General features: G+C 37.0%; 4 protein-coding genes across 10 annotated transcripts; 1 reads left to right on the top strand and 3 right to left on the bottom strand.

Annotated features, from left to right (window-relative positions):
- Nucleotides 1-3,235: 3,235 nt before the first annotated feature.
- LOC131683867 (uncharacterized) lies at nucleotides 3,236-4,452 on the bottom strand. The gene is made up of 2 exons (XM_058966226.1): nucleotides 4,404-4,452; nucleotides 3,236-4,344 (listed from the first exon to the last, which is right to left on the bottom strand). The coding sequence occupies exons 1-2, from the start codon at nucleotides 4,442-4,444 to the stop codon at nucleotides 3,339-3,341; spliced, it is 1,047 nt and encodes a 348-aa protein (XP_058822209.1). The 5' UTR covers nucleotides 4,445-4,452; the 3' UTR covers nucleotides 3,236-3,338.
- A 23,355-nt stretch (nucleotides 4,453-27,807) lies between these two features.
- Nucleotides 27,808-29,595, bottom strand: LOC131683834 (toll-like receptor 3). The gene is made up of 2 exons (XM_058966174.1): nucleotides 29,486-29,595; nucleotides 27,808-29,431 (listed from the first exon to the last, which is right to left on the bottom strand). The coding sequence occupies exons 1-2, from the start codon at nucleotides 29,503-29,505 to the stop codon at nucleotides 28,453-28,455; spliced, it is 999 nt and encodes a 332-aa protein (XP_058822157.1). The 5' UTR covers nucleotides 29,506-29,595; the 3' UTR covers nucleotides 27,808-28,452.
- Nucleotides 29,596-45,601: 16,006 nt separating this feature from the next.
- Nucleotides 45,602-48,079, top strand: LOC131678775 (uncharacterized). 4 transcript variants are annotated; one of them, XM_058959064.1, is made up of 4 exons: nucleotides 45,602-45,644; nucleotides 46,875-46,986; nucleotides 47,394-47,754; nucleotides 47,826-48,079. In XM_058959064.1, the coding sequence occupies exons 2-4, from the start codon at nucleotides 46,882-46,884 to the stop codon at nucleotides 47,963-47,965; spliced, it is 606 nt and encodes a 201-aa protein (XP_058815047.1). In that variant the 5' UTR covers nucleotides 45,602-45,644; nucleotides 46,875-46,881; the 3' UTR covers nucleotides 47,966-48,079. The 4 variants fall into 4 exon arrangements, with proteins under 4 accessions (XP_058815047.1, XP_058815050.1, XP_058815049.1 ...); XM_058959067.1 differs by having other exon boundaries at nucleotides 45,644-45,707; XM_058959066.1 differs by lacking the exon at nucleotides 45,602-45,644 and adding an exon at nucleotides 45,653-45,763.
- Nucleotides 48,080-48,169: 90 nt separating this feature from the next.
- Nucleotides 48,170-143,018, bottom strand: LOC131678773 (uncharacterized). Of its 4 annotated transcripts, XM_058959061.1 has the most exons (5): nucleotides 142,536-143,018; nucleotides 97,053-97,851; nucleotides 64,992-65,138; nucleotides 64,839-64,912; nucleotides 48,170-49,416 (listed from the first exon to the last, which is right to left on the bottom strand). In XM_058959061.1, exons 2-5 carry the CDS (start codon nucleotides 97,126-97,128, stop codon nucleotides 48,901-48,903), a joined length of 813 nt encoding a protein of 270 aa, XP_058815044.1. In that variant the 5' UTR covers nucleotides 97,129-97,851; nucleotides 142,536-143,018; the 3' UTR covers nucleotides 48,170-48,900. The 4 variants fall into 4 exon arrangements, with proteins under 4 accessions (XP_058815044.1, XP_058815045.1, XP_058815043.1 ...); XM_058959062.1 differs by lacking the exon at nucleotides 97,053-97,851; XM_058959060.1 differs by lacking the exons at nucleotides 97,053-97,851; nucleotides 142,536-143,018 and adding an exon at nucleotides 88,113-88,267.
- Nucleotides 143,019-144,179: the final 1,161 nt, after the last annotated feature.

Here is a 144,179-nt window from a genome sequence, read left to right as displayed (position 1 = left end):
ATGCCACTGATCTGGTCCTGCTTGGGATCCAATCCTGGAACTCTTCTTTTTCCGGTCTTGATAGAGACCCGCAAACACTTCTTCGGTTAATTTTCTTCGCATACACAACTTGTCTTATTCTCTACAGGATATATTCCATTGTTCCTTTTTTCTACCCCGAACTCTTCCGTAGTGATCATGGAAGTCTTTTTCTAGAAGTTTTCTACAGCTTTCCCTTGATTTCACTCTGAAATGAAGAAAAATTTGAGGTTCGCAGCTAAATGTTCAATATAACGTCACTTGATAGAGGCGAGATGTATTCCCTAATAAATAGTCTGCTCAGCTAAGCGTTCCGCACGTATAGTCTCCCGAAAAAATCTGCATGAGTGGAGATGCAAAAAAGTAGTGTTTCTTATACTAATTTCCATACAACTTTTAAACGCAATGGGAAAATCCGAGGATCACTCAATTTGCACAGTCAATTGGGAAATACAAAAAAAATCGAAAAGTACTGTGCTCGCTAATTTGGATAAAAAATTATGCTACCTCGAGCCAGACTACCCAAGTAACAATTTAAGTTTTATAGCACACTACAAGTGCAATCTAAGTTTTAAGAGAGACTTCAAGGACACAATAAAACCTTTATTGTTACTAGGGTAATGCCCGCCACCTAAAAATACTTTTGACGAATTTCGCGCCAACTCGAACAAATGTTGGCAGCACCCTATCATATTTTAATGAAACTTTCTGTACATGAGAACTTTGTCACAAAAAGCCACTTTGCATACATTGTTTTTTTCCAAAAATGATCTAGACTGTTTTTTGAAAAGGGCAAAACTTTTTTTACCATATTTTTTTTTCAAATGTCAAATTTCAAATTGTCTAAAAATGACAAATCATACAAAAAAATGTAGTAGGAGTGATTTTCACAAAATTAGTCAAATTTTTTAATAAAAATATTGAAAAAATTCTTGATTGACTCCTACACTGAAAAAAATCGATTTTAAAAATTTAAAGTTGATTTACAAAAAAAAACCATTTTTGATTTGGATGAAATTTTGTTGCAATATAGGGAATTATGTTCCCTACCTACCGTCAAAAATTCAAGTTGGGCACTTTCAAGGAAAAAAAGTTATTTGAAAAAAACTTTTCCTTGTCCAAACTGAATTTTTTTCAGTGTATTTTTATCGAAAACTAAACCAATGAAAGTCATAATCATCTCAGAATCCAATAAAACTCAGTTTGTGGGAAGATATTGTCTAATTTAGCAACTAAGCATATTTTTGTTAAGGGGTTAACTACTTTTTTTCATGAAATCGATTTTTTTTATTACTTTATCTGAAAGTACAACTCCTTACTCCTTGAAAATGTTTTCCCAAATTTTTATAAAATTCCGAGAAATAGATCGAAAGTTACTGCGCATCCAAGCGCGCTTTGTCTACCAAGAGCAGTGGTAATTTTAAAATTTTGAACTCGATTATCTCGAAATGTCGTTTTACTAAAAATGGTTTTTCCGTAATCGCGATTGCCGAAAAACTGCTCAATCAATTTTCTTAATTTTTTTTTTTCAATTGATCGTAATTAATTTTTCTCGTACTTTTACGATTCAGCTAACCACCTATCCTGACAAATTAAATAATAAGATTACCTGTTTTGATGCACGACAAACTTTAACCACAGTAGAAAGTCGAGACAAGTATTTGCGGTAAATCAATGCTGTTTACCTGGCTTTTTCAACCTTCAATAACTTATACTATCATTTGTTCACGGAAATTTTTTTTAGATCAATTTATAGTGTCGGGCACGTTATAAAAATGATGTTTTGCTATTTCTATACATTTCGGAAGTGTTTGAGAGAACTAATGATAGGGATCAAGAATACCCAGTGTTTGTATAATCGAACATAGGAATTCGTTTGATTCGGCGATTGGCATAAAAATATCGTGCTGATGTAACACACAAATAATAATTGTCATTTTGACCATGTCTGCTTTCTGTCAAAAGTTACATAGGGGTGCCGGCAACCGAACACTTTCCCCTATAGTTTTATTATTCCCGATCAAAAAAAAAAATGCGGACGAACACGGTGAGGCGATTTAAACAGTTTGACTCAACTCGCCTATGCTAATTGCCCCTAGGAACAAATGCAATTTGCGAATGCGATTTAAAGGCAATTTCAACACTTAGTCAAATTTTCTGGCGGCTGAAATGGACTTGGTTGTTTTTGTGTTTTTCAAACATGGCGGTTCATTTTTGGCTTAAGCTTAAAATTGTTTTTTAAACAATTTGCGTGCTCTCGATTGTATTTTGTTTGTCTAGTGCACTTTATTTAGCCAACGAATGTGGGAAATTGTGGAATCGAGTGTAAGTACAGTGGAAATAGTTTGAAATAGCCCCCTAATTGCCAGCAATTTGCTGGCAAATTGAAGGGCAATTAGCGCATCCGAGTTAGCAAATAGCCTCCCGTTAGCCAGCAAGTTGCCCTTTTTGACTGGGTTGTAACGCATATTAATCAAGAAACGTCAAAATATCAACAAAGAACTTTCTCTGCACAATCTAGAAGCTTAAGGTTGCACAGAGAATGCGCAAAATTCGCAAACGAAAAAAGCAGGTTTTTTTCCACACCGTATGTCAGATCTTCATAAAAATCAATCAGCAGTACTGTAACAACGTTCTACACACGCTGATTGATTTTTATGGAGATCTGACATACGGTGTGGAAAAAAAACTGCTTTTTTCGTTTGCGAATTTTGCGCATTCTCTGTGCAACCTTAATTATTGTTTAACCCTCAAAAAGGCAAGGGGTCTCAGAGGCCCGGCTAGTTACAGTTCTCTTGTTTCAATGGACTTGCAATTTGAAATACAAATGATCGAGCGTTTTCGGGCTTTCGGATCTCCCACTGATAACACAACATATAAGAAACTTTTGATTTCATTGGGTCATATGAGTGATGTTTCTTGAAGTCACAATTTTAGCTTGCCTTTTGAGGGTTAATTACAATGTAATTTGTATTTTTTCCGATAAGACGATTTACTGTTTGATTTTTATTACTTTATTTTATGTTTTCTGTCATGTGTGTTTGTACATGGTAAATCTTCAAAAAACTACAGAAAATATTCCACGAGTAGAAATATAGGAGGTCTGTTAACGCAATCGAATGACGAATATAAAGTGTTGATTCCATTTCTTAGTTTAAGTTTTATAACATAAACGATTTTAATTAACTCAATGATTGTGAAAAATCCTTCTGTTGTTTTAAGTCGAAAGCAATATTCTTGAGAAGTGTAAATCTTTTATTAGTTAAAAAAATAGTTAATAATAATTATAACAAGATTACTTCACAAAATCAATACTTAGTTCATATATCTACTGCAGTCTGCATGTCCTTCCGCCGTTTAATTTTTCTCCTGGTAGGTAAGTAAATCACCAAGCAGAACAGCAAACCAACGGCCACCGAAATCAGCACTATGAGGGCGCTCATGCTAATACCTTCCCGCTGCAGAGGTCCCAAGCACCTTCCATCGACGTATTCTTCCCCTTCGAAGCAGTAATCAAATCCAATATGTTTGTACTTAATGTCGCGTTCCCGAAGCACTTTCACGATGTTGGTCATATCGTTCGACGGGAGAATCGGTCGATTGAACAAGTATGCCTCCTTTAAATTTGGTGCAGCGCGAAGAATTTCCGTAACGTTCAACACGTGGATATCATTCTTCTCCAAGTTTAAATACTCTAAAGCGGGTAGATTCAAACCACTAAAATCAGCTGATTTCAGTGAACAAAAGAAGCAGTCCAAATGGACCAGGGTAGAGGTCAGGCTTTCCCAGGAAATACTTTGGATGGCATTGTAGCTCAGGTCCAGTCGTTTCAGTTTAACAAGTGGTACGAATATGGACTGGTCTATTATTGTTATGCCGTTACTTTGCAGCTGAAGTGTCTCGAGATTTACCAACGCACTGACGTTGCTGACGTTGGAGAACTGGTTTCGATTCAAATCCAGATAGATGATTTGGTAGACCTTATGGTGGTCGATTTCTAAAATGTTAATTTCGTTATCGGAAAATTTTCCGTGCGTTAGATTCACCGGTAAGTTGATGTGTTTCAATTTCACGTTCGTCATTTCAATGCTTGCTGGTCGATGCATCGCCTCATACAGCGTTGAATCAAGTGAGGTTATATTTGATTCACGGTCGCCCCCGCATTTGGCTACGCCGATCCGAAAGTGTTGATAGCCCGTGGGCAGAACGATCTGCTCGCCCGGATGGTACTGGACATGCTCGATCAGACAGTGAGCATCGGATGGAAAGGCTATGCATTTGTAATCGTTTGTGGCTTGTGTTGAAATGAAATAAATGGATAGAAGCCTAAAATGATAAATGCGTGGAAAATTATATGTGAGAATGAAATAATTATTGAAACGTACCAAAAACTCTTCAGCAGCAGATTCTTTGCGTGTTGCGCCATCAAACTTCTACGCTAGATTCGAGAAACAAATGTTTCGCGGGTGTTGTGATTAAATATCAACGCAATGCCAGAATGGAATAACATGTACATAAATAGATTTGGGTTCTGCACTGAACCAAATAACTGTTATTCTATTGGATTAGATAATACATCGTACTAAATTTGTTCTACTTGAGCTATTTGCATTAAAAATATTATTTGAAAAACAATTTTAGCATGGTAATTTTATGCTCTACATAATGGATTAAGCAGTATATAAATTACAGTCGCAGCAGCACACGCTAAATCGAGCATTTTTAAGCTCGTAGTTTGATTGGTGGTTTTCGCAGAGTATTTTTTTACTTGTTTGTATGTCGCAAAAAAACTATGACTTTGAAACGCTGCTGATTCACGTTTTTACGCATTGTACTTGTATCCGTGTACCACTAACGCGTTGGGGGCATCAGACAGTATACGATTTCATCACTAGTAAACAAACGAATGCTTGGTGGTGCTAGGAATTTCAATCTAATCACTGCCACGCGAAAGACGAAAAAGTTTCTGGAAGTCGCTTTACGCACCTTTGAGAAAGCATCCAAGAAACGTGTTCACTAGGTCCGTTGCGGAGTAGCGACGCACAGTGGCACACAGTGACAAGTGACAAAACCCCAAAAATCAATGTCTTGTAATTCTTTTGTAAATATTTATTTTATTTTTCTCTTAGTTTGAATAAAGGTATCAGAAAATTTTACTATAGTCGGATAAAAAATGAATTTTTAACATGTCGTTGAAGCAAGTGATGTCGAGGATTTCTGTTCAATTCAATTCTTTAAAATTTTTAGTACCTTAGAGTTTCAAATGGCGATATCTCAAGAACTACACAGCCGATTAAAGCAATTTTAAGTTCATTGAAAAGAATAATGAACTATAGGTAGGAGATTTTTGTGAAAAACTGATTCACTGATTCAGAACTGATTGTTCTGCATCAAAAAAATCCAATTAAAAAATTTCATATCATATCAGTAATTTATCTTTATACGTCTTCCAATTTTTAAGATGGTCTCCCATGGGATATATAGGGCTTATCTTGCGCATTTTTGCGCCGAAGTTGGTATATCTATGTTTTTGAAAATACCCATATGAAGACGCCCTATAGCTCATAAATCTCCTTACAAACCAATTGCCTAAAGAACATCATATTACTGACAAATTAGTGATTTTTACTAGTTTTGTCAACCATTTCTGCTACCCGATGAGATTGGCTACTATGATCAATGTTTATATTAACCCTTTAACGACCAACGCGTTCATTGGAGATTTATGTAAAAGTAGCCGAAAAAATGAAATATGGAATATCAAAACTGATAGCAGAAATGGATTCAGCGACCCAAAATTAGTTCAAACCCCAAGTTTTAGCCACATAGACCAATTTTTATAATTTTGTCACAACTATGTATGAACAGGTGCCACTGTGCGACGTTGCAAAGGTGGGGCGAGTACGGATCAAATCTTCCACCCAGGCCCGATGAGAGGGGGGGGGGGGGTTAGCCAGGACAATTACCCAGGGGCCCGGGTCCGATTAGGGGGCCCGCGCTTTTACCCGAAAGTGAAACTGAATGGACGGAAGATTGACGAAAACTACTAGAAGATCATTAAAAGGACTAGAAGATCATTAAAAATGAAAATTGTATTTTTTTATAATCATTCGCCTTTTTAAACTGTTATATGATGAGAGCGGGAAAAAATTGAAGGAAAATTTAAATTTTCCAACAATGTGGATATCATAACTTTATTCGATATTTGACATTTCGTCGCTGTTGTGCTATCTTATGACAAACGCCATTTTGGGGTAAACTGAGTTAAATATGCCATATTGTTGGTCTAAAAAATCTCTACAAAATGGCGTTTTCGGAATTTTGACATCCTACTTAGTTTTTTTTTTGTTGGAGACGGACCACTGCGACCAATATTTAGATCTATTGTGGTATGCCCCTTCCTTAATCTAAGTGTACTATCAACTATGACATATCACTATTGATGAATGATTGTCTTTATTGAAATACACACTCTTCCCAACTAGGCACTACACTTCGGATGAAGTTTATTACCTGTTTGGGATTTGCAGTCCAAATATCAAAAGGCTCCAGTGTTCCTTTACCGAGGACTCTAAGTCTGCGTTGCATCAGTGCACTGCATTCGCAGAGCAAATGCTGTGATGTTTCACTTTCTGATCCGCAGATGCGGCATATATCGTTTGTAAGTTTACCAATCTTCATAAGATGATATTTACTCGGACAGTGTCCTGTAAGTAGTCCTGTGATGATGCATAGTTCTTTTTTATTTAATCTAAGCAGCTCCAGGCTTTTTTTATCGTTAGATGAAATAAATTTCTTTGATTGTCGCAGTCCAGTTATGGTACTCCAATTGTTGTTTATAGCTGTGATCTCCCACTTTTTCAGCTCCATTTTGAGGGCACACGATGAGACTCCACAGAATGGTTCTGGTCCGATAAAATTAGTGGAAGACCCTCTTCTTGCTAAATCATCGGCTTTTTCATTCCCTGCAACTCCACAATGTCCTGGAACCCAGTACAAATTGACCTGATTTTTCTCCGCCAATTGTCGGAGTGCAAGGATGCACTCCCATACTAGTTTTGAGCGACATGTAGGAGCCCGTAGGGCATTTAGTGCTGCTTGACTGTCTGAGAAAATGCAGATATTTGCATACCGGTATTTTCTCTTCAGACACACGTAAGTGCATTCTAGAATGGCATATATTTCTGCTTGAAAAACTGTCGGCCAGTATCCCATGGGAATACTAGTGTTTATTCCTGGTCCTGTAACACCAGATCCCGTCAAATGGTTCATTTTAGACCCATCTGTGTAGAAAATTACTGAGCCTGGACGGAGAATAGGGCCACCTTGTTCCCAGGTTGACCGTTCAGACTCATTAATTTTGTAGGGAGTCTCAAAGTTCGGCATTACCTGTAGCCAATCTTCGTTTGTAATGACAAGGTTATTTATAGGGAAATCTTTTAGAACCGCAAGGTGTCCTGTTAAGTCTCCAGATAATAATTGTTTATGACGAGTTATTTTCAATGCGCTTTTTACTGCTTCTAATTTTATCGTCTGATGAAGCGGGAGGAGGTGCAGCATTGCATCTAGTGCCTTCGATGGAGTACTTCGCATGGCACCGGTTATCGCTCCACAAGCAAGCCTTTGAAGTTTACCTAGCTTTTTTTGAGTTGATGTCTCTTTTGTTTTAGGCCACCAAACTAGCGAGGCATATGTTATTCTTGGCTTGACAATTGTGGAGTACAACCAGTAAACCATACTAGGTCTGAGACCTCATTTTTTACCAAATGTTCTACTGCACACCCAAAGAGCACTAGTTGCCTTGCTTATAACCTGCTCAATGTGTGCATTCCAGTTTAGTTTTTTATCTAGTATCAATCCCAGATACTTTACCTCAGAGGACAGTTCAATTACTGTTCCGTTGAGCAAAAGTGTTGATAAAGAATATTTCCTTTTTCGAATAAATGGGATTATGATTGTTTTGGAGGGATTTATGTTCAGGCCCTCCTTTTTACACCACTTCAAAGTGAAGTTTAATGCAGATTGCATTCTATTTAAGATAACAGTGTCAAATTTTCCCCTCACGAGGATTACAACATCATCTGCAAATCCAATCACTTCGTATCCCATTTCAGTTAATGATTTCAATAGTTCGTCTACAACCAATGACCACAATAAGGGCGATAAAACTCCGCCTTGAGGGCATCCCTTATTTGTTTTCATAGTTAGTGTCGTGTTTCCAAGCGTGCTAGTTACTTCACGTTTTATAAGCATCGAGTTGATCCAATTTATTGTGTAGATATCGAACCCATGCTTCCTCTTAGCATTCCGCATTGAGCTATGAGATGCATTGTCGAAAGCTCCTTCTATGTCGAGAAAGGCAGCCAGTGAAATTTCTTTTGTTACGATAGAATTCTCCAGTTTTTCGACCAGCATGTGTAACGCATCTACTGTTGATTTGTTATTTCGATATACGAATTGAAACTTGCTCAGTGGAGATTGTTTCAAATATTCTGATTTAATGTGTAGGTCCATCATTTTCTCCATTATTTTTAGAAATGTGGAGGTCAAGCTGATTGGTCTAAAAGATTTTGGAAGTGATTTATCGCGCTTCCCAGCTTTTGGTATAAATATTACCCTTGTTTGTCTCCAGCTCGTAGGTATATAATTTAGTACTAGACTTAGCCTAAAGATTTTCGTCAGGTGTGGAATAATATGCTGTTTGCTTTTTTGTAGCATTATTGGCAGTACACCATCCATACCCGGAGATTTGAATGGTTCAAAGGAATCAATCGCCCATTCAACTTTTGCTTCTGTAAATAAACCATTGGCTATTTCATGAGCTTCGATATCAGCTTCATTGGAGTCAGGCTCTGCGTACATTTGATTTTCTGCTTGTATACTATTTTTGGGAAATGAACCAGGAAAATGTTTCTCCATCATGATTCTGAGTGTATCTTGAGAATCGATAGTGAAAGTTCCATCGTCTTTCTTCACATTACCTAGCCCGTTTGTATGATCTTTAGAGAGAGCTTTTTGTAGTCTTGCAACGACGGGAGTTTGTTCAACCCGTTCACACATTAGTCTCCAACTCTTTCTTCGAGATTTTCTAGTTTCTACTAGAGCTTCCATTTCCCGACGGTTTTCAGCTTCCCGGGATTCGGGAAATAAATAATAAATTTCCCGGGAAATCCCGGGATCCCGGGAATACAGAAGAAAAATAAAAAGGTGAATGATTCTCTTGAAAACAAAAGAATAAATTGAAAAGTTTTGAAACCCGTTTGATTGCATGTATATCTGTCCTAAAGCAGTTGTCAGAAGATGGCGATTTGGTGACCTACACATCCTTCAATGATTTGATAACTCGTCAATAAGTTTACGAAACATCAACTCTTTCTTGGCTATATGTATAACCTAAATTTTTGTAATTACGATTACGATTAAGACGATATACTAAACGCAGCTGCTGGAGTTACTGTCGATTTCCTGTTAGGACAAGTATCTGAATTGCTTGATCGTTTCCCTTCAAAAATCCTGCCTGCATCCTTGGAAGCGACATTCAAAGAGTTTGGATGCGCATGATATTGAACAGATACAACGTTATGTATTTCTTTTCATACATCGAAAAATTTACAGATATTACAGTTACGGTATAACAAATAAGACGAAATATGCATTCGATGAACCGACCAAATACTTTTGCAGACGTTCTAGAAACATTCCTTATTTTAAATAGTGTTTGCGTTAAGCATGATATCACTACAAACCATCCCAAGTTTTGAAATAAACACACATCGATTTTTTAAGCAAGTAACGCAATTTTCATTACTAATTTGATTGCAAGCCCTTTCATTCAAGATCTAACTATTAAAATAAACTATAAAAAGCACCGTTAAAAAATCTGATCAATCGGCTCATCGGTTGCAGAGGTATCGTGCGCATCATTAACGCTACTGTAAGGAAATGGTTCGGTATAACGGCCGGCAAATTAATCCATTTTTGAATAAAAAAAACAACATTCTTTAGCAGTGTTTTGAGTATGGCATGGACTATATACCTAAAAAAAATCACGAAAAAATATCAGCGAGCCTAAAGACATATAGTCCATTGATCTGCAAATCAGTTGAATAGCACAATCTGCATTCAATGCTCACTCCAAATGTTTGCCGGTAAAGATATTTCCTACAGAATTTCATTTGCAGAATCTAAGTCTTTTGGAATACATTAAAAATCTTTTTTCCCGGGATTCCCGAATCCCGGGAATGAGAAAACACAATTTCCCAGGAATCGGGAATCCCGGGAAATCCAAAATTCCCGGGATTCCCGGGAAATAAATTCCCGGGATGGAAGCTCTAGTTTCTACGTTATAAACCGTTAGGGACTTTTTACCTCCTACTTAGTTACTGGGATATAGCGAGAAACGTGCTGAGAAATTCTGTGATATTTGCTTAAAATGACTGTGTCTGAGCATTGGCACAAGTTATCTTGATGGATTAGATTAGATTAGTTTTTCTATGTAAAAATGTCTAAGAAACACAATGGCAAAATTATTTTCAAAATAAAAATACACGAAATGTGAGAAAAAAGCAATTTTAGTTTTAAACTGGAAATATAGCATATTTGGCAACACTGTATCCAAAAATTATTATTTTTTTCTAGTTTCCCTGACTCATTTTTTTTTAAATGCATCTCACCGATTGTTTATAGACCAAATAAAGCCAAAGATATAAATAAAAGTTAATAATTGATGATTTTTTTCTATGGAAAATTTTCCAAACATGATTATGACACGCCATACAAATTTTGTCATCAATACACACCTATGACACGTATGAGTGCGACTTTTGTTTACATGTTTAGCAAAAACTCATAATATAGTCAACCGATCTTCATAACATTTGAGAGATTAATACAGAATAGACAGAAGCATCAATTGTATTCTCTGAATTGTTTCTACTATTTACCAATTGCAAGTTATTAAATCTCAAACTTTAAAAATCGTTTTTCTCGAAATGTGCAAAATGGCGCTTGTCATAAGATAGCACAAGAGCGACGATTTGTTAAAATAAACATTATTAAGGAGGTTGTCTGCTTTATGTACAATTTAAAATAAAACGAGTTTTTATTGAATCGACGGAATATACTACACAATATTAAGAAGCCAATTCAAAGTATTTGCGAAGAAACAATATAGCGCCAAACAGGAATACGAGCACAAGGACGAGCGTATTCGTCCGCTTCAGCGTTCGCTTTTTTGCTGTTGGAACCGGTTGTTGATTTGAAGACACTGCACGCCGTTTTTTTTTTGTTCCTGTCAGATCCGTAGATATTGGTTTTGTAGCCGATTGTGGTTTGGCGTAAATAACGGTGTGCTGTTTACGGTTTTAGTAGGTGGACTTTTCTTAGCTGCTTCTGCACAATGTTTATGGCGCAGTGTCTTGTGGAAGAATTTGCACATAGGAGTCTGCTCTGGGTGCATGACGTCCCATTTTCTGTTGATCTGCATAAAATGGTTACGTATAAAGGAGCTGGTCTGTTCGGAAGTATTCTCACCACACGAACAACGTTAGGAACATCCGGGAAAATGTTTCAGTGTATCTTGACATAAATTTGTCAATCAGGACGTCAGGGATGCGCGGAGATAATTCATACAAGTTCACCTCTCTAGAGCCGATATCTGTCTGTACGGGATGCTGAAGTTAACGTTGCCGCTTTCGTTGGTGTGCTGCATGTGGTTCAGTGAAACGAACGTCTGTGCTTGTTAATGTTTGATATAGTGCCTTTGCAGGATGTTCACTTCTCCCAGATTGAGCACCATCTGTACACTTAGTAATTGTTTCACTCCTTGAGTAGCTGGTTTTATAAGACATTCCAATTCGCCTGCAGTTGAGCTAGTTTTTGCCATGTATCTTTAGCGGAGTGATTTTTAGCGTATATTCTGGGCGAGATGAGAAGATAGACTGACCTGGATTAACCAGAGATTAAAATTGATATTTTTTTTGTATTTTTATAACACGTTAAAGTAATTTTTCGCCTAAATTGCATTGTGTTGAGATAACATGGTGATTTTGGATTTCCAGAGATGCTTGTGATATCCATAAAAATCCAATTGTTATATACGAAATAAAGAAATCAGATCAGTTAAATTGAGCCACCAGCAGTAGCACTCGGTAGCCCGCTGTATTCGCAGTTGATTCAGATAAAAATCCAACTAATGCTATCTGTATCTAGAGATTACTGGGTAGGGACAATTATGAAAATTAGAGTCATAGTACTGAACTGAGAGCAAGGGTGTGAAGTATACAGATATATAGATTGATTTGAACAGTTGAATGCATACACTTCTTCTAATAATTCAAATAAGTAGGTTTAGAAGGGCTCGCAGTAATACCAGCCTTGGGCCCCAACGCGGCTCTCGACGGCCCTGCTTCCACCAATCAAAACGAGAAAAAATTTTACATTGAACATAGTAGGCTTGCAAATTGAACTGAATTTCAACCATCTATTCAATATGAGAAGTTGGCCTCCTCGTAGCGAATTCGGAATCTTGTTTGCACGCGAATGATCAGAACAAATCTGCCTCATGGGGCTTGTGAACACTACAAAGTTAGCGGATTCCACCACTTCTACCTATCATCGCTAACTTTTCAACTCCAGTCCAAGCTAAGGTGTAATGCGACTCGTAGCGTAGTATGAATGGTTTGAAGACTAATATTTTCAAACTGCTAACAGAACTTGAGGGGCTTTGAAGTTCGTGGTTGTGTGTAAAAAATGATCCTAAAAAAAATACATTATGTTATACGAATTTTCCTGCGAACGAATTATTTTTTGTTAATCTATTTTTATACTAGAGGTTCATGCTTGACAGTTATTCCGGATGAGAGCTTTTTAAATAATTCTTAAACTGATGGACGAATGGTTAGTACCTAGCTATGCCCTTCGCTTTGCCGTTAGTATGAACATTTTTATTGAAAAAGTCACACCTTTAATGTTGTTAGTCCCATTCCAATTTCAGTACAAACTTTAAATGCAATGTGAAAAGCCGCGATATTAACCAAGCGCCCTCAAAATATGCACAATAGACTGGTTCAATTTTTGACTTTTAGCTCCACCAGGCTCTACTGATTCCTTTTATGGCCATTAGTAATAATGCAAGTTTTGGTACCGATCGGTTGTGTATTCAGACCCTCCAAAAATTTCAAAGTTTATATGGAAATTAGTATGGAAAATCCGTTAAAAATAAAAATAAATTCTTAAAAAAATCACCTCATCAATCAATTCATGAGAACACTATATATTTCTAAAGGTATTCTTCTTCGGAACACATTCGTGTAACATTGTAAGGTCGCGAAAATTCGCTGAGAAAAGTTATTAACTGAAAAAGCAGCATGACTTCAAAACAAGTGGATTTTATTATTAATCATAGCAACACTGTTTGAATAGCTGTATCTGCCATACGGGAGCGGTGGGTGGTAAGCCTAGTTTACACTTGTTTAATGATGGAGCTATTCAAACAGGGTTGCTATGATTATGTTTATGTTTATGTTTATTACCCTCACCAACAGGCCCCTTGGCCCCAATGGTGGTTGCTTAAACTAATTACACTCAAGTTTTTTTTTACGCGGTTTTTTTTTTTGCGCGGTATTTTTTTACGCGTTTTTTTTACGCGGATTTTGAAATTTACGCGGTTTTCATTTACGCGGTTTTCATTTACGCGGATTTTGGAATTTACGCGGTACCCATCAATGAGGTTCCCTTTATCGCGGATTCTTAAATTTAAGTGGTCTTCATTTACGCGGATTTTGAAATTTACGCGGTTTTCATTTACGCGGATTTTGAAATTTACGCGGTTTTCATTTACGCGGATTTTGAAATTTACGCGGTTTTCATTTACGCGGTTTTCATTTACGCGGCTCGTATCCCCCGCGTAAAAAAAACCTGAGTGTACATTTTAAAATTGACAACATTTTCACTTTTGTCGCATTCCGCGTCCTGTTGAAGTCAAAGGCCGTCGCCACACTGTTAAAAATTCGTTGGAGTCCGGTAACAGCGCTCTGGCAACCATAGTTGGTTCTCCTGAACGGAACTCGCAGAAGGGAGTTATTGCGTAGAGCTTAATAATAAAATCCATTTGTTTTGAAGTCATGCTGCTTCTTTAGTTAATAACTTTTCCAGCGAATTTTCACAAACTTAAAATGTTCCATGAATGTGTTCAGTAGAAGAATATCTTTAGATTATATATGTGTCATTCCATACGAAGTGATCAAGGCACGTGTAATCGACCTCCACGGATTTGAACAAAATTTAGAGAAATTGGTCATCTAGGGCCAATATATAAAAACCCAAATTGCCAAAACCCTTGATTTTCTTTTGATCTTATCTCCGGTTCTATTTACTCTAGAATCAAACCACAAGATGGCTTTTGAAGAAAATTGTTCAAGGAGTCTATAAAAATTTTTATTTTTTGCCGACAGTGTTGCCAACTATGCAATTTTTTCAGTTAAATATTTAAAGTTAATTTTTCTCTCAATATGTATATTTTATTTTGAAAATTTTAATTCCATCGCGTTCCTCAGACATTTTTACATAAAAAACACTTATCATACCAATATAATATGAGCGCATCTTGAGATACACCGTTTTGAAGAGAAAAAACCGCAATTTCACATATAAAATCACAAGCGCGCAACACTAAAAAACCAACTTGAGTATTCTGAGTTCAAACATAATGCTTCGTGAAGTAGACGAGAAATGATGAAAAACTACGTATTTGGTTTGCTTCTAGCAGATCAGGGTCGATTTTTATGACAGTTTGAAGATTTTCTCAATTTTGGCCAATAAAAATGGATTTTTATATGAGAAAATCGGAGTTTTCCCTTCAAAACGGTATATCTCAGGATGCGCTCATATTATATTGGGACGATAAGTGTTTTTTATGTAAAAATGTCTGAGGAACGCGATGGCATTAAAATTTTCAAAATTAAAATATACGTATTGAGAGAAAAATTAGCTTTTAATATTTAACTGAAAAAATTGCATAGTTGGCAACACTGTCGGCAAAAAATAATATTTTTTGTAGACTCCTTGAACAATTTTCTTCAAAAGCCATCTTGTGGTTTGATTTTAAAGTAAATAGAACCGGAGATATGATCAAAAGAAAATCAAGGGTTTTGGCAATTTTCCAAAACGGGGGTGCTCCCATGACCCGAGGGGTGGTTCAATTGACACAAAAATTTGGGTTTTTATATATTGGCCCTAGATGAACAATTCCACCAACTTTTGTTCAAATCCGTGAAGGTCGATTTCAAGTTTGCATCTTTTTTTGATCACTTCGCGTGGAATGACCCATATAGTGTTCTCATGAATTGCTTGATGAGGTGACTTTTTAAGAATTTATTTTCATTTTTATCCGATTTTCCATACTAATTTCTATATAAACTTCGAAATTTTTGGAGGGTCCGATCGGTAAGAAAATTTGCACAATTACTAAGGGCCATAGAAGGAATAAATAGAACCTGGTGGAGCTAAAAGTCAAAAATTGAACCAGTCTAATGCACAATGATTTGGAACTGCAAATAAAATTCATGTAGGGCAGTGCCAAGCCACTTCAATGGGCTTTACTATTCTTGTATTTAGCAGTTTAGGCAGCCCGGGTCTAGTTGGCGTTTGGAATAAGTTGGCTTTTTCTCCGTTTCTATTAGACTTATTGCGCTGTCTCTCGGTGTTTACATCGGGTAATGCACTGAGCGAATATATTCGTAAAACTGCTACGAATAGGTTCTGCACAGAAAGTTTTCGTTAAATGTACGAATTTTACGTACATGTGATGAATCATTCGTAGTTCTACGTAAACTTTTTTATTTCCATTACGAGTGTTTCGTAAAAACCACGAAACGACTTTTGTAGGCTTATTACGAATCTGTCTCATTCATCAAACGTATTGTTTGATAATATTCACGAAAGTTTTTATAATATTTACGAGCATCTTTCGTAATATGAACCGAATTTCCGAAGAATCTTCAAAATAATTATGCACCAAAAATCATATCGCTGAACGAATTTGTTCGTAAATCTGCTAAAAATAGATTAGATGCTTTCATTTCGTTAATTAAAAACATGGCGATCCGCTGAACGGAAATTTTCGTGATTTTAAATATTTAGTTTACATTGCACGAAGTTCATCGCAGAAAATGAAACAAATTTTCGTTATTTAAACCAAATGTTTCGTTAGTTTTACCAGATGTTTGTATATATCACGAATGCTTCGTTAATTGCACGATTTCATTTTCGCTCACAAAACAAATTTCCGTATATTGGTTCATCCGATCATTAAGGATCGATGTGTGACAGCGTCGATTTTTTATATTAAAAAGATCGATCTGTTAAAATAGATTTTTTTTTCAAAATGCTCTTCACTACGAAAGATGTTTATAGCAAATTATTGCTATTAACGAATTAGATTCGTAATCAACCCAAGACATTTGTTTGGCGCCAATCACGGTTTTTGTTAAAGAATCCCCACAATATTGTCAAAAAAATTTCTACGAGAGTGCATGTAACTTTGGTAAACATTTTCCGTCAACGTCACGAACAAAATTTTGCCAGATCTTTTTCATATAAAAAAAATCGATGAGGTCAAATATCGATCCTTAAAGATCTCTTTCATATAAAAAAAATCGATGAGGTCAAATATCGATCCTTAAAGATCGAATGAAAAAATATAGGAAAATGTTGTTCGGCGACCGAAAATGAAATCGTGCAACTAATGAAGCATTTGTGATATATACAAACATCTGGTAATACTAACCGAACATTTCGTTTCAATCACGAAAAATAGTTTCGTTTTCTACGATGAATTTCGTGCAATGTGCACTAAATATTTAAAATCACAAAAAATTTTCGTTCATCAAGTCGCCATGTGTTTAGATCGTGAAATGAACGAGACGTATTTACAATGCACGAAAATGCTTTGTAGCCGATAATAACGAATTGGATTGTATAATAGTTTTCGTTCTATTTACGAATTTATTTTATCAGCGTGTGAAATACATTCTCCAATATTTGTATGAAGCATAACATTTTGTTTTGTAGAAGTTGTGGGCGGTTTTTTTTATTCAAATCGTTTTTTTGATAAGGCACGTTTGCGTTTGCTTAAAGGTGCCATTTTTTCTTTGTTTTACATTTTGAATTGCTTAAAACTAGAAGGTTACACATTTTAATATTATTTTGTTTTTTTTTATAATGAAATCAAAAAAAACTTTAGGGGAGACCAGGGCTAGTTGGCGGTGTTTTCAGGTGTTTTCAGTTCAGCAGACTGTTGGCAATATCCCTGAATTTTATGAAAATGTTTGATATATTGTCTTCATTTCTAGAGACAAAAATATGTGACGCGGAAAAGCCGCCAACTTACCCCAGCCCCGGGGTAAGTTGGCGGAATGCCAGAAAATAAGCAATCAAATGGAATTTCAATTACATCAGTGGTCCTTATGAAATGTGCCGATTGTCTTTTCAATAAAACTGTATATTATTCGACACTTTTCATTATATTTCAGTCTCAATACCCCGTCATTTTGACTTCTACGCGTACTCCATATTCGAAAGCAAATTTTCGACATTCTTTAGACAATTAGCCGAAATAATTGTCCCCTGCATTGACGAGAGACACAAGAAAAAGTTTCTCTTACTTTGGAGTGGATTCCACAAATGAAAATATTTGATGACTATTTTTGCACTGTAAATAGTACCGCCAACTTGCCCCGCGTGCATCACCGCCAACCTACCCCAACCGCATATTTCATAAAAAAGGATTTAAAAAATTACTTTTGTGTATGGATAAAGTGCGAACACGAAATTATTGCGACACCGAAAATGTCATGCCAATTTTCTTATAATGTTTAAAATCAAACCAAAATTTTAGGGTAGTTTTATACATATATTTACTTCAAAAATCAAAAGAAACGTAAATCGATGGAGCCTTGAGTGTAAAATTGAACGCATTTTCGCTTGATGCCCTCCATCAAAATCTTTACAGTGTCATCCGGTACCAGTTTCTCAGTTTTTTCCATTTTCTTAACATGTCCTTCTCGTCTTTAACTGTCTTCTTGCTCTTCCAAAGTTCCCGCTTCATCATTGCCCAGTACTGCTCCACCGGGCGCAGCTCCGGACAGTTTGGCGGATTCATGTCCTTTGGAACAAAATGGACAGAATTGGCCTCATACCACTCCAGGACACTTTTAGAATATTTGGCATGATGCCAAATCTGGCCAAAATAGCGGAGCTTCGTCATGTCATATTTTGTAACAAAAACACATTGGATAATGCGTTTCACATTACTTGAGGTACATGACGAGAGACAGCGCTTTATGTCTAATAGAAACGAAGAAAAGACGGTTCCGCTAACTTACCCCAACCGCCAACTAGCCCCGGGCTCCCCTACAGCTAACTTATACATATACAAGAGGCGTTAATATAATATTCGTAATGTTATGGGGACGGGCTGAATGGGTTAAGATTGGGGGGGATTAATTAGGGCTATTTCTAAGTATTGGTATTGTTGGGCATTTCTTAACGAGATTAAATATTGATCAACTAAAACTAGAAGATAGGGGGGCACCTAAGTTTTGGGAAGATATTCAAGGGGGGGGGGGGGTTTCACAATGAAGAAGACCTTTATGTCCTAGCCCAGTACACGTGCTATTGGTAGGGTCCAAGCTACCGCACGGGGTGCACTGGGGGCGTGTCGGGCTCGAATGGTGACGCTGCCATTAATACCGACTAAACTCCATTGGGCTCCGCCATCGTTCCTCCCAGGAACTACCTCTCGGTATTACTTCTGGGGGGATGGCTGTACTTAGTGTACTCATTCACTCTCACTCACGCGTTCATACGTCCTGTATGAGGCTTACTTGGGTGCTCTCTCTATCGCACCTTGATTCACTCTCAAACACTTCACATGAGGCTGACTTTTGTGCTCACCTTTTTCATTCCTTGCGAGGATGACTTGTGTGCTCACCTTACTCATTCCTTGCTAGGCTTACTTTTGTGCTCGCCTCACCCATACCATGTGAGGCTGACTTGGGTGCTCACCCTATCACCTGGTACACTCTCGATCGTGCCACTCTATTATACCTCTGTCACTCCCCCTGGCATCCCATGTGGGACATTTCTATTAGGCCCCACTTCTGACATACCATGTGAGGCTGACTTTTGTGCTCACCCTTTCACTCCTCTGCCACGCCACGAGGCATCGATAGCTAATTCCCAACATACTACGCTACGACCCTCCCATCTTCGCATGAGGCAGTCCACATATACGCCTATACACGCGCTCTTCTGCCTTGGTTCGGGGTGGCTGGGTTTACCCTTAATGCGGTTGCCAGTCGCTGCGCCAAACCTGCCTCAGCATGAACAGACCATTCATTCCCTTTTATGCGCTCGGCCTTTTTCGCTCCAACTAACCAATCACTAGTTAGCCGTGCCCGTCATCTGTTGCTCGGTGCGCCAAATTCCCTGTAGCCTGCAGGCAATCTGGGTGGTAGTAGCCGAGACTGCGTTCCACTTCTCCACCGATTGACACATCCGCTGAATAAGGGTATCAGGGGTTGTGTCCCAGCCACAGACGTCAAGCATTGCTCTTCTTTCGACGTCGAACCGAGGACATACGAACAGTATGTGTTCGGCAGTTTCGTCTACACCTAGGCAGTCCGGGCAGGCTGGGACCTCCGCGTGCCCGAACCTGTGGAGGTACTGTCGGAAACAGCTATGGCCTGACAGGAATTGTGTCAGGTGGAAGTGAACTTCCCCATGGGGTCTTCCCACCCAGCTCGATATGTCAGGTATCAGCCGGTGGGTCCACCTATCTTTCGAGGAGTTATCCCACTCACACTGCCATCTGACGACCGAGGTCACCCTGGTGCGCTCGCGGGCTCCTCTATTTCCACGTAGCTCGAAACACTCCTCATCTTCCCGAATGACCAGCCCGACTGGCATCATGCTCGCTATCACGCAGGATGCATCGTGTATACCGTACGGTAGGCAAATATCACTCTGAGGCACATCACGCGGTAGGTGCTCTCCAGTTTCTGTAGGTAACTGGTTACCCTCAGTGCTCTTGACCATGACGGGCCGCCGTACCTGAGGATAGATACGTCAACGCCTGCCAGTAACCTACGTCTACTGGCGCACACCTTTGAGCTGTTGGACATCATTCTCGATAGAGCCGCAACAGCAGTCGACGCTCTCTTGCATGTATAGTCGACATGGCTGCCGAAGGTCAGCTTGTCGTCTATAATGACTCCGAGAGACTTCAGACTTCGCTGTGAAGTGATCACGACTTCTCCCACATGAATAACTGCATGTTGTGCCGACTTGCGGTTGTTGACGATAACTACCTCCGTCTTATGATGAGCGAGCTCCAGGCCTCTCGCGCTCATCCATTCCTCCACCGTGCTAATCGCGTGTTCTGCGGTTAGTTCTACCTCAGGAATTGACTCCCCGTAGACCTCCAAGGTTACGTCGTCGGCAAAGCCGACGATCTTGACCCCAGGAGGGAACTTCACTCTCAGAACCCCGTCATACATGAGGTTCCATAGCACCGGGCCTAGGATCGAGCCCTGCGGGACTCCAGCGGTAATCGGAACCCTTTTCTGACCGGCATCGGTCTCGTATAGCAGTACGCGGTTCTGGAAGTAACTTTCCAGGATCCGGTACAGACCCACCGGTAGGCTAAGCCGGTGTAACGAGAGCGCGCTGGCATCCCAGCTTGCTGTTGAATGCGTTGTTCACGTCAAGTGTCACTAACGCACAGTATCGAATGCCTCGCCTTTTTCGTTGGATCGCTATCTCGGCAGTATTTATCACTGAGTTGAGAGCGTCCACTGTGGACTTACCCTTCCGAAAGCCAAACTGGTTGCTTGACAGGCCGTCCGTACCTTCCGCGTACGGGGTTAGCCTGTTGAGGATAATCCTCTCAAGCAGTTTGCCAGTCGTGTCGATCAGACAGATTGGTCTGTACGCCGATGGGTCGCCTGGCGGCTTCCCGTGCTTCGGCAACAGCACCAAGTTCTGCCTTTTCCATCTATCGGGGAAACGGCACTCGTCAAGGCATCTCTGCATAGCTAGCCTGAACATGTTCGGGTTCGCTATGATCGCTGCCTTGAGAGCGTTGTTTGGAACTCCATCCGGCCCTGGAGCTTTGTTCATTGCTAGGGATTTAGCCACTGCGAGTAGTTCTTCATACGTCACTGGAGCCACCATTTCGGCCGTGCCCGCACTGTCTCGTAGTGCAGGTGGCCAGGGGCTTGTGGCTCGAGACGGGAAGAGTACTTCGATAATCGTCGCCAACCGGTCCGGAGACCGTTCTGGGGGTGAAGAGCCCCTTTTGGTCTTGGCCATCACAATCCTGTAGGCGTCACCCCACGGATTCGCGTTGGCACTCTCACACGGGTTGTCGAAACACGCTCTCCTGCTGCTTTTAATGGCCTTGTTAAGGGCCAATTTCGCAGCGCGAAACACTTCATGGCGGTTCTCTCTTGCATCCTCGGTGCGAGCTCTTTGCATCCTACGTCTAGCTCTGAGGCAGGCTGATCGTAGAGCTGCAATCTCGGCACTCCACCAGTATACCGGGCATTTGCCGTTTCTTGGCAGTGTGTTTCTCGGCATAGTGGCGTCGCACGCGCGTGATAGAACAGCTACCAGCGCATCCCCGCTTAGACTGTCGATGTTGGCCTCCAATCCCAGGGCCGCGGTGAAAGCTTCGCTGTCGAAGTGATTGGACTTCCACCCGCGTACCTGACAAGGATCTCCCGCCCTCGGATGCTGCACACCATAGTTGATCCTAAAGCGGATTGCTAGGTGATCGCTATGGATGTAGCCTTCGTCTACCCTCCATTTCATGCCTGGAGCCTGACTCGGGCTGGCAAATGTTACGTCAATCCACGCCTCCACCCTGTTTCTACGGAATGTACTAGCGGAGCCATTATTAGCTAGCACAGTATCGAGTTTCGCAAGCGCCTCCATTAGCACTTGACCCCTGCTATTTGTACAGCGGCTGCCCCACTCCACTGCCCAAGCGTTAAAGTCTCCCGCTATGACTACCGGTTTCCGGCCCACTAGGTCTGATGAGAGCCTGTCGATCATCTGGTTGAACTGTTCTATGGTCCACCTTGGTGGAGCGTAGCAGCTGCAATAGAACACACCATTGATCTTGGCAATCGCAACACCCTCGGCGGAGGAGTGTATTACCTCTTGAACCGGGAACCGTTCCGTTGTACAGATTGCCAGCGTTCCAGACCCGTCCGACACCCAATTGCCCTTGCCGGCAGTGATGTTGTACGGGTCTGATAGGAGGGCGACATCTGTCCTCGACTCCGAGACTGACTGCCATCGTTGGGGTACGGTAGGCGGATGAGGGCAGTTCTGGGAATGATAAGAGATGATAGGGGCAGTTAAATTTGGATATTGATGGTTTTTAGGAACGTGTATATAAGGGACATGTAGAGGGGATCGCGGCTTGCTAGTACATCTCGAACCGGGACATTGGGTGATCTTCCTCGGGCCCGAAGGGAATCGAATAAATAGTTGAGATCTGGCAGAACAGCACTCGGCGCATGCCCAGACAATATGATCGATCTCGTGATAACCGTTGCCATAAGCTATATTGTGGGCGACATTGTTCTTTCGAGCAAAATAAGTAAATTTTCTCTATGTGAAACATTTTGAGTTATTTTTATGAATATGATTATATTTATCGATGGTGCCTGAAAAGTGGTTTCAGGATCCATATTGTAATTTCCAAGGTGTCCGGTAATTTGGCCGAAAGCCAATTGGCCGAATGCGGTTTGGCAGAACGCTACATGACCGGCAACCACTTGGCCGAAAGGGCCGAATGAACCATATGGTCAAATGGGTCATTGGGTCAAATGGGTCATTTGGTTAAATGGGTCATTTGGTCGAATGTGTCGTTTGGCGAATGGGTCGTTTGGCCGAATGGGTCGTTTGGCCGAATGGTCGATTGGCCAAATGGGTCGTTTGACCGAATGATATTTGGCCGATTAGCATTTGACCGTATGTCAACAACAACAACAACAATTACAATAACGACAACAACAACTGCACTAACAACCATTACAACAAAAACAAAAACAATTACAATAACAACAACTACAAGCACAGCGAAATCAGTCATAGGAGATTGCTGGTGAGGTAATGGAACAGTAACAATGTAATGCTCCAATTCACCTATAACGCTTAAGTCACGCCCGATAGTCTTTCTCTGTTCAGCTGAAGTAACTTCCAAATGATTTGAAGGTCAAGTCCACTGGATTACTCGTGATCGTATCATTGTGGGGAAACCTAGGGTAACGTTTGTAGGATCTACCCGATATAGTGCTGAAGATGCAATTGACTTCATCCTCGGATAGTAGAGCCCCAAAATATCTTATTGACCTCTGTCGGAATAAGAGTCAATCGTAAAAACAACACTGAACCTCTGGCCCTCCATACCTGGCACCGATGGCTTTCATCTCCTGGGATGGATTATAGAGACGAAGTTTTGGGAATGGTTTTGGCTACGAACAGAAGGTTAAGCTGAAGCTCACCATCAAAATAGAACAGGGTACCGTAAACCGGGGTGACATTGATCAGGTTTCGAAGTAATCGGTACATATTTTTAGACGCAACTTTTTTTATTATTTTAAACTATGTCCTGATGTATGAAGAACAAGATTGGATGGTTTTACCTAAAATTGTCAGCTTACTACTTTTTTCCAAAAATTATTTCAATTTGAAGTCCGTTTTCGAATTCCGGAGTGATTTTGATAACCTGCTTGTTCACCCACATTAAGTTCTTGTTGTCAATTTTTTTCATTCAAATGTTTGTTTAAACTAATTCTGAAAAGATACTCATTGTTAAATGGATGTTAATTGGTATTGTACAAAGTATTTAAATTGTACAAAGTACTGCAAACTTCAAGTGACCAAAATTCGTATAATTCGAGTCCAACAAGAATAAAAGAAACATTTTGACCTGCTAAATGTGTTTGATTTCAGTGGTGTGTCAATTAACAAAGAGTTTCATCCATTTTAACACATTGGAGTATTGAATATAAACAAAATATTGCAAATTTAATCTTGAAATAATTTGAAATGATTGCGAACTATTTTCGCAAAAAATTATTACTAATTACTTTAATTGGAATTTATTACTATTGTCCAAATCTAAGATTTATTTGTTATAGAAAAATAGACGCTTTACAAATCTTGGTAAAAATAAGGTAAAATAAAATTTTGTATTTTTGAAGTTTTTGTACCCAAAACTTGAACGATTTACTCAAAAGGTATAACAAACCAGTGCTTTATAAGTTTGTAGTAAAACTCATTTCAACAACAAATAACAAGTTAGCTGCGGAATCTATAGACAAGAGGCTATAAATAGCCTATGACCAAGTGGCTCTCTCAGGCCCTAGTACAAAAATAAGCCTTCTAGCATGCCCTGCACAAAGAGTGAACTATCGAAAATAGGTTCGAAGGAAGCTTCGAATCTGTTCGGCGTATAGCTGAATCGAAAGGAATACAGCGGTCCACTGACAAATATCACACTGGGATGCTGCGTTGTCGGACTGTGACAGCGTCGTTCAATGACTAGACTGTAACCATGAAAACTAATATAGGCTGCCCTCAAAGTGGAGTTCTGTCACCTGTACTGTAAATCCATGATACGGACAGTTCCTTCAACGTACTGGAAGATCTGAGATTCAAATTGGTGGTTTACGCTGTAGACAGAGTTATCACTGTTCAGGCAATGATGAGTACACGATTTCAAATCGTATTCAAATTGCTTTAAATGTGACACCAGGTCCGTAGCCAGGATTTTGTTTCGGGAGGGGCTTAAAAATTATTGCATAAATGTATTAATTCTGATGACTTGAAATAAACACTGGAAACTGAACGTAATTATGAAAAGTTCTTAGTGAAAATAATTCCAAAACTAAGACAATAGACACTAAAAACCCTAATAATATGTTGTCTGTTACAAGAAAGGCTATAGTGCATCGACGAATTAAATTTGATTATTTTTAATTTACAAGATAGAAATTTCTCTAGTTACAAAAATGAATATTCAAGAGTTCAAAGTATTTATGGCTGCTTGAAAATACTACTCTGCATGCTACGCTGCTTGAAAATGCTACACATTCGCTACACCTTTACAATTTGTAGAAGACGCTAAATTGGAATGAGTAAAAAATATCCAAAAAGCCGTCTCACGAAACTTTATTAGCATTTGCTAATCAGGAGAACGAAACCAACCTCAAGGTTCTCTCCATGGATAGGTATATAACAGTGTGAAATCCAAGTTTACCGTTGCAAAGAATGTCCGAACAAAGTGAATGTCGAAATTTGCTTCAAATCTTCTGATAAGGCAGGGGATTTGTAGATGCGGAAAATAGGTTCAACTCCTATTTTCATGATCAGGCATCTTTCTACTATTACTAGTTCTGTGACTTCATCCGAAGTTTGCGTTAGCTCAACTTTATGAAATTTTAAATTTAAATGATACTGAACATGTCGTAATCATAACAATCCTTAGAAAAACACATGTTGTTCTCGTGGGGAATGAGTTAAAGGCTATCTTCGGCAATATTATCAGGCAACTGAGAATAACTATCTATTTATCTATTTATGTAGATTCTTTTTAGGTACTTTTTATATAATTGGACTCACGAATTAAAAATATTGTAGACTGATTTTCCTAGATCCCTGAAACTATAGTAAAAGTCAAAATGTAAAGTGAGTGCAAAAAACTACTGATTTCACTACAAAGCAAGAATAAGAACCTTAGCTCTATTGACTTTCAGCAATCTTGCAAAACCGTTGGAACTTGAGAAGACTACCTAGATTAAGTAAATATTATATTTGAACAATTGAAGGTTTTATTTCGGAATTCATGGGATTTTGGACGATGTAAAATATATATTTCAATGATTTAATCTACTAATGGAAACTACCCAGGATTTAATCTACTGAGCGAAACTGCTCAGAACTTGTTCACTAATCGAAAGAAAATTGCTTAGCACTGATTAGTGAATGCTTCTAATTTACGTAAAATATAACATTAATGACACGACCAAAATAACTAGAAACTATAAACATAGGTGAGCTTAATAATTTCAGCATCACTTGCTTCCGACACATGGAAGATCACACATCGAACTTACCGAATTTGCTTTGTTTTAGAGTTATCTGTTTTTAAATTACATCCAATTATCCGTTTCCTGTGAAACAATCGCAAAACTTCTTGTCAATTCGTTAAATAAATATGTGGACACTAATCTGCTCAATAATTGGTTTGTTTTTGAATAAAAATAATTAGCTCTTGATTTTTTTACAATCATCATCAAGATTGGAAGAGATGTATGACTTCTTGAAGAAAACTGTAATGTTTGTTTGATTACAGACTTGTTTTACCACTATTTGGGAAAAAGTTTCAATTAAAATTGTTGCACCTAACGCATCAAAGTTGTACGGATAACGAAGACGAAATGAGAAGATCAGACCGCAATTCCGAAAGCACTCGTGTTGAGTGAATAGAAAAGATCGAAGAGTGATCTTGAATCGATTTCGATTGGTTGATTTTTTTCTTCCTCTTTTTTCTCTCTTATTTAAGATTATCTTTCTCATTTTATTCCATGACGAGCAAAAACAGAACGCAAGACTGTCACATACTGAAGACATGAAATCGAAACACTTATCCCAATTTATTGGCTTATAGATTCAATCAGTCCCAACATTTTAGTCGCTCTTCGTGATTGCCTATTGTTTTACCACTTTTTGCCCGGTCCACTTTTAAAAGAATTTTCTTTCACACGTTTGTTGCAGATATCACGGATTTACGGATTAACGGTGTATTAGTACGGAACGAATTCCTCGTAACAATAAAATAAAGCGACAATAAAAATGGTATTGCGGTAAAATGACGCGAAACAAAAATTTTCTTCTCGGCTCAATCGTTCTCAGACAAATTGAAATACTTTTTTTGTAGCACTCCAGTACAGTACAATGAACAGAGTGTACAGTGTGCACTGACCTAATACAGAAATTCAAAATTGTGTGCAATTCAAAAACTTATCATTTAAAAATAACAAACGGGGTCGTGGGTCTTTTATATATTTCCTTATATAAACAATAAAAATAATATAACGAGTTTAAATGGTTGTCCTACAGATCTCGCTCAAGCGCTTAGCCATTGCACGTGGATCGACGTCTACGAGTAAGCGGTATCCTATCTTGTAGCGGAACATTCATTTTCTCATCGTCCATATACAGGAGGATCTTAATTATAGCATTGTCACACACAACCTTGTGCTTTAAGTTGTGCAAAACGAATGGTTTCGTCTGGGCTAATTTGTTGAGCGCTAAATGCCTGCCATGGTAGAACTCGATAAAGGCGGCTTCCGAAAGTCTAATCTCCATTTACACCTTCAGGAAATGTTCGACATTATGAATGCTCTGTCCTATGCGAATCATCAATAATTTCATAATCACCGTATTTGGCTGGAGCACCAATTCTTGCTTCTGCTACTCACTAATCTCGACAGATTACTACAGCTACAATTAAAGTAACAGTTTCTTGTATTCTTCAGACAAGGCACACAATATAAAAGTTACTGTTTTTGTCGTTCGCTTCGCACTTCTTCAACTTTTTCTCAATAAATTGTTCAAACCAAATGAGCAACAAATTTTATTAAAAGTCAAAAGTTTAAATTCATTTTTGAAAAAGGGGGGGGGGGCTAAAGCCCAATACTATGACTGACAATTGAGCGAGTTGCTGTGAAATTCTGGAGGTGCATCAAAACCAATTTATTGTTCAGCGTACATCATGAATCGAAATCTACTAGATAATTCGTTTTAAAATTTTGAACTGTTTTTGTTCATAAAATTTCCCAGGTAACGGTGGAAGGTTTTTATTTTCCAATTTTTGAATTTTGTTCAATACTTCGTTGTAAAAAATCCAATTTTCGCTAAAAAAAAGTCGACTAAAATATTACTGTAAAATTAATTATTATCATAATTTTGTAAAAGCTCGTGTAGGTACCTTGTGAATGCGAAGGAGAATTGTGCAAGTCGATCGCTCAATTTTCAACATTTCGAGATGAAAATTGACAAGTTCAGATTGTTTAAATGTTGTATGGAAATTAACAGCCCCTGCATCACTATTTGAGTCTATGTCTTACAATGCATTCGTTATTTTTTTATTAGACGAAATTAGATCAAATTATTATAAAACATTGAATTCGTAATACAATTTCCTCGATTCACGATGTTGTTTTTTTATTATTTTAAAAATCAGGTTGAATAACCTTGTTAGATAATTTTTTACTCTTTCATATAACTCGATAAAACGTAACGAAAGAAAAAAAATTGAAGCTGCTTTATGTCGGGGTGTAACAATATCAATCACTATCGAGCTATATGTGTAAAGACCAGATACACTAAATAAATGAACAGAGCCCCAACGACTAATGTAACCACAGTTAGCAAAACTGCCATCCACGTACTTATGCCAACGTAAGGCTGTGTCGGCCTTACACACCTTCCATCAATGTACTCTTCGTCGTAATAACAGTATTCCTCTTTGATATCGTAATTAGTAATGTTATGCTGATTAAGAACCTTCACAATCTCTCCCATTTCGTCCGAAGGGATTTGATGATTGAATAGATAGGCCTTCCTGAGATTCGGAGCAGCTCGGAGAAGGTCGGTGACGTCCAGTACGAGGATTCTAGTTTTCGCCACGTTCAGGTACTCCAGAGCCGGTAGATTCGAGCGGCTGAAATCGACCGATACAAGCCCCGTTCCGCGGCAGTCAAGATGTACCAGTGACGCGGGAAGGCCGTCCCATGGAAGCTTTCGAAAATTGTTGTACATTAGATAAAGGCGCTTCAGTTTGACGAGTGGTGCAAATGTAGACTTATCGATCGTTTTGATGCTGTTGTGCTGCAGATGAAGCGTCTCGAGATTAATTAGGGCGCTGATGCTCTTGATGTTGGATATGTGATTTGAATCCAAGTCAAGAAAACTGATTCGGTAGATCTTCGAGCGATCTATCTCTATAGTGCGTAGCTCATTGTGAGAAAATGTACCGTACTGCAGATTCGAAGGTAGAACTAGCCGCTGCAGATAGACATTTGACAGCTCGACACCTGCTGGTCGATGCATCGCCTCGTAGAGCTGTTCATCAAACGCACTGATGTTGGACACAAGGCCGTACTTATATTTCGACATATAAATTCGAAAATGTTTGAACCCATCAGGAAACACAATTTGTTCACCCGGATGATACACGATTTGCTCTAGCAAACACTGATTTTCGACCGGGAATTCTATGCATTGATATTCGTGTTCGCCATTTGACGAGCTTATGACGATCAGAAGCAACCTGAAACAACATGATGAAAATCTGAATTGTAAATTATGTATTTTCCTAACCTACCAGATAGATTTTTGGAACATTACAATAACGTACGAAACAACTACTAACACGACATCGGTTGAAATTTCCGGTAGAGTTCAAAAGAGATTAAATCATGAAGCAATGCGATGAAAATAGACGGTGATGCTGTATGTCCAATATTAAATGCTGTTTATGATTCAGTGAAAATTATCAATATATAGAGCAAATCAAAGTGATGGAGCATGAAAGTATATGTTACCACAGTACAAGGGAGGGTGACAGAGGTGTTCCCGGGAGATTCTTAACAAGTTATTTTTAGCCGGTTTCTACTTGTTGGAATGTGATCAAATCAAAGATCGTCACATGAAAAGCTAGGCGTATAACTCTGAAGAACACTCAAAAAGGCGAACCATTTTTGTTTACCCTTGAACCAAGGTCTCGTCGATACCTTAGGGTTTATCGAATGTATCCACCTTAGTAGTTCACCATTGCTCCATGAAGTTTACCAACTTTCGAGGGTTCTCTGATGAGTGATACTAAAAAATTCGCTGAAGCTAATTGGTCTTTCATATATGTCACCTTCTGAAGCGCCCGCCTTAGCTAAAGAGTTCGCTTCTTCATTACCTGGAATCAGCTGGAATGGAGCAATGCGAGGGAACCCAAACTAAGGTAATCTTGTACGATCTTACAGATAAAGCACGTAGACGCTCCCAGATTTTTCCCAGAAAATATGGAATGTGCTTTCTAGATTTCATTTAACGGAGAGCCTCGATTGAGCTGAGACTATCCGAGACAATAAAGTAATGATCGGTGGGCAAAGTATCAATGATCCCAAAGGTATAATGAATAGCGGCAGCAACTGCGACGTAAACTGAAGCAGGATCAGGCACGTAGCCAGAGGGGGGGCTAGGGGGCTAAAGCCCCCCCCGAAAATTTTCAAAAATAAATTTAAGAAACAACATGTTTTTCGGCGACTCTTAAAAAAATTGTATCTTGTTTGGTTTCAACAAATTAATGCGAGAATTGTAAGGAAGATTGCTATTTCGAACCACCGAAGACAGCGGTCAGGATATCTACTCAGTATGCTGAGTGTGATAAAACAGTTCCCTTCATATTGTGTGACTCGTCGGAAGACAAACGAAACTGTTACTTTAATTCTTGCTGTGGGGATCTGTCGAATGATTGAGTCGCAGAAGCAAGAAGTAGTGCTCCAGCCAAATACGGAGGCTATTGACTACAGGTCTTTTCGCATAAGATCGATCTTATGCGAAAAAACCTGAAGTCAATAGCCTCCGTATTTGGCTGGAGCAACATTAATGATGTGAAATATTTGCTGAAGGTGATTATGGAGGTTATGCTTACGAACATCGCCTTTAACGAGTTTAACCATGTCAGGCGTTCAGTGCTGATGCCATTTAACAAATTAGCCCAGGCGAAACCAGTCATTTTGCATAACAACTTGTAACATGTGGTTGATCCTCATATATATGGACGATGAGAAAATCAATGCTCGGCTACAAGATCTGATACCACTTACTTGCACCGTGGCTATTAAAAGATTCCTGTCACATTTGGAAAAAATGGTATTCATTATAAAGGACACATCTAGGAAGTATATTAAATGGTGTTTTTGTGGTGAAAATCTAGGTGAACAGACATATTTCCTCCAACCTGACCCTGCACGTAAAAACTGAATGCGATAGTATTATTTTACACATTATATCTTTGCATATACATAGTCTCCAAAACCATTTCCTGAAAAACAAACATTTGCCAAATTTTGGCTGCTGTTCGGATAATATTGACGGCAAAAACTGCGTCTAGTATCTCAAAATCAACGGTCGGCACCATCATTGAGGAAGTCGACACTCGTGACCCGTCAGAAATTCGCGAACATGGACATGGCAGTAACCACTATGATGATAAGGAAGTGTACGAGATAGAAATGAACACCACCGCGACACTGTTGGTTAGGAAAAATATTTCTCAGCCTAGTAAATAGTTCTCCACATGCAATCGCTAGTTGTTCGCACGAGATCTGTAGGACAACCATTTACGTTTTATCACTTTCATTGTTCACATCATGGAAATATATTGAAGACACAAGGCTTCATTTAGCTAATGCATTGAACCGAATAAAATAAACGAAATATATAATAAAATTGCAGAAGTTTTATAGAAAAGTGAGCTCAAAAACTGTCCCAAAATGAGAACTTTATCGCTAGTGGTTGTGTCTAACAAAACTCAGATATTATGTTATATATTAGTCAGAATAAAGTTAGTTAAAGCATAAGCAGATTGAATTTCTGTAATAGGTTAGTGCACTGTACGCTTAGTAGAAACATCAGGCATCTCACTCAAGCGTGCTAGACAAAAACATTTCCGTTAGTTGATGACAATATAGTCGAGAAGACAGTTTTTGTTTTCGCGTCATTTTAATGCAATAGTATTTCTGTTGACACTCAATTTCATTTTATGCGGAGAATGCGGTCCGTATTTAAACATTATTAGTCCGCAAAGTAGTGATATTTTAAACAATCGAACAATAAGCAAGAAAAATGCCAAAAAATAAACAAGCCAAAAAGTGGTAAAACAGCGGTTTTTCTGAGGTGTTCATCAACCCAAGAATTGTATACCGTCGTATATTACTAATGTTGTTCACATACAGAAACGTACATAGTAGCGGTAGGACTATCTGTTGTGATTTTATCCTTACTTTTCAACGGATGTCAATAGATGCTAAACCACATATTAGTCAATCAATCATAATAAACTTAATGTTGTAAGCAGCAGCATTTCTGTCTCTTTCGATGGTTTCCAATTAATGACCATGTAAGTCTAAAAACGACGTGACGATACAGTGAACAAACATCAGTAGCCTATCACGGAGAGCGACTAAAATGTTGTAACTAGTTGAGTCTACAGTCAATAAATTGGGATTAATGTTTCGATTTCATGTTTTCGTTTTATTTGTGTTCGTTATGGAATAAAATGAGAGAGATGAGCAGAGATCACGAAGAAAAAGAGAGAAAAAATAATAAATAAATTGAAATCGACCCAAGAGCAGCTGTTCTATATTTTCTGGGCACTCAACTACAGAACAACAGAAATCATCAAAGAAAGTTGGCCTTACACCTACGTTACTCTTCGACAGAGGTGAAGTAAGTGCGATGTATACCCGTCCATATGTCGGAATAAAGAGATGCTGAAATTATTGAGCTTGTTCATATTTATAATATTTCTTTTTTTTTTCAATCTAAAATTTTATTTGAAACGGCTCAATGCGTTAGCACAACTGATCCGTGGGTCTTTTAATTTTTTTTACAATAAGTAAAAATAAAAAAATTCTAAGAATGTCGGTCTGCCAGATCTTGTTGACGCAGTTTGCTGCTGCGTGTTGAGATCTTTTTCCTTGGCGGTGAGGCCGCTTGGTGGTCATTCAGTCTGCCTTCTCTCGCGTTATCGTTCCCGTCCATGTCGTCATCGGTACTGCTTTCTTCCTGTTCACGATCAGAGGTTCTTATTTGTTTCTTGTTCTTATGGGTCGCTGTTGTATATCCGTCTTCATCGGTATTTGCTTCTTTATTGGCGATGCTAGTTGTTGGTTTGGGAGCGGTTGTCGTGGTCGTTGTACCTGCATTATAGGGTAATTGGATCGTTGTTTTAGGTTTATCTGAAGGTATCGGTGGCTGCTTGTTAGAGTTGGCTGTAGTAGATGAGTTTTGACTAGTTGCTTCGGCGCATGTTTTTCCGTAGTAGGCTGTATAGTAACAGAATTGGCATGTTGGGGTCTGCCCGGGATATGTAATTAGCGTTGTTTGCTTATAGGTCACGCCATCCTTCGGTGATTTGCATTCGATAGTCATGTAAGAAGGTATTGGTTTAGTCACTCGCATTCTCACAATACGAACGCCATTGGGAATGCCGGAGAAAAAATTTCTCCAGGTGTCATTCGTAATAGATTCTACTTCTCCATATTACGACATGATTTGTTTGATGAAATCCTCCTTCGTGCGCGGGGCCAAATCATGGATACGCACGTCCACCATGTCGTTTTCCATATGCACGGGGATCTTGATTCTGGTGTTATTAAATTCGACCTCGTGTTGCATGTTGTTCTTTGCAATAAAGTTTTCGGCCTGTGCTAAGCTTCTAAACGTGATCAAAACACAGTTTTTACGTTATGTAGCTGAATGTAGGTAACTTCAGCGAGATTAAGCTCCATTTTCACTTTAACTAATTGTTCCACTTCCTTAACTGTTCGTGTTATCCCGTAGCACAGGCACTTTTGCTTCATTTGGCAAACTCATTTTACTCCGCAGCCGGGGGCAACGATACAATTTGTATGTGCACTGATATAGAACAATAGCTAGCTTGATTCACTGGTGCCTGTAGCCTGCTATAGCGTAGCAATTTTTTTTGCTTCTGCTTTTTGCGACATCAGAAGGTAGACCTTCTAGTTCTTTTGGTAATACATTTAACAAATTTCACGTACCGTCAAGTCCCCAGTTACCGTGCGTTTAGGTGGATTTGACGTGACTTCAAATCCTGTGTTTTTTATCAAAATGAAAACCGCCTTCATAGTCACCGTAAAAATACCTATCTAAATACGTCACAATTTAGAAATAATATAAAACTATTACCAACAAAACGAGAATAAGTAGTTGAGGACATTTGTTTGGCACCAGTGCACGTTATATGATCAACTTACGGTGTATTTAAAATTTTGATTCAACTTTAGTTGGAATGTTTCAATAAAACGATGAAACGAAAGGATTTGGGATCTGGATCTCTCCGATGGATTTAGGGAGCTAGTTCTTTAAATTTCGTGATTTTGAAACTGCACGGTGAACGACACATGCACGGCGACTGGCGATTTGAAGGAAAATTAGAAGATATTAGTAATCAGTGTTTTCATTCGATTTGTAGACAATTTTCTTTAATCAATTAAATTGTGGGCAGTTTCCTTCAGTTGATTTAATCATTTAAATTTATATTTTGATCCTATTGATTACCAAAAATCCTTCCTAACTGGGGTTCTAATCTATCCGACCAAGGCTAGTCTTGAAAATAGTTTCATTTAAATAGAATATATCAAAAAATTGTGTTAGCATGATGCCTTGGAACTGGTAATACTCGCAGAACACCAGACAAAGAAAATAGAAGTTGAACCGTCTCTGCGCATCTACAAATCGCTTGCTAAATCAGAAGATTTTGTACGAATTTCGACATTCTCTTCGTTCGAACATTTTATGGATATTTTTCTACTCATTTCGGTTTAGCATCTTCTACGCCTTTTAAAGGTGTAGCTTGGAACACCTAGTGTTTTCCAGCACCGTCAAGCATTGTCATATTCGGTTAGCGCATAAATACTGTGAACTCTAGAATATACTTTGTTGTAACGAGAGTAAGTACTATAACCTTTCTTGTGACAATGAACATATTTTTAGGATTGTCTTTGATTTGGAATTGATTTCATTATGAACTTTTCAAAATTTAATTTAGTTTCTAGTGACTATATCAAATTGTCAGAATTAAAAGCTTTATGCAAATTTTTTTAAGCCCCTCCCGAAACAAAATCCTGGCTACGGGCCTGAGCAGGATCATTGAGTTTGAATGAGGCGGTGAGGTTTTGATTGAATATACCGAAGCCAGTGGAGCCGTCGAGGCTTGACCCGTCGGTGTAAAACATCTTGTTGCAGTCGACTTCTCGAAATTTACTAGGAAAGATGCTTGAGATCACTTGCGGATGTATGTGATCCGGGATTCCACAAATATTGTCTTCATGGATGTGTCGAAGAATACAGTTGAATCAGAAGCATGAGGGAGATTGACACGGTTGGGATAATATGAAGAAGGATTGATGTTTTGTGCCATGTAATCGAAGTACAAGGACATAAAACGGGTTTGATAATTGAGCTCGACAAGCCGCTCGAAATTTGCAATTACTAACGGGTTCAATATATCGCATCGAATGAGCATTCGATATGAGAAATCCCAAAATCGATTTTTCAGCGGAAGGATGCCCGCCAGCACTTCTTGACTCATTGTATGTGTCGAGTGCATGCAACCCAAAGCAATACGCAAACAACAATATTGGATTCGCTCTAGTTTGATGAAATATATGTTCGCAGCGGAGCGGAAACAGAAACTCACGTACTCCATCACCGACAATATCGTTGTTTGGTACAACCTGATCATGTCTCCTGGGTGGGCACCCCACCATGTTCCTGTTATTGTATGGAGAAAGTTGATCCTTTGTTGGCACTTCTTTTTCAGATACCTAATGTGACATCCCCAGATACCTTTAGAGTCGAACCAGACCCCGAGATATTTGAAAGTTGAATTCTGAGCAATACTTTGACCCATTAATTGAAGCTGTAGTTGCGCTGGTTCACGCTTCCTTGAAAATACGACTAGCTCAGTTTTCTCCGTGGAGAACTCGATACCCAGGGCCCAAGCAGACAAATTGTCCAAGATATCTTGCAATGGTCCTGCCTTAGCGTGCAGTAATTGACAAGAAATTCGTCTATGTCATTCATGTAAAAGTTGCAGATAAGGGGGCTTAGACGTGAGCTCTGGGGAAGACCCATGTAGCTAATTCATGACGTCGATAAATTACCATTTGAATTTCTATTGAGAGCAACGCAAGACAATCGTTCGTCCCTTTGCCTTTGAAGGGGAACCAAATTGTGTATCTGACAGTAAGCCATTTCGTCGCTGTTGTGCTATTTTATGACAAACGCCATTTTGTGGTAAACTGAGTTAGATATGCTACATCATTTGTCTAAAAAATCTCTACATGTGGCGTTTTCAGAATTTTGACATTCTGCTTGGTTACTGAGATATAGCGAGAAATGAGCTGAGACATTTTTAGTTTTTTGTTTCAAATGACTGTGTCTGGGGATTGGCTCAAGTTATATTGATGCATAACATGTATAACATTTATATGTGTAAAACTATCTGAGAAACACAATGGCATTATAATTTTCAAAACAAAATTAAACGAATTGCGAGAAAAATGCAGTTTAAGTTTTAAACTGGAAATAGAGCATATTTGGCAACACTGTAACCAAAAATAACTATTCTTTCTAGATTCCCTGTCTGATTTCCTTCAAAATGCAACTCACCGATTGTTTATACACCAAATAAAGCCAAAGGTATGAATAAAAGTTAATAATTGATGATTTTTTTCTATGGAAAATTTTCCATGCACGATTATGACACGCCATACAAATTTTGTCATCAATAGGTTTGTTCCAGTACACGGAAGTCACTCCGGAGTAAACAGGAGCAAAAAATCTTTGCTCCTTTTTACTCCGGTTTGCTACCAGAAGAAGAAAAAGGAGAAGAAGAGAGTACAGGAACGATTTTCTCCGGAGTACTTCCAGTTTCTCCTGGTACTGGAACAGACCTATCCCTGTCAAAAAAATGCGGACGAACATGGTCAGGCGATTTAAAAAGTTTGACGTTTAACTCAACTCGCCTGTGCTAATTGCCCCTAGGAACAAATGCAATTTGCGAATGCGATTTAAAGGCAATTTCAATACTTAGACAAATTTTCTGGCGGCTGAAATGGACTTGGTTGTTTTTTACGTTTTTCAAACATGGCGGTTCATGTTTGGCTTAAGCTTAAAATTGTTTTTTGAACAATTGGTGTGTTCTCACTTGTATTTTGTTTGTCTAGTGCACTTCATTTAGCCAACGAATGTAGAAAATTGTGGAATCGTGTGTAAGTATAGTAGAACAAGATCTCTGACATAAAGTCTTAATGAACGTCAGATTGCGATAAGTTTTGGTGTGCAATACCAATTTAACCTTTGATTCTTCCTATAAGTTGGTGGTGATTACCTAGTATACTGGTAAGTATATGTGAGTGGATAATGAATCCGAAAATAAGTATTATTTTTAATTTTCATATTAGGCAATTAAGGGCGATTAAATGGCGCGTTCCGTGGGCGATTTGGGGTCGATTTAAGGGCGGGTTGGGCGGCAAAAAATGACGGCGGCAAATCGCCCAAATGTTGCATTTGAAATAGCCCCCTAATTGCAAATTGAAAGGCAATTAGCGCATCCGAGTTGGCAAATAGCCCTCCGTTAGCCAGCAACTTGCCCTTTTTGACTGGGATGACACATATGAGTGCGACTTTTGTTTACATTTATAGTAAAAACTCGCATCATAGTCAACCGATCTTAGCAATATTGGAGACATTAATACAGAATAAATAGAAGCAATAATTGTCTTCTTTGAATTACTTTTACCATTTATAAGTTTTAAGATATATTTAATTTCAAACTTTAAAAATCGTTTTTTCTCGAAAAGTGCTAAATGACGCTTCCCGAATAGAAATGTACAATAACAAAACCATGATTTTCACTGTGAGAGTACAGTAATTTTACAATAATTTAAAGTAAATTTTAGTGTTATGCTACAATACAAAAACAATAAACTTTAACGTTTTACAGTAAATTTCGATGTAAAATAGACTTTTACCGTGAAAAAGGGGGGTGGTTGTGTATCTTAATATGAAAAAAAAACAATTTTTCTCCATACATTTTTTCTCGAAAACAGTAAAATTTAATGTGAATGCACTGTATCAGTTTTTTGCTGAATAGTGAAATTTATTGTTACATGAAATTTTATTGTAAATCTACTGTAAGAACTTGTCATCGAACAATGTTAAAACAGTAATAACTATAATATTTATTGTTTTATGATTGTTTGTAGGGTAAATTCTATTGTAAAATTCTATCCGGGTTTTCATAAGATTGCACAATAGCGACGATTTGATTCAACCCAATTGTCGAGGCGAAACAAGATCATTTTCTCGAACAACTTTCGGATACAAGGCAGCATCGCAATTGGTCGATACGAGTTGTGGTCGGAGGCTGGTTTTCCTGGTCGTTGGATGGCGATGTCCTCCAGTCATGAGGGACAACATTACCCTCAAGAAACTTATTATATAAATTCAACAAGCGTCTCTTGGCTGAGTCTGGCAGATTCTTTAACAAGTTAAATTTGATTCTGTCTGGCCCTGGGGCTTTATTATTACATGACAAGAGAGCAAGTGAGAGCTACACCATCGAAAACGGCGGCGCGGTAGATCTTCTGTGCCGAGGCGGAATCAGGACAAACCTTCTTGGCAAAATCGAGTATACAACGGTTTGAATACTCCGCGCTCTCGTTACTTCTGTTTCGGTTTCATAAGCGTCGAGCCATGCTCTAAAGAGTGCTCATCGATGTTTCTCTCGTTAATCCGTCGACGAACCGGCGCCAGTAGCAACGTTTTTTAGCTTTCATCAAACTCTTAATGCGCGTTTCTACCATCGCGTACTGTCGATAGCTGGCTGGTAGCCCGTCGTTCCAGTAGATCTTATATCTTATCCGCGTACACGTCTGAGCACTCTTTGTCCCACCATGGGTTGGGAGGACACCCGCGAGAGTTCGCGTCTGGTACGCGTTTAGTCTGAGCTTGAATCGCAGTATCGAGAATCGAACCAGCCAGGAACCCGTAAAGGGCGAACACGAAATTATTGCGATTTTCTCAAATGGATAAGGAAGCCAATACAAAAATAAAATGACGGCATTTAATTTGTGCAGCATGCAAAAAGATTTTGGCATTGATGCCGAATGGATTTTTTCTCTACTTGTCATGATGCTTTGGGAGGAGTATTGAAACGAAACGCTGCGAAAGCGAGTTTGCAAGGCCATATTATAACAACAGCCCAAGAACTTTATTCATAAGCTATTTCTAAGCCAGATTCAAAAATACACTATCAGCTTTTTTCAGAATCCGAATACAATAAAATGGAAAAAAAAGTTAAAAAATCGGTATACACGTGTAAAGCAAATTTCGGGAACACAGTCATTCCATAGTTTTACATTTCTTATAAAAGAAATGTATAGAATTCGCTCAAACTTTCAAGATTTTTTCCGCGGCCCGGAGGGCCGAGTCTTATATACCAATCGACTCAGCTCGACGGTTTGGTCCAATGTCTGTGTGTGTGTGTGTGTATGTAACGGACAAATTCTCATTCGTGTTTCTCAGCAATGGCTTAACCGATCTTATCCAAACCAATTTTAAATGAAAGAACTAAAAAACAGTATGAACGCTATTAATTTGTTTTTGATTCTTATGTTTAGTTTCCAAGATATGAATGTTTGAATGCGTAAAAATGGCGTTTTTTGCTGTTTTTTTGAATTATCTGCCGAAATTGACAATATAGATTAACAATTTATACGTTTTAAGACAGCTTAAATGATTACCTTTCGAACAAGCTATAGATTGTTGAAATCGGACTATTATCAAAAGAGATATTTAACATTAAATGCATACGAAAGATTTTTATCATTTCCCATTGCCAGAAATATGACCAAAAACATGTAATCTATTATTAACGCCAAAACGGCTTTTTTTTAGGTCAATAGTATCTTCGGAGAATATAATGGCGGCAATATGCCCTTTCTTTTGGTATTGTGCTTTTTCTGATTAATCCTCCTATGAGTGAGATATTTTCACAAATTTTCTTGGAAGTGATTATATCGAAATGATGCCTTCAGCAAATTTGTAGCTCTTACTTTTGCGAATAACTTTACTGAAGACTTCAAATATCTATTTTGAATACTTTAAAAGTTATGGCTTGTTGTTTGTGGATTACCTCTTGTTGCCTATTTATTGTTCAATATAGTAATAATCCATTGAAATAAGCCAAACATTATTACGACAAAACGAATTTTGTATTTTTGTATTTCATTTTTCTATCTACAACCGCTAGAAATAATCACCGTACACTTCCAAGTTGTCTGGAAGGAACTTGATAACTTATCAATGCAAAAATGTTCATTTATACGAACCTTCTGACTGCAATTTTTCTAACTTATAACCATCGGATCGATCTGAAACATATCGGAAAATGAAAGCGAAGTAAATAACTCCAAGCAACGGCGTAGCCAAGAGAAGGTTTTGGGCTTTAACACCACGCAACTCCCCCCCCCACCACACAAAAAAAAATTGGGTTGAAGTTGAAAATTTATTGATGCTGACTGATTTAATTCAATATTACAATAACAATTATCTGATCCGTACATTGATAACCTGTTGTTGTAAACATCATGAGGACTTTTGATAAATTGTCGGAATGGGGTCCTGATATGTAACTGATCTATTGGTCTTGATTTCACAGTTGTCTAATAGCATCAATATCAAATTCCTGCCTGAAAACATTCCAATAGAAAATTCCAGAGTTCTTCAATCATAATCCTCAGATTTATTTTCAAATTGAGCTCGCTTTTGTAGAGATGTACTGTAATAAGGGTCTTTATTTAATAGGAAGCGAAGTTAAAATTGATTTAATGTCTATGAAACATAGAACTGCTCACCAAAAAAATGCATAACTTTCAACATTTGCTAAAAATGTTTTTGCCTTTCTCATTCACTCTAAAATTCGTCAATCTAATCCCGACCCGAAGGGCCGAGTGTCATATGCCAATCGACTCAGTTCGTCGAGATCGGAAAATGTCTGTGTGTGTATGTATGTGTGTATGTGGAAAAAATGTGACCTCTGTTTCTCAGAGATGGCTGGACGATTTGCACAGTTAGTCTCAAATGAAAGGTACAACCTTCCCATCAGCTGCTATTGAATTTTTTATCGATTGGACTTCCGGTTCCGGAGTTACGAGTTGAAGAGTGCAATCACACAGAAAATTCCCATATAAACTGAAATGAAAAAATTTCAAAATCAAATTTGTATTTTTGATGCCAAATGATTTTAAAATGCATGAAACATTGAGATGTATGACAAAAATTGATTTTTTTGGACTTTGGTACATTTTTGCCTTTCTCATATAGAAAGGTTATGTAATCACTCTAAAAATCGTCAATCATCCCGGCCCGGAGGGAGTATGCAGTGAGGGGTTGCTACTTTAAAATTAAAACTAGTTTAAAATTTCTTAACAAGTTGAAAATTTTCGGCAGGACCCCGACCTTCCGGATCTTTTTCCATGATCCGACGCTGGTTTCAAGCGATGTTTCAGTATCACATAGTATCTCAAGATCGTGGCTGTTGATCCATTGTATGTATGTGCAAATCGTACTGAACATGTAATATTCATTTCCACCATTGCATTGAACATAACCAGCCATGGAATCGTAGTCTGGACAAATGAGAAAAGCACAATTGCATCACTAGGTGGATTAAAACAGGTTTTTATTTTGGGAATGCGTCGAGTTGAGACGAAAACGTAATATGATTAATAACGAGGATAACACTTTCCGAATGTAGAGAGAAATTTATGAAAAATGTCGGTTTCTATTCGACTCTAGCAGGTCCTGATCGATTTTGATGAGCATTTGATTTTTGTGGTATGACCAATTATATGTATAGGTCAAATGTTTAAAAACAGTAATTTAAGGTCAAGATAACATCATTTTGAAACCGCCAATTTCGGAGGTTTAGTATCTTCGATTAGTTTTACAAACGTTAAACAGCGCATCATTTGATAAAATTATTTTGACGGTATATCGTCCAAGAAGTATTTATGGTGCATTTTCTCAGATTAATATTCATGACTACAATAAAGTCTCAACAAATTCGCTAAAACACGAACTATGTTACTAGTTTCTGAAAAATTAATTCTGCATAATTTTAAAACTTCAAAAATTATGGATTCGGAATTATGCCGTTTGGACAGTAAGATCGATTTTCACCAAACCCCCACCAATTGTAAAATTGGTATTGTAAAAAAACGTAAGGGCGATACTTCAATGCTGATAGGTGGGACCGAAAAAGTAAACAATCGCCAAAGGGGCTATATATTATATATACTATCATTTTGTCAATTTCAATTGCAAACACAAATTTTAGTTTAATAATTTCAAATACTTCATGAAGCTTTGGGTTTCGAGCACTGAATCATGCAATCTAGGATGTAAAAAACACAATAGTTCTTAAATAGGAAATAAAACCAAGTCTGGAAATATTCACTGTTGATTTTCTTTGAATGGTGTCACTGCTAGTATCGCTTTTTTTCAAGAAAAAGCGTTGATTTCTTAGTTCTCAGTCGCGTTAGAAATTTGATTAAAGTATAAACTTCAAATCGATTCAAAAAAATTCGATTTTTTTGGTTCAGTACAATATACATAACCCTTTTAGGAAAATTCAGTTTTCCCACCACAATGCGTTGATTGAGGAATTTAGATATTTTATTAACGGAGCATTAGCAATAATTCGTTTGTATGTCTATTTTATGGGCCATTTTTTCGCTTTCCCATTGATTTGGTTTGAGATTTCTAGCACTGATGTTGTCCTATACTGATTTGAGCGATTCTCTGAGTCCTGCCACTATCCCATGTAGTATGTGTTATCAAAAACATCGCGAAGCATCAAGTTGTAAATGTTCTCAAACGTTATATTATCCAAAGAGAGTGATAAGAGTTATAAGAAGTGTCTCATCACACTGTTAGGTGGATTAAAAGCGTTTTAAACCTCAAAATGAAAACTATATTATTGTCAAACGGTATTCATTTTCGACGGAAGAAATATGTGTTAAACTGTAACTAAAGAAATGAAATACCTTGTGAAAAATAAAACGAATAGAGTTAAAAAATATTTTACTTATTTCTCTTCGTGCTTCTTCTGGATTTTTGATACAAAAATAAATAATGCCGAAATATGACCCTTTTAAAACCACCAGAATTTTTATTGAAGTGGAATTTCTAACCAAAGATGACGCTCGGTAACTGCATGGTCATTGAACCGATCCAAACGTCAATCTAACATTTCGATTCAAGTTTTAATAATATCATAACGAATTTTTTTTAAATGATGTTTTATTATGTATATTGGACCTAAAATTTATCGAATGGAATGGAAAACTGTATATAGCTTAACGACCCAATTCTATGTCTCGTTGTCTCAGGATTAGTTGCAGGTTTCTGCGTAGGATTTTACGCCAGAGATGTTGCCTCTGGTTTTCAAATCTCGAACACACAAATAAAAGGTGGTCGGGATCCGCAGCTGCTTGTCCGCAGGAGCATGTATCATCTGTGATGATGCCATTTCTTCCAAGATGCGCTGGAAGTCTAGAGTGATTGCTAATTAGTTTTGACAGAATAACAATCTGCCTTCTATTGAGTGTTGTTGACTGGAACCATGGTGTAGTAGACACCAACGAAACAGAATCTCCATTTATCGGCTCTATTCCATTCAGTTTTTCCATCGCTTGCTGACGACTTGGAAACGAAATATCGAACCCTGTAAAGGCATAGTCTTTGTGGGATCCATGAAGGTACGCATGCTTAGCTTCACGGTCGGCAACTTCATTCAACGGTATACCTTTGTGAGTTTGTGAGATGGTACCCACATGAATTTTATCACCGAACCTCTGGTTTCAACAGATATAGCTTTCTGTTTGATCTCGTATCAAGCCATATGGTTATCTAGATTAACCATTCCCGTCTGAAGACTTACTAGATTGCTTAAACTGTCCGTTATGATGAGATATTTTCCTACTGGTAGCTGTTGAGTAATTATGACGGCTTTCCGAAGAGCTAATAATTCTGCCAAGTAGATTGAGACAGGTGGAGGCAGTTTCATTCTAACAGTGGGCTAATCAAAGTTGTTGACGACAGCATATCCCGCACCAAACGCATCGTTGGATCCGTCTGTAGCCAGAACTTTAAATTCGCTGTATTTGCCTTGTATTTCACTATCAACTACCTCAGCTGCCATAGTTGAAGGAAGTGAACGTGGCTTAATCGACAAATCGATAGAAATCTGTTTGGTTCGTACCGTTGGGTCAAATAAGTACCGTAAACCGGGGTGACATTGATCACTTTTCGAAGTAATCATTACATATTTTTCGACGCAACACATTTTTTTCAAGTTTCATATTTTTAAACCATGTACTGATGCTTGGAGAACAAGATTGGATGGTTTTACATAAAATTGTCCTGTTACAGCTATTTTTCAAAAAAAAAATTTAAGTTGAAGTCCGTTTTCGTATTCCGGGGTGACTTTGATAACCTCTACATGCTTACCCACATTAAGTTATTGATGTCAATGTTTTTCATTCAAATATTTGTTTAAACTGTCCCTGGAAAGATACTCATTGTTAAATAGATGTTAATTGGTATTATACAAAACATTTCAATATAGTGTAAAATTCGAATAACCAAAATTCGTATAATTTGTGTCCAATTAGAATAAAAGATTCCGAAAACCTTTAAAACTGCTAAAATTGCTTTATTTCAGTTCTTTATCAATGTACAAAAAGTTTCATCCATTTTAACTCGTTGGAATATCGAACAATAAAAAAATGTTGCTAATTTTAACTTGCAAAAATTTGAAATTATTGCCAACTAGTTTCACAAAAAATGTATTAAAAATTAGCAAACTCTTAAATGTAAATTTGGCACATCCCACTCTGCTCAAATCTGAGATTTATTTGTAGGCTTCGTAAAAAGAGGATTAAGTCAAATTTCGGTTTTTTGTAGTTCTTGCACCCAAAAACCGAACAATATACTCAAAAAGAATAACAAATCAGTATTTTATAAGTTTAGAGTAAAAATCATTTCAAATTAAAATGATTCGGAAGACTATTCTGGTTTAATAGGCGATCTACGAAAAAAGCTTCGAGTGATCAAAGTCACCCCGGTTTACGGTAGCATGGTAAAATGGATAACATTACATCCAACGTTTGGTACTCGTTATAGTCTAAGATCGCGCGTTCAAAGGAATTTGTTTCTATGATCCAAGAATGCCTCAAAATTAGCGACATACCCAAAGCAGTCAAGAAGGATACCGATCTCACGAAACTCAACTTCATTTCCTTCCGAGTTGAGCTTCCGAGCGAACTAAAGGGCACTGCACTCAAAGCACTGTGAGTGTCTATAGTACAAACCTATTATTCTTACTTCTCATTTGTTAATTGCAAGCTACAAGCATGAATGTCATCAAATCTAAAGAAGAAAAACAAAACCATCATCCGTCCTGCTTAAATAAAGAAACTGTCGATTCAAACCACACTTGAGCTGTAGTACTAGATTACGTGCGCTGTTTTGTGATTTTACTTCGCTTCTCTTGCTGCTGTCACGGATGCCAGTTCAGTGGATGCGCGTGTGCAGGGAACGTTCTACATTATCGACTCTTGTAGTAAATAAAGCTGTCAAATGTTGAGTTGGTAAACAACACCAGCACGGTAAGTACCTAATACCTAAGTACAGGTGTTTTGCAGAAAATTGTTTGTTTGTGCTATTACTTTGTAAGAACGAGTGATTATAATTGCAATTGTAATCAGTAAATTTAAACTTTTACAAGGTTAAGTAGTTGGATAAATCGATTTGAATGGTTGTAATTAAGTACACTGTGAGGTGTTAATTTAATTCGATGTTTCCCCAACAACTACAAGACTAACTTGATGTATAGTACATCTCATCGTTTTTAAATAATGAGAAGCAGAGTTAAAAGTCTTCAAAGCTCTTTTTAACAGCTCAAAATGAACCTGATGCAACTTGCGGTTAATAGAAAAATATCCGTTCTAAAATCCGTGTTCATTCAATTGAATGCCGTACAATATTCATTCCATTCCATTTTCAAATGTTGGAAAAGTATATAAAATAATTATCATCGCTTACATTGTGCCAAGGCATCGTGGTTACGATATTGCTTTATCAGTAGCATCTAGGGTTGCCACCTCTCTGTATTTGACGCGGAGATGCCGGTTTTTGAAGACGATTTCCGAATTTTTCATGAATTTCACCGGGTTTGAAGAGACGACGAATATTTTTTATTTTTATAGTACTGAATTTCAAACGAGCTTTTGCGGTGTTCACGCAAGCTGTTTGTGAAACGAGAGAGCTGTGCTCCTTTGACGGAGCTTCCCTAGCGACTGTAGTGACGAATAACCGGATTCTTTGCGTTCTTTGACAAGTTACAAATGGATTGAAAGAGTTTAAACTGGCTTCTTTTCAACTCTGTCGGTAATAAAAATCGAATAAGGTCTAAAATATCTAGCGATCGATTTCAGTAAAATTTCTGCCTGGTTTTTCATAAAGCCTTTCGCAGGTCAGTAAATATCCTCGGGTAAAAAATTCACCAGAGCTGGCAACCCTAATAGCATCATCAATCCCAAATTTAAGCGGCTATTGAGAAAAATTCTCGAGTAACATGATTAAAACGTTTAAATTAATTGTCTAAATACACAAGAAGATTCCGGATGATCCGGAGTACAATCCCATTAGTAAACGAAAGAGAAGATTTGTCTTTGCTTTTATCTGTCAACAGTTGTAGACCGATTTGTACAGTATTTGCTTTTGAAATTTTTTTTAACAGTTGGCTTTTTGGTCCTAATCACGTGTTGGTTCATTATTTTGAAAGTAAATCGTTTTGTCATTGATGGGCAATTTAATTGGAACATCGATTTTTTCAGTCCCCAAATGGCTGCCACACCGGATCGTCTAAACAACTCCAAAAACCGAATCCAATCACCTCGCACACCAACATCCCCATCGGACACGACAGTTGGAGCATCCCGGGTTAAGGCTAGTTTACAGTTCGGGAAATGGTCACGGGATTTCGCACGGGATTTGCGTCGGGATTTGATCAGGGAAAATTTCCCGCCGAGATCTCGCCAAACTGTCAAACCAAAAACTCTGCTGCTTCTTAAAAATACAAACATTATCAAACTTGCAGCGAATTGCAAACCTTATAAAACTACTATTTTCCCCGTCGGAAACAATTTGTGTTGAATTGTTCCCGGCCGGATTTCTGTGTGGAGAGTTTTAAAATCCCGTGATGTTTCCCGCGGTTGGGTTTACACTTCAGGAAAACTGTCATTTTTGTGTAGACTCATTTCCCGTCACGGGATTTGAAATCCCGAGCTCCATTTAAAATACATAGGGACCCAAATCCCGTGACACGTTTTCCGAACTGTAAACTAGCCTTTAAGGACGCGGTGGAAAAATGTATCGATTTGTATCAAAAATGGCGGATTACCACCCAGAAGGGAGCTCAGTACTGCAATGCTATCGAATCGATCGAAAAAGGAGTCTTGGAACCCAAAGCGAAGAATTGCAACCCGTATCCGGCGAACTTGGAGCTGTACTGTAAAAACTTGGCTATTCTGAATGGTATTCTGGAGGAAGTGGTCAACGATCTTGATATGATCGTTCAACAACAGCAGGTACTAGAGCTGGTGATGAAAGGTGAATTGGTTGGAAGGAGCTGGAGCATGGAGTACGTGTTGGATGCACTACGAAGGATACTACAATCGTTCAGATCTGAACTTGTTCTGAGAAAGGTAGTTACTGGTAGGTTTCCGACTTCAATCGTTATCGGATTCTTGAAACTGAGCATCCTCAAATGATTATTTTTTTCGTAGAGAACATTGGTCACGGCTGCAGTGTCCAAGAGCTGGCTCTTCATGTGGCATTCTGGGAACAACTATCCAACCAAAACGAAAATATGAATCTACTCGTGAAGATGTTGCACTCTGAGCTCAATATACCGCTTACATCATAAAAATACACTCCAAAGTAAATTACAGGCTGTGATAAAATTTAAAAAAATATTGAATACATTGAAGTTGTAGCTTGAACAAAAATAAGTCAACCTGAAAGAAAATAAATGCTCCATGACAGGATGGATTTTGTTGATCTACATGAATGCTAAAACTAGAACAATGGATTGGTGATATTTTTCCACCTCGAAGAACGAAACCGCGTCTGTAATGATTTATATATTTAACATTAATCGATATATGATGCCCAGAAATTTCACATATTCGGCAAACATTTTCTCATGTTTGCTGTAAGGTCGCGACAATCGTCTTCGCTGATTCACGGCAGGCATCATTCTTGCTTATCTAACTGCAACTACACGAAATACGTGGGATCATCCGATTGACTGAAACCTTATAATTGAGATTTACACTTCTGTACGCGCCTGTTGTGATCATACTGTTTAGTCGTTACATCGTCTGGTGGTCCTGCCTTTGGCAGATATCTGATACAGCAATTAGCATTGCAAATTAGCACCTTTCCTACTCGATCCGACCAAGCTCGACGCGAACTGCTGCTGCCTATTTCTCGTTGTTCGCGCATGCTTTTCTGCCTATTCCTTCTTAATACTGGTGCAAACGCACGGGGAAAAATACAAACTATCCACTAGCCTAATCAAGTTTCGACAAATCTTACTTCTATATAAAATATTCTACAAGTGACTTGAGACTTTTTTTGTGTGTATCATCTTACAAAGTAAGTACAAACATTACACAAGTTGAGCACAGCCTTGCGATCACTGTCACCCACTTGGCCTAAGTGGATCCAGCTGAGGACTAAATTTAATCGGTATCGTAAAAAAAAACATTGGAAAATACAAATAACGTTGAGTTCACTCCGGATCGACGACTACTGGAATGGGATTCCCGCGGGATCACTGCAGACATTTCCCACACATCAGTCACTTCGGAGTACCGCCATTCCTGGACTCGTTCCGAAAGGTATTGCAGCCACGATGGCAGGATGAGGAGGAGCACTAGCTTGTGAGCCGATGGCTTCGTAGCGAGGTGGGATTTCCCGCCGTATCTCGTTCTCTACACCGAAGTTAGTCGCTGCCACCGCTGGATGGCAACGGGTACTGTCTGAGGCAGTACTGTGACTATCCCGCGATCGCGTGTGCACGCTGGGGAAGTTAACCGTCGCTGATGACGTAGAACTAGTGGTAGTAGTAGTAGTGGTAGTTGTAGTATTGCTGGCGGCAGTAGTAGTTGCTAAATTGCTATTTATATTGCTATCAGAGGAGGTACTGTTATTCTCCATCGTCACCATCAGGGACAGGTGTAGCAGGGCTGACGGGTCTAGTTTGATGGCGTCGTCATAGCTGGGAGGCGCAACCGCAACGCTGTCATAGTCGGGTGGTTTCTCGCACCGGCGTTCTTCGGCTGAACTTATCACGTGCACTGGATCGTCGTTCTGAAAGGATGGGGAAAGAAAATGATTCAGCATAACTGAAATTGATATGGAATGGGGCTAATTGGGTCGTTTTTAATTATCTTGGGTAGTCATGCAGTGTTTTAGAAATTACAAAAGATCGATATACTTTGAATAACGAGCCTTTTATGCAACTAATTAAACGATTGCATAGATATGGAAAAATAGTGATTTATAAGCTGCGGAGTAATTCATGGTACATGATACAAACTACTGGATCTCATCGGATAAAGAATCATTCAAATTAGATATGGTACTTGACTCACGGTATCCTAGATACGAGAAACATTTCCTGCTGTATTCAATGCTCAATTTTGGTACATAACTATCTATACATGAATGGTTGACGTCCAAAAGGGGCTAAACCAAATTTTGTATTTTTTACACAAAATGGAATAAACTTCAGCATTTCCAAATTAACATTGTTTTTATTACTAATATTCACTATTTTATTAGTAGTTCATTGCCCAAAGTTGTCTAGAAAAAATGAGATCATTACGTGAACTACCTTTCAGTTCACAAGCATTTGCGTAGTTCGAGGGGGTAGGCTCGAAGGGTCCAAAAGGAGCTAACTCACAATTCACACTTCCTTTCCTTATCTTTCGTTTTAGAGTAATGGTGCCTTTGGCAAAGTTGTTGCATGGCATCTAGCGCTTTATGTCATTATTCCATGTCAGTTCGGAATCCAGCCGCTAGGGCGGCGCTGTGTTTAACTTTTTAATGGAATGAGATAGAAAGATCTACGGCAAAATTGTATTTCTATCTAGCTTTATTAAAAAGTTGATAATAGCGCCGCCCTAACGACTCACAGTGGGCCGGGCCGGACAAAACCCCGAAATTTATTGTTGATTTACCGTCCTATTTTAATCAAAATCGAGTTCAGCGCACCAAAATTACCCTTAGATGATATTTTCAGTCATTTTAACTACTTTTCAGGTTTTCTCCAGTTTTTGTATGGAGTGGATCCACTGTGCGACTGAATTTCGAACTAGTATGATTCAACCAAATAAAATGCTAGGTGCCATACAGCAACTTTTCCGAAGACACCAAAACTCCATAACGAAAGATAAAAATTGATTCCACGATTTTCCAATTTTCCGACAAAAATGTACCGTTTATCACATGATCCCTTATTGAAAGTGTCATTTCACTGAAATTTTCGAAAAAAATAAGCTCAACAATATACATTAGACTGCCCAGAAAAATAATGAATTTTTGAAAACGCAATCGGCCCACACCTGATTCGATTCCTAGTCCCACCAGGAGTACTTGCATCAAATTTGAAGCAAATCGGACAAGTCTAGCTACCGGACCAACGTGCCTGAAGTTTGTATGGGATTTTTCGACAATTTACATGGAGAAAACCTACTAACTCGCATTTTTGTCGCTAGGTGGCACTACATATATCGTATTATCACTGTAAGTAAAAATAAGAAAGATAATTTAATTGCCTACAACTTTGTCGAAGACTGCTAGTGAATCCGGGTTTACTAAAAGAAGTTATTAAACTTTTAACGAAGTGATGTCTGAGTCAGTTTCTCATGGGGCCTAGCAGTGCACTCGATTCCCACGAACTATGAATTTTTGTGAAATAGTCGATAGGTTTAGCCCAATAGTAGGTTCAGAAGAATTAAAGGACATAATACGAGTTATGTTTTGGTTAGAAAATTTTAGTTCCAAATGTGACCGCATAGAGGGCGCCAACCCTAACTTTTCATAGAAGAGAGATAGAATATCATGATGTTCGGAAGAAATATTGCAAAATACCTGTTCTACAACTTTGTAGAAGACACCTAATTTCTATCTCTTTCCGTTGAAAAGTTAGTGTTAGCGCCCTCTATGTGGTAAAATGTGGAACTAAAATGATCTAACCAAAACATGGCCCGGATTATTTACTACAATTCTTCTGAACATACCATAGAGCTAAAGCTTATGGTTATTTCACAAAAATGTTCAGTTTGCGCGAATCTAGTACTGGTACACAACCATGCACTGCTAGGCCCCATGCAAAACTGACTCAAACATCACTTCACTAAAAGTTTAATAACTTCTTTTAACAAAGTCGAATTCACTAGCAGTCTTCGGCAAAGTTGTAGACAATTGTATTATCTTTCTTACTTTTACTTACAGTGATAATACGATACATACAATGCCATCTAGCGGCAAAAATGCGAGTTAGTGGGTTTTCTCCATGTAAATTGTGGAAAAATCCCATGCAAACTTCAGGCACGTTGGTCCGGTAGCTAGACTTGTCCGATTTGCTTCAAATTTGGTGCAAGTACTCCTGGTGGGACTAGGAATCTAATCAGGGGTGGGCCGATAGGGGTCATTTTTTCCTGTCACTCTAATATACATTCGTGCAAGAGTATATATTGGATGGAAATTAGCCATACATAGCAAGTATGTGAGCGACACACACCTTCAGGAACGACTGTTCGGGCCGAAACGTCAACGTACGATGCAATGGCGAATTAATAGACTGCTTTTTCTTAAAACCTCGAAAAACGAACGCGAAAACTTGAATATCCATAAGACAGTTTTGGAGAGTCAATAAGTCAGTCTATAAGGCTCAATGAAAAAGTAAATCATGAAGAGCAATTTTTCACGCTTTGTTGTTTTTCATTGTAGGACTTATTGGCTTTTTTTAATCTAAAGATTTATTTGAAACGGCTCAATGCGTTAGCACAACTGAGCCATGGGTCTTTTAATTTTTTACAATAAGTAAAAATAAAAAAAAGCTAAGAATGTCGGTCTTCCAGATCATGTTGACGCAGTTTGCTGCTGCGTGTTGAGATCTTTTTCCTTTGCGGGGAAGCCGCTTGGGGGTTCAGTCTGCCTTCTCCAACCCTCCTGCAACTTGACGTTTAGCCTAAGTTGCTTGAAACCACCGTGTTTCGAATGATGTCGCCACCGTAGAACGCCGTCCACTAATTGTGATACTGTAAATTTCTATGCAAGAAAATAATTTCGTGGCGTCTTCTACGAACTTGTTTTCTTTATTTACATTCGGAAGAGGTAATGAAGATGATCATTTCAAAACAGCGTAATACTTTAAGGTTCAAGTTACCTTTTTTAAGCGACATTTACCGTGCAAAGGTTTCTACGAAATTCAGAAGTGATGACAGCTCATTTTTTATCAGAGAGGGAGAAAAACAGTCCAGTACCATTGTGTGTGTGTTGTTTACATTGCAATACAAATATTACTACCTAATATTTTTAAACTCTAGAAAGAGAACTGCGGAGACTCCATTTTGGATCGATTAGATTCGCGTCAAAAAAACGAATCCAATCGAACATTGCCTATCCGTATAAAAATGGACGTGTTGCCATACAATGCCGAGCCATACGTTGCCAAAAATGCTGTTTTTCTCTCCGCAGTTCTCCTACTCTAGAGTTTTTATACTTAAGACTAAATGAAGGTGCTCACTAACTAGTATAAACGCCGCTTGTTTGTATGCTGATGATTCCAAAAAATCGTGAATCATTTAAAAATAATACATCGGAATAAAGATACATTATTTTTATAACAAAACAACACCAAACGTCCAAAAGCCTCCAAAATTAATTATCCAAAGTAGAAAAATCTGAACAAGAAAATTTTCACTATGAACAAGTTTACGCTTTTTTTAGAATTTGCTCTTGAATAAAGATTGATCCGCAATTTTAGACCCACAGACCCAAAAAAGTGGTTTCAACGATTTGTATAGGATCTGTCAAGTTATTCCCCCTCTGGCCTTCTCTCACGTTATCGTTCCCGTCCATGTCGTCATCGGTACTGCTGTCTTGCTGTTCACGATCAGAGGTTCTTATTTGTTTCTTGTTCTTACGGGTCGCTGTTTAATATCCGTCTTCATCGGTATTTGCTTCTTTATTGGCGATGCTAGTTGTTGGTTTGGGAGCGGTTGTCGTGGTCGTTGTACCTGCATTATTGGTTAATTGGATCGTTGTTTATGTTTATCTGAAGGTGTCGTTGGATGCTTGTTAGAGTTGGCTGTAGTAGATGAGTTTTGACTAGTTGCTTCGGCGCACGTTTTTCCGTAGTGGGCTGTATGGTTACAGAATTGGCATGTTGGGGTCTGCCCGGGAATTTGTGATTAGCGTTGTTTGCTTATAGGTCACGCCTTCCTTCGGTGATTTGCATTCGATAGTCATGTAAGAAGGTATTGGTTTAGTCACTCGCATCCTCACAATACGAACGCCGTTGGGAATGTCGGTGAAAAAATTTCTCCAGGTGTCATTCGTAATAGATTATACGCGACATGTTTCGTTTGATGTAATCTTCCCTAGTGCGCGAGGCCAAATCATGAATACGCACGTCCACCATGTTGTTTTCCATATGCACGGGGATCTGGCGAATCTGGCGTTATTGAATGCGACCCCGTGTTGCATGTTGTTCTTTGCAATGAAGTTTTCTGCTTATGCTAAACTTCTAAACGTGATCAAAACACTGTTTTTGACGTGGTGCAGCTGGATGTACGCAACTTCAGCGAGATTAAGCTCCATTTTGACTTTAACTAATTGTTCCACTTCCTGAACTGTGGGTCTAACACGAATTTTATTAAAGTTGATCGAAATCGTAGCACGGGCACTTTTGTTTCATTTGACAAACTCATTTCACTCCGCAGCCGGGGGCAACGGTATAATTTGTATGTGCACTGATATAGAACAATAGCTAGCTTGATTCACTGGTGCCTATAGCCTGCTATAGCGTAGCGATTTTTTTTTGCTTCTGCTTTGTGCGAGGTCTTCCGATTCCGACGGAGCAGTGCTGCCAGTGTATTCTAGATTTTTGCGTCAGTTAGTATTTTAGACCGTAATTATAATGCACGGATTCATTGCACGTAATATCAACAGCAAAACAAAGTATTAGGTATCTGGTAGTATTTGTCGGAATCTCTGTCAATCTCTATGAAATTTTCGTGTTTTCAAGTAACAAGTAAGGTGTTTCCTCAAGTATAAACAAGCGATTTTTGTGTGATAAATTATTCCACATTATAACTTTCTTGAATGAGGTGTTTTGTCAAGAAGGTACTAGGAACCAGTGTTGAGAAAATATCAAAATATTAATGTTCACAACAGAATCTTTTCATCGCCGATTATCTAATAAAGAGTTCACTGATATAAAATATCGCTACGGAAAAAATCGTCAGTGAACTTCAAAAGTGCCGATGTATGGGAACATTATTCGGTTCAAGCAAATATCGGAAGAAGAAAAGATCGCTTGCGAACTTTTATATCAACGAAAATATAGAAAAAAGTTCGCCATCTTGCACGATCTTCGAACAAGGGAAACCTGTAGATTAACATGATATAAAAAACTACGTTATACAATATTACGGCGATAGCTCAATGGGATAAAGCGTCAGGCTACTATAGTGTCAGAGAAGCTTTCTTCAGAAGCCATCGTATGAAAAAAAACTTTTCATCAATTGACAGAATTAAAAGGGGAAAGAATTAAAATGGTGCTTGAATGGTATGTTGTCAAAATATATATATATGGAAAAAAAGCAAATTCTGGTATGGTGGCCGGTTCTTAACAACCCATTGTTTGTATGACCGAGTATGAAAGTTTCATATACAATCATATTTTAAATGTGATGTGCAAAGCATCACTAAAAGCGTTTTTCGCTTCCGAATGTCTCTTTTTCGATGTTGCTTTGGGCGAACATTCTTTCAAGAGTTTCACTGAGGCAGAAGTTCGTGTGCGAACTTCGATGCTAAGAATCATTGAATATTTGTCTCAAGAATGATACATTCGGATGCGATGTTTGGTTTAACAGATTTTTGTTTGGAAATGTTCTGGGAAAGATTGATTCGCGAATGAACCTGGAATGAACTTTTATTGATAATGATTTTCCCAACACTGCTAGGAACAATGAAAAGTTCCAATTGCAAGCTTGGAAATTTGCTCAAAAAACAGTTGAAAAAAAATTGCGTTGAATTTTGAGCTCCCTTGCACATATAGTTGAGCTAATGTATCTATAGTTGCATGTCCCATAGGAGCCGTAATTAGCAATGGCTACATTAATGATACATGGTAGTGGTAATGGTACAAGAAGTTTCACATAAATTGGTTAATAAACAATCTTAACATTTTTTATCATTTTTGGGATTAAAAGCTTTCGTTTAATATATTGACATCGCCCATAGAACTTTTCATCGATTTTTTAGCAGAATTTTCACTCAAATATTCTAGTTCTTTGCACACATACCAAAGATATATTGAACGATTTCCCATATTTGCAATTAAAATTCAAGGGCAGTTCATAAGCCACGTAGTACAACTTTCAACATTCTGCTTTTATTGCACTATATTATTAGTCTAACTAATGCTATCGTTGTAATACAGTACAAGTGTAGATTTTCAAAAAAATTATATTAAAATTAGAACGAAATATTTTTTTGTATCGCTACGTCGCTCGAGAGTAGCCAAAAAAGCGTAAAATATTTGGCTTTTACTGACCCAAGCATGACTAAAATGCGACTCACACCTAAAGTGCAGAACAATTAAACTATTACGTACTTACTTTGTTAGCATTACTAGAGCATTCGAAATTGATAAATTTTGAGAAGAAAATGGAATACGTTGAGGATAATTAGTCTGGTATAATTGTCTGATATAATATTACTAAAAATCCATAAAAACTTATTTCATCATGAATAAAATCCTATATTTCTGTTTATCAGAAAATTTGAATCACCTAATTGGACTAAGAATAAAAATCATGGAAGTGTACTCGATTCGAAGTGTATGCATGAATACATACAGGTGAATTGATTAATATATGTATAGAATACGAAGTTTACGTTAATTTTTGGGATAAACGTAGATCGTATTCCTTTTTCGGATCGAAATGAAAACAAAAGCGCATCCTTACGTCACGAAATCAACTATAGGTTCAAGGTAAGCGCGATTTTCGGAGGGTTAGTGAGAATATATCTCATAACCCTCCGGAAGTCGCGCTTTTGGCCCACTGAACGAGCAGCCGCTGATGCTTTAAGACGATTTCGCTAGATTTTCAGAGCAGCGTGCTCTGCCGGAAAGTTAAACAAGATCTCGATTCATCTCATTATTGCGTCAAGATAAATTCCCGAAATATGAAATACATAAGTAATGAATTGCAAAAAAATGATTTATTCGAGTAATTTCATCACAAGATGGCAGCTGTGCAGAACTTTCCCGTCGGGGAGTTTTTTTTGGAAGGGGTCCACGGCCGGAACTCTATGTCCCGTAATTTTTTATCCAGAGCCAAAAACCAAAGCTTTTTAAACTTCTTAGAACGACAGCAAGCGGCGTACGTAAGATTTTTTCTATGTCTTGATTTTTCGCGAAATGGCGCATTTTTTAGTCGAAAAACGCTGAAAATGTGTTAAAAATCGACACAAAATTGCTTATTAAAAATTATGAAATGAAAAAATTAAATCCCACGTACATCGCTGGAGAAAGTAATCTGCTGTAAAAATTTTAGGCTGATCAAAAATTATTTGTTCGAGTTACATTTCCGGCCAGATCAAAAGAAATATTTCGAGAAAAACACGGTTAACGTTTTCAGTATACTCGGGGTATACATGAGAGGCGTTACGAAAAAATTGAATATTTATTTATTGTTTTCGCGATTCATTTTTAGGAATATCATTTTCAGCATCCTAAAGCACCAGTAAACAAAATTCAATCAATAAATAAAAATTAAATGTTTTAAAAAATCTACAGCGCTGTAACCCCTTGAAAGCACTGTACCGGTCAAATAGAAGCGCTTCTAAATTGGCACGTCATTATTTTTAATAACGCGCTACAGAAAAAAACAAGTAACAATGTGAATTCTCGTGAAATTTATCTTGTTTTATGTGGACTTTATCTCGGAAAAGTTGGACATCGGATAAGCCTCTTCTCGCGTGAGTGAGAGAGAATTACAATGCCTGCGTATGATAATAATCGAAAACGTGTGTAATACCAGGACATTACTTGTAATGGATCACTTTACTTTTTGGCGTCGCCAAATTCGCAATCAAAATAATTTAAATTATCATTGAGTTATTCAGTCGAACAAAAAATAGGCCAGTCCTAATGTGGATGTACAAATACCGTCTTACATCTGTTATACGATTTATCTGATACTACAGATCATTATAAAAGTTTGTTTATACCAGCCGATACATTGATACGTAAACGTTTTCCTTGTTTGCCCCTAGGCTCGAATACTTCAGGTTTCCCACGGTAGTGCAACAACACTCTATAAACTCGTTCGCTTTACCAAGCATCTTATATGAAATCTTCAGTAGAAAATCATATACCTAAGCTTGAAATAAGCCACCACCATCGCCACAACACAACGCAACAACCTGTGCAAATTAAATCAATCTCACCCGCACTGCCGCTTGTAGGACGGAAACAAACCAAAGATCACACGCCAGTGAATACACCACAGCGACTCTGGGGCGCGCGCAGTGGCGAATTTATCTGAGCGCGCCACAGAGAATTTCAAGAGCTCTTCTCCACACTCTAGATCATTCCAGTGTTGGGTGTATGAAAATTTCCCTCTGCCATCAACATGCGCTTACACATTTCTTGAGCGTTTTTTCAAAACGTCATATCTGCAATGAGTTACTCTCTTTGTTTACTTTCTCTTCTGTTAATAATTCGGTCATTTTAACATTTATCCCTCAACTCTTTGCATAATATGCTAGTTAAAACCACTGTCTTTCGATCTGTACTGTAAAATAGGTGAAAAGTGTTATAGGGACGCCGTAAAATCGAAAGAGAAAGTAAACAAAGAGAGTATCTCATTGCAGATATAACGTTTTGAAAAAACGCTCAAGATTTCAAATACGGTGGTGTATATAAACGAAAGAGAAGCGCTCTCGTTTTGCTTGCCAGAGTGTGGGGAGTAATTTCAATTTCTCTTTACTGCACAGAGGATAGGGACATCACTGCTGCCAGGGACAGTTTACGTTGATGACGGAAAATGAATTTTTCATATATCTTCGTTATATAGGTATACCTCGATAGTACGTACCCTCGCTAGTACGTACATTTTGCCTCGATAATACGTACACCTACCAACAATTTTTTTTTCGTTTGATTTTTTAAACTTCAACAAAATGCGACACATTATATAGAAGTTTCACGAGTTCCATGTTACTTCTGCATACTTTAGAGAGGCTATGTCAAGGGTTCTGTGCTACTCAGAGTAGTTCTGCAAACTCCAGCAAAGTATTCCAAAGTTTAAGTAAACCATAAATGCATCATGAAATTCTACCTAGTATGAAAAGAATCCTACGAGCTTTAGGGATGTCCTACATGTATCTTGAAAGTCTTATAATTTTTTGGGAGCTTGCTAACTTACAAGGAAATCCTTAGAACTTCAGACAATTTGTACGATATTCCTATCATTCATAGTTTTTTTTTTGTCAAACATCAGAGAATCTCAATGAGCTTTAAGGATGACAATTCGTCGGTTGTAAGAAATTTAGGAAAATACTTCAAACTTCAGAGAATTTTCATGCACTCAAACATTTTACATATATAGCGCAGTGTTTTCCCGATATTCACTCATCTTTTACCAAACTCGGGGTAATTCTGCGAACTTCAAAAAATTCTACGATCTTGATCGAAATCTTCAGAACTTCTGGAAAGTTTACGAAATTTCAAGAGTATTTAATGGATTTATGGAAAAAAATTCTAACATCAAGGGGTGTCTTCAAGTTTTGCAATATTACTTCAAACAAATAAATTACAACGAACCTCAAGTCAATTTCTAAAATTCACAGTTAACTTCACTATATCATGAAAGTTTGACCAAAAACTTTTGCATGCTTTATGTACGGTGTCTCACAAGTATCAGAGAAATATTACTAACTTCGAAGTAACCGGTAAAATTCAAAGAAATTTTTTAGTAACTTTTAAGGTATACTATCAAGATTCAAGATTCATTTTTGAAGACTATTGGAGGTTTGGTGTTGTTTTGTTATGAAAATAATGCATCTTTATTCCGATGTATTATTTTTAAATGATTCATGATTTTTTGAAATCATCAGCATACAAACAAGCGGCGTTTATACTAGTTAGTGAGCACCTTCATTTAGTCTTAAGTATAAAAACTCTAGAGTAAGAGAACCGCGGAGAGAAAAACAGCATTTTTGGCAACGTATGGCTCGGCATTGTATGGCAACACGTCCATTTTTATAAGGATAGGCAATGTTCATTCGTCAAAAATGATTTTAGTAACTTTTAAGGTATACTATCAAGAGCAATGATAACACGATTTTTGCTAATTGAATTTCAAATATTATTCACATAAGGGGCCGTACACAAATGACGTAGCTTTTTTCTGGCGATTTTCGACCCCTCCCTCCCCCCTCGTAGCATTTGGTCACAAAATTCTAACCTCCCCCTTGTAATTGACGTAGCATATCTCTAACCCCCCCCCCCCTCCCCCCGCAACGTGACCGGGAGATGAAAAAATTACATATGTTTTTCAATTCTTTTAAATATATGTCCTTACAAAATGTTTGACGACTTTTATCAACATTTTCATTATAACAGCAAATTACCCACAAAAGAAGCCCATTTCATGACAAATATAGTGTGGATAGTTTTGTTTAGAATTTTACATGTCATAAAGCATGAAGAAAAGTTCACAAAGCTGCAGCTGCCAACGATTTTAGGAAGCATAAGCTCAACTAAATTACTAAATTTTCTTTGATTGAATCCGAAAGAAAATTTAATTCAGCTACCAAAATAAGTCTACTAGTTAGAAATATTAGCTAACTAATGTGAAAATTTAAATCCGCATGAAAAATCTATCCTTTTCTTTGCGAGCCTGCCATTCCGCGAACAGTAAAATTTACAAAATGAAAAACCGCGTGAAAATCAACTTAGGAATGGAGGAACATTAAATTGTTTTCTCTAATTAATGGGTTTTGATGCCCGCCAAAAAAATTAAACTTAATGCTACGTCGCACAACTTCTGACCCTACCCTCCCCCTCGTCACACTTCGTCACAAATTTGGTGTACCCCCCCTACCCCCTAAAATGCTACGTCATTTATGCATGACCCCTAAAATGTGAGTGCTGAATTCATTACATTCTAGGAGATACTAAGTTTGGAATGGAATGGGTAAGATTCGGATCAAGTACGTCCAGCGAATTTGATGGAGACTAATATGACTTACAGATCTGGACAAACACAGCTAAACGAGCCTTTTTCCCTCTAAAGGAAGTATTCAACATATTGGCATGGTTCAAGGAATAAGGTATGACAGGGAACTATGCTTTATAGATCTTTAAGCTCATATGTTGTCATAAAATATATTTAAAATTTAATCGGCGTTGCAAATATATTTAAATATCCGTTTTGCGACCAAAAAAATAAAGGAATGGAAAACAATATGTTGTTAATGGCATCGCGCTCGCGGAAATGCTACCAAATTCAAAGAATTTATCAATAACTCTCGAATATCCTACAATATTCAGAGGCATCTTTTTCTTTTCGGTTTTTTATTAGAAAATTCAGAATATTTTATGCGAAATTCAGACAAATCGCACGTAGTCAAGGAACTGAATTAGTCCGAGGAAATACGTTTACATGCCATTTTCAACCATTCAGGTTGTAGTAAACCGTTCTTCTAAAACCAAGTACACAGTGATTGAACAGTTTATCACTAATATGGGGATTAATTCAGTGATAAATCTTATTTTTGTAAGTTTTCATACAATATTAAACATAAAAAGTAAAATTTTGAAAATTATTTTTGTGATTCGATAGTACGTACACTAAACGAAGCTAAGGTGTACGTGCTATCGCGGTATACCTGTATTACAATATTATTAAAAAAGTTATAAATCTTATCAATTTAGACTGTCTCCCGCTAAGTTTTACACACAATTAGACTATTGTAAATATTCTTGGAGAATTGTATTGAGCATTGGAAGGTAAAAATTGAGCAGCTTCTAACACTGCGAGAGAAGCACCTATCTTTATGAAACTTTTCGTGTTTCTTGACCCCACCGTTTTCAAGGAAAAATAGTTTTGAAACTCTACCTGAACTAGAAAAAAGTTGAGTATGAAAGGGTTAAAAGGAAAGATAGTCAATCCCTCTGGCAGGTATCGGAGCACTTTTCCGAAAACAGTTAGCTCTAGGTTTGTTCCAGTACATGGAAGTTACTCCCTGTTGCTCCGGAGCAAAAAATTCTTACTCCTTTTCACTCCGGTTTGCCACCAGAAGAAGAAAAAAGAGAAGCAGATAGTACAGGAACGATTTTCTCCCTGTTTGCTCCGGAGTACTTCCAGTTTCTCCTGGTACTGGAACAAACCTTCTGTTTACTCGCTCTTGATCTTTTACCCGTATAGGGATCAGAGAAGAATATTGGCTCTCAAACGTGAAACTTTTTCGCTCGATGCGCCAGCTGGATTTCATTTTTGGTACTAGTCAAATGATGAAGAAAACATTTTCTTGCATTGATGATATAGGATGGTTGTTCTATTTTAATTGTTTTAAAATAAATATCACATAGTTTCACAAAAAGCTTGATTACAGGTGATAAGAAAACACTCGTTCTTTCGTTTGACACCAAAACATTCAGTTGAACTCAATATTTTATTACGAATTATTGAGATCGGGAATTATTTTTGTATTGTTGAGGTTAGGTTGGTAGAAAATGTTTATCTAGAAATTGGACTTATCAGTGGATAACCTAGACTACCAACAACTACACTCTTTAATCCAGTGATTTTTGCCCACCTTTAGGGTTGCCACCTCTGGAGAGGCTTTGACCCGGAGATTTTCACTGATCTGGGGGGTGGTGGATTTTGAGTGGAACGAGACAGAAATTGGAATCAAAGCGATTGCTAGGAATTTTAGAGCACTTTAATCGCTTTTTATTACCACGTTAAAGTAAAACTGTAAATTTTTCACGCTTGAGAACGGTTTTATCGGTTTAATGTGGTGTAGTATCTCACTTCCCCGACTAAGTGCCAAGAATACAAAAGCACCAGCTCACTGTGGAGTTCGAACGAGCATTGGTCTCCTCCACAATTAACAGGAGAAAGGGAGCAAAGGAGGCGGAGCTGCGACATCACACTATGTGGTGTCGGTTATTCGTCACAAACAAATTTTAATTTCGCACCAAAGGGGCAAAACTCACCTCCCTAGCCCAGTTAAGGATCGCTGCTGGAGTAGCAACAACACCGCAAGAACTCATTTGATGTTGACCTAGTCAGTTGGATTAAAACAAATCTGCCAGACCTTAGTGCAGCTGGTGATAAGCACCACTAAGAGTGAAATAATTTGGTAAAATTGTAGTAAATAATTTCAATTGTAGCACATAGCGAAATATTACTTTCGATTTCGCTAGATTTTCGGAGCAGCGTGCACTCAGTAGTGCTTCGCGACTTCCGGAAGGTTAATTTGTAGTAAATTTTATTTGTTTTTCATTTTCATTGCTTTGTGAAAGAAATTAGCAAAATTTGGTGAACTCTTCGCCACCTTGAAACGAAGGGTTAGTCGGGAAAAATAAATCTGAACCAGAGTAATAGTTAATTTAGACTTTGTAAATATTTTGTAAAGAATCAATTAATTCCAAAAAAAATTGAACCTATGCTTCTTCCCACCAAACCCGGAGAAATTGATGTAAAACCCAGAGACCCGGAGATCGCTCCCGAAAACCGGAGTCTCCGGGTCAAACCCGGAGGGGTGGCAACCCTACCCACCTTCGTGTTTTCTATCGAAATTTCAATCTCTGAATTTCATTTTAGTATAAATTGAAACCGGAAGAACAAATGTGAGTGAAGTAACAAGAAATTTACCATCTGGATATTTTTCATAGGTAGGAAACATATTTTCTTCACCAATATTACTTTTCATTAGAAGAAATAACGTTTAATTATAATATTGATTGAATTTAAAAAAATCAGAATTTACTTTCCAATGCGTTTTGACAGATGAAAATAAAAACATCATCATTAAACTTCCGTACCCTCTGGCGGTCGACATCTAGCGTTAGATCACGAATATGAAAAAGAAAAAATAGTTTCGTGTTGTTTCTTATTCGCGTGTCGCTTTTCGATTTATTGTGAGCTGGTGAGCAGTAGCTCTGTTAAAATGAACTGATGCTCATCAGATCATCTTTGAGACGCTTCTTTGGAAATGATCGGGAACGGATCGCCCACCTCTATTGAACACTGGAAGTAATCTTGTTTTCCAAACAAAACGCTGATTTTCTTGCCACAGGAGCAGATTTTTCGCCAAACCATAATTCTTTTTTGTGAAAACATTATAGCTTTTGCTCATAGTACATGTATAGGTGTTCAAAATAGGCGAAAATAATTAGAAAGCCTGGTAAAACTCTTCTCAAACAAGTCACAGCGATTTCATCTCATCCACAAAATTATTTATTTTTTCCTTAATATAATAGAAAATGTCTGTGAACATTATTAACACGAGAAATTTAAAAAAAAACATATTAATAATAGAAACATGGCTTAAAGTAGTTCGCTATAGAAAGCGTCCCATAAATCGATAACTATAGATATATCTTTAGCAAAATTTATGAATTTTTTCTCGAAAGTGTCATATCATTTATGCTCCACATAATTAAGTTCCTCAGAATCATGTATTGAACCACTGAACGTAGGAGTGAACAATTTTTCACATGCTTGGTAGCTCGTTCCTTTAGCAATACTGGGCATAATAAAAATTAGTATAAAAATTATTCTGTGCAGGAATTCATTGGGCATATTTTTTTATTTTATTCTGTTGGAGTTTGCATTTCTAAATGAAGTCTATCACCAGCGAGGGAACAATTAAACCAGAGCACAGCTCCCAATACTGCTATCCCAGTATACCGGTCTTGAAGAACAGTCCCGGAGTAAAAGTTCTGTCGCCTTCTAACAGCTAACTACGAATGATTGTACACTCGCATTAAAAACATCAAAAACATCGTTTCTGGCAGAAGTTTTGAAAACCGGTATTTTACATCAAAACTCTTGGGATCCTGCCGAATTTTTTTTCTGGTTACGTGCTTGGTTTCACCGCTTTACTATGAGTGATAAATACTCGCAATGATATGTATGAATATAATCAGTAATTAAAATCAACAACTGATAAACATTTTATAATGTTTCAATTACGAACAGAAGAATTGGTTACGACGAAAAAAATTGCTAATATTTAATATCATCAACAACCCAACAAATAAGATGCGTCACCACAGGATACAGGGGGCGATCTGCTGTACTATTCATTTTTTCTCAGATTAATCAGTTGAGCACGTACGATCGTAGCGCGATGAAAACTACGCAGCGCAAAATCACGATCAACAAACATGTTTATGACATTTTCAAAAACAAAACGACCAATTGCACCGTGTAAAATAATAATCAAATTTGTATCATTCAGGCACTCACCTCGTTTGCAGATCCACTTCGATTGGGCGTATGCAACCAGCAGCACATGGCCGTACAAATCAAACACGCTCCTGCTGTTTGGTACAAGAGAAGAAAAAAAAACAGATTAATCCAATCGATCCGATGCTGTTCAAAACCTAGGGCTCTCCTTACCAAGAATACACGCCACTCCGGTGTACCGAATCGGTTCCGAATAGTTCTCGGCCAGTCCGAGCCAGTTGACTAGGGCACCCACGCACAGCAGTATCATTCCATACCGGTAGGGGCGTTGTGTCCGGCGGGATTCCTCCAAGGACATGACTGTGTCGGGAACGAGAGGAATAAAACACCAAATTCAGTATTAGGGTCACTGTCAAGGTGAGACTGGATTGGCACGAAACACACACCGGAATTGGTTGAGAATATCGCAGGGAAAAAAAGTACTATCTAATTGATCGATCAATCTGAAAAACCGGCAAAGCTGACCAAAACGCGTATCAATGAAAAAATCTGATACAAGCTTCGAATCTCGCAAGCGACCAGAGATGCCAGGTACTTTTTTCAAATGTCTGCGATAATAATTTTAAAAGTCTGGGAAGAACAAAAATGTCAGGAAAGCTAGTGTAACCAAAAGCCTTTATATTCAAAAATCTGCAAATATCTGCAACAAAACTAAAAAATCTGCAAATATCTGCAACCAAACTAGAAAATCTGCAAATATCTGCGTCATCGAAAAAATCTGCAGCTTAAATTAAAAGTCTGCGAATTTGCAGACTTGTCTGCAAATCTGGCATCTCTGCAAGCGACTGAATGCTGCCGGTGGCATACAAGCAGAATAATTCTGTGATCTGTGATAATTATTATACTTGGAAGTGTATATGGATATAGCGAGAAACGTCATCATCGCGTCGACGACGACGTCAACGTTACCGATAACTGGTCAGTTGTATGGTGCGGAGAACCAGCGAGCGGGAGAGTGGCCTGATGGCGATGGAGTTTCCTCGTTTGATTGTTAAATGGGTGTTTCGTTACTGTGCCCAGCGGCAGCGGGTGGAGAATTAACACCTGCATGTTTCGTCAGGTCGTTATTTACTAGGTTCAAGTACTACGTGACCTTTCCCGCCCTACCGCTGGGTGTTAGAAGCCGGTATGTATGTTGGTGGAGAAAGTTTACTACTTTTTGGATGTCACAATCGCTGTGACATTCACGTTCTAAATTGCGCAACATTCCCGGAAGTTAGGCTGGGTTTGTCGCATCGCGTCGACGTTCATATTGTTATTCAAATCCGTCGATTTAGATGAAAACAAATTTGTTGGTTGTTTTTTTTTAATTTTCACTGGAAATTGACTGCGTGCGGTTGCCCAGGGCAGTTTTAGATAAACAAAGGCCAAATTAGTGCATATATAGCGCGATTGTGCTTGATTTGGTTATTATACAAATGAATCGTAAAATAATGTTGATATGGTGAATGATTGATGCGAAAAATCTTGGAGTGTGATATAAATAGATTAGCGTTACTAAAATTAATCGCACCATTAGTAGAGATTCGGCTTCCCCTTTCGAGCTAGAGTAAAACTAGTTGATGTGCATTTATAAAGAAATATTATGATTCGTGAGAATTTGATGAATGCTATTTTTTTCGAGAGTTGTATCGTCTATCTCGAGATAATCTAGCATTTCGTCGAGATCTTGCTATATGGGATACACACGAGTGCGATCGAAACAAAAACAAACGTCAAAACGTTTTCTCACTCGCACTGATGCAAACTAGATGGGCGCGTAACTCACGCACGGCCCGGTGGCGCATGGCTGAAAAGTCGCAATGTGGATTTAAGAAAAGATTCGCAATACTACTGGAACTGTAGAGCAAGATTCTCGTTAGGGCTGCCCGTCGATAGGGTTGCCCGCCAGAAAGGGGAATGAAAGGGATTCGCAAACAAAATATTGATTGCTTTCGAAGCTTTCTGTTCGCAAAGTGGGATGTACATTGGAAAACAAAATGTGGCTTGTCTGAAGCTAGTTTCATCACATGAGGAACGTGGTACTACTCACGTTAAATATATTAAAAATAACACTTTTGTGAGCTACGTTGTTTAAAAAATAAAGACTAATTTCTGTGAAATACATTTGTTAAACTTCATGTTGAAACGTATCCATGTTATATTTTCAAGTTTTACGGATTCAAATTCAATTGACGCAGTCCGAAGTAAAGCGCTTCAAACTGAGTGGTATTGATGTAGTTTTTAACATGTCTACTTCTACTATATCCAGCTTTTTACGTGCCGTAATAGCGGTCTAAATTGTTCAGTTCGTAATACCTTTAATTGCCCTTTTTTGACAATAATCGTTTACGCCAGTTTGACAGCAACGCCCAGTTGAAGATGTCGGGCGTTCTTTGAATAAACATCCAATGCATTGGACTAACGTAGGATGACTTAATCTCACTGGGCGGTTGACGTAAACGATTATTGTCAAAAAGGGCCATTAAACGTATTACGAACTGAACAATTTAGATTATGGAATTATGGAGATTTTACGTGCCATTATGGCACGTAAAAAGCTGGATTGGATATTAATTTAGAAATAAATGTTGTTAACGAAATTATGGCACTAGGTAGAAACCGTGGTAATTAAATCTTTATCTAAATCAAGAAAAGGATTGAATTTGTTATATGTAATATTTAAAAACAATTTTGAACGACACTTATAAACTTTTACATAGTAGTATCTCTAACTGCTCTCCTAGATTTCTTCTACTTTCATTACATTTTTTACAACATCTGATTGTTTTTAATTCCTGCTTCGTTATATGCCCAAAATCTTTGCAGTTTTTGAGCACAAAATTTATCTAGATCTCTCAAAAACTGATTTTTCATAACGGCACAATGTCAACTCAGCCCAAAACACCGAAGAACCACAGTCTTGTATAGAAGATGTGAGTGACGTTTATTGAAGTTGCCCTTTGCCCTGGTTTATAATCCCGGTTGTGACATAAATCGGACTTCGTTTGCCGCAACTCTAGATTGCTTGCCAGACCAAAAAAAAATCCTTGTTCATTTCGAGTCATTGTTTGTATTTTTCGGCGATATTAAATTTATCTCTGGTTGTAAATATCAGGCACTTCGTAATCTTTACTGCTCCGAGTCGTTTCTAAATGGGCGATGGGATAATTTCGAATTCTTACGATGTGCGAGCTGAATTGGGCAAATTTTCTAGTTATGTTATTTTATTAAAAGAAATCTCACCAAATTTATTAACAAACTATACAAATCAATTTCACCCAATTTACAGAATATGAACAATACACGTTAAACAGTATTTCAACACAATTTATTTATTTTGTGTCGTTCGGAAAAGGACTTGTGGACCTTGTGGTGCAATTTTCTCGTGGATAACATTAGGAATGAGAAACCTAAAAAATCTCATGATAGTATGAAGCTACCAAAATCAAAATAGACAATCAAGAATTGTTCCCGTATTTTGTCCACATTTAATGTAATAAAGTGTCATAATTGATCCATTGCCTTCTGAACTAGTATGTTCGCCCTTCTTTCCAATGAGGATTGACAGATACACTGGAACCTCCATTTTTCGAACCAAACTGAGGGTTCGTAAATTGAATTAGTTCGTAAAAAAGTGTTAGTTATTTGGGATTTAGTTCGTAAAAAAAGTTTGCTCCACATTCTTATTAAAATTCATTGGTTGAGCCATATTCTCGATAACCATAACAATATGGGTATTTTTGGAACGGGCTTGATAAGTAGATGATGAACGTCAAAACAAGGAATATATAAATTCCATCAACGACTGGATTTGTCGTTAGCATCTGCCGATAGGCTTTGAATGCAGACATAAACATATCCCTCCATAGCTCTATTCACAGCCAAAGTCTAGCGGCTACTGAGTTAGCTAAGGGGGCAAACAGTGGTAATAAATATCTCCAGCCTTGAGCGCGAGAGGGGAATGTGACGATCTGCTAATAGGAGATATTGGGGGTCGATAGGTCAATTAAGAGATATTGGAGGCTGTGGCGGTGATCACGATACTGTTGGGAACAGTGGTGCAAATTTTCATTTTCAAATGCAAACTTTCAGTTCAATCAAACCCAACCATGATTCAAATTCAAAGCCTACCTCAATCATTCACTTTCAATTTGGCGGGATTTTCATAACTGAATCGTACGTCTTCATTTCAAATTGATGCTTTTTCATTCACCACCCAAAGTTGTCATCTGCTCTGTAGCGGCCAGTTTAGGTTAAATGTCAACATGTTTTGCGTTTTCAAGCTTACATGGACAGTAAGAGCTATGTTCAGAGTAGTTTTGTTGGACAAACCTAGTCAATACCCCAGTAAAGAGATACTCACAGGGTCAATGAAATTGAAAATGAATGGAAAATGATTGAGCAGGTCGCCTGTTTGAATGAATAATGGAAACGAACAACTGCGAGTTGAACATAGTAGGGCATGATTTGAGATTTTTTCCTCCTTCAAGTTCAAAATAAACTGTTGCAGCTCTGGTTGGGAATATGTGATGACATCATCACAGTTCCTCGATGGGTGAACGCACCCAACTAGAGACTGAGAGATCGCAGGTTCGATTCCTGCTTGAGCACATATCTTTTCTCAGTGTTCCCAATAAAAAGATGAATTTTCACCATTTCTTCATTCTCACCGTTCCGCTCATTCTGTCTCTGTCTGTTTTCCACAGGTATCTGCTACGCCGCCATGATTTCTATACCAACATCTTAAACATCGTGTAAGGGTCGATCCACAATAAACAGAATCAGTTTCGTTCGACACAATTCTGTGATAGTCAAGTTCATTTAATTTGTTGGTGCACCATGGTGTAAAGTTTTTGTTATTCACCGACATGTCCAAAACAACACATTTCTTCAGTCAGCTATCCAATATTTTCGCTTTTTAACAAATGTCTAAAAATTGAGTCATGCCGTACGGTTTCTGACTAGTGAAAATCGAGCTTCGAGCAAAACAAGCAGAACAATTTGAACTGTCAGTGGGGCCCATAATTTGTGTGCCCGCTGAGATGTTGACTTATGTCAGTTCAATACAAGTAGGATAGGGGTGCCATATACGTGGTTTTCCAGTGGACACGTTCATAAAAATCCTTGAAAAAGAAAAAACAAAGACTGACGTCAAAACAAGGAATATATGAAAATGGACAATTGGAACCTTTTTGCCTTTCTCAATAGAAAGGTATTGCAATTGCTCTGAAAACCGACTTTTTAACGGAGGCCCGGAGGGCCGAGTGACATATACCATTCGATTCAGTTCGTCGAGTTCGGCAAATGTCTGTGTGTGTATGTATGTGTGTATGTATGTATGTGTGTGTGTATGTTTGTGTGTATGTGACCAAAAATGTCACTCATTTTTCTCAGAGATGGCTGAACCGATTTTGACAAACTTAGTCTCAAATGAAAGGTGCAACGTTCCCATAGGCTGCTATTGAATTTCTAATGGATCCGACTTCCGGTTCCGGAATTACAGGGTGATAAGTACGAACACGCAGAAAATGTCGATTTTAATAAATTCTGCAATGAATGTATAAAGGTGAAAAATTTTCCAAAATATGTCCACTACTGCTTCGATTTGTAGTATTAGGTCACTAACATCCATTCAAAGTCTATTTGGCCACATTGGCCACCATCCTCGGTTCCGGAAGCCCCGGCGGAAGTATCTAAATTCAGAATAACAGTCACATCGGTTTCTCGGAGATGGCTAGACCGATTCGACTAAACTTGGCCTCAAATGAAAGGTATTGCGTCCCCGTAAATGGCTATTTAATTTCATCCCGATCCGACTTCCGGTTCCGGAGTTACAGGTTGTGGCGTGCGATCACATAGCAAATTGTGATTCAAACCGATACTCCGATGAAAGCAAAAAAGGTAAAAATTTCGCTAAAATGTCTCTCAAACAACTTAAATTTGCTGTTCTAGGTCACCGACGGCCAACCAAACTTTCGTTGACTACATTAACCACCATAGACGGTTCCGGAAGTGCCCGGGAAAAGCGGCCATCTTTCAAAATTTACGAACTCACATCAGTTTCCCGGAAATGGTTGGGCCAATTTTCACAAACTTAGTCCCAAATGATAGCTATAATAGCCCCATAGATGTCTATAAAATTTCGTACGGATCGCTTATATGGTTCCGGAAATATAGACTAAACCGTCCGGTCACATATGAAATTCCCATATAAGCCGGAACTCAAATTTTTTTTTCAAAGGGGGGACCCCATGAAATTTCAGAAATCGAATTCGTATTTTTGATGCCAAACATCTTTAAAATGCATGAAACGTCGAGATTTTATGTTATCTCGAAAATTTTTTTTATATAAAAATCGACTTTTTGGGACTTTGCCGATTTTGCACCTTTTTTCAGTTCAATATTACCGTGGCGGTTTTTTCTTTTGCAAAATTTTAGAACTCGAATAATGATTTATTTTCCTGTATATAGTTGTCATGTGATGTATAATAATAAAATGTAATATATGCATTTAAAAGCTTTCAATGAATATAAACAACGCACACATTCTCGTGATTCATGATTGAGAAAGGCACAATTGCACCGCTAGGTGGATTAAAATAGGTTTTGAAATCCAAGATTGCTACTTACGGTTGTGAAAAATTGTCGATAATCGTAATTTTGGGAGAATTTTTGGAACGGGCTGGACAAGTAGATGAAAATGGACAATTGGAACCTTTTTGAAATCCAAGATGGCGACTCCCAGCCAACATTTTGATTCACTTTAATAAGTTGCAATTTGATGAACTGTACTCTTCAACGATATGAATTGATGGTATAAAATGCACAGATCTCTTCTATGTGAACAGAAGTGGAGGCCATATACGTACAACAAATCGGCATAGTAGAACTATGTGATTTGCGACGAATTTTGAACTCATCAGAAGCATTATACAATCATCTAACTTATCATTTTGAGTTTATATATGATCAGCTTTACAATCACACATGAAGGTTTATGCAGCTTATGGTCCCCAATGTGGTAACAAGAAGTATTTTAAAAAAAATAATATTATGAAAATAAAAAAATCAGGATGAAATTTCCATAATTTTGTTATAAGACACAGTTACGCCCACACTGGTAGATTGTTTTTCATGGGTGAGGTTGGAGTTACTGGAACATCAATTATTAAAATTACCTGCTACGATTTACTTCCAGTTTCGAACCTGAGATCTTCGTATTCCCAGCATAGCCGCTATGTACTCATCTATTTATACACTCATTATACATTCTGTACTCAAGCCATTTTTATTGCTCAAATATTGAACTAGTCTGGCAGAGAATTTGCGAAGTGCTATAAGGAGGTGACTATTTTTGAACGATTTTGCAGTTTAATCCAATTGTAAATTAATTTCTATACAATGTTTCAAAATTGTCATTATTATTCCGCATGTACAATTTTGTTTTAAGTTGTGGTGGACTAATAAATAACTTCAAGTCAACATTGTATTTCGATCACAGATTTGGGATTGACAATGAGATGATGAAAACGGACAATTTTTTAATTTTTGCATTTCTGCTTAAAATAAGTAGAGATGTGCATCGTTTTATCAGCCTAAAATTCACAAAGGGGCTGATAAAAAGGGTTTTCACTGTAGCTATGTTTGGAACGGGCTTGACAAGGAAATGACGGAAATCGAGGACGGAGATTATAGAGAATTTATCTAAACCGGAAGTCGCCATCTTGAATTACAAAATGGCTCGAGACATCGATTTCCGTCATGTACTCGTCATCCCCATTCCAAAAATACCCATGTTGTTGAGGCTATAGAGAATCTATATAAACCGGAAGTCGCCATCTTGGAAAACAAAATGGCTCAATACATCAATTTCCATCATGTATTCGTCAACCCCATTCCGAAAATACCCAACTTTTATTAGTAACAGTCAGCTAACTTCGTAAAACTTCATAGTGTACTGTACAGCCTCAAATTTCGAATTTAGTTCGTAAAAAAAGTTACGTAAATCGAATATTTCGTAAAAAAGAGTTCGTAAATGGGGGTTTCAGTGTATCATGTAGTTTTTTTTCCATACGTTTATTTGACACGGCATTTGCAGAAGCTTTTTACGCCAGTTTCTTTTTTTACATAGCACGTTACAAAAATCCTTAAGACTAATTTTAACTATACTAGTAATTTGTCTAAAACTAACACTGAAATCACTTTATTGTTTGATTTTTTCCTTACATGATTAGCCTTGGATGAGAGTATGAGGAGATGAATTTAATTAAATTTTGACAGACGCTGTTTTTAGAAAATGATAGATAAGTGCCATGTATAGAGGATCGCGATACGCCAGGATGTCTCTAACAGGAACATGGATTGGTCTTCCTCGGACTTGTAAAGAATCTACTAATTGTGATCTGGCTTCACGATATTCAGTGCAGGACCAAACAACATGCTCAATGTCATGGTAACCCTCTCCACAAGCACAATGATTGCCCTCAGCGAGCCCAATACGACGGAGATGCGCATCTAAAGTATAATGATTGGACATGAGCCTAGACATCACACGGATGAAGTCCCGACTTACATCCAATCCTTTGAACCATGCCTTCGTTGATACTTTAGGGATAATTGAGTGTAGCCATCGTCCCATATCTCCATTGTCCCAAGATGTTTGCCAACTAGCAGTGTATCATGTAGTAGTGTATACATATAAAAGATGTAATATTTACGCTGTTACACATAGCCGAGCGCATTGTTTACGAAAACAGCCTTAAACGCACCATGAAGTACGAAGAATTCTTTTCTGACCTGAGAAAAAATAATGGTAAATTTACGGTAAATCTGCCCTACTCTATTATTCCGCCTTCTTGACCAAGAAACTCTTCATCCTAAAACAACGCAATGGAACTAAGGAATGTGAATTCTCCCCGTATACTGCCAACTGCATTCAATTATTCAATGAAACGTCAAACATACCCAAGTAACAATTCCATATCAACTTTTGAATAGAGCCAAATAAGATTTGCAAATAAACTGTTTTGTTTTGCTGATTTCTCTTAAATTGTTATAATTTCAACCAAGAAAACATTTGAAATTGATTCTACCCAGGGTAAAGATGTTGATTCCTGTGTTTTTTTCATGTAATTCAACTAGGCAGCGGAATAATGAGCGAAATAAGTTTGTTTACAAAAATCTCTTTACCCCTGTTAAAGAATTGGTATTGAATTATAGTGTTACAGCACACTACAAGTGCATTCTAAGTTTTAAAAAGGACTTTAAGAGTGCCATAAAACCTCAATTGTTACGATGGATACTTCTCGCATCAATTTTTCTAATCAACTGCCATTACATAATGTCTCATTTTGGAACCCTTGAAGCAAAATATGATATGCTGAGTTCATCTTTGTGATGTGACACTTAATCAGATTCATCGAATGTAACACTTAATCTCTTTACGTCTGTTAAACTATAGGGGCCCCTTTGTTCAATAGTGTCCCAGGGGGGCCCCGAGTAGTCTGAAGGCGGCCCTGACTAAAACACTGCTTCAGGCCAATTGCAGCGGGCCGTGATTCTGAATGTGATATTCATTGTAAGGTTCAGATATTTTGTGAGGATTTCGTGAGCGCGTGTATTATCGCGAAGGGCTCGAGCGTTTGTGCGTTAACGTGTTCGATCGCGTGTGCGTTTGTATGTCGCGTGTGCTAACGTGTAACTTCGCGTGTATAAATTCAAGTGTCTTTTCGCATATTCGTGTGTGTTCTTGGATGATAGCGCGCGGACCGTGAATCTGATACTTAATTTTCAGTGTTCAAATACTAGAAGAACGTCAGTTCTTCCATATCACAAGAGTTCCCGGTCATGTCGCCAAGGAACGTGTTGTCTAGTGGTTATGAACGTTATTGTTTGATTGGTCAAACTGAATGTATGGACCTAAGTTGCTAGGACGGAGGGTAAATATTTCCGGACGTGACCGATACATTAGCGCACGAACACCGGCGTTTGTGGGTTCGCGTTTGTAACTTCTTAAGTACTAAAGCGTTCATTGCCGAAGTGTTACAAAGTTAGCACGATCGCGGGCGTAGGTGCGTGGACGATCGCGAAAGGCTTAAGCGTTCGTATGTTAACGTGTTTGTCGCCTGTGCTCGCGTGTGTGTAACCGTGTGGTCGTTCACATGTTCGCGTGTGTTCTTGGAAGGTCGCGCGGACCGTTATGCTGATATTTTATTTTAAGTGTACGTTTCAGATTCTGACAAGGAATGAGTTACTCCATATCAATAGAGTTTCCGGTCATGTCGACATGAAACATGTTGTCTAGTGGATATGAGAGTAATTTTTTTCTTTTTTTTGTTTTTTGCCTTTCTCCTATAGAAAGGTTATGCAATCACTCTGAACATCGCCAACTCAATCCCGGCCCAGGGGGCCGTCTGTCATATACCATTCGACTCAGTTCGTCGAATTGGGCAATTGTCTGTTTGTGTGTGCGTATGTGTGTGTAGGTATGTATGTATGTATGTAACCATAAATGTGCACATCGGTTACTCGGAGATGGCTGAACCGATTTCATCAAACTTAGTCTCAAATGAAAGGTACAACGTTCCCATAGGCTGCTATTGAATATCATTAGATTCCGACTTCCGGTTCCGGAGTTACGGGTTGAAAAGAAAGCGGACACACAGCAAAATAACATTTTTGCCTTTCTCCTATAGAAAGGTTATGCAATCTCTCTGAACATCGTCAACTTATTCCTTAATTTTTTTGACTTGTATCGGTTTTCTGTATTTTAACAGGGGCGTAATTTGGGGGATACGGTGAGGGGTACTCCCTGCCCCCACATCACTCACCACATTTCCCTAAACCGCCCTTTCCTCATCATGTACCTCCCTAGCCGAATAACATTTTCTAGTTTCTCCAGAATAAATGTAATAAGTTCCTAGTGGGTCTGCAAAACCAGTGAAAAATTTGGTTTGAAATGATTTTGAGTTGAGAAACTAATTTAAAATTTCGTAACAAGTTGAAAATGTTTGGTGGGGTTCAAACTCCCGAAGCCTCCTCCAGGATCCGCCGCTGATTTCAAGTGTTTCAGCGTCAACACATAGCAACTCAAGTTCGTGGCTGTCGATTCATTGTACGTATGTGTAAATCGCACTGAATATGTAATAGACATTGGAATCGTAGTTTGGATAAATGAGAAAGGCACAATTGCACCACTAGGTGGATTGAAATGGGTTTTTATTGATTGTTCTAATTGAATACATGGACCTAAACGGTTGGTACCGAGGATAGAGACTTCCGGACGTGCCCGACTCATGATCGCGCGAGTGCGAGAGTTTGTAGATTGACGCTTGGTATCGCCTTTATAAGTTTGAGTACTGAGACGTCCATCTTATCACCGCGATGTTGTCATGTCTTCGATATCGCGGGTGTAGGTTGCTTGGATGATCGCGAGGGGCTCAAACGTTTATATGCTGACGTTATGTTGTCGCCGTGTGGCAATTCACATATTTGCGTGTGTTCTGGAACGGTCGCGCGAATCGTGAGTCTGATATTAAATTTTCGGTTTATGCATCAGATTCTAGCAGAGAGTGGGTTCACCCATATCACTAGGGTTCCCGGTTATGTCACCATGAGACGTGTGGTATAATAGGTATGAACGTATTTTCTTGATTCGTCCAGCTGAAGGCATCCCGGCCAAATAAAAAGCCCATAATACCCCCTTGGTCATGGTAAAATTTCACCTCCACTGCATGGTGTTTTGAAAGTCTTTTGAATGGGATCATCCCATAACAACACCATCATCAAGGTCCAATAGTACCCATATAAAAACTATATTTCGGTGCATTTATGAGTTTCTGAGACCATTTCATGGTACTTTGATGGGTGCGAAATTTGGCACGGACCATTTCAAGGGGTTTTATGGTGCCTGAACCCATGAGAATTTGCCCGGGATGGGCCTAGGCTTGTAATATCGAGGATAGACTTTCGGACGTGACCAATTTGTGATCGCGCGCGCGGGGTGTTTTTGGAGATTTGAGAATTTATGAGTGTTGATACGTTCACTTCTTCACCGAGGTGTAATAGATATTTGCGAGATCGCGGACGTAGGTGTGCGTGGCTGGTCGAAAAGAGTTCAAGCGTGTGTATGTTAGCGTATTTTTCGCGTGTGTTAGCGTGTATGTATCTTCGCGTTTATATACATATTCGCGTGTGTTCTTGAATGATCGCGCGAGTCGTGAATCCGATAATAAATTTATAGTTTGCGGCTCAGATGCCAGTAGGTAGTATGTTCCCTCGTATCAACTAGAGTTTCCGGTCATGTCACCATGAAACGTGTTATCTGGCGAATATGGGCAACTGGTCCAGCCTAAGACGTGTGTAGAATAGCAATATGAGACTCGAAAAGAAGAGATAAAAGGCTATAGATAAGAGATGTAATAGATTAGACAGCTACAAGATACAGCTAAAATTACGATCATCACATGACAAATATACAATAGTACTTAAACACCAGTAATACTTGAATAGACAACCACCACATATAGCATATACTTTTTCATTTATCTATTTTTTTCTTGGGTGATTGTTGGTTGTGAGCAGGTAAAGATTGGAAAAATATAGAACATTAGCCCTCCCGGCTTCTTCGATACACCACTATCAAGGCATATTGTAATCAAAATCTTGACGCGGGTTTAATATAAAAATCAAATCCTGAGTTGTCATAATGATTGGTGGATTATTAACCCTAGAACGTTGCACTGGGGTAAAATATACCCCAAGCCATCTTTGGAGCCGTGTGAAGACGAGAATTCGGCGTTTACTGACCTGAGACCCCAACCATAATGCAATTTAGAGTTCCTAGTAAGAGTAGGAAAAGGTGGTATAACCAGTTTGCTTATAGTCTTCGTGGAAGCAGGTGTCAAAGTTGGCGTGGGGTACATTTGTACCCCAGTGTACGGTTGCCGTTAGTGTTTCGTCAGGTTCCGTGCTTTCAGTGGAAATGTAATTCGTGACAATACCAATTTAAATACTGGTTGTTTCACTACGTAAATAACAATTAGTATTATATATTCGTTTTTAATCATTTACTCAATTAATTTAATTTAATTTTGAAGTAGAAAAAAATCGTTCTTATTATTGCTGATTTTTATTGTTTTATTGTTTATTTTTTAATAGTTTTTAAAAATAATGATTCGTAAAGTTATAGTAATTTTTGTGAAAAAAGTCAAAACCACGATTTTTTAAATTTTTTTTTGTTCAAACCAATTTATGTAGCATTGATTCAATAAATTCCTTACTTTCACTCACACATCTGCTTTCGCAATTAAAAAACGAAGAAAATGATGTATTATACATTTCTTTTGTTTGCGTTTTTACATGCGAAAATTGCGATCAAACGCGTGGGATAGATTTGAACCCCAGTGCAACGTTCTAGGGTGGAAAACGCAAGTGCAACGTTCTAAGGTTAGCATGAGAACTATTTAACCTCTACTAGTAGAACTTGGTAAAAATAGAAACTAAAAAGAGCCAAGGTCCTTACATTTAGATAACTCTATCGAATTATGGTGGCTTAATGATGTATACAATAACGTCAATCCCATCAACCTGCAAGAGGGGAGAATTTGATGAATAATATTATACATATATTCAACCTTTTCCTCTGCTATAATAATGACGTTTTGGTCTTGTTTCATCAGTATGGTGCCGCGGTGACCAACAGCCATGGATTTAGAGTCTAATCAGGAACATTACTTATGTTCAACTGCAAGTGATTGGCCACGGATGATATCCCGTTGGATTGGTCTAACCGTTTGTGGTTGCTGGTCAGTCAAGCTGAATGCACAGTACTGATGAGACAAAATCTAAACGTTAAACATCATCATTTTTTCAACTAACAGGTATTGTTACCATCAATTTAAATGGTTACGATCAACTTTGTCCTTAATGAGCAATATAGCACAATCATTATCTATAGAAAAATATTTAATAACATAAAAATATTTTCGATTCTTCGCAATGAATTTTTGTTTAAAATTTAGAACACCAAAAAGCTTAATTTTTTGGTTAACATGTGTTTTTGCAAGAAAAAAATGTGTTGTGGTGTACTTGAACCGATCCGTTCGAGTACACCACAATACATTTTTCTTCAATATTTTTTTTGGTTTTTGGATTTCAGTTGAGCGGTTCGGCTTGGAGAGCGTTCACCGCAAACCTCTGCGGGGGATGGGCCATAACTCAACTTGGTTTTTCTATCTTCGGTAGTACAACAAACGAACTGTCATTCGCTTTTTCAAATAAAATTTGCATAAAACGCTTTAAAAAAATCACGAACTTAGCTCACTTTTTCACCACAACAAAAATTACATTAGCCGAATCCGATGACATATTTTTTCAGAAATTTTCAGCTGCTTTAAACAGATCAATTTCTTTTTCTACACTACATCGACTCTCATTCAACACAGCATTTATCGAAACCAGTCGCAAATGTTTTTAAATATTATTCTTTTAATGTTAATTATTTCATATATTAGTTCAGAGATCACATCTAAAAAAAAGTAACTACATGGCTTCAACGCATCACCATAATTTGTCATCTGAAAGTCACCTGAGCTTGTCATTTAATTCTGAGTAATATTGACTATAACTGTGAAAAGCATTTTAATCAGTATTCATAAACAAAATAACCGAACAAACTAGAATTATTCAGCCGCAGTGATTCATGAAGCTAAAAAAATTAGACGCTTTTTACGACTTTCCACTTCGCTGCAGGAGATAATCGATGAAAAAATTTACCAATTTGGTCACAGCGTCATGCGAGTGGCACGTGTCTAACAGTTTTGTATGGTTGGTTACCCTTCTGTCGAAATAGTACCTAAATATTTATTCAACACCTCAAAACGTTGCAAGCTGATAATTTTTACCAGCCAAACGCAATTCGCAGATTGGCGCGTCAATCGGTCAATGGGAGAGTTGTAACGTAAAGCAAGCGTAAATGTAAACAAATAGCAATAGAATTCGCTACATGTAATTTCAATTTTGGAAGGAACACCAAACCCTTCTGATAAGACTAAAGCTCTTTACAATATTTGGACAGGTTTCAGTTCCTGTAAACAGGTTCGTCTATGATTATCAAAAATCTCACAATTGCATTACTACTTGTACGCTGTTAGAACTAAACCTGTATGCAACTGGCAGTTTTTGTTATTCCACGGAAAAATAGGTTCCAAAATTTCTGAATAAATTGTCATCAAAATTTGTCTGTTCTGATTGGTTGATTCAGTTTCGAAAGCGAATTTTGTCCGATTCACTCGCAAAAAATAATCGACTGTTTTGATCGATTCAGTGACTCATTTGGAATAATCAAAGAAGATATTTTTGATTTCAAAGATAAAAATAAGAGCTCATGTGTTCATAGCGCTTATTTATTATTATACGATTCCACAGTAAGCTGTCCAACTCACTCCATTTACTTGCATTTAATTGGGATCATAATAATAAATCACTTCGTCAATAAATTGCAACAACAACTTCTCGAAAAAGTATTCTATTCTAAAACTTTAATTATACATTTCACAAAAATATAATAATAGGGGAAGTAGAGGTATTAGGACATTTAATGAAAAAACGCTTTTAATCCACCTAACAGTGTGATGAGACATTTCTTATAACTCTTATCACTCTCTTCGGATATTATATCGTTTGAGAACATTTAGAACTTGATGCTTCGCGATGTTTTTGATAACACATACTACATGGGAAAATGGCAGGACTCAGAGAATCGCTCAAATTAGCATAGGACAACATCAGTGCTAGAAATCTCAAATCAAATCAATGGGAAGCGAAAAAATGGCCCATAAAATAGACATAGATACGAATTATTGTTAATGCTCTGTTAATAAAATATCTAAATTGTGGTGGGAAAACTGAATTTTCCTAAAGGGGTTATATATTGTACTGAGCCAAAAAAATCGCATTTTTTTTGAATCGATTTGAAGTTTATACTTTACTCTTTGGCGATTGTTTACTTTTTCGGTCCCACCTATCAGCATTGAAATATCGTTCTTACGTTTTTTTACAATAACTACAGTTCTACACCACCGATTTCGTCCGGGTTTTTTTCAATAGCGATCATTGTTACTATTTACAGCTGATATCAGCTTGATAATCCTAAAAAAATACGAAAATGACAGTTTCGCTTCTAAACTACTAGCAAAACAAGTATCGCCCTGTTTGTTTGCATGGAGCGTGGAGGACGAAACTTTAAATAAACAAACAAAAATACAGTTTCGCCCGTTGTATTTTTTGCTGTAGTTTAAGAAAGCAATATCGTAGAATCAAAATTTTTAGGTTAATTGGTTGCGTTTCAAAGCCCTCATTCGCATGTATGAAAAAAGCCTTATGTTTACATTTGTTAGTATCGCCCTTTTCACAAAAAAGCGTTGAAATGAAATCGCAGCTCCTTATATCACGCTATCTCTGAAGTGCATGCGTGCATAGTTCCAAATTTTACTTCGACATCGACTTTTTCTAAAGGTGACTTCCCAGTAGTATCCTTGATTTGAATTATTATCGCTAATCCTAATGCCAAAGAACAAATAAAAACCTCTCGAAAACGCACCGTTTGGGAAAATCATCATCATTACTGGAATTTTCATTTTCACGAAACTTTTCGATAACCTTCCGTCACTTGCGTTAATGCACTGTGTGCACAGTGCACTGAAAATCTAGCGAAATCGTCTTAGGCCACCAGCGGGTCTAATTCAGAGCTATCTGCGCGGCGAGTAAAGTAAAGAATACTAAAAATTAATTTCTATTCCATAATTTTCAGTTCAGCAATTCGAGAGATCGTGCTCACCGCAAGCCATGAAAAATAGACTACGTTGTGAAGCGATGGTCACTATTTATTAAAAAATCACGGTTAAATAAAAAAAATTATACTATTAAAAAATTTCAAATAGTTTATAATTTTCACAAAACTTATTAAGAAAAATTGTTTAATAATCTTTCGTAATATTGTGTAAGAAAAAAGCTGAAAATTTCAGTATTTTCTCTATCTGCAACATATTAACCCTTAAGTATACCAATTAATTGGTATACGAATTGGAATAGGTTCGCCAAATTTTGGAAGAAGTCTATAAAAAACCCCTTGAAAATTACCTAAAAATTGTTGTAGTTCGATACAATAAAAAATCCCCAAAAATGAAATGTACCTATTAATGTGAAACACAGTGAATAATACATACAATAAAGACCCATTTTTATCAGTCTTATGGTGTATTTTAGGCTGACAAAATGGGGACATTGACTAAATCGGGCAATTTTTTTTCTTTATAATAAACTGAAGCTGTTAAAATATTCTTCCCGTCCCTTGATGTAGTCTGATAACTATTTCTGATTATGATGAACTTTTTATTTTTGCATATTTCCATCTTCATGATAAGGAAAACATGCTCAAGAAAGGATTTACTCGAATTCAGTCTTGTTCGTCTGCTAGAGCCCATCAAACGTATGTTCATTTTTGGCTGATAAAATCAGGGTTTCAATGTATTATAATAGATATTCAGCATTCGAAGAAGTTTCTTGTGAACGAGTGTAGAACGACTTTGTTTCTACTTACTTGAAGTCAGCGGCGTAGCCAGAAATTCGGTTTGGTGGGGGTTTGGTGAAAATCGATCATACTGTCCAAACGGCATAATTCCGAAACCGTAATTTTTGAAGTTTTAAAATTATGCAGAATTAATTTTTCAGAAAATGGTAACAGAGTTCGTGTCTAGCGAATTTGTTGAGACTTTATTGTAGTCATGAATATTAACCTGAGAAAAATCACCATAAATACTTCTTGGACGATATACCGTCAAAATTATTTTATCAAATGATGCGCTGTTTAACGTTTGTAAAACTCATAGAAGATACTAAACCTCCGAAGTTGGTGGTTTCAAAATGATGCTATCTTGACCTTAAATTACTGTTTTTAAACATTTGACCTATACATATAATTGGTCATACAACAAAAATCAAATGCTCATCAAAATCGATCAGAACCTGCTAGAATCGAATGGAAATCGTTTATTTTCATAAATTTCTCTCTACATTCGGAAAGTGTTATCCTCGTTATTAATCATATTACGTTTTCGTCTCAACTCGACGCATTCCCAAAAAAAACCTGTCTTAATCCACCTAGTGGTGCAATTGTGCTTGTCTCATTTGTCCAGACTACGATTCCATGGCTGGTTATGTTCAATACAATGGTGGAAATGAATATTACATGTTCAGTACGATTTGCACATACATACAATGGATCGACAGCCACGATCTTGAGATACTATGTGATACTGAAACGTCGCTTGAAACCAGGGGCGGATCATGGAGAAAGGTCCGGGAGCTCCAGATCCTGCCGAAAATTTTCAACTTGTTAAGAAATTTTAAACTAGTTTTAATTTTAAAGTAGCTACCCCTCACTGCATACTCCCTCCGGGCCGGTATGATTGACGATTTTTAGAGTGATTGCATAATCTTTCTATATGAGAAAGACAAAAATGTACCAAAGTCCAAAAAAAGTCAAAATACAAATTTGATTTTGAAAATTTTTCATTTCAGTTTATATGGGAATTTGCTGTGTGGTTGCACTCTTCAACTCGTAACTCCGGAACCGGAAGTCCAATCAATAAAAAATTCAATAGCAGCCGATGCGAAGGTTGTACCTTTCATTTGAGACTAACTTTGTGCAAATCGGTCCAGCCATCTCTGAGAAACAGAGGTCACATTTTTTCCACATACACACATACATACACACACAGACATTTTCCGATCTCGACGAACTCAGTCGATTGGCATATGACACTCGGCCCTCCGGGTCGGGATTAGATTGACTAATTTTAGAGTGAATGAGAAAGGCAAAAACATTTTTGGCAAATGCTGAAAGTTATGCATTTTTTTGGTGAGCAGTTCTATGTTTCATAGACATTAAATCAATTTTAACTTCTCTTCCTATTAAATAAAGACCCTTATTACAGTACATCTCTACAAAAACGAGATCAATTTGAAAATAAATCTGAGGACTATGATTGATTACAGAACTCTGTAATTTTCTATTGGAATGTTTTCAGGCAGGAATTTGATATTGATGCTATTAGACAACTGTGAAATGAAGACCAATAGATCAGGTACATATCAGGACCCCATTCCGACAATTTATCAAAAGTCCTCATGATGTTTACAACAACAGGTTATCAATCTACGGATCAGATAATTGTTATTGTAATATTGAATTAAATCAGTCTGCATCAATAAATTTTCAACTTCAATCCAATATTTTTTTGGGTGTGATGGGGGGGGGGGGGGGGGTTGTATGGTGTTAAACCCCAAAACCTTCTCTGGGCTACGCCGTTGCTTGGAGTTATTTATTTGGCTTTTCATTTTCCGATATGTTTCAGATCGATCCGATGGTCATTAGTTAGAAAAATTGCAGTCAGAAGGTTCGCACAAAAGAACATTTTTGCACTGATAAGTTATCAAGTTCCTTCCAGACAACTTGGAGGTGTTCGGTGCGGTGATTATTTCTAGCGGTTGTAGATAGAAAAATGAAATACAAAATTCGATTTGTCGAAATAATGTTTGGCTTATTTCAATGGATTATTTCTATATTGAACAATAAATAGGCGACAAAGAGTAATCCACAAACAACAAGCCATAACTTTTAAAGTATTCAAAATAGATATTTGAAGTCTTCAGTAAAGTTATTTGCAAAAGTAAGAGCTACAAATTTGCTGAAGGCATCATTTCGATATAATCACTTCCAAGAAAATTTGTGAAAATATCTCACTCATAGGGGGATTAATCAGCAAAAGCACAATACCAAAAGAAAGGGCATATTTCCTCCATTAAATTCTCCGAAGATACTATTGACCTAAAATAAGCCGTTTTGGCGTTAATAATAGATTACATGTTTTTGGTCATATTTCTGGCAATGGGAAATGATAAAAATCTTTCGTCCGCATTTAATGTTAAATATCTCTTTTGATAATAGTCCGATTTCAACAATCTATAGCTTGTTCGAAAGGTATTCGTTAAAGCTGTCTAAAAACATATGATTTGGTAATCTGTATTGTCAATTCCGGCAGATAATTTAAAAAAACTGCAAAAAACGCCATTTTTACGCATTCAAACATTCATATCTTAAAAACTAAACATCAGAATCAAAAACAAATTAATAGCGTTCATACTATTTTTTAGTTCTTTCATTTAAAATTGGTTTGGATAAGATCGGTTCAGCCATTGCTGAGAAACACGAATGAGAATTTGTCCGTTACATACACACACACACAGACACACACACACACACACACACACACAGACATTGTCCCAAATCGTCGAGCTGAGTCGATTGGTATATAAGACTCGGCCCTCCGGGCCTCGGAAAAAATCTTGAAAGTTTGAGCGAATTCTATACATTTCTTTTATAAGAAATGTAAAAAATGTGATTTGTAGAGTTAATGTCAAAAAATTTGATGTTTCTGAATTTTACCGGTAACGAATCTATTTTTGATGTATTCCTAAGAATTTTCCACGTTCAACAAGGTACATTTTATTAAAATTGATTTAAGAATAATAGATATATGCACGAGCAAGGAAATGATAAAATTTAATATGAATGACAAAGGACTCTATAACCCCAACTTCTCGTATACGGACAAAGATCAAAAAGGTTCCGTTCGATTTTTGAGATTTGTTCACATTAGAAAAACTGTAAAATAAGTATGATTTGCATGACGGAGCAGAAAAATTATTAAAAATAAGGGATTTTGGGGCCAAAAGTACCCAGTACCCCACTTTCCCGTATTTTTTTTAGAAACAGGAATATCTCCATTCGAATACTAAGGTTATTTCTGTTAAAAAGAGGTATAAATTGCAATTTTATAATTGCTACTTCAAAAGTTATAGCATTTAATATATTTTTCCTCCATATTTTGCCATAGTACCAATTTCAAAAATTTCAAGCGAAGTGAGCGAGAGTCTAGAATTGTCCAAATAATGTGAAATTTGGCATCTGAGCTGACTTTGACATTTGTCACACTATGAGAGGGGGAGGTCTTTGAGAATTTGCAATGCCCTAATTTTCTTATAAGAGAATATATACTTGACACAAGCTAGCTGTCTTACTGCCGACTCGCACTCTTTCCCTCTCTCTCTCTCCCTCTCTCTGATTTAGATGGAGAGGCGAAGGGATTGGGCAGACAGCCTATGTGATCTTATTCTGGTCAGTTCCAATTACGGTGGTGAAAATCTGAACCTGAATATTTTAATTTCGTATAAAAGCCTTAAACAAATTATTTCTATGCTATATTTCCCCCTAAGGAGAAAAATTGGATAATCACCAAAATTTCTCAATGGGGAGATTTTTTTTGCCTACTAAGCCAAGACAAGTTTCGGCTTCACTGTGTCTTATCGGCATAAACAGAACTTCTGCTTAGACGGGACATCACGTTTGACCAGTCGTTCGATTGAAACACAAAATCTAGACCCTTTATTCAAAACGACATATTTACAATGCGTGACTCTCTTTGTTTACTTGCTCTTCTGTTAATAATTCGGTCGCTTTAACATTTATCCCTCAACTTTTTGCATAATATGCTAGTCAAAACCACCGTCTTTTGATCTGTACTGTAAAATAAATGAAAAGTGCTATAGTGACGCCGTAAAAATCGAAAGAGAAAGTAAACAAAGAGAGTTCCTCATTGTAGATAGGCCTTTTTGAAAAAAACGCTCAAGAAATGTGTTTTAGTTTTAGGGATTTAGCATCAAGCCGGCGCTAATCTATTCCGACAAAAAGTTAGTGTCGGTTTTTGATGAGACGAAGTCGAAACGCACCCATGACTATTAAAACTTTTCTACCAAATTTGAAAATCGGGCTATGCCCTTGATGGGTATCGCAAGTTATGAACAATTCCAGCTAGTAGTTTTGAATCAATTCGATCCTAAAAAATATTGTTGGTCACCTGTTTCTATAGAGGCTTCAAAACAATCTCGGCACGGATTGGCTAATTGTATGCGCAGGATTCGATCAACCTCCAAGAGTGTGTCTGAAATCCAAGAGAGCGTCTGAAATCCTCACTGTACAAGGACTTCATTTGCATAAACGCACCAGGAGTGATCTTACTACCCACTCGGGCTACAAGTGTGACGACGACCCTGACTGCAAATCTACCGCAACAAACCGTGTCATCTAAGCGATTTATAGGAAAATCCGCATATCTTCTGATCGTCCGACTGGCACAGTAACCCAACCAATTACTATTCTTCAATCACAATCAAACGTCATAGTACGTTTAACGCAGTAACTGTTTCCGCCTCTTGTACATAATAAAAAAACTCTTAGTCGCTTATAGCTAACTGAATTAATACGCACAACAGTATAGTATTCGTAGTATAATGGAAACTTTTAATTAATTCAAGCTTGAACATAACCATTAAACCCGAAACCGGTGATCAGGCAAAAAATCTGCCACATTAAAAAACGCACATCATCTTCGCCTTCGCCGGCTATTTTCGGACAAGTCATTACGCGCAGGTTGGCTATTGAATGGCTCCATCATCGGCAACTGAATCAAAAACAAACTCTACGTCTTTGGTTTCGCAGCTGCGCTGGCGAAAATGTTTTGTCTTATCTAGTCTTACTGCCGAATCAGCTTGCTGAGCTGTTTTTTTTTTCATTCAGCCAAAATCGCAAAACTACTTATCAGAGATTTTTTTCAACTTTCATCTGTTCTAAAATTTGATCGGAGTAAGTTAAGTATAAATGGGTCCCTGGTATCTTTGTGAAGAAATGTTGATATTTTTAAGTATTTTCCTCGCCCATCTGAGAGTCTAAGCCCATACGTTATTGGACTACCAAACATGCAATCCATCTCTTCAATGCACGTTGAATAAAAATAGTGAACCCTGCGTAAAAATATTGTTCGTCACCATGACAGACACGATCACTAAATAAATAACATTGGATTCTTGCTATTCGAATCAGTAACTGGTACCGTCTTGGCATCCCTGAAATTAATTGTGCTGAGAAGATTCAGAAACGTAAAAATCCAACTTAAACATTGGGTTAATCGCTTGAGGAAAACTATTTACATAGTCTCGATTGTACAACACATTTGGATTGGATGGCCCGATGGCGTATATTATGGCGAATATGAATACATACTGAGATCCAATCGCAGAATCTCGCGCTAATAGTAAAGCATGGTATGGTTCTGCACCTTTATGATCTAGCTCCGAAGTAATGAACTAGTGTTCTGTTATATGTTTGCTGCTCACCTGTTCCAACTGGCGAAGAACTATTTTGGATCAACTGCCTGGTAGATTGTCGCTGCATCGCAGTATTCAACATCAACATACTAAACACGTTCGCTGCACCGGTGATAGGTACAAGTACGTAGGTCGAACAATTATTAGCTAAAGCTCTTACTAATGATATACCTGAATCTAAATAAACTTTCACCACTAACTGTTCGGAACTGTTGTTTTTATAACTCTAGTGGCAGATCTATTGCGTTCACATCCGAGAAGTGTTTGGCGAAAACAAATGATGAAGCCATAGACAATTATGTTTTGCAGGTCTCTCGGAACGTTATCTTGTTAGAAAGGCGCGCTGGTTGTCACATTTGTCGACTACGTGATCAACAACCTGTGGGCCACGATAAGATACCGTCACCTGGAACAGCTTTGAAACTCATTTATTTTGCTTTGTTTTGTTTGAGAGTCTAATTTCGATCAGAAAATGTCGATATCTCTTATATCAATTGCCCATCCGATTAGATGTCTTAAGCCCACTAGTGATTAAAAATTCTGATGTTTATTTTACTACCGCTGTTCCTGACTTGAGGTAAATGTACTCCTTTGAATACCTTGGCTGGTTTTAGTGGGTGCCAGAGACCAAAACGTATAATAGTGGTGAGAAGAGCTTAACAAAATTCTTTCGAAAGTCAATCAATCGAAAATATTTAAGTTGTTTCATACATGCATACATTTAAATATCGCTGCATGCTTAATTGTTTAATAATTTCATAATAAAATTGATATTGAATATCTGGACGTCTACAACAGGATTTCGATTTGAATGAAAAATTTTACGTAATAAAGTAATTCTGATGAGACAGAATCGAAACGTAACCCATGACTTTATTAAGTGAGGATTTGTGCCCTTCACGCACACAGAGTACTTTCGCAAAAAAAATTTGCCTTAGGAGAGAAATATTGGTGTTTACCCAATTTTTTCGTCGACATTCCGACATGAAAATATGAATTACTCTTTGGTGATGACTTATGCAATGCTTGATGATATATATGGTAATGATATATTTGGTATTTTCCATAGATGTACACATGTTCAGCTCTGGAGATGAAAGGCGATATCTCTACTGTACATCCATCGACCCATTTCAAAAATGCCTATTTATACATGTACATTCTGAGGCCTCCTTCATATACTAAAAGCCCCGCGCGAATACATCCACGTATCGATTGGATATGTGCAACATATTAGCACTTATAGAATGAAAAATAATATTATTGATTCTGGCACATATTTACAAAAAGGTAAATATTTTGGAAAAAAATATATAAGCATTGAAAAATAACATAAAACGATATCACCAGAGTCTGTTGCTCTGAATAAATTAATTCGTGACATTTTTGCGAAGAATTCTCCTCCTACATCAGTTCTTAAAAAAATAATTGTATCAACTACTCAGGTCCAGATGGCGATGTTGGTGTTAAGCAGAATGAACGGGCGTATTTTTGGTGGCTTAATTCGTGCACGTCTATGGCAAAGTTATAAAGGTGGGAAGATAAAATCACTACGTAAAATCTCACTCATCGCGATATTTTAACCTACTAACACAAAACTCAACATTTCATTGGGACCGGATACTAACGAGAGTTGTCCATAATTGGTAGAGAAACACAGCTGGGAGGAGAGGATTTGTATTTTCGCATAGTAACACACTTCGTAGAAAAATTCAAACGTAAATTCGCCAAAGACCGTGAACATAATTATAAAACATTTGATATTTGTTCATGGTCCTGTTTTCGTAACGTAAACACGTGATTGTTCCAGAATTGATGGCAATTTATTCACGATTTCGGAAACAATTTTTTGTGTAACTTGACGTACTAATAACATAATAACATACAGGGAGATTACAATTTACCGAATCTCTCTTGGCGTTATGACCCCAACGTCGACAACATATCAACGACAACAATCATAAACTCAATTCTTGGTTCCTGTCTCAATCAGATCAGATGTATTTTTTGCAATTTTGCTTATGTGAAAAAATCTCACAAATCGAACGATCCCTTTGCGACCTTTATCGGAATACGAGAAGTTGGTGTTCTAGGAAATTTTATCATTCATATCAAATTTTCAATCATTTTCTCGTGCATATACCTCTATTATTCTGCAATCGATTGATACAAAAAATACCTTGTTGAACGTGGAAAATTCTCAGGAACAAAATAGAAATTGATTTGTTGCCTACAAGGTTCATTAGATTTTTTAACATTTAGTTTAGAAAACCTCATTTTTTTACCAAACGTCCTAAAACCTCAACTTCCCGTATTTTTCCTGAAATAAAACATTTACCATGTGATTTCTGAACATTTTTTACATTGAAAATAGTAAATTAAATAATTATTTATTGTTAAATAGAGTTAATATGCCATTTAACGATAAAATGTGGGATCGAGACTAAATGCCAAAAATCTAATACACCTGAGTTTTACCGATGGTAAATCTACTGCTACTAAATCTACCTTAGAATTTTTCACGTTTAACAAGGTACATTTCATTAATTTCGATTGAAGCATATTAGAGATATATTCACGAGAAAATGATAAAATTTAATATGAATGACAAAATGCCCTAGAACCTCAACCTCTCGTATTCTGACAAAGGTCGCAGAAGTACCGTTCAATTTTTGAGACTTTTTACATTAGGAAAACAGCAAAATATGTGTGAATTGCAGAATAGAGCTGATTAGGTATAATGAACAGGGGATTTTTGGGACAAAATGTTCCAAAAGCCCAACTTTTTGTATTTTTCGAGCAACAGAAACATTTCCATTGAAAAGTTAAGATGCTGTTTTCCTTTGAAAAAGTGTAAACTGTAATTTTCCAAATACTACTTCAAAAGTTATAATACTCAATATATTTCTTCCTCATATTTCTCCATAGTATCGATGTCAAAAACTTCAAGCGAAGTGGACAGGGTCTGAAACTGTCCAAATGATGTGAAATTTGGCACCTGAGGTTACAAACTTTTGCAATGCCCTACTCACCATTCATGCACAATATGTAATCATAGGTTCGTAAACTGGTTCATGAAACCTAGTACACTCTGTTTTTTTACGCGTCTGTCCATAACAGCATAAGAGTCTCATATTCAAAAACAGCAAGCAGAGAAAACCGCTGTTCAAGATTTACATTTTCATTGAGCCTTATGGATGGGATAACCATGTTATAGTATTCTTTTCGATATTTTCTAAACAAACCCGGTAATCTTAATTGTGCATCATGATTCAGTTGTGATACAGAATATAAACCAACAGATAACTCATTTTCGACAAAAATCCACTCTTATGCTTTTATGGAAGTATAGACCGCGTAAATGAAAACCACGTAAATTCAAAAATCTACTTAAAGAAAAAACCGCGTGAAAAATACCGCGCAAAAATAAAAACCACCTAAATAAAACCCGAGTGCATATTAATCATGACGAACCATTTGGGCTCATGTAATAGTTCACAAAATACAAAGTATTATTCGTGGATTCATGAACTAGTTCATGGTTCCAAATATATTAATCACGACGAACCATTCGTGCTCGTGAAATAGTTCACAAAATCATGACGGAATCATAAACCGGTTAATTATTCCTAGTGCATAAGTCACTACTAACAATTCATGCTCGTGAAATAATTTACAGAATCCTAACGCATTATTTACTGATTCACGATTCCTACTATATTTGTCACGACTCACTATCCGGGCTCACAAAATCATATATTATCATGGATTCGGTAACCCTTGCTTGACCAACTTTTTTCTTTTTTCCTTTTTTATTTCGACTATATGTAGTAACATATTTTTTAAATTTTTACTACATTCAATTAGCTATAGATTACTGGGTATGGAAAGTTATGAGAATTTATAGCCATAGCACTCAAGAGAATTTAGAAATGGCAGGGTCATTAGAACAGGTTTAATACCTTACGGGCTTAACTTTTGTCTTCTGCTGATGGGGGTCGAGCTTAGGCAGCATAACTACGAATCATTCTAGTCCACCAGAATGTCTCCTGGTAAAGATAGACTTGTCCCTCTTTACCGTGAGAACCGACAACTTTTTTCTACCGTATATATAGAGTTCCGGCACTATTTTTTCTTAGAACTGTTGGGATCATGAAACACAAAAAACTTGTTTTGATCAACATGCGTATTTTTTTCGAAATGCCACAAGCTGCTCAATTTTTACATTCCAACGCTCAACGCAATTCTAGAATATTTACAATACTCTAATTTCATGGAAACGATAGTCGAAGTCAGTCTAAATCGATAGGCTTCATCAATTTTCAATAAGTGGGTGAGTATAGCGTAGATGGTAAATCGATTGCTTTGTACGTTGCTCACCTGGGTTCGATTCTCAACCCCGCATATAGGGTTAGAAATTTTTCTAACCCTATGTTTTTTAGAATGAGATTTTTCTAATCCAAAAAGAGGCGAATGACCATAAAAAAGTTTTCAATAATATTGCAAGACAAAGAAGTTAAATCAAAACTTCATTTTCAAACTTCTGCGTTTAACTAGAACTGCCGTTGGCAGCACTACTTAAACGGAATCCCTCTGTTTACAGTTATGCTGACCAGGCTTGTTATTTGCTCACACAATGTGCCGCAAAGAGCGAAATACACCGATGAAAAATAGAACAGCACAAAAACACTGCGATGCGCAGAACGACCGCACAAAGAGAAATTTGCAAGCGAAAAAGAGAAAGATCTGTGCAGCAAGAGCTACACAATTCCGTTCAAAGAGTCACCTTGAAGAGCCACTTTTTAGTGCCTCCCCTCACTGGCAAGCAGGTAGGAAGGCGAATCAAACTACAATTCTATAGGTTTACAATGAAATTCAAGAAAATAAAGTATAAATAAAAATATTCAAAATGATGATTATCCTCAGTGTTAGCATTAGAAAGTGAATTTTTATTATAACGTGATAGTCTTAAGAACTTTTGTAACATGTTATGTAAAAAAAAACCCCGGCGTAAAAAAGCTTTTGCAAATGCCGTGTCAAATAAACGTTTTATGAAAAAAACTACAATTCAGATACAGTTTGATAGGAAGAACGTTTTTAAAATGTTTTTGGTTGCCTTCCCAGCATCCGTGCGCGTGGGACCAAGATACACACTAAAGAGCCTCTTTATTTCCACTCTTTGAGGTGTGCAGGCAGCCATGGAGTAGAATGCACGTACGGGAGCAACACACATCGGGGTGAAGAGGTTTATTGTGAAAGAGAAGAGCGGTGGTTCGCATGAAAAGTGCAAAGAGCGTTTTTTATTCTTCTCTTTATTTGCGCTGAGGTGCATTACATCCGTGATGGTGACACCATAAGCGTGAAAGGGTTAATACTATATCATTCACGATCTATCTTGCACGCTTGTGATATTTAGAAGATATTCTAATCTATTTTCACTTACGTACAACTGTGTACATGGTCTAGAAATTTTCACGTGGACTATTTCACAAAATTTAAAGTATAGTTCAAGAAATCATTTTTATTCTGTGAACTATTTCATAAAATATAACAGTTGTATCCAGTTGCTAGCGACCAGTCGTTGGCGCGACTAATAGATATAAGAAAGTTATTATGCCCTCGCACAACGTTATCCATTTAGTAAGGTTCAGTGTGAAGTCCGAAAAAAAACTGCTCTGGGCGCTGAATTGAAACTTGGGAATACGACGGTTACATCAAAAGAGACCACTATTTCGTCCTCTTCGATTTCACCAGAATTCTGAAGTTGAAAAGCGAATTCTTGTGTACACTTGACAGATCGGCTGGGGATTTTTTTTGGCATACTTTGAAATTCATCTACGAGTCATTTTGCAAGTTTTTGGGTTGGAGCACCTACTGCTAAAATAATTTCCCTGATCTCATTACCAGGTTTGTGAATTTTTGGAAGTCCCTTTATCTTGGGTAAGGAAGGGTTTGAAATTTTAAATTGAGTTAGATTATCTCCCAGAATTGGTTTGCACTCTTTCAGGGATTTGTCTACTCTTTTGATCATTTCTGGAAGACGATTTATTCTCTGTGCTCTCAGATGTAATTTTTTGTCTCATGTCAGCGTCGTATTGTTCTCTGTCCATGATTACTACTTTGTTTCCCTTGTCAGCCTTGTTTTTATATAATAAAAAAAACTGGCTTTTCCCTCAATTCTTTAATTGTTTTTATTTCTTGTTTATGTTATTTGTCAGGTATATTTTATTTGATAACTTCCGTTATTATAGTTCTAGCGTCGTTAATTTCTGAAATTGGAAGCTTGCAAGTATTTAGTCCTGTCTCGATGTCGATAACTATTTGTTCAAAATCTAGCTTGGATGCTATCGCATAATTAAGACCCTGGTTTAGTAATTTGGATTGCTCCACATTGAAGTATTGGGAAGAACGGTTGACTACAAAGTTCTCGAGAACCTGTACCGTCGGTTTGGGGGGGGACATTCAAAGAAATATTTTTGTTTTAGATTATTGAATTTTTTGTCTGGAAGTTTTCTCCTACGTTCCGCTTCGCATTTTTCGGCTATTTTTACTTTTGTCAAAAATAAATTGAAATTTTCTTGATAATCTTTGGCTAATTTATGATGAATGTTGTACCACTTCAAGGTTGTCATACTTAACACACTGTATAAACGTTTTATGCTAAGTTTCATGAAATCTGATTCCTTCAATTCTTGATTCCTTTACTACGCTATTAGGAACTGATGTCTTCAACTTGATTTTATGGAGTCAAATGAAATTTTCTACATTTTCTAAAGAAAGCGATGTCTTTGTGTAATCCCGCAATTTACGTTTTTAATCCGAAATCTTGCGAATCTTGACTAAGATCCTGAAATCATGAACATGAATGATGTTACTGGGCCAGAATAATCCGAGGCAAAACTAATGAATAAAATATTATGATAACGTTAACAGAAATTAGCAATCAATTGCTTAGTCTCCTCTAAGTTACATATCGTTTGATCAGCACGTATCCATGCCAGGGGGATCAGTTACAACAAATTTGTTGAGTTTCACGTCCGAAAGTGTTGCTGCGCCAGAGCACAGATGGACGTCGTCTACACTGATCTGAAAGAAGTATTTGATCAAATTGATCATAGAATACCTACTTTGGTGTAAGCTGTCTCGTTTCGGTTTTTTGTTCACAATTTGAATCTTTATTGAATTAAAATCTTTCCGGAAGAATTAAATTAAATAACAGTATATCGTCACAATTCTCCAATGAGTCTGGTGTTCCACAAGGGAATAACTTATGACCTTTGATTTTTGTACTATTTTTCAACGATATTGCATTGCTGCTTATTAACAAAAAATGACCATCAATTCGGCATGCAGAATTCGAAAGATACAATACCCAATCATCTTCTCAGTGAATTTCAAAATGATCCATCTAGAGATTCGAGAGATATGTTGATTTGAAGTTTCATGATACGTTTTATAAAACTACCAACAAACACCCACAGATTTGCTCTGATCTTTATAGACAAAAAAGTATTTGTCTACTTATTTGGTACTTGGTATTCGAAAGATATAGTATTCCAGTATATCCCCTGCAGGTTTGAAAATATTTCATTGACGGAGTCGAAAGTTATAGCCATTTGAATCTGCATGCGGTCATCAATGGGTATTCCGGACTTTTTTAGTTGGACCTCCGCTAGTTGGTCCATTGTCGTACTAAAAGACATTTGAACATCAAATTCTTATGATAAATTAATTTCGACAATAAAACTGACATTAGTTAGAGATGCATTTGTAGTGACTTTGACCAGTCTTTGGCATCTGTCAACCCAACCAGCCAATCCCGACTGTACAAAATTTTCAACAAAAACCGTACCATAACATAAATTGATCTGAATCAGTAAATACCAAATTCAAATCGCTATAACTTTCGATTCCGTCAATGAAATATTTTCAAACTTACAAGGGATATACTTGAATACTATATCTTTCGAATACCAAGTAACAAATAAGTAGACAAATACTTTTTTTGTTTATAAAGATCAGACCAAACCGGTGGGTGTTTTTTGGTAGCCTTATGAAACGTATCATAAAACTTCAAATCACCACATCTCTCGAATCTCTCGATGGATCATTTTGAAATTCACTGAGAAGATGCTTGGATACTGTATCTTTCGAATGCCGTATACCGAATTGGCCGCCATTCTTTTTTTTTTTTTGATAATAACGGTTTTAGGCACACCGTGGTAGAGGATTGTTGGTGCCAAAAACATTTACGGCAACTCTTCGACTTTTTTGTGTAAATCCTTCAAAAATCGCAACCAATTTTCTGCATTTTACTGTGTATAAAAGTGTATAACCCATTGATCTACGACACGTTTAAAAACATTTTTGGAAATTAGCTGAAAAAATTGGAAAAACAAAATGTTTTTGGGTCGAATTATTTTTTTTTAGCAAACATAAGATTCCCAAATTGAATAAGGAAACATAAATTCCCAAGATTTGGGATAGTGATAGATCGCGATCTATCACGGAATGCTGATGGAAGCCGGAACGTGCAGCCGATATATGATCCGAGGAATTCCGACAGTTATTTGGAGAATCACCGATTGTTCGCACAGCTGAACTTTTGACTAAAACTTCATTTCAATCTTACTGTCGTGATATTACGCGTATCCTTTGCTCATCATTGCAGAACCCCTCCACGATTCACTAATGACTTCCCGTTCTATATGAATTCATAACTAACTAAAACACCTTTCAACCATACCATCGACCTTCTTCGACATAAATTAGTAACACACTTGACCTTCACCGGTTTAAAACGTTTTACAGGGAACACAAGTGTTACGAGAAGCCAATACTGCAGCCGGTTCTCAAAACCCGACCGACATGCTAGCCAGCAACCAGTACTAAATAATACAAACAACAGCCAAACATGCTACTACCGGCCAATGCCAATGTTGCGCTCACCTGTCGCCACCACCGGTGGATTGTTGCTCACGTACATCGTTCTAGTTCTTTGAACCATATCGCCCATCATCGACATGCTGATCAAATCGTTGGAAGTGGATAGCACAATGGTGACCGATCAAGAGCGGGCTCGTGTTCGGCCTGCTTCTGACTTCACTGGTAATTACTTCAAATACGGCACGTGTCAGGCGCCTAGATCATTAACCTGCTTGGCGCGGGGAGGGCACGCACTAATCCGGTTTTGCTGCTAGTAGTGAAGGCACGGGTGGGTACAAACAATCACATCTACACTCGATTAAATTTTACTGCCACCCGGTAGTATATGAGTTGATTGGCTTTCGATGAGGCAATTGACTACAGTATTCACCAATTATAGCACACTTCGCCGATCGTTGATCACAGAGCTTAGAAACCGGGGGTCCGGCTTGTAAAGATAAACTGATATCGGGAGCCGTTGTTGGAGTGATTGTTTTTGCTTGCTTCTGCTGAAATTAACCCGATGGCCGATATTCGAGATAACGGTTGTTGTTCGCGACGAGCCGTCCGAAGTGCAAGCTCAAGTGACTCTGAGGCGGTGTGTGCGAGACTCCAGTCAGGCAGGTGCAGAATAAGCATTTCTCCTCCCGGAACGGGGTGAAGGGTAGAGTCGGGCGCTCTGTGTGTCTATCCTAGAAAGGTCTTATCTGGAAAAAGACGTGTAATAACTTCTGCTGGTGGATACAGCGGCGATCTCAACACATTTTGCGAGGTGCGCAATAGTCAATGCGCTAACGTGTATTCGAACAGATAACGTTGCTTGCTGGAAGATCGTAAAAATAGTAACACATTGTTTTCAGTAGTTGTACACTTCGGGCAATTTTCAACACTAAAAACATGAATCATTCGTTAGTGTGCGGCTGCTTGTGACTAATGAGATGCGATTTTTTAGTCACAGTACGTGGGCATGAATGAGGAAAAGAATGACCAATTTACAATATGGTTACGTGAAGTGCTCATGTAGTTCAAGAAACTATAAAACTGATACGTATATGACTGAACAGGTTTATTAGCGATCTGAATGGTTCTTCCTTTTGCTTACTTGAGAAGCAGATGTGCATTTCATGTTTACACATTGAGCAGAAAAATTTAAATATAACTATCGCAAAAATAGCGGTCCTTAAATAATAAAATATTCACGCAAATAATAAAATTGTGTAGAAATGAGAATTATATGTCTGGCATGTATAGGTTTACGTAACATATAGTCAATAATAAACCATATGGCCATTTTTGTCATCAACCATGTTTGCGGAAGCACTATTCTAGCCAGGTAACCATATTCAAAGAAATATTCATATTACTTTCTCTGACAATTTCCAAGCACTTAGTATTAAATAAAATCTCACCCTTAGGCGATCACAATTGAAATTCGTAGATAATTGAAACCGAATCATTTTCAAAGATGCAAGGAAGCTTGAAAATCTATTTTTATTTTCATGTCAAATGCAATAAAACGAAATAAAGTATTCAAGTATCAACCGAACATGACAATCCAGGATCTTACTAGAATATTCAAGCTATTCTGATCATACGTTGACAAGATGCAGAGGAGACCAAATCGGAACATGCAGCGAAATGTCAGCGAAAAAATCCCTTCTCGGAAGCTATACCTGCAATTGCTCCATTACATTGGTTTGGAACAATCTTGCGACTGATTATGAATGCAATCTTTTGCAGTCCAGTATTTTCAATTGCTTAAGCAAGGGATCTTTACCATAGCCAGCACTGTTCTGAAGTACATCCCCGCAATTTAAACTTGAATCAGTGAGCACGCCATCGATCTCGATTGTGTTTGCAGGTACATAGATGCGGTATATATTTGTAAAAGGCCGGAAACCGGCAATGTCATTTGCCTGAGTTAGACTGGCTAGAAATATCTCGAAAACTATCGCATTTTGGAAGATTTTTGTTAAATGCATTTTGATTTTATATGGCGCTTAGAATTATATTCTGTAATAAAATTACAATTTTGTATGTCAATTAGTATGAAATTTCAAAACATGTACGAAGTTATTGTTAGAAAAACTTTTTTACCGATTTTTTCTCCATCATACAATCACATTCAAAATGTTTCTTTTCTCTTTAGGTTTTTGGTAACAAAATATAAAAAATTTAAAAAAATGGGTTTTTTCGCAACTTAAATTTTTATCATAAATTTTTGTTTTTTTGAAAAATAACGCAACATTTTTTTCAGTGTATATTTTTGACAGACAGAAGTATTTATTTCCTGTAACTTGTTCTCAGAGAGTTTTGCTGCATAAAATACAGTAATCGAACAAAATTTTTTTGAAATTCATACACGTAGAAACGTTTACGCCCTTTTGAAAAATTGCTCTTGTATCAAAATTTTCCAATAGCCAGAGAATATCATGGAGATTCATACAGTGAACACACTTGCAAAGTTTCGTTCGAATCGACGATGGTCATATTTTGCGGTCGGCCGGTTTCTCATGGAATCCCTCCACTGTGAAGTAATCGGTCTGCTCCGTTGAAAGGCTCGGAAACAACTAAAAAAATCTGGAAATGATCATTGAAGTGTAAATATGAAGCAGGCATCTCGATGACCGGCTGTCCGCAGTTCAAGTCACTCGTTTAAAATTCTCGGAAATGAATCACGAGCGACTTGCGTACATATTGCTGAGATCATATTGTCTGCCAAGACATACTTCCTAATCTTTTCCCCGTTCCTACCAACACAATTCCTTTCCCGTCAGGCTCGTGATGGCGATGCAGAGGTGGTCTCGCTATCTATCAACAGCGAGTATCGAACTAACATGCAGAACAGCATTGGACGTAGCCGGTGTTTTCGAAAATATTGGGTCAGTGAAAGATGCACAGTGAGAATGATTTGTTCCTCCCAAGCATCATTTTTTTGGTTCATTGTGCATTTTCACTCATCCGATCCGAGATGCATTATAGTATAGGTGTTCACATTCGTCAAGTTTGAGTGTGTTGGTTTGTTGCTAGTGAAATTAATCACGGCGGCCCAGGACCGCGAAGCACATAATCAACAAACCGACCAATCGAAACGAAGCTTGTAAGCACGTGGTAAAAATAAGTATGGCGTCCGGGATCGCAAAAGAGCAAATGTTTACATCACTAACCAATCAGAATGAAGTATGGGACCACGTGCTTCTGTTTTCTTCTTCATTTCTTCTTGTTTGCCCGAAAAAGGTGACAGCTGATGCACACATAGAAAAAAATGTGTACACCTGTATACACCTCGCATCCGATCAATCACGAAACGCAACTACGGGCAGTCTACCCAAACGAAGCTAAGCTAGCTAAGCTCATTGCGTTAACATATCACACCGAGTAGTGGGGAATCCAAAATCTGCTTTTAGAAAACGCTCATATGCAGTATCGGTATTTTCGACAAAATTTTAGAAAACATCATTTGCAAAAGCTTTACCAAAGATATTAGGTGACTTGTTATTCTTTTTGTTGAAAAATGAAACATTTCTGTGGAAAAATTCTTAAAACAGTTTTTACTTTATGATTATCTTCCTCGAGTTTGTACAGATTCGAAATGTATTACTAAATGATTCATTACATTAAAACATATAAATTTCCTGACAGTGCACTAGGTCATGACATAAAAAACAGTTATTATTGATTTGAACCCCCCCCCCACACATGTTTTGTTTTGCAGAACAATTTAAAGCGCGTGGTGAAAGTGACAACATGTTACTATGTTTTAATTGCCGCAAGGTTCTACTGTATCGATTTTGTTGCTATTTTCGGCAAATTTGAGACTAAGAGAAACGAAAGCAATGAAATTGAAAGATGGATAGATATTCTAGAGCGAATCAGTTATAAACTTAGAACGGAAAACCAGAACTAGGCAGGCTCATATGGGCATGATCGAAAGGAAATGTGAAGAATTCTTTGCCTTCTGCAGAGTAGGAGTTGGGCGTTGCACCCAAGTGTACCGCATGGTCTATGGTAGAACATAACTCATCATCGCCGACGCCGGCGGTAAACTTTTTCAAGGGAAATTTAACTTAATCGTTTTTGTCAAAAAAAGGTTATGTTAAATTTCCCTTCAAAAAGGGCATCAAAAACGGCCGAAACGTCGGGAAATTTATAAAACCAATCGTTTGCCTAAATTTTACCGACTGAAAAAACCGTAAACACTTGTTAAAATTTACGAATAATTACGAATTTACGAATTTTTATATGAAATTTTAAAAACTGTCAGTACAGTAAACCGATCTTCGCATAAATCGAGAGATTTCAACAGAAATCGTGAAAGCATCGATTGTCGTTTGCGAAAATCTTCTAACATTTATATTTGTCAAGATATTCAATATCAAACTTAACAAATCATTTTTTCTCGAAAAATGACAAATGGCGCTTGTCAATAGATAGTACAAAGCGACGTTATCACCTCCTACCCTTTCTGGGTAAATTGCAAATTCATGTCGCTATATGGAGAAGTAAAATTCATTACACCTGATATTTTGAGAAACTCCTTCCCGGGTATTTCTAACGGTGTTCTTGTGGTGAGGATGCGGGTCGAAAAAGCTATTCCCTCCTATTTGGCTATATAACTCAAAGCTCACCGAACTACTACTAAACAAACTACATTATGTAGCCATGAGGGGAAAACTTCTACGTGCAAGTATTGTAATCAGATCTTGCGCGAAGGATGCAGAGGAGAATGCATTTCAACCGATTACCAACTAATCAACGGAAAACCAGTCCAAAACAGAGTTTTCAATACCATTAACTGAACCTTTACTGGTTGCCAAGCAACGCCCAACACCAACAAATCAACAGTAGGCACCATTAACGAAGAAGCTAATAGCAATGACGACGGGTTTGGGTTAGTCAGCCGTAAGTGCAAGAAGCAGGGAGGAACATGCAATCACGGGCACTAAGACAGCATTAACGATGACATTGTCGTGAAAGACAAGAGTAAATCAAATGACCCCCATAATACAGTGAGCGAGCAGACAAACACTTCACTATCGCGAAAGAAGGTCTCCGCGCACAATAGCGAATTATGTGCATGAGATCCAACGGCTCCGGTAAGCTACTGTTATGAACTCTGTCAAATCAATGAATTAAAAAAGGGTTAAGAAGTCGGAAAACTTTAAGCTTGTTCGTATGATTCTATTGCACGCTTTTCTAAACTTTTTTCCTTCGCCTACTTGTTTTGTCTTGAATACTATGGCTCTTAATAATAAAAATATAACCTATTTTCCAGTCCTTTGCTGATTAAATGTCGCTAAAACATACAAAGGGCAAAAATCATATTTGGTATTTATTTCGAACCATCGAACTATGAACAAGTATAACATTTTGAAAGAACACCGTGCTTCTTTCGGCAAAGTTGTTGAGCACTTCCTGAACTAAGCATCTTCAATATTGATTGTATATTTTTCCAAAAACTGTGAACTCTAGAAATGAAAAATGCAAAAAGTAGGTTAAACCCCCTAATTAAAATAAAAGTTGAAGCATATCGTCGCTGTTGTGCTATCTTATGATAAACGCCATTTTGGGGTAAACTGAGTTAGATATGCCACATTACTTGTTTATGTGTGAAAATCAGAGGTGGGTAAGAAAACCAACCGGTACGTACATATACTGGTATTGTTCTCAAAATCTCAACACGTGTAAACGAGTGATGCACATCGTATTCGGTTTGGATTTCGTTCACACGGTAAACGAAAGAAAAACCTCCACCGACTCTCAGTTTACAAAACCAAACCGAGCCACTCAGCACCGTTTACATGTGTGTACGAATTTCAACTTGTGTTGATGTATTCTCAGCAGCGGTTTCGGTTTGGCTTTAGAAAACCGGGCCTAGTTTTTCTGTACACGGTGCTTCGGTTGAAAGAAGAAGCAGTAAACTCGTCTGCAGTGCTGCCGAATAGACAACTGAATTGAGTTCAATTAGTTGTTGAGAGTCAATGGGGTAATATTGGAATGGCTGGTTCTGAGCAGTTGTTAAGAGTTCAGCAATTGTTTAAATTGAAATTAAAGAAAACAATGAAATCAGCGATGTCAATAAAATTACAAAAACAATAAAATCAAATAAATTAATGAAATCAATAAAATTAATTAAATCAATTAAACGTGACTTGAATCACTTGAAACTTCACATTAACACTCAATGCATTCAAAGTGGCCTGTATTTATAGTAGTATCAATGAGATCTAATAGTAGTATCAATGAGATCAATCCACGTCTGGTTGCGCTGGTTAGGCGATTCTCGAATAATCTCGAGCACACAATCGCATTTTGTATACATATATCCTTATTATTACTGCTACGGCGCATCGTATTGATACATCTATCCTTGCACAGAGGCAATTGCGTGTATGTGTGTGTTATTTACATATGGTAAGCAACTCAGACGCAAGTGGGGGAAGCTCACGATTAGGTTCTTATTTACTGAGTGCTGGTAATGCGTATTTCTGTTATTTTTGCTGTTACTGTACATCGTTTTGAAACATCTAGAAGGTTTGTTCGCGTACATTCGAGTTTAGAGAAAACTACCACTAAATTATTCAATTACAAAAAAACTTAATTCATTGTGAACAGCAACCAACTAACGAATAGCAAAAACACTTTCATTTTATAGACCGCCATTAAAAAATAAGTTTCTTTAAGGAATAAATATTTCCGGCGATACCAGTCGATGTGTGTATGTAAATCTACTGCAGAACAATAAAATTTTTTAAAAATGTTGCGCAATAATTTGAATAAAAAAAATTGTTCACATTGTGTCCAATCCCGAAGTTGTCTTTCTCATTACAACAAAACATGTAAAATGACCTTCAATCATTAGTGTGGATATAGTTCCACAATATAACCATGCTAGTTGTTAAATCATCATGAATAGGCCGCCATTTTGAATTTCTAATTTACGACGCAATTCAAGTTTCGTTTCCTCGGAAATATATGCCTATTTAAATATGCATGCTTTTAAATGCTAAATCTTCGTGAAAATAACACCATATTGGGATGCAAAATGAGGACGAATAGCAATTTTTAATCTCTACACAACTTTTCGATATCAAAAATACCCTTGTTTCATGATATTTTTTACCATTAAAACGTTATTGAATACCAGTAGTATTGAATATAGCTCGCCATTTCCGATTTTAAATGACGGCAGGCATCAATATGCGATCTTTTGACATATTTCTTATATTTGAAATGTCCATGTCGCGTGATTCTAGATGACAGAATATCTTGAATATACCGTCATCTTAAATTTTGATCTACTATCATAGGTATAAAAATAGCGGAGGCTATTAAATTTCCTCTTACTTTCGATATTTGGGCAGTTTCCCATACCAAACATACCCATATTGAAAACTTCCTGATGATAAATCATTATGAAAATGTCGCAATATTGAGTTAAGGAACGCCATTCATGACCACGAACATAATTTATTTGAACAGAAATATGTCTGAAGACATTTTTTCAATTACCGAAAAGATACCTTATATTATAAAGAAATTTGTTTAGAATTCTTAATAAAAATACTAGCAGCACTAGCACAGCCGATAAACATTAACCCGAATACACAACCGCAACACAACCGAAGTTTGGTTTCGTTATTCTCGTGTTTACTTCCCATACTCGTGCACCGGTAAACGAAAATCAAAACCAAACCGCGGTGCTGTGTAAACGAAACTCGGTTTGGTTTTCGTGTCTCGTATAAACACAACCAGCGATAAGACCGCACACAATGTAAAGGAAACATAAACACTTGTGAAAATTTGGTTTACCGTACCGGTACTCAACCGGTATTTTCCCACCTCTGGTGAAAATGTCTGAGGAGCACAATGGCATAAACATTTTCAAAAGAAAATTACACGAGTTGTGAGAAAACACAGTTTTAGTTTTAAACTGGAAATAAAGAATATTTGGCAACACTGTAACCAAAAATAACGTTTTTTTCTAGATTCCCTGACTCATTTCCTTCAAAATGCATTTCACGATTGTTTATAGACCATATGAACGCGAAGATATTAATAAAAGTTATAAATTGATGATTTTTTTCTACGGAAAATTTTCGATGCACGCTTATGACACGTCATACAAATTTTGTCATCAATACATGCCTATGACACGTGTGAGTGCGACTTTTGTTTACATTCATAGTAAAAACTGGCAACATAGTCAACCGATCTTAGTAATATTTGAGAGATTAATGCAGAATAGATAGAAGCATCAATTGTCTTCTTTGGATTGTTTATACCATATATAAGTTTCAAGATATTCAATCTCAAACTTTAAAAATCGTTTTTCTCGAAATGTGCTAAATGGCGCTTGGTATAAAATAGTACAACAGCGACGATATATACACTCAAGTTTTTTTTCACGCGGTATTTTTTACGCGGATTTTGAAATTTACGCGGTTTTTGAAATTTACGCGGTTTTCATTTACGCGGATTTTGGAATTTACGCGGTATCCATCAACGAGGTTCCCTTTATCACGGATTCTTAAATTTAAGTGGTCTTTCATGAAATTTAGGCGGTTTTCATTTATGCGGATTTTGAAATTTACGCGGTTTTCATTTACGCGGCCTGTATCCCCCGCGTAAAAAAAACCTGAGTGTAATCGTGATTCGCTGGTTGGACACTTTTTAATCGCTTTTTCCATTTCCAACTAAAAAGCATCTGAATGTCAAAATTTCATGTCAAATTGACTTTGACAATCTACACGGTAAACTGCATATACCTAGAAAATTGGTAGTGGCGTAGTACCAAAAAAGGGGTACAAATTACCTGCTAATAGGTTCCAATCCCTACAATATTTACCTATTTCTAGGTAATATCCGCTCAGATTTGATTACCAATTAGCTAATTTTAGGTGGTTTCAAGTTACCTTCTGGTGAGTATGTGCAGTTTTGTGGAATTTAGGTACTATTTACTTAGGCATCCAGAAAAGTGCACGAACTTAGAAGTGGGTATATTCACTCTACCTAAACTAGGTGATTACGAATCAATTATAAATACCTTGTACATGAAAAAGAATAAATATTATGGAGATTTCCACCTATTAGTGGGTAAATCGTACCTTCTGTTTGGGTACAGCGCTAGTACCAATTCTCTAGGTACATCCAGTTTACTGTGTATCTAACAATCTTTTACACTACTCATGTTTTCTTTGGAGAGTTTTCGACATTTGTCATTCGGTCCAACTAGCGAATTAAATTCGTTAGTTGAACATAGGCTGCGGCCCAACCAACGAATCACAACTATATTTGAAAAAAAATGTTATGCTGTACTTCGCCATGTCGGATAGAGGGGTTTCAAAGCCGGACGATCTGACCATTAATCAACAATTGAACTAGGAGGAGGTCTTGAGAAAATTCTTCTGCCGCTCTTAAAGGAGCATCATGCGGATGGGAAGTACGTTTTCTGGCCGGACAAAGCGACTTCCCTTTACGTCAAGAAGACGCTGGAGTATCTTGAGCAGAAAAAGATACCGTACGTGCCGAAAGAAAGGAACTTGCCCCAGTGCCGTCCCATTGAGGATTTTTTCGACTTCCTCAGTGCCCTAGTGTACACAAATAATTGGCGGGCCAAGGATACGAAGCAGTTGACCACCAGGATCTGGAATTGTATCCGGAAGAAGGACATCAGTGCCGTCCAGTGCTCTTGTGACAGCATCGCGACTAAGTTGCGTCGTACAGCTGACCAGGGCCCCTTCTCCAATATTCATTGAAGTTTTTTTGAAGTATGAACATCATGTTTTTAATAGAAAATATTCGTTGAAATTTTTGTTTTTTAAATACATGACTGAAAAAATTCTCATTTTTATTCCCGTTATTGTACCGAGCCACTTCACTCACAGATCCCTAAGTGCACTTATCTTCGACATTTTTTATCAAGCATTTTATTTGAGATTTTCAAACATGTATACGAATTGGGTCATTAAATGAAAAAAATCTTTTATTATTACTAACATCGATAAAGCTGATTTTCGTGATTACAACAATGTTTTTTTTTTCCAACTCAGGGAACGTGAAAATAAAATTTAAATTAAAAATAAAGAAATATGTTGACAGTCTTGATTTGCCACTATCAGAAGCATTTGACATATCTAATTTCACGACAAATGATGCCCTGTCAGAAAAAATGAATACATGTTTTCCCGCAGGGTTATTTTTATTTGACATAAACACCATCCAATGCATATAGTTTTTTTTTTTTCATTTTGGGTGTTGTCTTGATAGGCCAGATGTAAACAACCGCAGTTTTCCTATGTATGGTTGTCTATGTTTACATAAGATTTATTTTAAAAAACAAAAAAAAATCGTTTTTACGTATGACAACGAAATTTTTTTAGAAATAATGTTATATTATGTATATTGGACCTAAAGTTTATCGAATGGATTGGAAAACTATATATACCTAGTCACTAAAAGGGTTGCCAGTTTTTAGAGGCAATACAGCTCCAGCTTCACAACTCGATTGAGCGTTTTGAAATTTTATGTAATTGGGTCATTAAGCTACTCAATTACATACAATTTTAAAACGCTCAATCGAGTTGTGAAGCTGGAGCTGTATTGCCTCTAAAAACTGGCAACCCTTTTAGTGACTAGGTATGTATTTTTTCCTAGTAACAATTGAAGTTTAATAGCACGCTACAAGTGCAATCTAAGTTTTTTGAGTGGCTATAAAACTACCATAAAACTTCAATTTTTGCTAGGGTTAGGTTGTGGTATCCATTACTAAAAGTATTCATTGAGGTTGTATTAACGTTGAGTGTTGTATCCTCGAATGTTCTAACGTTTTCATGTAATTCAACGTGAAAAATATTAATCAATTGAGTGGGAAAGATGATGCCGCCTTTCCAATGCTGTATTTGTAGAAACGGTGACAAACCCATTTGTCACTTTCGTAAATAATTATTTCAATTGTACAGTTCACTACACTCTATTGTAAACTATCAAGTATTACCATCTTTAAATATTGACATTTCCTCTCCTCTACCTCCACCTTATTTCCAGATAGTGTAGTTAGAAAGACACCACTTCTTTCATTAATAATTTATCATATTCGCCAGCAGATTGCCGCTTCACCTATCACAGCATTTGAACAGTTCACAGCACTAGTATCTTCCACGATGAGTTGCATCAAGATTATGTCATAAATTTAAGTTGAACATCTACTACTACCATTACCAATACGCTGAAGGTAAGGATAGGTTCGTTTATTTTATTCACGAGGTTTCGCTTCGTGGCAAATCCCGTTCCTGTCGCTCCCACTCTAGATCGGTTGGCAGACCAGTAAAGAGAGGTAGGTAACCAAACAAGATCGTTTATCAGCGATAAAACCTAGACTCGTGGAAGTGGTGCATGCCACCAACGGTCAAACCGAGAGTAGAGAGTGACGTCTATTTGTGAACTATATCAATTGTTTCCCGTGTTTCGCAGCGCAGTCTCTGCGTAGCCCCACAGCTCGTGTTGCGGCTTGTATTTCAACCCAAAAACAATGAATCGCTCTCTACTACCTCTGATCAGAAAAAAACTTTATTGCCACGCTTATCACAAGAACTGCTTGCTGATACATATATCAACCGCATACACCTATAGCAACTGACGAAAGTGGAGCTTCTTTGACTTCTTCGAACTAGTCTACCTCACCGGTTGACGCCGCAAGCACAACTGCCGGTTTTGCACAGTGTAAAAAGGAAATGTCTGGTCATCATTTCGAAGCTAAATATGCTCTAATAATTATTTGGAATATAATGGTATTGTACTTTTATATCCGAAGTTGAAAAAAAGTCTGTCATTGGTATATTAGATAGGTTTTTATAGAATATGTAATCATATGTAACAAAGTGCCACGAATCCTAAAGCATCAGTTAAATTTCTTATCACACTTCGACCAACATTCAAGTGGATTGTTTTCACGATGAAGTGCACACATTTGGCATGGCTCAGACTTGTGGTAGACGTGACTTTTGCATGTTTTATAGTCCTAGGATTTGTGCACGCATAAAAATGGATACATACACCCCGTAAGGACTTATTTTTGGTAACACTTTTTAATTCCGCTTTTTTCTTGTATTTGTGACAGATATACTCAAGTTTTTTTACGCGTATGTTTAAAATTCGCGTAAATTAAGACCGCGTAAATTAAAGAATCCGCGTTAATGAAAACCGCGTAAAAATGCCGAGAAAAAACGCGTAAAAAAATGGGTGTACAAGTATTTCGCACACTAATGATTTGCATAATTAGTGTCGTAGGCTGAAATATAACACGAAACGAAATATGATGCGCATAAGTAGTGTGCGAAATACGTGCATCTGTCACAGATTCCAGTGGACTTAAAAAGTGTTACCAAAAAGCCCTTACGAGTTGTAAGTGGGGACATTCCGCCAAACTGCCCGGTAAAAATAAAGATAAACAATGTTGCCATCATCACCCAACCGTAGCATCGTGTTGTTGAAGAAGATTGTTAACAAGGCGAGTCCCAAGTTACTCCCCTATGGGAATAATAATAATAGTAAATTCGTAAATCAAACATGTAATAGCCAGTGGCGGCGCGAGGTGTTTTGCCGCTCGGGGCCAAAAATAAAATTTGCCGCCCCTTTAATAATGGATTTTTAAGAGTTCGATTATTTCCCACCTATTCATATGAAACAAATATGATTAGGGTTACCACCTCTGATGAGGCTTTCACCCGGAGATTTTTACTGACATGGAATAGGATTCAAGAGGAACATGAGCAAATGCCGAAACCAGACAGAAATTTAAATCAAAGAGATCGCTCGACATTTTAAAGTATTTTAAACGATTTTTATTATCTACTGCGTTGAACAGAAATAAGTTTATTTATTTGAATCGGATTCTTCAGGCTATCACTTTAGCACAGGTTGGAAAATTACCAAATTGACTCATATTGACCGTTGAGTGTTTTTCTTGCAAAGCACCACATGTGTCTATTGGTCACATTAAGCTGTAAATTGTTTGCGTTTAACATGTTAATTATTGATAAGAATCCAAAAGAACCAGCCACTCTCGCTGTGGAGCATAAACCAAACGAGCATTGCTCTACTCCAGAGCAGTATGGGAAGCACACTGCGGTGTCTTCCGGAATGCTTAACGGAGTGCAACGAATCCTGTTATTTGTCACCACAGTCGCTAGGTAAGTTCAAACAAAAGAGCACAGCTCTTCTCTTTGCAAAACAGACGCTGCAAGAGCAGCCAGCAAGAAAACTGGAAGAACTTGTTAGAAATTCAGTGTTATAAAAGTAAAAATTATCCGTCAGCTCCCCAGACCCGGAGAAATTGATGCAAAACCCGGAGAAATTGATGTAAAACCCGGAAACTTCAGCGCTAAAAACTTTTCTGTCCGGTCAATTTTTAACCGATTTTCAATTTCTGTATTCTGGAAAAAAAAGAGAAATGATCTTCCCAACGGTATGTGTTATGTTATTTTGTTTAAAATACTTTGATCATAACTTTAACTGGCGCCATTTTCCATTTTCTACTGTGCTGCCACGCATTGAACGCAGAATTCTTCTCTCAAACAAACCGAGTACTCGATAGCCTGCTTCCTTCAACATTCATGCTTCATGGCCGTATAGAGCAACAGTGAGTATCAGTGATTTGAATAAATCATGTTTTGCGCGCATTCTTAGGCTATTGCTCATTAGCTGACTACGTAAACCATACTCGCAGCAGCAACATGACTTTTTCCTTCGTTACTAACATCGTTATCATATTGAACTAGTATTTGAAGATATGTATATGAATTCGTTGCACCGTACCCCACCGATATCCACCACAAAACCAACACGACTGCTACATTATCTACCAGCTACCATGTACTTTGTCTTGTCAGAGTTTATAGTCAGTCCGATTCTTGCAGCTTCCCTTTTAAAAGGCAACAATGTTTCTTCCACTGCTCTGCGATCAATACCGATGATGTCGAAATCGTTCGCGAAGTCAAGAAACATGTGAGATCTCGTGATGACGGTTCCGTTTCTTTGCACATCAGATCTTCGTAACGCTTGATTTTATCCTATCCAGCATCATACGAATCAGCTTAATCAGTTTTGTCGGGAAACCACGCTCAAGCATTATCTGCCACAATTCGTTTTGTTTTACTGTATCGTATGCCGCCTTGAATCCACAGATGGTGAGTCTGCAAATTGTATTCCCGGAATATATCCAGAATTTGTCGCTGGGTAAACATTTGGTCCGTCAAAGCATTCAGCCAACGGGCGCAGTCTGCCCAACATAACACGAGAAACTACCTTATAGGCGGCATTGAGGATCGTTATGCCTCGGAAGTTATTAAGTTCGAGTTCTGCCATTGGCCATTCAACCAATACGAAGGCATTTTTTCTTCCACGCAGATCATCCCGATCACGCAGTGGATTGCTTCGCACAGCCAGTCACTCCTAACTTTTGAAAGTTCACCCGGGATTCTGCCCTTCCCAACGACCTTAACGTTTTTAAGCTTTCGCGTAACTTTCCGTCTAGAAATCACTGAACAAAAAGAAATTGCAGATTTGTTTACTCCTCGCTAATCGCCGGGTGCTTACTCAAAAAAAAATCTTAGGTCGAACAACGTTCGCTACCGCACGAAGTCAAACTCCTATAGAACACTTATTAGACCGCTTGTCTTATCTACTATGTTGGTACCGTACCCGAAATTTAATAGGAAAGAAAACACCTCTCCAACGGAATTGAAAGATTGCAAATACAATATATACTTTTGAGTTAGATGCATTTAAAGGAAAACAAATAGTTTACAGAAAAGTTCAATAACTCTGTAACAGTTGAAATTTCATTATTCGTGCAGAATGATTTTTTCTCCAAATATATAGACGGCGCCGGTGGTTGAGTAGTAAGCGTGACCATAACTCATTCCAGTTGCCTGGGTTCAATTCCAGCCGAGGTCGTTGAGATTTTTCTGAGGTGAAAAAATCTGTGGTCACGTCTTCCTTAGGAAGGGAAGTAAAGCCGTTGGTCCCCGGTCTATAAGTTTGGTAGATCGATATTTAGTCCAGATAGTGAAGTCACCTCTCTGGCGTCGACAAAGAAGAAGTAAATCCAACTTCTATACTATTACTGACAAAAATATCCTCCTCCCATGATACTTGTGGAGTGCGCAGTAGTCTACTCGGCAAAAGCAAGTATCGGACTAACAATTCCTTCCCTTTTCTTCCGCGATCTACGTTCGGGCCTGGCCGGCGCCGGTATTGATCAAAAACACTTTAGGATTACCAGAAGTTGCACATTGAAAAATGTTTCGCTAGTCCCAAGCATAATTATCTACTGATTCCCTGTGCAACTTCAGCTAGTCCAGATCGATAACGGAGTAGCAGCCAGGGGTGGTCGCACAAGCTCAAGCTCAAGCTAGAATGATTTTTTCTCCAAATATTATCCTCTATCAGCAATAGAGAGATTCTTAACCATGGACCAAGCATCCTGTATATGATAAAGCTCCCTGGTTTAATCCCAACAAATTAGTCTGCATGCTCCCACTACTATCTTGCAATATGTATATAGTTTTGTTCTATCGCATCCATCATCCCACTTCTCAACCTTTTCAATCGTCAATAGTCGCCAAAATGATATAAATTCAATCGTTTGATATTCCTAGATGGTGCTAAAGGGCGAACACGAAATTATTGCGACACATTCAACAGGGCATAACTTTTTTACCATTGGGTAAAAATCAACCAAATTTTGCCCACTTTCTCATTGATGTGTATTGTTGCCATGCTGTCAAACTCGAAGTCGTGTTTTTCGATTCAACGAAAATGGAGGTGAACCAACGCGAGTCGAGAGAACAAATTCTTTCCAAACACCTGGAATTTCCTGACCTGTCGCACCGGCAGTTGGGAAAAATTTTGAACATTCACCATTCAACCGTCTTCAGAGCGTTGAAGCGGTTCCAGGAGCGGTTGACGTTGGACCACGGCAAAGGAGCTGGAAGAAAACCGGGACCGGAGAACAAAAAGACGGAGGGAAAGGTGAAGCGGATGATTAAAGCAAATCCCAACGTCTCAAGCCGTGATTTGGCTAAAAAGATCGGCATGTCGCAGAGCTACGTCCAGAATGCAAAGAAGAGAGCTGGACTACATACATACAAGGTACAGAACTTCCCAAACCCCGATGAACGGCAACAATCGACGGCTAAAACTCGGGCACGGAAGCTCTACGAGAAGATGCTGACAAAATATGGCTGCTGTGCGATGGACGACGAAACGTATATAAAAGCCGATTTTAAGCAAATTCCGGGGTTGGAGTTTTCACCGGCAAGAGCAAGTTCTATGTGGACGACAAATTTAAGAAGAAGAAAATGTCGAAGTTCGCCTCCAAATATTTCATTTGGCAGGCCATCTGCTCTTGCAGACTGAGGAGTGAGCCTTTCGTGACAAAGGGCACAGTAAATGGCGAGATCTAGAAATCTGAGTGCCTCGAGAAGCGCCTTTTGCCGTTCTTGCAGCAGCACGACGAAGCTCCGCTATTTTGGCCAGATTTGGCATCATGCCACTATTCTAAAAGTGTCCTGGAGTGGTATGAGACCAATTCTGTCCATTTTGTTCCAAAGGACATAAATCCGCCAAACTGTCCGGAGCTGCGCCCGGTGGAGCAGTACTGGGCAATGATGAAGCGGGAACTTCGGAAGAGCAAGAAGACAGTCAAAGACGAGAAGGACATGTTAAGAAAATGGAAAAAAAACTAAGAAACTGGTACCTGATGACACTGTAAAGACTTTGATGGAGGGCACCAAGCGAAAATGCGTTCAATTTTACACTCAAGGCTCCATCGATTAACTTTTCTTTTGATTTTTGAAGTCAATATACGTATAAAACTACCCTAAAATTTTGGTTTGATTTTAAACATTATAAGAAAATTGGCATGACATTTTCGGTGTCGCAATAATTTCGTGTTCGCCCTTTATTTACTTGCATTAGGATTCCAACTAAACTAAGTTTCATGCTATGCTATTTTTATAGTTTTTTTTCTTCCTGTCCCGTGCTTCTTTTCCTACAATTTGACCTTCTTCCAACGCCACAACTCATTCAAAACCATTTTTTTCCGTGTCCAATTTCTCTTCGTCTGCCTATTGCCAGCGCACATATATTCGTAAGAATGATACCATCAAACTCGCAGCCAAATTGCTAATTTTCGACGCTATAAACTTTATGGCACAGCGTCATCATCCGGTACTACTTTGCACCTCGTTCGGCTGGGATTCAAGGTTACTGTTTCATTATATTATACAGATTTCTTAACGATTCCATCTCTCAGTTGATTTGAATCAGTATAGCATCTTAATAATTATCTTCTTTTGAAAACGACAACCAGCGCGAAAACAGCAATTGAGTAAATATTTGTCTCATCGCACAGTTGTACTAGCACTAATTCATCGGTAAAATGTTTGCTTACTAAAGTGCCCTCCCCTACAATTGAATACCAAACCTGCCTAGATAAAGCTGTTTTTCACAATCAATTTCCCCGCCGAAGCCACGAGCCAACGCGGCTGCCAGCTGATTATTTTCAAACCACCCACGCTGACCTCGCACCCCGTTGCATTGATGAGCCGAAGTGATAACTTGATTGCTTGATAACGAATGCACATCAATACTGTATGGCCATATCATAGCGGTTCGAAACCTCTTGAATAGGTGTGGAAATTATTAGCATTTCATACTCCGCTCGTACCAACAAAGCAACCGCCTTTGGTCGACACGGGGGGTTTTGAGCTGGCGCGAGATGAATTGCGGTTTTGTTTGTTGCTTTCATCGCTTGCACTATCGATGGGCTTCTCTAGTGATATTGAGTGAATTATTTCGACCGCTGTATGATGCATCTTAGAAATCCATTTATTCAAAATTGCTCATGTTGTGTTTTGGGATCTTTGACCAGGCAATAGTGAAAGCTGGACAGCACATGCGGAAGGAGATTCACTTTTAATATTTTAATTGTATTAGAGTTATGCAACATTGATTGAACGAATTCGTTATCGAAACAAAAATCATTGACATCTGCATGGGTTCGCTGGAATGCTCTTTCTTTTATCGTATTTTTATAGGAATAATGCCTGCCTTTTGGGTACAATTACAAATGTTCGGGATTGCATGGCAAGGTGGCCAGATTTTACCGTTCATCTACGAATTTCTGTATTTTTTTTAAATATTTTTCCAGAATTCTTCGAAAATGGTGGAAATGATTCATAATTTTTTCCATCGAATTTCTTTAGTGTGCCACTTACTCGAACTCAAGATTGGTTAATTTTACATGGCGCCCCTGACATGCTCTGCTGGTTGGATTCGTCAAATTATGTTCGTCGTCTAATCTCCTTCCGATCAAAGATTCCCTTCTGGTTTCTGTCAAATTTCTGACTCATATTCAGCAACCAATTTCGAAACGTCGAAGCATTTGAGCTGGAAAACTAACAGCAATCAGCCACCGGTTTCGACACTAAACCTAGAAAGTCACACGTTTTTGTATGTTCGACTAAACAATTGGCCAAGTGATGGCTCCTCCTGAAGTAAGCACAGAAGTTTACTGGTAAGAAAGCGATGTCGAAATCTTGTTTTGGCTTGCTAACCTAAGGCCTGTCAGTAGGCAAAGATTTTCAAATCAGTATTATCGAATTTTTATATAATATTTTTAATCTCAATATTCATTTTCATATTAAAATAGGAACGAAGTTGTCTGATCAGATCAAGGGTTTTAACTTTTTTTTAGATCTTTTCGTAGTGCGATAAAGAGTGATCTGATGTTAACACGGTTACAGGTGGCGATTTGTCGACGGTTTACCGAAAGAAACATCGATGAGCTCTCTATGCCATACTACCAAAATGCGTAATCGAAATGCAACGAACTAAAGTGGGGAATCTTCGACACGATGAATTTGGGCGCGTAACAAGGATTTTGCTTCGAAAAATTTATGCGTAAATGTGCTGATTCTGATAACACGATAGTCACTAAAAGCTCAATGAAATTTTGAAAGGTTCGACGAACTCCACCAAAGACTTCCAACAAAACTTTTTTATTAATAAATTATGTAGACTTTTCCCGAAGCGCCTATCGCCCGAGAAAGGACTAGAGACTGCGAAACTCGGACGTCATAATGGGAAAATGTACTTTTGCATATAAAATATTTAAAATAATCCATAAAGAATTGTAAAACGATCCATAAAAAAGTTGTCCATGTTCCATAAAACAAAACTGAAAATCCATAAAACAGTGTGAATGATCCATAAAAAAGGGTGATTTGATCCATAGATTATGTAAAATTGAACCATAAAATGGTCGCAAAAGAGCACTAAAATAGTAATAAAAGAGCAATTAAAATCAACAAATGCCCCATAAAAATATTGGAAATGTTCCATAAAATGATACATTTTGCGCCATAAATTAACTGACATTGATCCATAGAATATTAACAATGTACATTAAAACACGTCGATATGTTCCATAATATCGACAAAAATGTTCCACGGTATTACAAAATGGAGCAATAAAATGTTAGAAAAAGTTCCATAAATTTGATGAAAATGTTTGCTAAATAATTTTTCTTGGTCCATAGAAGATGTAAAAATGAACATTAGAAATGATTCATATATCGAACGTTAAATTATTGTTCATGGATATTTACAAAACGATCCATAAGAAAATAAGTTGTGCTTAATAGTTCTCATAACAGTAACAGTGTTTTAACAAGTGAGCTTATACTGGGAGGTAGCGTGATGCGGCGTGGCCACATATCCGAGGCCAAGGATCCGAAGCGGCGCAAAGCCGCTGAGGATCCGTTGGACGAGGCATTGATTAACCCGTAGCTGGAATTGCAAGCAAACCTGTGGTCCGCTCGTTTGCCCGGTTTACTTAAACATAGGGGCTATAGCTAGTTAAAAGCCGACTGAGCGGCAGCGAAGTCGAACAGTACACTAGAAAGCGATGTGGCGTAGCCACATTAGTTCGTTTATAAAGTGTCCGTTTTCGCTTCAGATATTTATTCAGCTAGTATTTGCGACTCATGCCAGCCCGTATCAGTGGTCTAAAACCTCTCAGCGCTCTAATATCATAAATACCCTGACGTTTAAAGAGTTGCCATAATGATTTCAGGTTAGCTACGGTCAGTTAGCTGACTAGTGGGATACGGAAGCTGAAGTTTAACTGTAATGTATGCATTGTTTGTTGTAGTTTGACATTACAACCAAATGTAATAAACTTTATTATTAGTTCGAATAGCAAAAATTTCGCATGAATTCATTAAATTTAATTTTTTTCTAGTGCATAAGCACATATTGATGGATCGTTTTACATTTTCTTTTCTATGGATCGTTTTGTAAATATCCATGAACAATAATTTAACGTTCAATATATGAATCAATTCTAATGTTCATTTTTACATCTTCTATGGACCAAGAAAAATTATTTAGCAAACATTTTCATCAAATTTATGGAACTTTTTCTGACATTTTATTGCTCCATTTTGTAATACCGTGGAACATTTTTGTCGATATTATGGAACATATCGACATGTTTTAATGTACATTGTTAATATTCTATGGATCAATGTCAGTTAATTTATGGCGCAAAATGTATCATTTTATGGATCATTTCCAATATTTTTATGGGGCATTTGTTGATTTTAATTGCTCTTTTATTACTATTTTAGTGCTCTTTTGCGACCATTTTATGGTTCAATTTTACATAATCTGTGGATCAAATCACCCCTTTTTATGGATCATTCACACTGGTTTATGGATTTTCAGTTTTGTTTTATGGAACATGGACAACTTTTTTATGGATCGTTTTTCAATTTTTTATGGATCATTTTTGTTGTTTTAGCGGCGCAAACTTAGGGCTGCCACGTCATAATATCATTTCTTTTCTCAACTGCGACTGCTGCCGACGTAATCCAAAATACAGATCGGACTCGATTATCCGGGGATTCGAAAATTCAATTAGAATTTCTGATTATAGTGCAATTTTTTTTTTATTTCGATTATAGAGGTTTTAACCTTAAGGTCATTCGCCTCTTCGGGTTAGAAAAATGTCTTATGAAAATTTCTAACCCTATGTGCGGGGTCAGGGCTCGAACCCAGGTGCGCTGCGTACAAGGCAATCGATTTACCAACTACGCTACGCTTACCCCCTCTATAGTGCAAATTCAATCAATGCAGTCAATAAAACTTTTTTTTCGGGAAATGGGGAGTCTAGGGTTAACGTCTCAAATTTTGGTCTACCTCAAAAATAGCTTATGTATGGGTTATTTCGCGTAAAGTAGCCAAAAAACCAAAACTTGTAATTGACCTTCACGAATGGGAACTAGTTTTGAATCTAGAGCCAATATATAGGAGGAAATGGGCCAATTCGGACCTAGTAAGGGTTTATGAGCTATAGAACTGGAACGTGTCAACCGATTCGCTAATAAATATTTTTACCTGAAAGCCCCAGGGGCCCTATTCTCACAGTCACGTCACCTAGTGACTAGAAGGAAATTTTCTTCTAGTCACTAGGTGACGTGACTGTGAGAATAGACCGCCTGATCCATTGCGCATTTTTTTCTAAGACGACTTTTTCCGATCTTTTACCTTATTGTGTATATACGGCTCTGCGCAAAAGTACATGAAAGGTCCGAATTACCTCAATTCTGTTCCAATTCGGACCAGCCATTTCTTATCGATATTTTTGCAATAGAAATGTATTCCTATTTTAGCCCAAGTTATTCCTATCTAATTTTTACTAAATTTCGAATTGCGAAGTGAAAAATTATCTTTGATACATGATACTTTGTAGTAAATATTAGTTAAAAGTAAAAGCTTGTCTTTCGGCTTACACATTTGTCCAAAAAAAAGCGCTCTGAAACAACATTCACCCCTAGCGCACGCACACGAAAACTGAGAAATGTTGTGAGATAGAACAGAGTTACATGACAGCCATGAAAATGATATATCCGTTTTTCATAATATTACCATAGCGGAGACAAAGGGCGAACACGAAATTATTGCGGCACAGAAAATGTCATGCCAATTTTCTTACAATGTTTAAAATCAAACCAAATTTTTAGTGTAGTTTTATACATATATTTATATTTATATTTATATTTATACATATATCAAAAATCAAAAGAAAAGTTAATCGATGGAGCCTTGAGTGTAAAATTGAACGCATTTTCGCTTGATGCCCTGCATCAAAGTCTACAGTGTAATCCGGTACTAGTTTCTCAGTTTTTTCAAAATTTGGTTGATTTTTACCCAATGGTAAAAAAGTTATGCCCTGTTGAATGTGTCGCAATAATTTCGTGTTCGCCCTTTACAGCTGTGGGTCCGAATTGGGCCACTTCCCCCTAATAATTTAAATTATTGTATCGTTTGAACCACCCCTCAGTCCATGGAAACACTCTTAATTTTAGCAAATTGTCAAAAAAAAATGTTTTTCTTCGGATTTTATCTCTGGTACTGTTTGCACTACAATCAAACAGCGAGATGAAGATTTTGTTCAAAGAATCTAGAAAAAATACAGTGTTGCCAAATATGCAACTTCTTAGTTTTAAATTAAAAGTACAATTTTCTCGTAATGCACAAATCGGTTACCGCAGGCCTTTTTGACACATAAAATGTCATTATACCTCGGTCGGTTTCTGGCACTGGGAATAATGATGACATGCTTTTCAGGATTATGTTTGGATACCTTCCAGGATTCTGATCGACATTTTCTCTGCATTCTAATGGAATCTATTTCAGAATTTCGATTGAAACCTTACCCGTATTTTCACGGCTTTTTCTCTGAATGTTGTTGCAGGATTCTGGAATAAAAGCTTCTTGGAGGCCTGTACTAATTCTTCTCAAGATAGAAATCGGCGAAGATTATGATTTATTCAAGATGCTGATATGATAATGTTCCTATTTTCAATGAAATCCGATGTAAAGGTCTGATGAATGCTCTGCGGAGGAGGATGCTCTTAGTTCCACTGGACTTTGACACAATATTGCTCTTCTCCCATAATCCCCTTCAACAATTGACTCCTGCTCAGAATTCCAATGGTATGTTGTTGATAAACAACCACGTTTCTAAACGACTATAACTTTTGGTTTACACAACATGCTGAAGCAGTGCTACCAGGGATAGTTTCTGTTGGTGAAAATGGAATTTTGGAATATTTTCGTAGCCTGTCAATATTATTAAAAACTGATAAAACTTTCTAATTTTGACTGCCTTCCACTACCTTTTTCATGCAATCGGACTAGATCGGAAGGTAACTATCGAGCAGTTTCTAGCACTGCGAAAGAAGTACCTATCTTTGTTAAACCCGGTTTTCGTGTTTCATGACACCAACAGTTCTAAGAAAGAATAGTTTTGGAACCGGTAAAAGAAAAGTTCAAGGAAGGGTTAACAAGATTCTGATAAGAAACCTGACAGTCACTGGAGGCGATTTCAATTCTTGGGTAGCCTCAAGCAAAGCTAGGCTATGTAAAGAGGGCGCTAGCAGTAGTTCTAGCTGAGGCGGCCGGGAACTCATCGTCTACGTAACCTTTGGTAGTCCTTCGCCGGTGACAAACATGGGTGGGAGAGTTTGCGAAGACTACATGCGTAATGATCCCTGTCAATCCGGTATGACATTGGTCAACTAAATGATGCTATAAGGACAAGGATCTCTTTGTGAAGGCACAACTTGCACTCTTCTAACTATAATGAGGGTTAAACGAAACGTTAGTTGTGATATATGATACCAACACGTAAATTACACTGGAGCCAAGAATCAGACGACCCCCAGCTTACTTACTCACTTCACTTTTTTGTAGTATATGAGTAATCGAATCATTTACCACGGATAATCGAAGCAGATACACCTTACTAAAAAGTTTGTCTATAAACAACTAAAATCGACTAGAGTCAAAATAGGCACATTTACGTTTACTATAATAGGAAAATTTACCCTGATAATTTTATTTCCAATTACTACGCGAATAAAGCTTAAATTCATTAAATAACATAAAAAAAGGTTGACTCGATTATCCGGATGATTCGGTTATCCGTGGTGAGATTTTTTTGAAATCCCTGGATAATCGAGTCCGACCTGTGCCCCAGAAAACGCTGGCAGGCCGGGGGAAATCGCAGTGCGGACAAGCAAAGTTTTTTGTTGATCAATAGCACAGTCTGGCTTATACGTAACAGTAACAAATTAGTGACTCTGCACCGGCATACCTCATGCGAGCGACAAGTCACTGCGCCTGGAGACAATGCACTATGGGGAGGCATGTGGCCAAAAATCGAAAATTGCATCAACTCCAATTCAAACCAATTCTATACTGAATGTTTATATATACTCTAGCTAAGAAATTCCCAGAGTATCTCGGAAATATATTTGACTTAACTGTGTATATGAGTGTTTAAAGATAAAATTTGCGAAAAATAGAAATATCACGTGCGTTTTTTCAACTGTTCGTAGCTTTGCTGAATTTTGAATGAAACATATGTTCATATATGCCATTTTAAAGCTAAAAATGCCAGCTTTGTGATTATATTATTGAAAATGCAAATATATTGCATTGGTATGGAGTTATATGAAAAATAACGATTCAAAGTCCTAAAATATACACAAATTGGATCCGGGAAAAAAAGTCCCCCAATGTCCCCCGGAATTCTCGATGGGGGATGCAAGGATAATGCATCTTCTAACTTATAGCGAAGATTTTAGTTGCCCGAATTTGCCCCAAACTGAGAACGCATCACTTGAAGTTTTAAAGGCAGTCTCAACTAGTCGACCAGAAAAGGATACTTCAGTACATGTTTCGGTTGAGTGCTTCATATTCCACAACGAAATGAGCGTGGACTACAATTTTGTTGAAAAGATAATTCATCTGACTACATTTTTGCTATTCAACATTACTGTGTAGCAATAAATGGTACTGAGTTGTACTGGAATTTCCAACTTACCGTTAACACGATCAATGTAACCAAATATTTGAAATTTTTAAATAGCATTTGTAAGTTCAAAAAATGTTCATGCTTATAATAATGAGCCTCGGAATCGCCAAAAGCAGGTTTTGTGACCAAGAAATTTTTTATGGCCACTCGTAATATAAAAAAATGTATTTCAAGACCTATTCTGATAGTTTTAACTATTTCGTTTTCGTGATATTGGTTTATATAGGATTCATTATACTATATCTCCGGAACAAGAGCTCCAAATGAAACAACAATTAATCGCAAACTATAAATATGAAGAAGATATATTGGCATAGCAATCAACTGAAAGAGCGACATTTCTTTTAAAGCTCATTGGTCATTTCAACATTGAAATAATCACTGAATAGCCTATGCACTTCAAACTACTTTCTATTTACTTCTATTTAATAAATAAATTGAAATATTTTTGTCTCTTTTGCGACATGCATTCTTTCTCCGTTACTATTGGTTTGAGGGTTAAAAAGCACATGTTACCTGAGTTTTTCGTTTTTTTCGCTTTTTGAGTTTTTTGTAACATTTTGAAGCCAAAGTCCCATTTTCGCTAAATAAAACTATTAAAATTTTTTGTAAAAATAGTTGTAATAATAATTTTATCGAAAGGTCTTGTAGTTACCAGGAGAATGATGTGAAGAAGAACTGTGAAAAATTTCGAAACCATTGGCCCAGTAGATTTTGAGTTATGATGCACACCGTATTTTTTCGAGGTGCCTTCGAAAATTCACTGTCGCTTGACCAATGAAAATTTAAGAAAATATTGTTCAAACACTGCATCATTATATGGAAAGTGATTGAATTGAGTAAAACTCTCTGTGCCTCTTTTTTATTTGTTTAAAAAAAAATACCTTGAATACCTTACACCAACCCCCCCCCCCCCACCTCTCTCCCTCCTTCTCCCCCTTAAGGTTTTTAAACCTGGATACGTCCATTATGAGTTTCGTTCATTATTAACAGCTCAAACAAGCTTTTCGCGAAAGAATATGAGACAAAAAATTTTTGGCCACCTGTTTGTATGGAACCTTCCCATAGTGCAATGGTCTAATAATTATTACTATTAATGAATAATAAATAGTACATAGTAGTAGTAGTGAATAGTAAGGGTTGTTGATTTGAAGGTGCTTGATGCAGCGTATGTAGTTCTCAATATCACATGAACAGCTGACACCCACTTAGCAACTGTTAATGCTTCAGGTAATGGTATTTTAGACCATAGGTTAAAATTTATTTTCGTTTCGCTTTATTTAGCGGTTTCTTAGCAGGGTAGTCCGCAATATACCAACTTTTCATACAATTGGCACGTATTGTTACCATCGCATAATGTTTTGTACTGCAGGCCAGGTGAAAAGAAATGAGCCAGTTCACCTATATTCTCACCACAAAGCACCATTTCGAATACAGGGAAGTAGTTCGTCGCTGTTGTGCTATGTTATGACAAACGCCATTTTGGGGTAAACTGAGTTAGATATGCCATTTTACTGAATTTTAAAATCTCTGAAAAGTGGCTATTTCAGAATTTTTAAATTCTGGCAAATTACTGAGATGAAACCAGATACGATCATGATAAGCGCAAATTTATCGATTGATCGAGTTGTGGTATCTTGGGACAACAAAAAATCAGACAACAATCCTAGCATTGTTGTATGATTTTTTGTCATCCAAGTGAACATTGGAGCCAAAAAGCTTATAGCCAGCCAACAGATGTTTCTGATAACAAATATAATTTGTATGCAGATCTTCCATAATCATTAGCTAGGTTCTTGTCTTGGGAGCAAAACTTTTCCCACCATAGCTTTCTCTGCGCTTGGCTCGAATTTTCAAGATTATTGAACAAATTTAGATGGTATTGGAAGACTGAAGCATGATAGGTATGCATATTTCCCGTGTTTGGGGCGTTCAAGTTATATTTTATGACGCTGATTCCATGATTTATGACGCATATTGCTTTCATCTAACTTTATGAAAATTAATTTGAAAATCGAAAATTACTGAGTGTAAATAAGAATGAGATTGAATATTCGGATTGGGATAGGAAAACAAAGACCGTTACTTTTGATACTTGTTTTCGTAGAATTAAAAGAAGCAGGGAACTTGGTTTTATTGTTTTGTTGCGTAGAGTAAAGTGCCTATTTTCGCCCTACTAGGGAGCGCACCTCACTAATTAACTAATTACTCGGCCTACAATCGATGTAATGCGTAGGCAGCAACATCTTTGGTTCATTGTTAAAAATCAAGCTAATAATACAAGTGCCCTGTAAACGGTAAAATGCTCGTGTTTGAGCGCAACGGAAACGCGAATCGATTTGCCCTACCATTTGACTCAATACGTTGAACAATGATGGCAGACGCTAATCTAACCAACAACGGTTTCAAATGCATAGGATGATAATAGATACATTGCCAAATTTGGCCCATTACGCTATGTACTTATTGAGTAGATATGGGAATTTTAGGCTCTGAAGAACAAGTTTCATGGCTGAATTATGTTAGCACATTGCCCAAATAACCACAAACATTAAGATATTGCACAATATCGGCTATATATTTGCACTAATGTTACGTAAAAAACCTATTTTAGCATTTATAATGCAATAAAGTTGTGCATTAGCATTGTAAATGCGAAAAGGTATCGCCGATATATAGCATTAGTGGATATATACGCATATACATGCGTTGAGGCTTTTTAAAGTCTCTATGCTTTATATGTGCATTTAATGCTATTATGGAACAAATATAAAACACATATAATGCTAATGTGATACCGTGGATTTATTCGTAATTCATCTACTCTTGAGAATTATATTCGGCACATTTCATTGTATTCGAACATATGCAATATAGCCTAGGCAGCAAAAGCAGCTTACACGTCTTGAATGACGAGACAAGATACCTTCATTCGAAACTGTTTAAAGTTAAACTTCGTAAATATCATACATATCGGTTCCCAAGCAGCACACTTTGTTACTGAACTGTTTTTTTAGTTCTCTTGCTAGCCACTATGTTACGAAAAAAATGTTTTTTACTTGTATGTTATGCAACATATTTTTCATCGCAATAAAATATTGAAAGTAATAGCTGTGCACTTTGTCGAACACTCGGTAAATATACAGTTCAGCTTTAAGATTAAATGACAAACAAAGAGGTGTTTGCAACTTGTTGGACCGTTTCTTCAACCTTCGCAAAGTTTCTAAATAGTTTCACAACTGTTATTGATGCCAACTCTACAGTGATATGTTTCACAAACAGTGAAAATGCCCGCAAAATTCTTTTCAGCCACTTCCAACAATAAAAAAATATTATGTTGCAGTTATACAACATTTCAAACTTTCAACAAGTTACAATTGCTACTTGGGGTTTGAACCAAACTTCGATATGGTTGAAATATTAATCACATATCATTAGATGGGAATAAATTATTAGTCCAAACAAGATTTAAAATTCCTTCCTTTTTGTTATTCATACCGAATACACTCAGTTTTTTTTACGCGGGGGATACAGGCCGCGTAAATGAAAACCGCGTAAAGGAAAACCGCGTAAATTTCAAAATCCGCGTAAAAACCGCGTGAAAAATACCGCGAAAAAAACCGCGTAAAAACCTGAGTGTATATGCAATATAAGAAAGCGTTGCAAACGTTGCGGAACAAGGCAGCTAACTCTAAGCTATCTGGTAGCATGAGTAGTGCAAATAACAGGCTTGTACATTTCTGCAATTAAATAGCAGTAGTAATGTAGAAAAAAGGCTGTCATTCTCTACATCGTAAAAACACAATATTTCGGCTTTATCAGCATTAAATTAGTGTATGTGATTTACCGGCTGTTAAAGACTGCACTATATGTAGATGTAAAGCAGATATAAGGCTACGTTTTATTGCTCATTGGTTGGTTTGGGCGAGTTCACTCAAATGAACGACAGAAAGCGTTGAAGAGTAAGCCAAATCAATATGCGTCGAATGTCTTTATATAAATCGTTACAGTTCAAGTTGAACCGTGATCATCCAATTGATAGTTTACATCGTTAAAATAAAGAAGAAATAATGTGGTCCAGGGTGACTGCCTTGCGGAATACTAGGCATCTCACCTAACTCGAGGAATTTGGAAATGGCGCATAGAGCAAACAAACGGTTGTCGATTTTCTTCGTATCTTCTTTTTTGTAGGCCGAAAAGATGAAGCCAGCTTTCATAACTGAGGAAAAGTTTGCCAAAGGCTTTGAAAATCACAGAGGGGACAGTGTTTGGACCGGAAGATGGCGAAACTTCAAGTTTAAATGCTACTGATAAAGTAGTCCAGTGTTTCTTACCTACTGACCGGTTGAGCAGGACCAGGTCACAAACTTGAAAATTTGGAAACGAATCAATTGCAGACAGCCTTCACCCTTCAAAAACATTGACAATGTTCCTCCCCGAGTTGCATTTTTTTGTTTCGACAACCGCTTCATAACCAGTTTGCAACAAGAAATGTATGGAATATTTGTTGCAAACTGGCTGTGAAGTAGTGGCGGCAACACAAATTGCTACTCGGGTTGTTATTGCAGAATGGATTATTTTGCCAAAATTGTGCGATTGATTAATTACGTTCAAATCGTTAAAATTGGGTTGTTGAAGTCTTCGGAGTAATTTGTAGACATTAAAAGTCCTTTCATATGGTTTAAATGATTAATCATCCTAAAAGTAAGATATATATATATATATATATATATATATATATATATATATATATATATATATATATATATATATATATATATATATATATATATATATATATATATATATATATATATATATATATATATATATATATATATATATATATATATATATATATATATATATATATATATATATATATATATATATATATATATATATATATATATATATATATATATATATATATATATATATATATATATATATATATATACCAACTTTCCTGCGAGTGCATATATTCAAATATAGCTTTCGGCAAAGTTGTAGAGCAAGCTTCTACTTTCTATATTACAACAAGCTTATCTTATGTGTTTTCAAAGTAATCTGGCAATTTTTTAAAAATAAGATGTTTCAAATGGTGATTGGATGTTAACGTGGAAACGGCTGAGTTTACGTTAATAGTGTTTTCGGACTACTCATAAAAATAGCAAGCAAATTCTTTTCGTAATGAATCCTCCTATAAGTGAGATTTTCAAACTATTTTTTTCTGCAAATACTAATTAGCTAACGTCTTCAGTAAAGTTGTGGAGATTGCTTTCGAAAATATCTTAACTGAACACATGATGTCTCTTTATTTAATGCTTATGAAGTTATAGCTGAATGACCACAAAAACATTTTTTTAAATATCTTTCAAAATATCATTCCCACGGGTTTCGTATATTCTACGAAGTTATTTCAATCATCAAAATACGCAATTTTGATTAACGCTTACTTTTTCGTATGTTGATTATTTTCGAAGATGCTAGACATTTTTTGAAAAAGCAATAACTTTTTCAAATCATCTATAATTCTACTGGATACAACGAGAGATAAGTAAACTCTATTAAGTTTTATAGTGTTGATGTAGCATTTTTAATTGCAGCTAGAGCTGGTAGCCCCTTTTGCTCTCTTTCGAAAGTTATTACATTTAAAACTTCTGCTAATTTTACCAACAAAATACCCAATAACTTCTAAGTCTCAAGAAATAGACCGATGATCTCTTCTGGGAAGATATGTATCTTGATAAGACGAACAACTTTCTGGAACATGCTAAAGCTTTGTCTACGATATTAAGGGAGTCATGTTGAAAAAAAAGCTTTTAAGGGGTCATTCATAAACAACAACGAATAACTTCGAGTGTATTGTAAATAGAGATTTTTGGTCTTCAGTAAAGATGTTCGCAAAAGCAAGTTCATTAACATTGCTGAAGACTGCAGCTTGTTTTTCATGCCATGAAAAAATTGTAGCAAATATCGCACTTCAAAGGAGATTAATCACTATAACTATATCAGCAAAATGAAGGTCTTGGATCATCATAAAACATCCTAGAAGACACCATTGTTGTGCGCTTTACCGTTTTCACGTGAATAATTGTTTGCGCGTTTTCGGCAAAAAAAACCCAGTCTCCTACTACAATTCGTACCGGACGATTACACAACGTTTACTTCGAAACGTGTCAATACTCAAGATACTTCTAACTTTTTTTCGTTCTACGACGCGCTGATGCAAGAGGTGACTTGTGGAATTTCAGATAACTTCGTTCGTTAAATTTGTAAACAAATATATAAAAATACGCCTACGAGAAAATGTTCTTCATTGACACTTCACCTATCGAAGATGGCTCCAGTAACATCAACGATCGTTTCCAATAAGCTCAACGATCCCAATTTCAGAATACCTCACAGAATTGGGTATGATTCAGAATGGCCTCTGCATGAACACTTTACCCTCAACTCATCTCCACTAACAATCAATGTGCAATTTAGGCTCCTTATTCATTGAAGGTCGATGGCCACTCCTCGTGAGGACTTCTTGATCCAGATATCCCAGAAAGAATTCATGAATTCGGCTAGTTGAGAATACATTACCGGACTAGGTCAGTTCGACAATGGCAGATCTATTTCATGAATTTCGCCATGTTTCCATAAAACATATAGTACAAAGATCTGCAAAATGTGCTTACGACTCAAAACATCTAACATTAAGCGATAACAAAAAACTCTGGGCATCATCTGATTCACACTTTCTCCCTCGAAATATCCGTGAGCAATAAATGATTCAATCATCATCATCGCAATTTGTAACCATCGTCAACCAAAACAAATCCCCCTTATTCGTGACTACAGTTTCCAGAAAGTGCTGAATAATTCCAAACCAACTCCGCAGACTAGTTATTAGTTGCTATCGCAGCAAAATCACGTACACGTTTCGGCGGGATGAAAGATCGCAATCAAAAAAACTACAATATAGTTGTATCCACCTACTGGTAATACAGCTGATTTCTCGAAGAAATAAGAGATCAGCTTCTCAGACTCTCAGTAACAGTAGTATTATAGCACTAGTCATACAATTATTATTTGAAGAATTCTGAAACAGAAGGCGAATCTTTTGGTTGTCCTATCTTTGATCTGTTTTTTAATTCGAGTTCCAAATGATTCTAGGACATGAAATGACACTTCTTGCTTCATAAAGTCAGCGTATTAACGGTTTGATTTGGGTGTACCCCGGTATACTTTGAATCCTAAAAACATATGTATAACGAAGTTACCACTAGTATTGTTTTGTCATGGAACAGAAGAGATCGCAATAACTATGAGTAACAGATAGTCATACTTCGTAATATCACTACTACTATACGGTTAGTATTCCAAAATAGATCGATTCTGCAAAACTTTGAGGCGGATTACACAACCGTTCAACTCTACCAAAATGTCAAAGCTGGAATCTAGATGATCTAACTAGCCGTTCTAAAATAGCTAGCCGTACCATTCTACCACCCCACCAGCTGTTCCAGCAAATATTTTATTTGTCTCGGCGCATTAGAACCGGCTTTGTCCCCGGTAACATTAGAACCGGCTTTTCGCCACACATCGCCCATTATGTATATTATAATGATCGAGTAGGAAGTGACACTAACTTTTGTACCTCTGCTGCCGCAGCAAAGTTTCGACGCCACCAAACTCGACGCGCCGCGCCGCACCATTTTCAAGTCCGAGATAAATTGCGTCGTTAGCGCCAAGCGACGAAGGTGTGTCCGCTTCTGATCGCCGAGACTGGTTGTTTCGGCCGAGACTCGAACGGAAAGTGAATCTTTTGTGTTTGAATACGATTAGCATCTCTGCGACGAGACGGATCGTCGCAAGCGACGAACCTTAGTTGTCACCTAGGTATGTAGTAGATTGAAGTAAATTAGTGGCCGCAAAAAAAATTCTGCTGCTACGGGACAATCGGATCACATGACGCATCCATTACACACGCGCGCCTCCATATGTGCATGCGGTCAAGTGCAAGGTGGCAAAAAATGAATGTACTGTAGGAAACGGAATGCTAATGGCGTGATTTCCAACCGGTAGTTCCGACTGACACATGTGGGTAGGCTGGTTGGTTATTCAATAACTACGGTGTATCACTGCGAAATGGTTATTGCGGGAATTTATGCTTATTCTTGCTTCGACTGCGTAGGGGAACTACTTCGTTCGTGGATATGCCTAATCAACCACAAATCCGGGTTGCCAAATAACTTCGTCAACCGAGCAACTGGAGTAACTAGATATACTTCTATTCTTTTAGTGCTTTTCTATGTACAGCAGCGATATTAGGATATGAAGTTATGTGTTCATTGCGAAAACATACTAAATTCTAAATTATTCTAAATGGGTCATTCCACGCGAAGTGATCAAGACACAAGTAATCGACCTTCACGGATTTGGAGGAATTGTTCATCTAGGGCCATTATATGAAAACCCAAATTTTTGTGTCAATTGAATCTCCCCTCAGGCTATGGGAGCACCCCCCGTTTTGACAAATTACCAAAACCCTTGATTTTCTTTTGATCATATCTCTGGTTCAATTTACTCTAGAATAAAATCGCACGATGGTTGTCGCAAAGCCTGTCCTAATTCAAACATGGCGAAGTAATCTGATATAGTTTGACAGAAGCGATTGCATAATTTCACGATTGTTATTTTTTTACAGTTTTGCAATGTCTCTGTCAAGTCGGTCCGTCGGTGCTAGTAGCTTTGCTAAGTTACGCCACGGAAAAGATCTAAGGGCGAAGGAATCTTGCTTGCAGTGCACTCAGGTTTTTTACGAAGTTTTTTTACGCGGATTTTCCAATTTATGTTTATTACCTGCACCAATAGGCCCCTTGGTCCCAATGGTGGTTGCTTAAACTAATTACATTTCAAAATAGCCAATATTTTCGCCTTTATCGAACTCCGTGCCCAGTTGAAGTCAAACGCCGTCGCCCCACTGCTAAAAATTCGCTGGAGTCCGGTACCAGCCATAGTTGGTTCTCCTAAACGGAACTCGCAAAAGAGAGTTATTACGTAGAGCTTGAAGATCCACACGTCCGAGGTTTGTAGGGAAATCCATTCTGGCGGAGAATCCGAGACGAACAGGGTTCGAGAGCAGTCCCTCCGAATGCTGCGTGTATCGAGATGTATTAACTGGCAACGGTTTTCATAGCTCGGCAGTTCGAATCTGTTTCGCCATGGGAGATGTCGAAGGGCGAAGCGTATGAACCGGCGTTGGACAGCCTCGATTCTGTCAATCCCGTTCTGGTAGTGCGGATTCTAAACAGCAGAACAATGTTATAGCGTTGAGTGGACCAACGCGCAATAAAGCGATTTAAGACAGTATATGTCCCTGAAGTTTTTCGTTACTGGGAAGATTAACCCAAGCTGCCTTATCTACGATGAGCAAGTTTCGATTACAGCCAGCAGCAGAAACATCTAAATATCACTGTAGTTCGATACAATCCTCTATTGATCGCACACCAAAAATACTTTGAGATCATCAGCGTATATAAGTTTACACCCGGAGGTACAACAGAAAATGTTATTGAGGCACAACCGACAAGTTGATGTAGCTACAAATTCCGTTAGAGCAAATTGCGAAATTTGGTATGAATTTATACGAAATACAATACGAAAAAGTCGATTCCGTCACTTCTCCCCTTTTATTTAATATTGCTTTATTCAATACTTCGTTCATCTTTTTTCAAATCGTAAGGATCTATTATTACACATACCATGTCATATGCGCCCATTAAGATCAGATTCCCACGGGCCAGTTATGTAACAGGACGGTATTCCATGAAATACCCGGGTGGAAGAAATTAAGGAAATACAAATTTCACCATCTTCAGCTAAATCACAAACGCAACTTGTACCAACTTAACAAGGACTGTGTCTAGTTCCACCAAACCAAAAATAGCACAATCAATGGATAAGTAGATGCTTCATAAGACGGATACTTAATTTGGATCCATAAGGCACCAAAAAATACCTAACAATAAACCTCAAAATACACCAACGATACCATCATGAATGAGTACAAGGGCTTGAGAGAAAGCGGACTAACTTTACCTCACACAAAAGCTGGCGATCCTGCAAATGGAGAAAAAGGATCTCCACACGTGATAACCAATCAAGTGTTTAAGATCCAATAAGCTTAATGTACCTATTGTAAATATGAAAAAGAACCACAACTCAGTTAAGCTAACGCGCCAAGCCATGTCAAACGAACGAATTAAAAAAAGAAGTTAAAATCCACCATGTGGTGTGCTTGTACCTTTCTCATATATCTAAATTAAGATTAAATTGCTGGTATGTTCAATATAATTAAGGAAATGTTTATTATGTTCTTATTACACTTGACACGTATAGACCAGCGCACTGCCACAAACCCAATTAGCAGCATTTTGACGCTATATTTGCCCTGTGTTAAGCCAAAGAGGACTAAGCGCCATTTTGAGATACATATCCAAAAAAACGCTAATGCACCGAATGTACCATAAGAACCGTCCACATCAGTTTCTTTTTTAGAACTCAAATAGTAATTTAAGGCAAGAAAAAATCTCTTGATTTTCTATATTAATGGTAAGTTAACGAAAAATTAATTTTAGTGTGAAAAATACCAGAAAAAAATATGGCGCTCAGTTCGGTTTGGCTTAACGCAGGCCATTTGATTAGCTTAATCAGCATGAGTTCAATGCTGTCTTCATGATAACATATTTTGGAATGCAGGGTAGTGAGTGGGAAAGGGGAAGTCGTTGTTATGAATGTGTGGAGGGAGGATACGTCGGAAACCGTCTAACTTATTTTTGCTATGCGGGGTGAACAAAAGGAAAGCAGGTGTGCTGGTGGTCTGTGGAGGGAGGTGGGGTGATGGATGCCTGGTCTAAGGGATAAGGGGATGGCGGTTGATATGGGGTGCAGCATCCAACTGCATATTATACCTTCGATTTAACACTTGGTGTATGAAAATCGGTTCAGTTATCATCGAATAACCGATGTGACTTTAATTCTGAAATGTGACCGAAGCCTGGGACTTCCGGAATTGGCGATAGTGGAAAATACATTCAAAGAATCTTAGATTGGCCATTAGACTGCCCAGAAAAATAATGAATTTTTGATAACTCAATCGGCCAACCCTCTAGTCGATTTCTAGTCCCACCAGGAGTACTTGCACCAAATTTGAAGCAAATCGGACAAGTCTAGCTATCGGACCAACGTGCCTGAAGACTCCCACTATCTGGACTAGATATCGACCCAACACATGGACCGGGACCAACGGCTTACTTCCCTTCCGAAAGAAGGCATGACCACAGATTTTTCTTCAGCTCTAATCAAGTATCTTATATCCAAAGCATATTTCCTTGTCCTGATATGTGTAAACCAACAGAATACCGTCTTCAATAAAATTACAATAACAATAACAATAACAATAACAATAACAATAACAATAACAATAACAATAACAATAACAATAACAATAACAATAACAATAACAATAACAATAACAATAACAATAACAATAACAATAACAATAACAATAACAATAACAATAACAATAACAATAACAATAACAATAACAATAACAATAACAATAACAATAACAATAACAATAACAATAACAATAACAATAACAATAACAATAACAATAACAATAACAATAACAATAACAATAACAATAACAATAACAATAACAATAACAATAACAATAACAATAACAATAACAATAACAATAACAATAACAATAACAATAACAATAACAATAACAATAACAATAACAATAACAATAACAATAACAATAACAATAACAATAACAATAACAATAACAATAACAATAACAATAACAATAACAATAACAATAACAATAACAATAACAATAACAATAACAATAACAATAACAATAACAATAACAATAACAATAACAATAACAATAACAATAACAATAACAATAACAATAACAATAACAATAACAATAACAATAACAATAACAATAACAATAACAATAACAATAACAATAACAATAACAATAACAATAACAATAACAATAACAATAACAATAACAATAACAATAACAATAACAATAACAATAACAATAACAATAACAATAACAATAACAATAACAATAACAATAACAATAACAATAACAATAACAATAACAATAACAATAACAATAACAATAACAATAACAATAACAATAACAATAACAATAACAATAACAATAACAATAACAATAACAATAACAATAACAATAACAATAACAATAACAATAACAATAACAATAACAATAACAATAACAATAACAATAACAATAACAATAACAATAACAATAACAATAACAATAACAATAACAATAACAATAACAATAACAATAACAATAACAATAACAATAACAATAACAATAACAATAACAATAACAATAACAATAACAATAACAATAACAATAACAATAACAATAACAATAACAATAACAATAACAATAACAATAACAATAACAATAACAATAACAATAACAATAACAATAACAATAACAATAACAATAACAATAACAATAACAATAACAATAACAATAACAATAACAATAACAATAACAATAACAATAACAATAACAATAACAATAACAATAACAATAACAATAACAATAACAATAACAATAACAATAACAATAACAATAACAATAACAATAACAATAACAATAACAATAACAATAACAATAACAATAACAATAACAATAACAATAACAATAACAATAACAATTACAATTACAATTACAATTACAATTACAATTACAATTACAATTACAATTACAATTACAATTACAATTACAATTACAATTACAATTACAATTACAATTACAATTACAATTACAATTACAATTACAATTACAATTACAATTACAATTACAATTACAATTACAATTACAATTACAATTACAATTACAATTACAATTACAATTACAATTACAATTACAATTACAATTACAATTACAATTACAATTACAATTACAATTACAATTACAATTACAATTACAATTACAATTACAATTACAATTACAATTACAATTACAATTACAATTACAATTACAATTACAATTACAATTACAATTACAATTACAATTACAATTACAATTACAATTACAATTACAATTACAATTACAATTACAATTACAATTACAATTACAATTACAATTACAATTACAATTACAATTACAATTACAATTACAATTACAATTACAATTACAATTACAATTACAATTACAATTACAATTACAATTACAATTACAATTACAATTACAATTACAATTACAATTACAATTACAATTACAATTACAATTACAATTACAATTACAATTACAATTACAATTACAATTACAATTACAATTACAATTACAATTACAATTACAATTACAATTACAATTACAATTACAATTACAATTACAATTACAATTACAATTACAATTACAATTACAATTACAATTACAATTACAATTACAATTACAATTACAATTACAATTACAATTACAATTACAATTACAATTACAATTACAATTACAATTACAATTACAATTACAATTACAATTACAATTACAATTACAATTACAATTACAATTACAATTACAATTACAATTACAATTACAATTACAATTACAATTACAATTACAATTACAATTACAATTACAATTACAATTACAATTACAATTACAATTACAATTACAATTACAATTACAATTACAATTACAATTACAATTACAATTACAATTACAATTACAATTACAATTACAATTACAATTACAATTACAATTACAATTACAATTACAATTACAATTACAATTACAATTACAATTACAATTACAATTACAATTACAATTACAATTACAATTACAATTACAATTACAATTACAATTACAATTACAATTACAATTACAATTACAATTACAATTACAATTACAATTACAATTACAATTACAATTACAATTACAATTACAATTACAATTACAATTACAATTACAATTACAATTACAATTACAATTACAATTACAATTACAATTACAATTACAATTACAATTACAATTACAATTACAATTACAATTACAATTACAATTACAATTACAATTACAATTACAATTACAATTACAATTACAATTACAATTACAATTACAATTACAATTACAATTACAATTACAATTACAATTACAATTACAATTACAATTACAATTACAATTACAATTACAATTACAATTACAATTACAATTACAATTACAATTACAATTACAATTACAATTACAATTACAATTACAATTACAATTACAATTACAATTACAATTACAATTACAATTACAATTACAATTACAATTACAATTACAATTACAATTACAATTACAATTACAATTACAATTACAATTACAATTACAATTACAATTACAATTACAATTACAATTACAATTACAATTACAATTACAATTACAATTACAATTACAATTACAATTACAATTACAATTACAATTACAATTACAATTACAATTACAATTACAATTACAATTACAATTACAATTACAATTACAATTACAATTACAATTACAATTACAATTACAATTACAATTACAATTACAATTACAATTACAATTACAATTACAATTACAATTACAATTACAATTACAATTACAATTACAATTACAATTACAATTACAATTACAATTACAATTACAATTACAATTACAATTACAATTACAATTACAATTACAATTACAATTACAATTACAATTACAATTACAATTACAATTACAATTACAATTACAATTACAATTACAATTACAATTACAATTACAATTACAATTACAATTACAATTACAATTACAATTACAATTACAATTACAATTACAATTACAATTACAATTACAATTACAATTACAATTACAATTACAATTACAATTACAATTACAATTACAATTACAATTACAATTACAATTACAATTACAATTACAATTACAATTACAATTACAATTACAATTACAATTACAATTACAATTACAATTACAATTACAATTACAATTACAATTACAATTACAATTACAATTACAATTACAATTACAATTACAATTACAATTACAATTACAATTACAATTACAATTACAATTACAATTACAATTACAATTACAATTACAATTACAATTACAATTACAATTACAATTACAATTACAATTACAATTACAATTACAATTACAATTACAATTACAATTACAATTACAATTACAATTACAATTACAATTACAATTACAATTACAATTACAATTACAATTACAATTACAATTACAATTACAATTACAATTACAATTACAATTACAATTACAATTACAATTACAATTACAATTACAATTACAATTACAATTACAATTACAATTACAATTACAATTACAATTACAATTACAATTACAATTACAATTACAATTACAATTACAATTACAATTACAATTACAATTACAATTACAATTACAATTACAATTACAATTACAATTACAATTACAATTACAATTACAATTACAATTACAATTACAATTACAATTACAATTACAATTACAATTACAATTACAATTACAATTACAATTACAATTACAATTACAATTACAATTACAATTACAATTACAATTACAATTACAATTACAATTACAATTACAATTACAATTACAATTACAATTACAATTACAATTACAATTACAATTACAATTACAATTACAATTACAATTACAATTACAATTACAATTACAATTACAATTACAATTACAATTACAATTACAATTACAATTACAATTACAATTACAATTACAATTACAATTACAATTACAATTACAATTACAATTACAATTACAATTACAATTACAATTACAATTACAATTACAATTACAATTACAATTACAATTACAATTACAATTACAATTACAATTACAATTACAATTACAATTACAATTACAATTACAATTACAATTACAATTACAATTACAATTACAATTACAATTACAATTACAATTACAATTACAATTACAATTACAATTACAATTACAATTACAATTACAATTACAATTACAATTACAATTACAATTACAATTACAATTACAATTACAATTACAATTACAATTACAATTACAATTACAATTACAATTACAATTACAATTACAATTGCGATTACAATTACAATTACAATTACAATTACACGTAACAACTTCAAAATTATGCTAAATGAACGTTGCACTTGCATTTTCAACCCTAGAACGCTGCACTGGGGTATAAATGTACCCCACGCATTTGATCGCAATTTTCGCAGGTAAAAATGCAAACAAAAGAAATGTATAATACATCATTTTCTTCTTTTTTTAATTTCGAAAATATCTGTGTAAGTGAAAGTAAGCAATTTATTGAATCAATGATACATAAATTGTTTTTGCCTTTCTCATATAGAAAGGTTATGCAATCACTCTGAAAAACGTCAACCTAATCCCGGCCCGGAGGGCCGAGTGTCATATCCCATTCGACTCAGTTCGTCGAGATCGGAAAAAGTCTGTATGTGTGTGTATGTGTGTGTGTATGTATGTGCGTATGTGTCAAATAATGTCACTCATTTTTCTCAGAGATGGCTGGACCGATTTGCCCAAACTTAGTCTCAAATGAAAGGTGCAACCTTCCCATCGGCTGCTATTGAATTTTGGATCGATCGGAATTCTGGTTCCGGAATTACGGGTTTCAGAGTGCGGCCATACAGAAATTTCTCATATAAACTATAGGAAAAATTAAAAATATAATTTTTATTTTTGATGCAAAATGTGTTCAAGGTACATGAAACGTCGAGATTTGATGCAAACTCGAAAAAAAATTTGACGACGATTCACTTTTTTGGATTTTGGCACATTTTTGCCTTTCTCATATAGAAAGGTTATGCAATCACTCTGAAAAACGTCAACCTAATCCCGGCCAAATTTTTTTTTCGACTCGCATAAGGTTTCTGGATTTTAACAGGGCGTAGTTGATGGTTTACGGAGAGGGGTTACACCCCCCCCCCCCCTCTACTGTTCACTCCCCTCCTTTAAAAATCTCTTTAAATCAGCCCTCAGACCTCCACCCCATCCAGCCCTCTTACCCCTCCCTTTCAACCCCATCATCTTTAAACCACCACTATATCACAAAGCATACCAATTTAAGCTGGGGAGTCGTTCGTTCATGGGACTTTCGTCCTCCTCACATACCCACCCCCGCATGACAAAATGAGTTAGCAAGCAGATAACATTGATCTAATGCTGATTAGGCTAATGGAGTATGATATTTTTTTGTTTCAAGTGTTTCACCGTCGACACGTAGCTCATCAAGTTCGTGGCTGGCAGGCCATTGTGTATAAGTGCAAAGTGTACTAAGAATGTAATGGACATTTCCACAAGTATGTTGAACATAAAAAGCCTCCGTGCCATAGTTTAGAGAAATGAGAAAGGCACAATTGCACCGCTAGGTGGATTAAAACAGGTTTTTATCTTTTTATGGGCAGCTTGGGCGGAGGGTGGCGGCTAGCGGGTTTCATTCATCCTTGACCTGAAGGACGAAGCTATGGTGCCTTGAACACAGGCAACGCAGATCCAGGGCCATCATTGAAATGATAAGTTCTGCGTTTGAGATGTACTTCACCCGGTTGCCAGACGAATACCTGTAATTATTACGTGTGATTATGTATGTACATGTCTAATTGTGAGTCCTACTGTGGTGGTTTGTGCATGGAATGTGTAAGTTATAGCGTTCGGATCCAGGGGTGCATACTTGTCTAAGTTGGCGTGGATGCTCACTAATTGCGTAAGAGTGTGTGGATGTTTTTCCGATAGTTGTTCTACTGGAGCTGTAGAGCTAGGGTGTCGGAAGATCTACCCGTCAGAATCACTCGCTACAATTGCAGACGAGATCAATTGCAGCGGGTCGTGATTCTAAATGATATTTGTTGTACGGTACAGACATGTGCAAACACAGGGACGTCACGATCGCGTGCATCATCACGAGGGGCTCGAGCGTTTGTCCGTTAACGTGTTCGATCGCGTGGGCGTTTGCATGTCGCGTGTGCTAGCGTGCATGTAACTTCGCATGTATAAATTAGATTTTAAAACCGTGTTTCCATTCGCATATTCGCGTGTGTTCTTAGATGATCGCGTGCGGATCGTGAATTTGATACTTAATTTTCGCAGTATGGCTCATATCACTATCGTTCTTCCATACCACTTTCGCGTATTCGAAATTTTGGATGTATTGGTGGAAGATCGCATTTGCATGTTCGCCCCTGCCAATTCGTGACGAGGGACTCAGACATTTGTATGGTAGCGCATTCGATCGCGTGGGGCTATGTATGTCGCGTGCGATGGCGTGTGTGCAGCTTCGCGAGTATAGTTTCGGTTCTGTAGTCGTGCAGCCATGGAGCAGACTTCCGGACGTGATCGACCCGTGACCGCGCGAACACCGGCACCTGTGGGTTACCGTTTGTAAATTTGTGAATGCTATCACGATTATTTTATCAACGAGGTACTATCGTGCTTCGGAGATCGCGGGCGTAGGTGTGCATGAGTTATCGCGTAGGGCTGTCAAAGATTGTTTGGTATATTCTCATCTTCGGGAGCCCTGACATGGTACAGTCCAAATTCAGGAGAGTCCCTGGTCGAGGCTCGTCGCTAAGCCCAAGGTGCCTCCAGAGAGTACTTGGCCCCAAACCCACATTGTACATTATTTCGACCATGGCATAAGTGGGTAATAAAGGTCACCAAGTACTAAATTTGATCATAATGTAGCTTAACTAAAAATAAAATAATCGTATCCCAATTTTCTATGTGATATCATCACTGTAATACTGCTTTGGTGGAAAAGCCCCCGGACCACGTCAAGGTACAGTATCATGCCGAGGGAATGATACATAAATTGGTTTGAACCAAAAAAACTCGCGGTTTGGACTTTTTATACAAAAATTACTATAACTTGGTGAATTTCCAACCGATTTGAAAAAAAATCAAATGATTCCAAAAGTTGAAAGAATGGTCTTGAAACGGTATAAAATGGAATTCCGATGTTTTTGAAAAAGTGCAATCATTTTGAAGAGTGAAAGTTTGAAAATCGTGTGTTGGAAAATACCACGAAATGGGGTGGAAATTGAAATGAAAAAACATTTCTGACCAGTAATACATTGGTGACACACAACGTTACTGTTACAGCAGTTATTGTGCGCAAATTATACTTGCGAGCTATTGCTTTGAAAAACTATAAAAAATAAACAATAAAAATCAGCAAAAATGAGAACGATTTTTTGTTCCGCTTCAATATTAAATAAAATAAATTAAATAAATGATAAAAACGATTATATAATACTAAGTGTGGCTTACGTAGTAAAACAAAAAATATTTAAACTGGTATTGTCACGAATCACATTTCCACTGACAGCACGAAACCTAACGAAACACTAACGGCAACCATACACTGGGGTACAAATGCACCAACACCTGCTTTCACAAAGGCTATAAGCAAACTGGCTGTACCACCTTTTCCTACTCTTACTAGGAAATATGGTTAGGGTCGGTAAATGCCGAATTATCGTTTTCACACGGCTCCAAAGAAGGCGGGGGTACATTTTTACCCCAGTGCAACGTTCTGGGGTTAAAATTACCACAGTGACGTATTGAAGCTATGAGATAATTTTCACAGAATTAAAAAAAAATAATTTGTGCCTTTAAAAGTTAAAAACTGTTTGAGTGCATAAAAAGTGAATCTTATATATGTGTTATATTATTCATCGTTATTTTGTATAGTTTCGAATGTTAAAACATTTGTTCGTGCCTAAGAAGATATTGGAAAAAAAATCATCAGACACCTCTCCGCTGAAGGCACAGAGCGTACCATTTAAAAATCATAGATAGCCAAATTGTAACAGGAAAACAAATATTATCGAGAATTTCACTTAGCAAGATCATGTCAGTTTTTAAGAGGACCCATGGGTGTGACGAGCAGTGTAAATTTTTGAAGGAGTGATCTTCTGTACCAGAAACATTACTAGCCAGAATCACGTCTTCCAAAAAAGCTTTGACACATTTCTGTCTCGGTAATTAAAGCCCAGATCGTTAATATTCAACTTTTCATAACATTCTGATTGGATGGAACGCCAGACGTGACATTCTAAAACGGCACCACTGCGAAAGGTGAAATTAATCATAGGTATCACACATAACCAATTTTACGCCAAAACTTAACCCCTGATGCGAGTTGTGAAAAAAAATATATTTCTCGTTGCAAGCAGAATACTTTTTTATTAATTTCTTCAGTGAAAACATGTCACAATTTTGAACACCCTGTCTCCCACCAAACCCGTGCCGTAATTCATGAAAGGCCCCACCATCAATGCCACCGATAAACGTGGGTGAATTTGTTACTCGCTAGTTATTAAAATACACACCACTTGTTCATTAAAAAGCCAAAACATAAGCACACAGCATTCCGGACTAAAACTACTCATAGCTCTACTTTCATTCCAAAACTCACTTTTGTTTCTCTCGCTCCGTATTCTGCGTCTATTTTTAATTCCCAACAGACTGCGTTACGAAATATGCACTTGATCTTCCTTGTTTCTTTTTTTCCTATTCTCACTTGGCTCTGTTTTGATTTCGCACACTGCAACTATAACCTTGACCGATGTGCACTTTTTTTTCCTTCTGAATGGCAGTTGTAAAATTAGAATCACCGTTTGCTGATCGTCACACAAGATCAATTAACCTACACAAAATGCCACCTGCGTCTTTCAGGTATGTACGCACTCGCTACGAGCCGAAGCATACTGCAACTCGCAATGCAATTTGATAGCAGCCAGAGGAAATCATCGAGGGCGTACAAAAAAAACGGAACACGCGTGATTACAAACAAATATCGAAGGCGGGTTTTAGCGTATTGCGCCAACACCATCACCGACTCGACGACGGCGACGACAACGTTTCTCGACACGTTCGCGTTCTGCGATCAACTGATTTCGACCGGCGTTTCGCATCAGGGTTTCGACTCGAATCGATACACGACGAACGGCTGTTTTGCCTCCGTTTGCATTGTTGTGTACCTACCTCTACCTCTTCACACTCGCGGTTAGGGGCCTGACGTTTGTCGGTGAGTAGGAACTCACCGTGGGTAAATATATGTACAATAAATGCGCGTGAATTTGAGTGGCGCACAGCGCGGGTAAATCCACAACCGGCGCGATATCGTTACGGCGTTTCGCATAGCAACTATAAAATTTATAATGTTAGGCGCTGGTTTGTATGCGTGGTTAGAAGTTGTTTGAAAAATGGTAAGCAGCGACAGAAGCGAACTAGCGTATGCATCAAAATTTGAAAAATACACACTACACAACAAAACTGATCCCCTGATAGCTGGCTGTAATGTGTTATATCCCATGGTTTATTTGCATGTATGTAGACTAGAATATTTCAGAAGTTTGACATTCCAATGCGACATCCTTCGACGAATTGTTTACTTTTCTTAATGTGCGAAAGTCGAATGATGGTCGTTGCCCAGAATAATCAGTACTTTTTCGCGACCTGACAATTTCTGACATCAACAAAGGGACTTTTATATGAATAAAATTAAAAGTTGCGAAAATGTTCATTTCTGTATCCGTCTACTTTTTGACACTAGGAAGTTTCATTCATTAGTCTTGTCACTAAGTTAGTGTCGGATTCTGATGAGACGAAGTCGAAACGCAAATTCCATTTCTAATTTGGTTATACACACTAAGCCAGCCAAAAGTTGTTCAGTAATTTCTTTTGACGACTTGAACAGTAAAGTGATATTTTTACGGAGCTGTCAGCAAATTGCTTAAAAAAATGCAGAAAAGTATTCATTTTTTAGCGATTTTCAGTAATTTTTCGATTAATTTGCTGAAACCCGAAATATTTTTCGCTGAATTTGTCAGCACTTCTGTTTTTTCGGTACATAAACATTATCCAGTGAAATACTGACTAATTGTTCGGTAAATATGTACCAACATTACCGAACCTCGTCAAAAACTTACAAAACAGGTATATCAAATCATCTGTCAAGTCGCCATTTTCAGGGGAATCTTCTGACTGACCAGTATTTTTTGACGTTTGGAGAGAACGAATTGCGGAGAATTCGGTATCGGAATTGTTTTACTGAATT

This window comes from Topomyia yanbarensis, chromosome 2, assembly GCF_030247195.1.
Source record: "Topomyia yanbarensis strain Yona2022 chromosome 2, ASM3024719v1, whole genome shotgun sequence".
NCBI lineage: Eukaryota > Metazoa > Arthropoda > Insecta > Diptera > Culicidae > Topomyia > Topomyia yanbarensis.
This window is presented reverse-complemented; position numbering and strand designations above follow the sequence as displayed.

Bases quoted from the DNA above. Each gene is read 5' to 3' on its own strand.
- LOC131683867 (XM_058966226.1), bottom strand. From the start codon at position 4,444: ATGGCGCAACACGCAAAGAATCTGCTGCTGAAGAGTTTTTG. The intron at 4,345-4,403 runs GTACGTTTCAAT...TTATCATTTTAG, and splicing joins CTGCTGCTGAAGAGTTTTTG to GCTTCTATCCATTTATTTCA.
- LOC131683834 (XM_058966174.1), bottom strand. From the start codon at position 29,505: ATGTTCCAAAAATCTATCTG. The intron at 29,432-29,485 runs GTAGGTTAGGAA...ATGTTGTTTCAG, and splicing joins ATGTTCCAAAAATCTATCTG to GTTGCTTCTGATCGTCATAA.
- LOC131678775 (XM_058959064.1), top strand. From the start codon at position 46,882: ATGGCTGCCACACCGGATCGTCTAAACAACTCCAAAAACCGAATCCAA. The intron at 46,987-47,393 runs GCTAGTTTACAG...CTAGCCTTTAAG, and splicing joins TTGGAGCATCCCGGGTTAAG to GACGCGGTGGAAAAATGTAT. The intron at 47,755-47,825 runs GTAGGTTTCCGA...TTTTTTTCGTAG, and splicing joins TCTGAGAAAGGTAGTTACTG to AGAACATTGGTCACGGCTGC.
- LOC131678773 (XM_058959060.1), bottom strand. From the start codon at position 88,191: ATGTTGATGTTGAATACTGCGATGCAGCGACAATCTACCAGGCAGTTG. The intron at 64,913-64,991 runs GTAAGGAGAGCC...TGTACCAAACAG, and splicing joins CGGAGTGGCGTGTATTCTTG to CAGGAGCGTGTTTGATTTGT. The intron at 49,417-64,838 runs GTGAGTGCCTGA...CCATCCTTTCAG, and splicing joins GAAGTGGATCTGCAAACGAG to AACGACGATCCAGTGCACGT.